Genomic DNA, 144,179 nt, shown 5'->3' on the forward strand with positions numbered 1-144,179 from the left:
CTTGTTTTTCACCAAGTGTTTTGAATTGTATTAGCTTTCAGATGAAAGGTAGGCAGGAAAATTAAATGAGATGCTGGCAGTTTGCGTGAGCAGCTCCCTAAACATTTGATAAAGAAAAGCATCTCTCCCTGTCACTTACAAAGCTTTCCTCATTAACTCTGTAAGTCAGGCTGCTGCTTGCAATAAGCACTTAGTTTTGCATTTTCTACCAGCATACATTTACTTATGAGAGCTCCTAAACAAAGAAAACATACATAATTATAGGGCTAGAGATTTACAAGGTGGCTGACATTTGATGACCTGCTATATTTTCTTCAATTTTCCTTGCTAATGCTATGATTTACATCTCAACATCCAAGTACGTGCCCATTATAGGGAGAAAGCAAGCTGTACTTTTCATAATTAACCAGTAGTTCTCTAAACCTTCAGAGGCTGGTATTATTACAGTATTTTGGAGGAATACAGATTAACCAGTAGCCAAGACAAGAATAGAAGAGCACAGCCCATGCAAAACTGGAAGTAAATCATGGGGCAATGTTTTTTGCATTACCTGATCCTTCAAAACATTTGATGATAGGATGTCTCAGAGATGCCTGTGAACTTTGAGAGAGAAGATTGTTAAGGAATTATTCTAGAATGTAGCATGGTGTCCACATCAGACTCTCATCATACTGCAGTGAATCCAGGTTGTCTCAAGAAATCCTCCTCCATAGGAATGTGATTCCCAGAAAGGTGTACAAGTCAAGCATGTCGAGTTGTGGCAGCTCCAGCTATGATGAGCATTTCCCCTAGTGGAGTAATAATGCCTGCCTCACATATACCGGCAGTCCACCACCTAAATTATTACTTCAGTGTTGAGTCATGGCAAATGACACTCCTAAGGGCAACCTGGTAACAGGAACTCAGCTGTCAGTGACATCAGTGCAGCACTAGTGATGCATCAAGTATTCTTTGGATGACTAATTAACATCTATCATTTTCTTCCTCAGTAATGTATTTGGTGAGGCACTGCATGGTCCAGACAAATCCTGAAACCTCTGATCAGTCATACTGCTTAAACTGCATCTCAGTACTCTGCAGGCCTGTGGTATTTTTTATTTCCTCTTATGTTTATAGACAAAAATTCATTATTATTTGTGAAACAATAGGCAGAAAGGTTTCAAAATCTCAATTAAACACTAAAATTCATTCCATATAAAGGACTACCCTGAAGATCTCAAAAATCTTTGATGACTTTTGATCACGTTTTTTAACAATATTCTAATTTCTATATGATTATACTGAAGGTCAGCATTTAAAGGGGTCCTTCTCCTGCATTATCCTCTGTTCAATAAGTTCCTCAAAAAGAGACAAGAAAATCAAACCCCTGATACTCAGAACTCTTATACATTAGTTAAAATAGCTTAATGCAGTTCCAAATTTATCCTAATCTTCAGTAAAATGCAAACTCTTTTTCCCTTGCAAAGCTGCCATTTTAAAAGCTGACTCACAACCACCATGTTAAACAGCGTGGCAGAAATGGTTTCCAGCAGTTTATCCTTCAGCCACTGCTACAACCAAAGACAGAAGGCTTGCCAGAACCAAAACTGTCTGCAGATAGGCTGGACTAACAACAGCCAGCCACCGCTACAGCTGTGCTCACCCACAGCACAGTTTCATCAGCTATAGTACCAAACAGAGCATCAGGAGTGCGACATGAAGACTTCACAGGACTTTCCCTTTGTACAAGCATTTTTGCACTGTGTTGCAACACATTGTTTACCTCTGTCACTCTGCTCACTCCTGGTACTGACAGGTTGTGTCACCGCTATGAGAAGAGAATTCTTCCCCTTATTTTCTCACTATACAGCTTCTGCCAGTTTCATCACGTGCTTTCCTATCACTCCAGGATTTCCTCTCACCTTTCAACAAAGAACGAGGACATTATAAATTTTTCCATGTGGAAGAACATTTCCTATACGTATGGCACTTTTAAAAGCCAAATTCACTTTTGGTTGTCCCTTCAGAGAGTCCCTTTCTGAAGCTAAATCCACATTACTCAATAACTTCCTTCTACGCACCCTCCTTCCTGGTCATCTGCAGTGTGTGCATGGGATATTCCTTGTTCACTCTGCCACTGTTGACATCAACTGGCAGGACACTAAGTCAGATGTCATTGCCGTCTTGTTGGGAGGACTTATCTGTCAGTGAAACCTCCAGATAACCTTCAGATCCAACGCATCTGAACACACCTGACAACCTCCATTTCTGCCACTGAACACTTGGTGTTTTCCAGCTTGACAGACACTGGGTGCCTATCTGCACTCAAAGAATCAAGTTTCAGTATTTCCTTCATTCCAAGGCAGGGATGGGCAACAACCTCAGAGCTGAATTTCCTCACCAAGCATTTGAAAAATGCAGTTTGAGAATCAAGATTTTCCATGCTCACTATTGCAAATCAGGCAAAGCACCAAAGCAGATGTGGCATAGCATATTGTCATAGGTTAATGTATATATATATATATATATATATATATGTATACTGTTAGTTAAACATAAAGAGCAAGAAGACAAAAGGAATTAAACCATCCTAAATCCAGTAAAGACAGTTCCTGCAACTTCAGTTAAGTTCTTTGTACAGAAACACTGGAATAGAAACTGGGAAGGGAGTAACTCCCAGTTGCATAACTCCACTATGCAAGTCTTTCCATATCAGAGAAAACTACATCAGATCCAGACGAATCTCTGAATTCTGAAAATGAAAAGAAAGTGTGATGAGAAATTCTAAAGTCTCAGGTTTCTTCTTTACAAAATATTGGTAGCAACAAGGTCACAAATCTGTAATGCACAATTATGCCTGGTAAATAAGCTTTAACTGTTCATGAACTGTACTGGTGATGGCATCTACACACTTGTTTCTTTTTTGTGGGGAAAAAAAAAAACCTGAACAAAACCCCTCAGGGATAGGGTAATACCCCATCTGGAAACTCATTGACAGAATACTGCAAGTTCTTCCTTCAGAAAACCAGGGAGCTGCTTTAGCTCTTCCTATCTGTGTTTACTCTAGACTTTTAGGTAGGTTTCCAGGTAGCAGTAATACTTCTGATGATCACATAATACTGAATTTTGAACAATTACACAAAGAGACTTTATTCCATAAAAACGGGAAGTTGTTATATGTATGAAATAAATAACTATGCTTACAGATAGACTGTTGAATATTTTCAGAATATTTTCAAAGAAATTCTGTTCCTAATACATAAAAATGTGTATTAATACAAATCCCCACATGCATCATCATACACAATGCCAAAATTAACATACAAGGACCTTAGATGTCCCATCAGGGTTTGGAGCAGTTTAAAGGCAAGCACTGGTTTACCATATTTGATTGCATATAATCTCTTGCATAAACACAGCCTTTTAGATCTCTGTTTTTTCAAAATTCATAGTTTTAAATTGTTCTTCAAGCACATCAGAATCTTCATCACTGTCTGCACTACTGAAATTCGCATCAAAATCCAGCTCATCCTTCAATTTACTGCTCTCTTGGCCATTTTTAGAAGTCTCACTGTGAGTTCTGTCTTGTCCTTTATCAATCCTGTAGAAAGCAAGAGGGATATTATCACCACCCACTTCTGGAATTTAAACAAGAATGGGATGGAGGATAGAATATCCTCCTGGCATTCCATCCCAATATAGGATGGAAGATGGCAGGAGGTGGGAAGAAGGAGGAGAGGGGCAATAAAAGTCCCTAAAGTTACTTAACACTAAATAGGAAGGATATAAAACACAGTAAAGTATGCATAAAATAGTATTTAGTACAGAAGAGACTGCAAAGAAAGAAAAGGATCTGAACAGCTTGACCAAGTAAGCAACAACTGGACTGTTGTCACAAACTAGCAAATTAATGTTCTATGTATCATGCTCAATAGAGAATGCCAGTAAAAAAAGCCAAAAGCCTGCTAAATGTACTGTGGTAACTGTGCTCAATATCAGTCTTTGTTTAGTTCTTCTGTTCACTAGTAACTGAATTATCAAGTGGCAGACAAAATGCAAACAGCAGCTTGTGCATATTTTATGATGCTCCACACCAAAACCCATTTTGAAGTGCTTCATTAAGAAGAAATACAATTTAGCCATTGGTGTTTAAATGTCCTATCCAAGTAGGACTTTTGTTGCCGCAGATTCACTAACACCAATAAGCATTTCACCCCCAGCTGCATCTGAAGAAAGTGAGGAAAATTACTCCTATTGATTCATGTTGGGATAATTGAGAATATGGCATAAATTACAACAGCTTCTTGGCAGTTTCCAAACAAGGCTTGTTACAAGGGGAATTATAAGTACAGGACTGAAACTATGTACTCTGTGAGCTACTTACGGAATCACTATTTCTTCTTGTTTCCCACACTTAGCACAAATTTCTAGTTTACCAGCACAAGGTCGACAAATAGTATGATAAGGATCTTTTACAGCCTTCTGGAGGCATTTCACACTGTGGAAAGAAAGAAAATAAGACTTAAAAAATATTGTGGACGCTTACTAAACAGTCTGTGTTCAAATACAATATACAAAAGAGGAACAAACACTCACAAAAGAGGAACAACACATGATAGGCTGGTTTCAAATTAAAAACTCAGTGTTTTATCAAGCAGCATTATCAAAATCATTGCCTTTCACCCCCTTCCCTTACTTTCCTCAGGACGACTTACTAAAACAAGTACTGAAAAAGAAACATTAAATAAAGAATTTTATATTTAAGTTGACAGATTAAGCATTTCCATTCATTTCAGCTGGCAGGTTTTACTTTAAAATTGCATAACTTCCAGTTTAATGATAATAGCAGCATATGGCATAAAAAAGTACATGAACTTTACAAATGAAAAGCTTTCAGTTAAAGCACTGAAATTACTTCCTCTTAAACTTCTCAGAGTATAAACTGAGTCAGTGCTAGACTTTGTTTTCTACGAACACAAGCCTGCATGGAACAGTATTCTCAACAAACCCAATCTAATAAGGTAAGGGGCTTGGGCTATTCTTTTTCAAAATATGATAATATTCTGTGGATTTTGTAATTTCCAAAATTCTATGGCTTAACATTCAGCTGACATTTACTTATATATCTGGAGAACAAAACTGGAACCATTTACCCCATGTAATGCTGATCTCTTGACAGTAATCTTTAATGCCTCAAAAGTTCTTCCCAGACATGTCATACTAAACAGAGGCACTACCAATGCAAGGCAGATTTATTTATTTTTTAAAAAATAGTTTAACTTCTAATAATTAAATACACAGAAGTAAAGTAGGGAGTACTTGTGGTTGTACTACCACTCATAATTTTAAAGAAGTTACTAAACTAAAAATAATTGTCCATCTCCATCTTTTGCAATATAAAGATTCCTTGTTTTTTTAATTGTCACATTTTTAATGTCTATTACACTTTTACTTCACCCAGAAGCTTCATCTGTTGAAAATTTTCATAGTCTTCTTTCAGAACAAAGGCTCACCCAGTCATTGTACTGCTGGCATAGAAATCATCATCTGTAAAGCTAGAACGCTCTGAGGCACAACTTCCTCGTTCAAAAATATGAGGGAGAACATCGCATACTCTGTTATAAGCTGCTGTTCTAAAATGTCCCTTCAGGACATTTAGAAAAGTTCTTTAAAACGGTTGTTTAAACAGTTCTTTAAACAATTGTTTAGAATAATTCAGAAGCCATCCAATGCTTCCCTGATTTACGTGGGGTTTTTGCCCGCTTTCTTCCCCTTGGAGAAAAAAAAACCAAGGATGCACAAATAACATAGTAATTTGAGAAAAACTGGAAAAGCCAACTTCATCTGTGGTGCACAGAACACACAATTCTTATTTTTTATTCAGCAAGCCTTCTACCTAATAATCTATCCTTTCTATGAAAGGGTGGAACTGGTTACTAATACCAAAATACAAGCTACTGTGACAAACCTGACTGTATTGTGCACCACAGCCCAGCTGTTGTTTCTCTGAGTTATGAGTTTCATTGCTAAAACACTGGCTGTGCACAGGAGGTAAGGACCTTTGCAACTGAGCAAATAAGAAGGAAGCAGAGAACATCCTTCAGAAAACTAAAATAATTTATATGTTTGTGATAGGTTAAAGTATTTATCATCTTTGTCATATAGTTATTCAAAAACAAGCAATACAGAACTTAATTTACTACTTAGGATAATATTTTCTCATTGAAAAGGAGAAAACATGCTAAGAGGTAATGAAATGCATGTATTGCAAACATTAGCAAAGTACAGACAGAGATGTGCAGATCTCTCCCTTCACATACAGATGCGAAACCTTAGAAAATTGTGTTACAACAGGTTCAGGTAGGACCTTTTGTTCAGGAGGACCCTGACAGTCTTGGAAACCTACAGGTGCACAGTTCAGCCAGTTTTAACAGCAAAGAGGGAAGCAGTTGCCCTTCCTCTGCATCTTCATTTCAGAAACTTATGACAAAAGACTTATGAAATAGAAAATTAACACTGCCTATATGTTGTCATTGCAGAATCCACATTTTAAAAATGTTGCATAACAGCAGCTTCTTCTGAGTTTCCAAAGCCAGAATATTTTCCGAAAACCTCACAAACTACATGACCAACAATTAACAAAAAATATCTTTACTCACCATTTTTTAGGTTTTGTCAGTAGCTTGTACTTTCTGAACTTTACTCGCCACTCCAAGACACCTTTGCAATGCTGACACACTCCATCATGAAGCTTAGCATTTATTTTCTGAATAAGTAAAAAAAAAGTACATTGATGATTTCCTGCTGTATAGAGTAAAATCTTGCTTAGAAAGCATTTTTATCCATATTATAATGGATACAGTACAGATAAACAGGTTTGCTTGGTATTAACATTAAGCCTTTCATATACATTTGTCTACAGATTTTCTTCAATGGAAAGGGTACCTTGAGGTTAAAGAATAGATGATGATAATTATTATTATTTTAATTATCTTAATAATGGTACTTCTTTCTGCAGTTATATTGCTGAGAATTGATTACTGTAGGTATTTAATTGTTTTCATCTCTAGAAATTTTACAAAATGGATTAAAGAAGAAATAAGCCCTGAAATACACAGCTTTTGTCCAAAGAAGACAACTTACAAGACTTAGCATTTAATTTACCATTGCTCAAGCTATCACTATACTACATAGTTTGAACAGCCTCAGGATTTCTCCTCAGATAACAGCAAAGTAGAATCCACACACTATTTGCAGTCAAATTATTCAGTCTCTTTCTAATCCTAGCCTTCCTTTATAAAAAACATTTTTGCTCTCTGCATCAAAGATAATTTTTTTAAAAATGGTAATTTAAACCATGGTATATTTTTGAGACAGTGAAAAAATTTACGATAATATCTCCTACAACATTTTGTGTTTAGCTTTCTCAGAAATATAAAATGTCAATTGGCTAGTAGTATTTGCACAAGAGAAGTTACTCTGAGATGGGAAATGGTACCAAACCACACTCTTACCTTAAATAACAAGTTATGTCCTTATAGGCTCAATCTAATTTTATTTCTTCTCTATTTAAGAATGCCAGCACTAATGTTGCTATCATATGGATGTTCATATTAATTCAGAAATTTAATACTAGAAATTTCATGGTTAAAAACTGTGTATAATAAAAAACATACTTTTAAAGATAGTTTAAAAATGGCTACCATATCAACATTGCATTATTAAAATGGTTTAACCCACATCTTCTTAGCACACTTAAAAGGAGTGATTCTGCATTAATCTGGATCTCAATTGAAGTTATTCTTTCACAATAAACAGAAAAAACATTATTCTATGAATACAGGGTCTTCTGAAGTAATTTCCTACTTTTGTGACTCACAAGAGTTTCTTACTACTCTATAAAGCTCTACTTCAATACATAAGACAAAAAATACAAGCCAAGCTTTAAAAACACAGTATCTTATTCTATTCTAAAAAATTATATGGCAGAGGAGACGCTACTTTCAAGTGAAACTACACCCTGGGACTTGTGTTCCATTGTCTCCTTTTTCATTACACTTGCACATCCAATATGAGTTTTCTTATGGTGTGGTTAACTGAATGTGTAATGCTTTCTGGTTGCTACAGTTAAAAGAAAATTATTTTCTAAATGATCAAATACAGACTTGGCATATTAAGAAGCCAACCAAACAGGGTTTTGCATACTGCTTGAATACAGAATACAGAAAGCTGTGGTTCTGATGCATTATGGATATATTTTCCAAAAATACCAACAATTGCTTAATATGCAAAATTTCTGAGAGAAGAAAATCATCAGTAAGTTCCCAGTAGATATCTGCTAAAGGCAATTTAATATCTCACATTCCTCAAACTGCTGTGAGCAGTGCCTGTGTTCAGTCTTTCAAAATTCATGCAGCTCAAAGACAAGCCTTGTTTTCAGCACTTGACCAGCATGTAGTAAGGCTCCAAGCACTATAGCCCACAAGCTCCCCACAACCTGCAAATTAGCCTGAACTTCCCAGCGCTCCCCCTCCCTTCCCTGACTTGCATTGATTGGTAATACAGAAGGGCAGTAAGATACAGTATAATTTGCTTTTCCAGGTAGGGACATGTTTACTGTTACCAGCTATTCTTAGTTTTGCTAAGGCAGAATCCAGTGAAAGTCAAAAGACTGCAGGAGCTTAAGCTGAAGGGAGATGGCTGTCCTTCCAAAGAAGCAGTTAACTTCCTGGATGAAAAATATGCATTTTCCCTTGACACATCCTGGCATCACAGCTGGGGCTGGGGTTGGGAGCTGTGCCACAGAGTGATCCATGGGCAGGCTCAGCAAAGCCTAAAGCTCCTGGAATGCAAGAGCCTGTGCTCAGGATTGCCCTCAAGAAACAGAAACTACTTCAGAAACCTCCCATCTGAAGCAAATCCCAAGTTCATCAAACAGGCAGCTAATTACAAATTCTATGTAATATTTGCTATGGAGCAAGGAAATATGCATAGTTATTATTCATGGAGAATAATAAAGAAAGAGCTTTATAAAGCTCTTCCCCACCCCACTACTCTCATCATCTGGTGCCAGAATACACAACAATCACACAGGGATGTATTTCTTTTTTTTTCTTTTTCCAATCAAACTGAAACACTGACCATCCCAAAAGCTGAATATGCCAAAGATGAAGGGACAGTACAGCAGGGCACAGGCAATCCAAGAGGTTCCTGGCATACACTGATGACAACTGCCTTCTCCAAGTGACAGAAGAGCCAACAAGCAGAGGTGCTATGCCAAACATTGCTCTCACCAACAATGAAGAGCTGGTGAATGTGAAGCTCAAGGGCAGCCTGGGCTGTAGTGACCACGAAGAGGTGGATTTTAAGGACCTAAGGTGGATTTTAAGGGGCAGTGAGGAGCGTGGGAAGAAGATCACTACCCCGGACTACAAGAGAGCAGACTTTGCCATCTTCAAGGATCTCCTTAGTAGAGTACCATGGGATAGAACCGTGAAGAGCAGCCCAAAAGGGCTGGATGATACTGAAGAGTTGTCTTCTTCAGGTTCAACTGCAATGCCTCCCTACCAAGAGGAAATCAAGAAAGAAAACTGAGATACCTGCATGAGTGGACAAGAGCGCCTGGAGAAACTTAAACAGCTAGCTTACAGAGGGTGTAAGCAGGGGAAAGAAGTCTGGGAGGAATACACAAAAATTGAGCCAAGGAGCCAAGGAGATGGTTAGGAAAGCTAAAGTACAGGCAGAAGTAAATCTGGCAAAGGATGTCAAGGGTAAGAAAACAGAAGGTTCTTTAGGTATTTCAGCGATCAAAGATAGACCTGGGAAAATGTGGGTCCTCTCAGGAGGGATACAGGATGCAGAAAACTTGTTTACCCAGGACAAGTAGAAGGCATTTATACACTGGAATCGAGTGCACCTTCAGCAAGTTTGCCAATGACACCAACTGGTATGATGTGATCAACACACTGGAGGGAAGGCATGCCGCACAGAGGGACCTAGACAGGTCTGAGAGGTGAACCTGTACAAATCTCATGATGGTCAACAAGGCCAAGTGCAACGTCCTGCACCTGGATTGTGGCAATCCCAAGCTGGGTGGAGAATGGACAGGGAGTACTCTGAGGAAAAGAACTTTGTGGGTGTTGGTGGATGAGAAGCTCAACATGAGTTGGCAGCTTGCAGCCCATAAATCTGGCCAGCAGTGCAAGGGAGGAGATTCTGCCCCTTCACACTGCTCTTGTGAGACACCACATAAGCATTCAGATCTGGATTATGAGACAACACAAGAAAGACACGGACTTGTCAGAGCAAGTCCAAAGGAGGGCCACTAAGGAGACCACAGGACTAGAGCACCTCTCCTATGAAGGCAGGCTGAGAACTGGGGCTCTTCAGCCTGGAGAAGGCTCTGGGAAGACCTTAGAGCACCTCCCAGTACCAGATGGGGGCTACAAGGTAGCTGGAGAGGGACTTTTACAAAAGGATGGAGTCACAGGCCAAGGGGAATGGCTTCAAAATGAAAGATTGTAGGTTTAGATCTTAGGGAAAAATTCTTTACTGTGCGAGTGGTGAGGCACTGGAACAGCTTCCCCACTAAAGCTGTGGATGCCACACCCTTGGCAGTGTTCAAGGCGAGGGTGGTTGGGGCTCTCAGCAACCTGGTCTAGGGGAAGGTGTCTCTGCTCACCACAGGGCGTTTGGAACTAGATGATCTTTAAGGTCCCTTTCAACCCAAACCATTATATGATTCTATCATCACATTTATATGCATCAAAAATCACTTCAAGCATCCTGATCCAGGGGTAAAGATGCCTGGAATTTTCAACATAAGACTACAAATCTTACACAGCTACTCATAAAGGAATTACATTGCATCTGCTCAGAAGCTCACAAACTGGAAGAAAGACAACAGCTTTAAGTTCCAACTTCCTCCTTCTAAGGAGCAAACATAACACATCTTCCCCCTTTTCAGCAATTTCCTGTATTTTTTACTCAATTTTGATGCCTCAAAATTATGGGGCATTGTAATTAATCATTTGCTCAGCACATCTGAATACAAGAGCCACTAAGACTTTACAACCCTACCAGGCAGTTGGTTTAGAAAGTCAATAGAGAACGATAGACTGATGTAAAGAAACCACTTAGAGAGTTTATCTTGTGTTTGTATTTTAGATTTATTTTGCTCAGAAAAAAAAAGCATGGTATTTAAGTGCTACCATTACTAAAAAAATTGCTAATTTACTGTGGTTTTTTACACTTAATTTAGCATCTTCTCTGACCAAAATAACCCTTAGCACACCACTTTCAAAAGCAATGCTGACTCGAAGCAGTAAAGAAAGATGTCCCTAATGAAAGATTTGAATAGTCTGTTTTTTCAGATTTTTGAAAATGCTAAAAAAGCATGTGAGAGAAGTTTTCATAATAACCCTGAAGACAAATTTTCTTGTTTCTCAGTTCCTGGTCAGAATGGGGAAGTCACTAGTAAAATCAAATAAACTCCTCTGGTGCTTACTTTTCCTATTAATATTTACTTTTTAATATTTTGTATAATTGTTAAAACTTTCACAAACGCATATTTTGTTTCTTTTGCCCACTTAATAGCTTGCTCTTCCTTGAGGGTATTAAAAAACCCAACAGCCCACAGAAAGCCCTGAAAAAAGGCTAGTAAACTTCATTATTCTTTTCCAACTTTTCTACCCAGCTTTTATGCAGGTAGTCAGGGCCTCACACACAAATAGGAAGTAGTGCTTGAAATTAATTTCTTGGTGTAAAATTAATTTCTTGGTGTGAAAAGTACTGCAACATGTTAGATTATGCTTCTGTTGCAGCAGTTTCTCTGGGGTTTTCTTTATGCTAATTTAGTCAATAGCTTTAGTCAATAGCTCTCTCTTTTCTTTAGCATACTTTGCTCCAAGGAAAAGTGCAACTCATCCAGTGCTTGCAGTGTGTCTGTACATTCTCCAGGGAAATTACAGTTATGCAATACAGACATACCTAAGCAGCCTTAAGGTATGATGCCACAAAATGCTCCATGTGCACACTGTAAGTACATTCAGTTGTATATTAACTAATCAACATCCTCTGATCACATAACCTAATATTAAATCACCTAACAACCTGCAAAAAGCAGTTCAGAATGCATTAAAGTAAACGAATGCACCTACACCTACTAACTTGGTGCACAAAATAATCCCTAGCTAAAACTAGCATTAAAGTGCTCACAGGTAGGATGTAATGACAGGGCTTCAAAGAAGCTTTACCATCTGTTTGTAAGCTTCTAATTATGTGTGAACCTTTGGGTATTTTGATTTCCTCTACTGAAAGCAAATTCCTTCTACTGAGCACATATCAGTGGCCTATTCCACTGTAACTGAGTGTAATGCTAATGCCACCCATAAACTTCCTTGTCAGAAACACAGGTGGCTCTGCTTCAATCAGCAAGGCTGAATGCAGCACGAGGGTGAACGCAGGATTTCTGAACAACTGAGCTTCTCAAAAAAACAAAACTCCACAGGACCCCCAGCGCATGACTAGTAAGCAGTTAAAGTAGGTCACTGCAGACTGACAAATGTGAAACTGAGCTACCAGATGCCAGATTTCAGGGTTCCAATACACATTACACAGGTTGAAATTGTCCCCCACAGAGCTTCAGTTGCCCCCTTATTGTATCAGCATTACTTGAAATTCCTTCTACTACAAATATTTTCTCATCAAGTGTACTTCAAAACTTAAGCAAGATATGCATATAGCATTTAAGAGTGCACTGGAAGGACTCTTTATCATCTTCCCCAGAAAGAACGGAACATACACAAAGACACATACATACACACAAGACACACCTCCTGCACCTACCCACACATTCTTTCTCTCACTCTCTGCCCCACCTCCAGAGTTGGGTTAGAGTCCATAGCAGGCATTATATTTGCTCCTATTCTCCCTACATGAAAAGCTACAACCCAAGACTGAACGTACTTCTGAACCCAGAGTAACACGAGTGGCTAGAGAGTAGACTTCAGCCTACCAAGCTACTCTACGTTGCAGCAAGAACATTATCTCAAAAACTGCAATACAGTTATCTAACAATTCCAGTTGGCCACTGGTTTATCTCTACCTCCCTTCTGTGTTTCAAAATATGATTGATGACTCAGCATTTAAGCTCTACATACAGCTCTTCTCTTCCTAGTGCTTTTTGACAGTCCAAACCAGTGTTTCCACTAAAACAAGTGATTTATCTATGCATCTGGCTGAAAAAGTAACTGACATTTACACTGTGGTAAAGTTGAGGTTCAAAGGTAATAACCCCTGAAATTTAGGGAAATATGAATTATCATTTTAATGAAAGGAAAGAAATGGAGAAACAAATCAGTCCTTTGAGTGTATATACGAATCACTTTGTGGTTTACCATCTTACTACAATGGAATTCTAAATGTTCTCATTAAATTATATTTGCTTTCATTTCTAGAACTACTGCAGTTTTTACAACGACTTATGTAATATGCTTTACATAAAATGTATATTCATGTAACATAATGTATATTCCTCAGCTGGGTGCTGCAAAGAGCTATTCTGGAATATACCATGTAATACAAACACCAATAAACAAATTCCAAGATTCAGTAACTAACAAGACAGTGTCTTACCCTGTCCTGGCTATTCCTTCTTCAGGTCATCCTAAGATGCAAACTTTTCCAGCACTGTTGTAGCTGTTTCCCAAATACAGAAGAGAGGCAGTGTACTTTGTTGCAAGGATGTTTCACCTCAACAAGCCTCAAGAGCAATGCTGTAGTAATGCAGTAGTAAAGACTGATCATTAGAGGAAAGACAGGTGGATCTTCTAGCATGTTCTCAAGTAATCAGGTCTGTGGCCTCTAAGATTAGAAAATGGATGGCACGGTCAGTGTCAGACAAAGAGCACAAAACATTTAAAAACCTAATTGGAAAATGACTGCCAACAGAGAAAAGTCAAAATCCTATTAGATCAATTTCCTCTGCCTCACTGAGAGAAATAGCAATTACACCATAATTAACTACCTCAACTCCACCCACTGCACAACCTGAAGCTATTGTAGTAAATATTCCACATTGCTAATGCAGTGTACAATTGCAGCAGGATCCAAATTTTAAGCTGATAAGCATTTTGCAGCCTTTCAAGATAGCACTACATTGGACAGTGTGCAATGCTGACAGACCAAACACAAAACCCCCCATATGTTTAACAATGATTTACAGGAGATCCATTCTCTTTGAGAAGCTTTAATTCTTTTGATCTACTGAGCTAATGAGAGGTAGAAAGGAGTATGCCCCACTCCTTTATCAGTGCCTATGATAGACTTTCTATGATTTTTTCCTTTTCCTCATCACACCTTGAACATCCATGACATATCTGATCATCCAGGACTGCAAAAGACGGAGATGCAAAACCGTCATCATTCAGCATAGTCCATATCAAAATGATGACATTAATCACCACCTAATATTTGCTAGCCTAACTTCTTTAAAACAGCAAAATGGGGCCAGCATCATTATACTGACCCCTGTGTATCCCTGTCCTGGTTCTGGCCAAGCCAGGGTTAATTTTTCCAGGCTACGACACTAAGGTTACTCTATACCACCCGACATCATTTTGCAGGAATGGGGGGAGGGGTCCCTTCCAGGTCACATAGCATGGTGTGGCCTGGTACTGCCAGGGGTCCCACATAGTGAATGCCTGTGTGTGAATCATCTCTTCTACACTATTGCTGTGACTGTTTTCTTATTTCATTTGCTGTTTCCAGTAAATTGCCCTTATCTGAACCTTCAATCCTTGCCTTTCATACCTTCAATTCTCTTCTTCAGGGCTATGCAGGGAGAGAGGTAAGGGGAGAGGTGGGTGGTGGGTGGGTGGGTGAGTGAGTGGTGCATGGTTTAATGTGTTTCAGTTGCAACACTAAACTGGGGAATATAATTCCTAAAACATGGCAGTACCTTAGGACTTGAATTTGTACACGACAGGATGCCTAAGAAAAAGAAACATATCCTTTCCCCATACCAAACATTATCTCACCCCAGAATAGGAGGCACATTCTTCAGGATGCTACTTCCACACACTCAGCCCTCTCCATGAACCAGCAGGCACAGAGAGAAAATAAATAATTTGCTTTAAATGGAAAGAAAAAAAAAAAAGACAAATTGATGCCCACAGCAAACCTTGTCCACATTAAAAAAAAAAAAAATTTCTAGAGTGCATGATATTGAATAGCCAGTTCTATAAGATATCAATTATTTTCAAAGGCAAGAAAAATGGAAGAACAGCCACATGGGTATTAAAGTGATTATTTCAGTTGCAAAACAGATACCAGAATTCAGTTTCTCTTTGAAAACTTTTTTGAAAGATCAACTCTCTATCACATTTTTCTGTGTGTATATTTGTACCGAGACAGAAAACCCTCTCCTATCAAAGGTCATGCAGTGAGTCATACAACAAATAATACTGTCACTGCTTAGAATCCCAGGAAAGCAGCCTGTTCAACTTGCAGAACCAGTCCTAAAAAAAATAACTCAAAAACCAACCAAAACAAACTCACAAAAAACCCAAACCTCTCTCTTTGGCATCAAGGCTTTAACTTACTACGTTGTTCCCCTCCTCCCAGCTCTCTTTGACAACCCAGGCAGGTTCAGTTGAAGGGATATATGACAGCAATAGCACCAGGTAATCTCTCCTAGATTATTCATCCTCTGTTTTGTCTTAGTCACCTTCTCAGTTTAGCCTGCAAGATGAAACATCCCACTTTGCTGGGGTGTTACTGCTCAGACACACCACGTGTTCTTCAGCCCTTTCCGCATATTATGACACCAAAACTAAAAGTGCAGTGAGTATTTTAAGAATATATTGCAGACCATTTCCCCCTCCCTACTTAGTACCAAAAAAGCCAAAACAGTGTTCTGGAGCAACAGAGTGAAGATGATAACTTTTGTAGCAAAAGTGCTGACAGACTAGCTGAACACACCTTTCTATCTAACTAATCCAAAGAGCTCCCTTTGTAGAAAAAGAAATTAAAGCACACATGAAATTTTTCTCAAAAGTACACCAGTTGAAACTGGATATTTATGTGGGATGGGAGAAAGTTGTTCAAACGAAGCTCTCAAAACATCAAGATTTCTGAGTTATGACCACATAGTCACAAACCTTGAGAAGCCCAAAGAAAAGAAGCCATATGGATAACACCTTTCAAGAAGTCATATGGATACCGCCATTGAACATTTAATTGCTGCACTCACTGCACAAATGTAAGCGCTTTATTTCAGTCTTCCTCTTGTAATTCTTCGGCTTAACTAGGTCCTTTCATGTCGTAAGTATGATTCAAGTCTCATACTACACATTTGCCTACAGAGACAGCTATCTGAAATGTGTTGTTACAGTGCTAGCATCACTGTGCCTGGTGCGGGCGGACCCGGGCCAGAGGTATTTCCATCCCTAAAACGGTCCCTCGGCATCCTCTGCCGCGTGACTTCGTTTGCGATCCCGAAGCCTATCAGAACCTGGCACCAGACCTCGCAAGGACAGGGCATGGCTTCAGAAGCCGTAGGGGGACCTGCCCGCGCTTTCGGCAAGAAACCCTTCCCACTGCTCCGGCCCTAAGTGCTGCACCGCCTGCAGAGAGGTGGCTTCTGAGGTCGGGACGGCCCCGCGTGGCTTCTGACGCTGGGACAGCCCCGGCCCGGGCCCGCCCCCGCCTACCTTGCACCGGGCGCTGGTGTCGTACTTGTCATTCTTGAAGGCGCGCGCGTTCTGGTGGCGCTGGGGCCGCGTGCGGGACACGTTCCCCCGCTCCGAGCTCATCCCGGGCCGGCGCCGCGTGCCCCGGAACCGCTCCTCGTGCCCGCCCGCGCTGGGCGGTGCCGCCGCGGCTGCGCCCCCATTGGCGCTGCGGCCCGCGGCACCCCGCCCCGGCCACCCCCGCGCCGGTGCAGTCTGCGGGCGAGGCGAGACCGGCGCGGCCGCTCCGGAGGCTGCGCGGGGCGGGCTCAGCGCTGCTAGGGCCGCGCGTTCTCCGGCCGGGGCCGGGGCGCTGACGGCCGCCTCCCGCTGCGCCGTTACTCAGCACAGGCGGCGTCTCCACACCTTGCCGACCCGGCAGTCGGGAGAGCGCGGGGCCGCCGAGCGGAGCGCCAGGTGCAGGTAGGGGCCGTCCTCTCCCGGCGTTGCGGGGATGGACGGTGTGCGGCTGACCCGCTTCCGCGGCGTGTGGGCGAGTTGTTTCCTCCTCGCGGGTCCGTCTGTGTCTCTTGTCCCGCTCGGACTCGCGGCCCGTCCGCGCCGCCTGGCGCAGGCGTGTGGCGGCCCCTGAGGCGAGCGGAAAGGCCCGCAGCGGCAACCGGCGTTTCCTCGGAGAGGCGGGCGGCGAGGCTTCAGTCTGCGACACGAACCGGGCAGGGAGCTGCTGGTCCCCGCCAGCTTCCTGCCCGCGTCCCTGTGTCGCTGGGCTCGGGGGTCTCTGGGGGTGTAGCCTGCCTCGGGGTGCCCGGGTGCTGTGGGCGACCTGTCCGGTGCTCCCGTCTCCGTGGTCTTGTCCTGGACTCCTTTGTTGGAAACGGGCGCACTGACTTGTGTGAAACGCGTGTTAAAGTCTAGCTTTTCGCGGCTCCAAACAGTGCCTTTGAGTCACTGCTGTGGACTTCGGCAGAACCCTTTTCAGATGCGGACACCTGAGGAGTTTATTTAGCTCCCGCCAGTCTGGTTAAATTTATTCCTTCAGCTTCTGCTGTAGAGGGTGGGAGTGACGCTGGCCTCAACATTTCTCTCAGGTATTATTAACATAAAAATTTAAAGTGTTTGGTCAGTAATTAACCAGGAAAGTTCATGGCTGCGGAAATCAGTAGAAGTACCTGAGCGTAGAGCGGCGTTAAGGGCGGAGCTCGGTGCTGGTAGCCGGCCGGCCTGCGCCGGGACACCGGGCTGGGAGGGCTGGGATCCAGCGGGGCTTCAGCGTCGGGCAGCCGGCGGATGGCTTCGGCAGGGCAGCTCTGGGGGCAGAGCCTTGCTTGGAGCGTGCAAGGCGTTATGTAATCGGCTTAATCCCGCAGTTGTCTGTCTGGAACCTGGAGAGGTTTTGTTTGTTCTTCGGTTGATAAAGAATGTCTGGCTTTTTCAGTTAATGTTTCCTGTGTTGCTTTTTTTTTTTTCAACTGTGCCCTTAGGTTTTGCTATATACAAAGTAATCAGCAGAGGAGCAATAAATGAGTTAAAATAGCTAGAATTGTGAGACTAGGAGGAGTGTTTATTTGTTCAGAATCAAATTAACCAAAGTAAACTTTTGGTTTGATCAGGCTTCGCTGTTTTCATGTAGTCTGCTTTGTCCTTTGAAAGCTATCTTAAATACTTACTTCGCAGTATTTCCTAATATAGCTTTTTCATATTTGAATGTACTTCGTATTGTTTTCAGGATTTACTGTGTATACTTAATATTCTCTTAATCCTTTTATGTAGTACTTAATCAGAAACTAATGATTTCTTTTTCTCTGAACATTTTGTTGCTTTAACTGTTGGACTAGGGATGTTCATATCATTCTGTTCCATTTTTACTATTACACAGGTGTTGAAATAAATATCGGTACTTCAGTAGTGGCTTGAACTCAAGTTTTATTGTATTCTGTTCAATGAAAGTGTGAGGAAAAATGCTTTAGAATTTCTTGTTTCAGCAGTAGATAATGAACAGTAAAGATGGAAAAAAACCCCTAATCAATCAGCAAACCCACAACCAAAATACACACAAATAGCAACCAAAAAAATAAAACCTAACAGTTTTAATAACTTGCCCGTTATGGTTTGAACGCTTAAAAGTTCCAAACCAGTAGCTATATTTATGAGTTTGACTTTGTTCTTGTGAATAGTTCCCATGAAATAGGCAATTTAATTTAAATAAACAATTAGATTAATTTATATTTCGTGTAAATTTAAGTGCTTGCAAAGATGGGCTGGTTTTGAGACTAATACATAGTGAAGTATTCAAACATGTGAATAATAGGTTCCACTGTCTTGTTATTATGTACAGAGATAGGAGGTCAGGGATAATTACTTTTGTGAAAAAATTACGTTTGTATTATCCTAGGAAGCATAAGATAAATACTTGAGGTGTTCTTTAAGATTAAATAGACATTTCCCTCCTTCTGCCAGTCTTTATGAAAAGGTTAATTGCCACAGAATGAATTGAAATCACTACCTGTGGGCAATTTTACATTTGTAATTTTATATGTTAGGTCTTTATTCATTAGAGAGTTAAAGAGATAAAATTGATAAAATGCTCTTGCTTTCCCTTTAAAAGCTATCCCAGAAGGGATAGTTAGTATAGCTTGGGTCTGTTTTATTTCTTAGCCTCTATTGCTGCAATAGAAGAGTTTTTTGTGGTTTTCTTCTATAGAATTTTCATACTTAATTACTATGGAAAATGCAGTATCATTTTAAAAGGGATGTATATTTCTTTATCATATTTTTGTTTAGTATATTTTCTCAGCTGTGGGAATTGTGTTTGCAGAACAGCACTGGTGTTTTTATCACTACTGAAATGTCAAATAGAAGGGGAGATAGTTGTGTTGTTGGGATGTGTTGATCTCAGAATCTGATGATGCTGTAATGAGCACAGAGATTTACATCATGCATGCTCAGAAGGTGTTAGACTACACCTTAGGTATTCACAACATATCTTAGTCAAATGAGTGCCATTAAAGTTACTCATCTGTACTTGTGGAACCATATGCTTAAAGTAATCTAGTCAGAGTTGGTTTTGCCTCAGCTTCACTAAGAATCCAGATAAAGCACACATCAAGCTTATTCATACTCTTATGTGAATACAATCCATCACAGTGAAAGACAAATCAGCTCTAGCATAATAGAAGCATTGTTTACATTTAGTTGGAGCTATTCTCCTGTGGAAGTTCAGTAGGTGTTTTGTATCAAATTGGTTCAGTTCGTGACCTGCTGGTTGTCTTGACTCTTCTGAATGAAGAAAGTAGTAGCAAATGTTTGTTTTAAAGAAGAGAGTTGTAATTAGCCATTATTTATTTGGAGAATGACTCTGGAATCAGAATCTTTTGTTTCAGTAGGCATATTTTCCATTGGATTAAAAGATCATTACATAAAGCCTGCATTACTCTAGCACAGGAGAGGAATAATACTTCATCTGCTGTCTTCAGCATGTCATTTGCCATATCTGGTGACAACCCATTTTTAGCACATTTAAGCTATCTTGGGGGACAGTACCTCTATATCAGCTAATTCACTGTGGTTTACTGCAGTACTGCCCTGTGTGTGAATCCTGCAGGCCAGTTTCTAGTCTTCTGAAATTACTTGGGTAAATAGCAAATATTTTCTCAGTGAGATCTTATTTGTAGTGTTGCTGGGCTGTTTATACTTACAAATAATGTAAAATTCTGTTCTAATTCTTTCTGACAAGAGGATTTGGAAGAAATAAGAAATTCTGTAATTCTTGTTGTATGCTGTTTAGAGTGCAATCTGTTGTTCCTGGGCAAAACGAACTATTTATATCTCACTTTTGGAGATATAAATTCTTTTAAATTTTTCACAATAAATAATAATCACTCCCTTAGAATAAAGTATAATATCTAACTTCTCCTTCATCATTTCTGTAAAGGTGAGAAAACTCACTCAGAACAGATCCATTTAATAGTTTCTGATCAAAATAGAAGTGATTTTCAGTATTGTGTCATAAGTACTTGGAAAAAAAGCATGTTGAGGCTGGACTGTGAAGATGAACTCATTAAGTAGAGGAGAAAGAAGTTGCTTCTTTGGTGCTCATAATTACAAGAGAAGTGAAGAAGGAACAAATACACACCACCGCCATCCCCCAAAACAACAGGATTTTTACTTTGCATAAGACAATCTAAACCTTTTGCTAATAGTTAGACTTCCATAGACTCCTTTCACTTATCCTGACTTGTGGGTATAACTGAAACTTAATGTTCACATAATCTCATTTGATGGGGGTGAGTTCCAAATTGTGCTGAAACACAATATTATTGTTATTTCAGCTGGCAGGAATACTGTCCTTTATTCAGGATCTTCTTTAAAAGCCTATCTACCTTCTTATTGGAGGTGATCAGTACTTCCTGCCATTTCCTCTAAATTGGAAGTGTTGATCTCCCAAGCCTCTGTGATTTCCCTCTGTTTTGAAGAAAACTAGAGACCTGGGGTGAAAAACCTTAGCTGTGGCAGCCTCTGTTTTTGTGGTATTCCACAAATGCTTGTGTGTTTCTCAGACTGTCTCATTGTGCCTAGTTTTGCTGCTCTAAAAGTATGCTCCATGTAACATTGTTTGCATTATGCTTTTGTACTGTTCCACCAGGAAGAGACCATTCACACATCCAAAAATACAGATAGTTAGTTGTTCTGTGATACATGTTAAAGTGTTTTTGCAGCACTGTCCTTGAAACTTCTTTAAAAAAAATTTACACACAAAAAATATGCTTCTGTACAAATTTAAGGACAAAATTTGAAATTGCTAAACATTGTTAGGTGTCATAGTTAGCAGTAAGATTTTAGTGTTGGATGACCCAAATACTTCTAGAACAGCATGGTACTGTAGACAACGGAAATCTGCTTGTTTCGTAGCCTGAGTCAAAGTGAGTATTTGAAACTATAAGTGTTTATGTTCACAGGGAACCCTCAGGAGCTGAATTTGAGACCTGTAGGTAGATTTGGTATGAAAAAGTTAAGATGAAATGTCAGATCCCTTAACGCAAGGAAAGTAGAGTAAATCTTTGGTGTGCTGTTTTCCAGCATGGTACTTGTCAAATTTCATTGCTCTTCTTATCTCTGAGAAAAAGTATTGCCGCAACAAAGGATTTTCCCCCACTCCCTCTCACTACTCTAAATTAAGAGAACACAATGTCTGTTTTAAGGGCAATTGTATTTTTACCTATCTTGCTTCAGGTGTAGGTGTGTTTATTTTTTTTCTCCCCCTCACCACTATTAAAACAAATGCTTTGAATTGGTACTATAGATTATATTGCTTTAACAAATATCTGTGATAGAGCATTTAGTTTGGGAAGTGTTTCTTGAAGCATGGAAAAAAACCCAGTTGTGTCATTTATACAATCCCAATATGTATGGGCAATAAAGCTAAGAACTTCTTTGAAGGTTTTCAAAACATTTATGTCAGCAAGTATGAGGAGGGAAGATAAGTTTATGGCTACATTTTTGTTTACTAAAGCTCTAGAGTGCTAATCCAGAAGCATCATCTTGTTTTGTCTTCTACATTTTGACCTTCATGGATCCTTCATACTTCTGATAGTGCTTGCAGGAGCCCATACCTTGTGACTGCCTTATACTTTCTTTATATTTAGGAGATGCTGTAGTGATTTTTAGAAATCTTCATAACCTTAGTATGCTGCAACTCTGCAACATATTTTAACTGTTCTTTTTCACATATGTATTTGTCAGTAGGAAGAATGTTTTTCTTAATGTCTTAAGATAAGGAACTTCATTTCCTCCAGAGAAGGTCCAAAACTCCAAATGCTTGTTTTTACTCTGGATAATCATGTTTTACTTTGGATATCTGGCAGCGCTTTAGAGTTATCACTCTTCTTTAATAATATACTCATTGTGAAGTAACTAATAATATAAAATTGAATATTATATGGAAATATACATATATGTATTTAGGTCTTTGTTTCGTTAAATGTTCAGAAGTTACACATTATTTTCTAGAGATATTGTGTTCACTTGTTTTTGTAAGTTGGGTTTTTTTAATGTGAGATTGTACCTGGAAACTGATACTATTCTCTCTTCCCATTTCAGACTAGAAGATGAATAATCTTTCCTTTAGTGAACTGTGTTGCCTGTTCTGTTGTCCACCATGCCCAGGGAAAATTGCCTCTAAGCTGGCATTCTTACCTCCTGATCCCACATACACACTGATGTGTGATGAGAGTGGCAGTCGCTGGACTTTGCATCTCTCAGAGCGAGCAGACTGGCAATATTCTTCTAGAGAAAAAGATGCCATTGAGTGCTTCATGACTAGAACATGTAAAGGCAACAGGATTGCCTGTATGTTCGTGCGTTGCTCACCTAACGCCAAGTACACTTTGCTCTTCTCACATGGAAATGCTGTTGACCTGGGTCAGATGAGCAGCTTTTATATAGGACTGGGTTCACGGATTAATTGCAACATATTCTCCTATGATTATTCTGGATATGGTGCAAGTTCTGGGAAGCCTACAGAGAAGAATCTTTATGCTGATATTGATGCTGCTTGGGTGGCTCTTAGAACAAGGTAAGACATTAGTTGCCATTTTTCTTTAACAGCATTCATGTCAAATGCTTTTATTTCAGAGGCATAGGTAGTTGAAACAGCAGTGCTGTGATTTAGAATTAGTGGATTCATATCCAGGCTGACTGGTGGGATGTTGAAAGCATTGTCAGTATTAATCAGGATCAGTATATATTACTTATGTACTGGAAAAATTGAAATGGAATTAAATTTAATAAGCTGCGGTTTAGTCTTGAACAATTAGCTTATCTTCCTTATTGTCATGGAATCTTCTCAGCTGCAAAAATTAAAAAGTTGGGAAAAATATATAATAATTGATACCCCAGTAATTAACCCACTGTGGTGATGTGGATGTGAGAGAATGCAGGTTGTTTCTTCAGATAATTTCCATCACCTACTTTTGTTGTAGAGAGGGGCAGAGTAAAAGCTGGTACAAGAGAACTTGCTGAGACTCTTTATTTCTGCATGGTGTTGAGATCACCTTCCTTTGTTTCAGAATTCTGACTAGCAGCTACAGCATTTCCAAAGAGAGAAAACATCTTTTTGCTTCATACAGAAAACTAGCTTCACAAAATATAATGTGTGGGAGAGTTTGTAATGGATCTATGTAAATACCTTATGGTGGGAACAAAAAAAGAATTTGGAGCAGTGGGGTAAACTCAAGCAGAATAAAAATGGAGAAGAAAAAAATACAAATGGAAAGATGTTGTTTCAGCAATTTCTGTGTTCTAAGCCTCTGGTTTTGTGGGACATAAAATAGCAAGATGAAAGACTGTGAATGCATTCCCTGATATAAGTGAGAATCCTACATAATCCTGCAGCAAATAAGTGCGGTTTCTCTAATTTGAGAACAATTTTCACCATAATTTTTTCCATATAGCTCAATAGTCTTCTCATGTTACAAATAGGCAGACTATAAAATCTATTTTTAAAATAATATTCAATCATAAGAATAACTGCTTACCAAAAAATCCCAGCACACTGTGTATTTAACACTGAATACGTGTAAAAACCTGAAGTGTTTTGTCATGTCTCAGTCATTGCAATTTGAACATCCTGTTTAATAATTGTAGTATCAGGGATATGACTTAGTGTAAGGACATGTGGGCTTTAAATTCTGGAACCTGGTAATTGTCACAGTGAGTTTAGAACTTCATCAGTGCAGTATTAAGGAGAAGATTACCCCTTTTTAGCGCTTTAAATACACATTCAGTCTTGCACTCCTTTTACATTACAACAATAGTAGGATACTTCATTTCAAAGAAGCATATGTTATCCATGTATTTAATAGGGGAAAAGCTTATTTTCATAAACCTCATTCAGCCACAGGGGATAGGTTTTCAGCTTCATCTATTTAAAAACATGCATACTAGGTTGTTAGATTAGCTTTTGGTGTTTTTTTTATTACAGTGGAAAGTTGAGATATGGCTGTTCCAAAAGCCAAAAGCTGCAACAGGTGCACTGTTGACTATAGTTTGTAGCTGGTAGGTGATCTGGACATTAGCTACTCATTGAAATACCCAGTAACATTTACCAAAAACATAATGTGGTTTGTGAATGATTTGGAATACAGTTTGAACTATTTAAATGTAACAGAAATTGAAGAGAACTAGATGGTGAAACTAATACTTTATGTCAGTTTATACGGGCTCTGTTTTATAAATTGATTTGTAATTATTGTTTCTTCTTCCTCATAATGAATGTCTGAATATAAAATCTGTAAAGAAATTTGATTACAATTTGAATTCTCACCACTATTCTTAAGCATGCAATGAAGCGTATTTTCTGTAAACAAATAAGATTGTTCATAATTGATAGGAAACAGGCTAATGGCTTTAAACTGAAAGAGGGTAGATTGAGATTAGATATAAGAAATAAATTCCTTTCTGTGAGTATGATAAAGCACTGGAACAGGTTGCCCAGAGAAGTTGCCACAAGAAGAACCAGTTGTCCAGAGAAATTGTGAGCAACTTCCCTATCCCAGGGGATGGTTCTAGGCCAGGTTGATAGGAACTTTCAGCAGATTGGTCTGGTGGAAAGTATCCCATGAGAGGGAAGGTGGAATTACAGGATATTTAAAGGTCCCTTACCCAAACTGTTCTGTGATTTTAATGTCCCATATAAGTGTGCTCATTTGTCAGCAGACATTGTTGGGGAGACCTCTAAACATATCTTATAAGATATTCTTACGTTCAAGAATGAGCACACCTTGGTCCCTTTTTTTGTCTGCCTTTTTTTTTTTTTTAATTATTGTTTCACCTCCTGTAGAAATTAGATAATTCTGTAGAGTGTATAAAGTTTACATTGGTCTTGTGAATTTCACACATGTGAACTGAATTTGGTCTACTGCTGAAAAAGAGGTTGGTATTACCAGGTACACCTGTAGTACTTAGAACAGCTTTCCAATTGCTGACGTGGTCTCATCCTTGCATCTGAAAGCTGGATGTATCAGGGGGAAATTCAGCACTTGACTCTGGATATACTGGCTCACAGTTTGGTTATCTAGCTGTGATATTCTCTTGAGCCCTGAGAAAGTGCTCAGCTGTGTTAAAATAATCCATGTATATCTGGACCAGAACAGAGCCTTTGAGCATTTGCTGCAGCCTTGATTCACTTTCATAGCATAGCTTGTTGTTCCGTCAGTTTCACATTGGTACAATCTTTAACATTTATAACTAATTCTGAAAAAACAAAGTAATTCAATGGATTGTCTGCAGGAAAAATGTAAGTATAGCTGTAACTCCTTGGAAATTCTTGTTGATGAGATGAGATAAGAAAGGGACCTGAAAGTTTTAAACTCTGCCTCACAGTTTGTGATGTGATGAAGAAAAGAATGGAGAAGTTACCTTCAGAGATTGATCACTGCTATAGCTCCCTGCATTCCCTGTTCTGAAAAATGAAATAATAGAACCCAACACTAAAAGGTGTTTCTGGGGTACTTGAAATGTAAGGTGGACTTAATTCTACAGTCAGCAAAACTGCTTGTGGTAAAGACTTGCTAGTCTTTAGTTAAGATACTAGTGATAAAACTTGAGATACAAATCTTAAGTTTTGTATCTTGGGAGGACAATCCTCATACTCACCTGCAAGTAAGCACAGCTGTCCAGTGGAGACTTGACATGTGGGGTGAAATAGACTGGAACTCATACTGAGGGTGATGATGAGATTTTGCTTTGAATATTAATATTCATGAAACTGAATACATAAAACTAGTTTAGCAGCCTATCAGAAGAGGTAAACTGCAAATGTAGATTCTGAGTTGTGTCCCTATTCTTTACCTCCTTTGAAGATGTTAATAGGAAGCAGTAACTACCTATGTGGATGATGGCCATGAAAGAAGGTGGTGTGATTCACTGCCTTCATCAATTTTGGAAAAGTTGTACATTGTTGCATATTCATGTGCATGGGACTGTATAAAAGCTGCAAGTAAGGACATTCTTTTTCCAGCTGTCATAACTACCAACTGTTGAAATGCCAGGAGTCATTTTGGGATACGCCTATTTTCTGCTGTTCTGGTCTCTGAAGGCCTTTGATGACACCCTAGCAAGGGTGGAAAGGTTTAACCAGCCCCAGGCAAATGCAGGGCAAGTGGCACTCATTCATAAACCTCTGAAGATGTGCCAGAGTTGCCTCATGACCAGATTTACCTGAAAGAAGTGAAACAGCCCTCTCATTGTTGCTTATCATGGACTGCATAATAATTGAAGAATTGAAGAGTAAATCTCACCATCAGATGATGTGTCAAAGTGGACAGAATGTCCATAAATTGAACAGCCAGGTATAGGAATAATACTGAGTCTCTTCAGATGTTGGCCAAAAGCGTTCATTTGACAATTCCTAAGCTACTTTTTTTTTTTTTTTTCCATTCAGAAGTAGAAGAGGGGGAGTTCAGCTAGAAGGGAGGTACTCTAGCTTTGTACATTTGGAGGGAAATTAAGGTTTTCTTTAAATTGATAGGAAAAAGTAGCTCAGTTATCCTGGAAGAGAAATCTTGACAATAGACCAAGTGTATTGGTAGCATTTTAAAGTTTAGAAAAGACCAAACTGTGAGAGAGGCAGAGAAGGTGCAGTTTGTTGAAACAATGTGGACAATGGGTTGGCCTCTCATAAAACATAGCTCCTTTTTTCTTCCTTTCTAAAATACTGTATGCACAAGAAGGGGGATGCGCACATCAGTTGAGGAAGAGCTGTATGCTCCTGAATTTTATTCATGACCTAAAATAGGTGTGGATGAGGTTCATGCCCTTCATGTTCTGCAGCTTGCAGCTGTAGTTTCATGTGTTATGTCGATGATGACAAAAGATTCTGAATGTGCATTGAAAATTCCCTCAGTATGTTCCCCCTTGTTTCATGTGCCCCAAGTGCTGTGTCAGGTGTGTGTCTTGCAATAGCTTCACAAACTGTAGCTTTTCTAGAGCATTTAGTGTAAGCCTAAAGAGGTACTATGGAAAATGTACTCTTCTAAGCTTGAACTTATCAATGCTTTATTTCATTATTGTAAAGTATTGTAAAGTGATCAAGTCTTCTAGATTAAGAGCAATAGTTCAGAAGTAAATATAAATTACTTTGTCTCCCTTATGTATATCCAAATCAAAATTGCAGGTATTTTTTAAGAGTCTGACACTGTAGCATGGTAATTTCTGCTGGTATTTGTTTCTTAAAGGTAACTGAAGTCAAAAAACAAAAACAAAGGAAAAACCCAAAGAAAAAAAACTCTACCTACCTTGTCACAGCCAGACATGCATTTTGCCTATTGCACATCATGGCAATGTGGTAAATATCCAATGAAAATATAGTGATGTACACCCAATTAAAGTGTTTAGGGAAGGGTCAGACAGCACTTTGAGCAACTTGATTCAGGTAAATATTACCTCCCTATGGCAAGGGTGTGGACTATATTACATTACAACCTAAACTATTCTATGATTCCATGAAGAGAAAAAAAGTGAATGGAGGGGCAGAGAAAATGTGGACCACCAGTAAGATAAGCATTTAGTAAAGTGCAGGAAAGATCTTGCTACAAAAACAGAAATATCAAGGAAATGGTGAAAAGAGTTTTTGCTAAATCACATGAAGTTCATCACCAAGGGGAAAAAAGAAAATTTCACTATTGTTTAGCAGTTCTTTTCCTACCAGAAGCTGAAAAGATCAGGCCAGGAGTGTTTAGGATTGCCTCTTTTACAGGACACCATCTATATCTGGTCAGCATATATAGGGCCACAGAAAAGAATATTGGCTTCATTAGTGTTATCTTGGGCCCTGGTTCCAGGCACTGGAACAGTTTGGGACAGTTACACCTTACTGGCTTGCTCCTTCCTCACCCAACAGTGGCATGCTGTTTCCTGCCTATCCCTGAACACAGGCAGCACAAAGGAGCACTGAAGCAATTGCTTCACTATCCCAGACAAGATTTATTTTGTTCCTTTCTGTAACTGTTAAAGCCTAATGAGGGGGAATGCACTGCTGAAGCTGCAAATAAGAAAGTGGTTCTTTTCTGTTTGGCAGTAGCTTAGCTTTGTAGTGACATCAACCTGTGCTTGTAGTGCAGTGATGAGGCAGAAATTCGTGAGTGCTCAGACACTCTGTGAGTATGTCAGGAAGCTTACATGAACACAGGTTCTGTGTCAAAACTGCTCTTTAGATTCCATCTGCTTTCCAGGCAGGTAACCTTTAAGTGCGTCAACATAAAGGATGAATTGTGTGCTGAAAGGAATTGAAATCCCAGTTGTACTGGGAAAGAGAAAGATGTTGCAGTCAGCCTTTAAACTGCAGAAAATATCAAGTTTTGTATCAGGTTCTGCCCAGAATATCTTGTCCATGATAGTGCTTTCTCTGCTAAACCAGCACACTGGTACATCTGTGCATAGCTACTTTTAAGGTGATCTTCCAAGGTCCTTTTTGGTGATTATGGCTTAAAAAAGTCCCCATACCTAAAAACACCCTTCATTACCTTCACCCCCACATTGAAGGTCTGTCTATGCTGATGCAGGTTATCTGAGATTACTTGAGTGGACGACAGTGTTTACATTAGTCCTATTATCAACATAATGAGCTTTCAAAGATAGCACCAGTCTTTACAGCATGTCTTTGACCTATTGTAACCAGAGGAACTACTTGAAGCATATGGCTCTGTGAACATCATATTCCTCTTCCTCAGGATGGCCTGTACTTATAAGGCACTGATTAAGAGAAGAATGTCACTGCGACTTTTTCTCTTGATCTGACACTCCTCCTTTGGGAGACCAGGTATGGTCATCTGATAATTTGACATAAAACTTCTTGGAGTTTAACAGACTATGAGTCTGTCAAAAGAAGTAAACAAATTTTATGAGTAGGAAACTTAAAAACAGTTACCTTTTCAATATTTTTACTCTTGTAGATTGTAAAGTGATACTTTTGAGAGATAGCAACAGAGGGACAGTTGGTGTCTTTTTTCTAAATATTTTAGAAGCATATTATATTGGGCTTGCATGTCCAAGCTTTGGTAGCAGGGACCTACAGGGGTGCCTTCTCTGAGAAGCTGCCAGAGGCTTCCTCCATTTCTGGCAGAGCCAAATCTCTCTCAGCTCTAAAGATGGCTGTGCTGCTGGCCAAGGCTGGGCCTATTAGAAATTATGGTAGTGTCTCTGGGATAGCATATTGTAGAAGAAGAGGGGGAGAAAAAATCATCATGCAGTTGTAATTTCAGCCAGAAAAGAGTGAAAGGAGAACAAATAATGGGAAGAGCACTTTGGACACCAGGGTCAGTGGGATGGAGGGGCAGGACGTGCTCCAGTCACCAGAGGAGCCCCATGCCAAAGCAGGAGGATGCCTGAAGGGAGGCTGTGACCCCGTGGGAGACCTGTGGGGAGAGGAGCGCACACTGGAGCAGCCTGTCCTTGAAGGACTGCACCCCATGGAAGAGTGACCCACCCTGCAGCAGTCTGAGGGGGACTGTTGCCTGTGGGACAGACTCACATCAGAGAAGTTCATGGAGAATGGCCTCCTATGAGGGGAATGGGGAAGGACTCCTCACCCTGAGCAGTGAGAGAAACAACTTGGGATGAACTGACCATAACCCTTATTCCCTGTCTCCCTGTGCTGCTGGGGTAGGCAGTAGAACTCGGAAAAGGAGAGAGGGTGGAGGAAGGTGTTTTTTGAGTGTGTTTTACATCTCATTATCCTGCTCTGATTTTGTTAGTAATAAATTCAATTAATATCTCTCCTTCTATCTGGTTTTGCCCATAATGGTATTTGATGAACTATCTGTCCCAATCCTTATCTCAGCCCATGATCCCTTCGTTAAATTTTCTCTCCCCTCTCCAGCTATGGAGCGGAGTGAGGGAGAGCTGCCTTGGTGGGTGCCTACCTTTTCAAGAGAAGGGGGAAAGCTGGAATGAGCAGATGTAATCTGTTTTCAAATTTGCTTGGAGTTTGTATTTGGGAGGCAGGGGTTGATTATTTAGGTTTCCATCCTATTCAAGCCAGACTATTCAGAAGTGTAATTTGAACTACCACTTTTGGTTATTGACTTCTTGACTTTAGTTTACAGATTGCAAAGCATGTATTCTGGTGGGCACTGTGAGGCAATCTATTTGACTGCGACGGAGTAAGGATTACTTTAATCCAGATATTGTAAATGCTTTTCTTGGCTTATTTTTTTATAGCCATCATTTATCTATCTTCAGACTGAAGGAATTTGATCAAAAAATAGGAGAAGGAATAATGAGAAAGAGGAGAATATATGTTCTAAAGTTGTGCTTTGAATTCCTGTGTAATGGCCTGTATCTTGTAAAACTCAACATCCAAGGAAACGCAAGTGTGGTAATTGACTAGGTTTATTATTTGAAAACTATTTTGTCATGATGTGCTGTGCAAATTGCATGTCATACTAGTGATGCAACGTATTAACGCAGAATTTGTTCACATTATGTTGGAAGGAGGGAAGACTGTCCTGTACTTTCATAGTGGACAAATGTGCTGTGAATTGGGACATGAATTGTAAAAGAATAGGTGCTATGTTCTCAGGTGTTTCAGAAGAGATGCAGGAATAATGGAGACCTTAGATTTGTCTTCTGCTTCAAAGCTTTAATTTATTTTATTTAGGTGTGTTGGAATTTTCAGAAAATCTTGCTAATGCTTGAAATTGCTTTTTCTTTGAGAACTGTTGTGATATGAAGGGCCTGCTAGTAGTTCCAGGCTGATGATGAAGACTTAGAGTTTTACAAGTCTTAATTTGATCGTGATCTTATTATGACTAGAAACTCTTTCTAGGAAACCCTCATAGTGATTTAGTAGTCATGATGCAGCAAGATTCTTGTGTCAGGCAGAGTTTGCCTCTGTGCTAATACTTTAAAACCTTTTACATTTCACTTTATCAGAACTCAATTTAAATAAACAGATGAATATTAAATAGACAATGTTAGATGTGAAAAGTGGGTTTTATATCAAATTTAGCAAGTTCATGGCATGCCTAATGAGTTCTGCTACTTGTATGTAACATGTAGGTAATACTACAGTCTTGAAATCTTCCTAGATATATAATAAACAGTTAATAAAAAAGTACATATGAATTCAACTTAGAGGACATTTTTCTGGCTTATTAAGAAGTACTTGTGGATTTGGGGGAAGCCGTTTTGTTGGCTGGTAATTTGAATGTCTTGATACACATGAAACACCTTTTTTCCTAATATTCCTGATTTTTAGTCTCTTGGACTTTACTGATTTTAGTGTTTGATTACCCATGCAGTTATTTATCCATGTTTATAATATACTTGTGAATTTCTTTTGTATTTCTGCTCCCCTGACTTTACTGGAGATATGCAAGATATAGTAATTTGATAACTTCCTTGTAGCTATGGTTGTTGTTATATAATGTTGACAGAAAATATGCATGCCTTTATTGTAGACAAGGTAATAGGTGCACTTTCCTACACTTGATTTGCATTCCTTTAAAGTGGCAAATGTCAAACCTACCTCATTGCTGTTCCACAGTGATGTTAGGCTAGGCTGCTCTTACTTTAAAAGTTGAACAAATTTTAATAATGCATGAGAACAATGGTTTGGGTTTGAGTTTTTTGGTTTAGTTTGGGGGCGTTGTACTTTTTTTAGAGATGTTGGGAAGGAGTTTGTTTGTTTGTTTGTTTGTTTGTTTTGTGGGGTTTTGGGAAGGGTGGTTGTTGCTGGTTTTGGGGTTTTTTGTGTGGGGGGTTTTCTTGGGTGCAATGTGGTATCCCTATTAAACTTGGGAAAGGTACTTTCTTTCCCAAGTTTAGATACACTGCGGCAGTCTGACCTGTGCTAAGAGTACTTGGTTAGGGGCACAGGGTAGTGGATCAGCAGCTCACTTCTTTGCAGGCACTGTTCTTGGCCACATTACTATTCTCTTCAGAGGCTTTTCCTGTGTAACTTGGGTAGCAGTTGCTTTCTGTATTCACCCTAATGCTGAAAAATATATTAAAATTACTTGTATGAGTGTTAACTAGATGTTTCTTTTGTTTACCTCTGTTAATTGCATCTTACTAGGAGGAAGGCTTTAAGTTCTGTTTTCCCTGTTGGGATGCCTTGTTTGTGACTTAGGTTGATAAGAACAAGCTTCTTGGCTATTACATGGAATGATCAATATCATTATACTGATCACTGTCAGTATGGGCGTGCTTTAAGTCTCACAAAATTTATAAACAGTGTTACCATCTTGCAGGTTTTATCAGATAGCAGAAGAGTAAAGCTGACCAAGTTTTTGTGGGCTTGATTATGCTTCATGTCATGATAGCCAAAGAGCTATTAAGGCTCTAATTAGTTTTCTGTTGTAGGTCCACTGGAGTTAATAGTAAAGACTTCAACAAGCCGCACTGCATTCACAAATCCATATTTAAAAATTTAAATCATTATTCAAATATCATTCAGGCATAGGGAAAAAAATTACTGCAAATAGAGAGTAAATAAATAGTTGTGTGTTTTAGTCAGGAATGTTATAGAACAGACTTGCTTGTTCTCCTACTAGCTCCTGTTTCGTAGTTGATACCCTTCTGAAAATTTTCATCTTCAGAAATGCTTTTTTTGCCTTCCTCTGTAGGTTGTATCTGTTTCACTTCATATGCCACTTTTTAAACATTTCTAATTTTCTAGGTATGGAATTCGCCCTGAAAATGTGATTATATATGGCCAGAGTATAGGAACGGTACCATCTGTGGATCTTGCTGCTAGGTATGAAAGTGCTGCTGTAATTCTTCATTCTCCACTGACCTCAGGAATGAGAGTAGCTTTTCCTGATACCAAGAAGACATACTGCTTTGATGCATTCCCAAAGTAAGTTGTAGGATTTTTTTTTTTATTCAGCCTGCATTTTCTCTAGAACAGAAGTTCTCAACTAGAGAAACAAGTAGTTTGGCATATTCTTTGAATTTTTTTTCTAAGGTTTAATAAAAGAATTGGAGAAAAATCAGTGAATAACATCAAAGAGGAGTGCTTCATTTGAAGAATTTTACAAAACTTTGTAAACCTTCTAGGCACTTTGCATCTCTAACCATTTTAGTGGATATTTGTAAAGAAGTAATTAATTTTCCTATACTAGTTTTAACAAGTAGTTCTATACAGTGAATTGTTAGTCTGGGTAACTGAACCCAGTTGTTTGCAATGTGTTTCTGTAAGACTGAAAAACTAAGTAGATCTTAACTGAAGAAAATTCCTGTCGTATTTCAGACCTATGCCATTGTTTTCATAGATATAATCTTTTTTTTTACAGCATTGACAAAATTTCTAAAATAACATCTCCTGTCTTAATAATCCATGGAACTGAAGATGAAGTAATTGACTTTTCACATGGCCTGGCATTATTTGAGCGTTGCCAGAGACCTGTAGAACCACTGTGGGTAGAAGGAGCGGGCCATAATGATGTGGAACTCTATGGACAGTACCTTGAAAGATTAAAACAGTTTGTGTCACAGGAACTGGTGAACTTGTAACTTTCATTGTGTATTTACATGTTTTTTTCATTTCACCGCAGAACTGCACACTTTGATAAATATGTAACTTAAAACCTGAATGTTGTGTTTTCAAATCGTCTTGGTTGCCTTCATTGACTCTACAGGTAATGATTTGTCAACATAATTAATGAAGGTTTTAATGTCAGCATTATAAACTGGAATTACATGATCATGCAGTCAGACTTGGCAGTTCATATTTTTTGTGTGAGGTTTTTTCTTCTTAGATGTAAAGAAAAAAATCACAAGGAGTACTGTAAGAAAACTTAATTATACAAAACCAAATGCTGTAAAAGTGTTGCCAAGTGCTTTAGCATATCAAAACCAAGTTTATAAATATTTTTTAAACATCTCAAAGTGTACTGTGACTTACTTTGTTGCACAGGTGTAATTAAAAAACTGACTTCTAAACTGTTGTTCTGTAAAAATGTAATAGCCATGAAATTTGAGCAAATACTAACGTGTGTAATGAGAATAAACAGTCACTGGAAATTACTCATGCCCTGTTACAGGGAGAGGGGGACAAAATAGATATCTTTTCCCATATTTTTCATTTATTTTGTGGTTAGTTTTGCTTTAGTTATTTTGTACTCATATTGTCTCTTAGCTTTCAGGATAATAAAATGTATCCACTCATGTTCTCAGGAGTCCTAATCTTGCCAAAATAATTCCACAAGTTGTCATTGTTGTAATGCAAGTATTATTCACATGATTACTACTGAGGCCAGAAAATACGTCTTTGAAACCATACTAAAAACCTAGAAGACTTCTTGAACCATGTAGTTTTAAACACTGATTTTCTGAGCCACACATGTCATTAAGAAGAACCTTGAAGTTTATCCAACATTGTACTAAAGAGTTTGCAACTTACCAGTTGTCTGATGAGGCTTAATTTTGGATGTTTAGTGTAAAAGCTTATTGTTTTAGAGTACTGTATGGAAATTTTACTAATTGGGCTTGTGTGGGGTGGGAGGAGTTACAAGAAGAGAATATTGACATTTTTCTATTAACTCATCATGAAATAAACTTAAGTTGCCTTTCCCTTGAATGCATTTTTCATGAATAAAACTTTGAAAAATAAACTTAATTATATGTAGCCTCATTGTGAACAAAATAATATTCCAACAGAACACACTGTGCTTTTAAGGCCTTACGTAGTTTAATTGTTCTGCTTGTTTTTTGTGATTGAGACTATTGTATACTTTAATGTAGCTTTGAGTATTGTGAAAACTTTGGTTAAGTTGTGTTAATTAACAGTAAACAATATTCCACAAACTTGCAGTTTTTCCTTTTTCTTTTTATTCAAAGTAATAGCATCAGTTGCTTGCAGTATCAAAATACATAGCAATTCCCCATTTATTCAAGGAAATCTGACATTAAAAGCAATAACTTTTTGTTCTGAATTGCCAGCACATTTCTTCATCAGCAACTACTGTTCTGATCACCCTCCCATCCCCATACCTCACCTTACTGCAATTTGCCGTTCAGGATACAGGCTTTCAGTTGCAAAGTGGCTTGTAAACTTTTTTTCTGTAATGAATTCTACTATCTCATTCTTTGAAATTAAAATGGACTGTTGTCTTGTGCACTTTGTTTATTGAGTAGAAAGTTTGTTTCCAAGCAACTAGGTTCCTGCGTGATTTTTTGATCAAGGATGTTTCAGTGAGTTCTGAAGTTCAGCGTATACTCAGAAACAACAACATTAGACTTAAGGATTTTCATCCTAGTTCAAGGCTTTTGGATTCAGGTGTGTACCTCAGCTTTATTAACATCGTATTTAATACATAGTTTGATTTCCTTTTCTTACTGCCTTAGTAAGGATGTAGCCACTAGCCATTATCTCCAATGGAAATCATTGCCATTAAGTGTTTAAGTGTTTTCTTTGTGATGAATGGAGCCTGTTTGCAGATTTACCTTCAGGAATTCAGAAATAAAGAGTGCAGAAGTGCAATGTTAAGTGATGTATGTTGGCTGTAGTTTAGTTGCCTGCCCCTTGAAGGCAAATGATTACTATCATCACAAGAACTGTCTGATTGTGCCAGGGGATATTATGGCACCCTGTAATTGAAAAAGATAGAAAAGGTGTTGTAGTAGCTTTGCTGTTTTCGTTTCTCTTTAATTGAAGCAGAACAAAAGACCTGACTAACAGTGTTTTGTCTTCAGTATGTGCAGCTGTGCTGGATTGCACTGGTGAGTAGAGATTCTGGTCTCTTGCACCATTTATGCATGGTCAATTATTGGCATTATGTGCTGATTTATGTTTCATACTGGTATTTTTTCAGATGAGTTGTGTATGTGAAGGAATTTGAATGAGTTTTAGGCATAGCTTAGCCTGTGGTGCAGATCGTATTATGGCAGCAAACTTAACAGTGACAGAAAGCAACTCTGAGCTGTTGCAACGATGAGGAAAACATTTGACATCCTGATGTCTTATCCTTATACCATCGTTTTGGTGAAATTGACAGTGAGCTGTTGTTTAATGTTACAGATGCAATTGTCTTCTGATAAATAAAGTTGATTCAGCATTCATTGAAAAGACAATGCCTGTATTTTAGAGAAAAAGAAAGGAGCGGTTTGTAAGCCTCATGGTGTCATTCCTGGTTTTTTGGTTTTTTTCTTTAAGAGATGTATTTGACAGTAAACTGTCTTTTTCAGTTCTGGAGATTTGGCATATCAGCTTTCAAAACAACTTCATATATGTGAAGTATTTTAATACCTTCTAAAGGTGGGGTGTATTTGGGACATTCACAACTCCATAAAACTCCCACTCTCTTTACTGTCCTCAGTAAACAGGACAGTAAACTCAGTACTGTTTACTGATTTTAAACTTACTTTCCTTTTCAAGTTTTTTTTTAATTGGGAAAAAATCCTGCGTGTTTATTTTTTGGGCTCCTTTAATTGGGTGACATTGGACAACAAGGTACCACTCACATGGAATATGCCAGGTCCTACAGGTCCTAATTTTTTCGCTACTCTGTCAGCATTGTTAATATCCTAAATTCAGAAATAAGGAAAATAGTATGTAAGTAGGGGGCTGATTGGTTGAAAACTTTGCCGAAAAGGAGTTGTGGACCCTGCTGTGACAGTCTGCACATGAACCAGCAGTGCATCATTATGCCAAAGGCAAGCAAGACCATTCCAGGCCTGATAGGCAGAGATTTGCCAGCTGATCCTGGGAAGTGATCCTACCCCTCTTCTCTGCTCTGTGTGTGCAGATCTGTGTGAAATGCTGGGTCTAGCTCTGTGCTTTTGCATGAGGAAGATGTGGATGTACTGGAGGAAGTCCAGTGCAGGGCCACAGCTATGACTGAAGGACGGGGGCATCCAGCATGGGCAGAGATGCTTAGAGAGCTGGGGCTGTTCATCCTGGGGAAGAAAACGTTTGTCAGGATATTAACTATTATGTGTGAATATCTGAGGGAGGGAGTGGAGAGAGCTGAACATTTCCCTGTACTAAAACAAATTTTTTTTTTTTTTTTTTTTTGAGGCAGATCGATCACTGGGGCTGACTGTGTAGTTCTCATCTTTACACATAGTCAGAATTCTGAGCACAGCTTTAGGTAGCCTGGTGTAGCTGACTCTGCTTTGAGCACACTAGATGTTCTAAAGGGGCTCCTTTCAGCATGTGTTATTGTGTGTGCACCAGCTCAGAAGTGGAAACTGCTTATTTAAAAGAATTATCTTCATTTTGTGTTTCCTACTTTTGATGCTTTATTTTAAAACAACAGAAAGCAGCAAAAGATCCCTTTTTCTCTTGGTCCTGAGACCATCATTGTTGGATGTACTGCTGCTGAGTCAGACTAATACCAACTTTTATACTACAGTGTCAACAAAGATCATAGATTGCTACAAGTGTACTACAACAGGAAGGTGGAAAAGCTAGAAGCAAAGTATAAGCGTGCTATCCTGAAAAGAGAAAAATTGTTTGAAAGATACCTTAAACATAGTCAAAGATGGAAATGCTGCATTCACAGCTACTATTAAGTTATGAGATGCAGTTGGTTTGGGTTGTTTCAATAAAATTGGGTAATAAAGTTGGTTTTACTTTACCTGATTAGTGTTTGTAAAACAGAAATGGAAAATTGTTTGTGGGGAAGTTTGTCATGAGCTAGTAACTCTTGTCAGACTTGCTCGCCATCCCTGATACAGTTCAGGTAACTGTTAAAAGTTAGTGTGAAAACCCAGTCAGCTTGAGGACCACCAGACTGAAATGTCATCATGACATTACCTTAGAGCTCTTGACCTATTGAACTTCATATTAATTGTAAAATAGCCATAAAAAGAAGCAATGAATCCCTAATTAAATTATGTTGTATGATAATAATAATTTCTATACTATATCTGTTTCCCTGTTTTATTTATTTCTCAGTTAAGGTGTCTTCTTTCTGTGAAAGGGAATAAAATCTTTGCAAACTTCTGGTAAAATGCTAATTAAAATCTTTAAAGAAAGACAACAATGTAAAAGCAATTACCTTAACAACAGATTACTCTTCCAGTGAGGAAGGGCCAGCTATAAAAATTAATCTCAGCATTCACTTTTCCTCAGGGACATTAGTAGGTTGTCTTAGTCTAATAACATCTTTCAAAATAATGAGGAAACCTTGAAATGGTCTTGTTGCTTAGAAGAGATTTTGTGGTTGGTAAAGGAGGCATCATACAAATGGTTGTCATTTTAATGTTTAATTTTCAAATGTTTTTGCTTCAAGTGGTCAAATATCTTTCTAACTTTCATTGAGCACTGCAGAGAAGACATGAGAGAGACGTTGATGAGACAGTCAATATAGCTTCACATTAGGCTAGAAGCTGTGTGCACCTCAAGTAGGTAACTGTGCCTTCTCTCCTTTGGGTGAATGTAATATAAATGTAATTACACTGTCATACCAGGATATTTTTAATTTTCCAAAGCCACAAAAGTTTTTGCCAGATGTGTTTTTTCTGGAGTCAGGTGGATTGACTAAAATTCTAAAACTGAACTGTGCCAAAGGTCCAAATAAATCGTAAGCTAGAACAGCATATTAAGTCATTTAATCAGTAACTCATCTTGTAGCTCAAGGGCACATAATGGCACTGCAACTCTTTATCCAGCACCTGAAGTATTGCAAAGATGCTTGATTGGCCAAGTCATCTGCTTTTTAAGGTCTAAGTACACTTTCAGTGTAAATGTTGTACATTTATGTAAGTCATTCTAAGGAGAGTAAGGAGTGTGTGTATAAAAATCACCAGCAGCTTGGTGAGAGCATTACTGATTTGGAGACACGTATGATGCATTCTGATGTTGCCCCAAATATTTCCTAAAAAGAGTTTGCTAGGTCCATTTGATAGATGCTTCACACTCTTCAAAACAGGAACAGAAATGTCTGGTCTCTGATTTAAAACAGCCTCCCAGGATGGTGTTGTTTTGTTACAGTCATGACAACACCTTAATCCATTAGGAAAATGTTCACAAAAGATTCGGGTGGTAAAAATCTAAGTGCTGATGAGGCATTCCAGTTTTCAGACCTTTCTGCTTCTCAAGATGGTACTAGTTAAATTGTATAGTTTACTTCTTGATTATGTATATAGCCAAGTGTATCATAGTGCAAAGGAATGTATGCCTTACTTATCAGAGTTCTGTTTGTGTTGTATCAGAAATCTTTTTGTAGTAGTATCATTTTGTTGTAGTATCATTTCTAGATGGCAAAAAGATTTAATGTAAGTTTCTTCCTGTCAGAGATTTTGTGGCCTCTGAAGTGGCAGAACACAAACCACATGCTTGGAGCCAGAGCAGGAGGGTAGACCAAAAATTCAGACTTGAAAAAATGTATGAGTTCCTGTTCTGCTGCATTTGTAGAGCTCTGTTTCAGTTTGGCCATCATAGCATGTGTATAATAGATACCCTGTCATTATGTTACTTAGGGTTCCAAAACAAAAAGAATTTGTGTCTTGGTTTAAAACCACTTGAAGGAGCACACTCTGGAATGAGCTGCCTCCCTTTATAGGTTCAACCAATCCCTTTCCACCAATAAGTGATGAATACAAGTAGAAGAAAGTGAAAAGGTAAGTTTGCCAACAACGGGTACAGCAACAGGAAATAACAGTAAATAGCCATCAGATACAAAACTGCTAAACCTCGCAGACTCCACAGAACAGAGAGACCCAAAATGCCGGGGACAGCCCCCCAGGATGACGCTCCACAGCCGAGTGTGTGGTTCAAGGGACAAAGGGAAAGGTGGTGCCAGTCTTGCCCCACCATCCCCCTGCACTCTGCTTATCTGCAGCTGGAGCTCCGGCCCGTGCTCCACGGATCAAGGGCTGGAAACTTGCCGAAAGACTTCCCCTTTCTCTCGGCTGGAGCAATAAAGACGAGGTGTCTGCGCTGGGGTAACTCCGTAGTCTTCCCTCGTGGAGCGGGGACCAGTGGATCTGGACCGGATTGCTGGAGCGGGGCCGCTCTGCTCGGTGCAGCAGTACAGGCGACACATGCGGAATTCTCTTCCATGGAGCTCTAAACTGCCAACTGCAGACTCTCCAACACGAGAGAAAAAGCCGAACGAGAATCCCAAAAGGAAAGGGCTCTGCCTGGGGAAAGACCAGGAAGTCGGCAAGCCAAAACCCACGTGGCAAGAGGGGATGAGCTGCTTGTGACAGATGACTTAAAAAGCACCCGGTAGCACCCCGCACCGCAGCTTCCCAGCTGCAGGGTCAGAAAGAGACAGGAACAATTTTAGGCTAAAATAGATCTGGAATAAGACAACATTTTGGGTTACCAATGACAATTTGAGTAATCTAGAAGTTAGGATGATATGTAGGCTGTATTTTATGTGTTTCTTTGTAGTCACAAAATCTTGAGGGTTCTGTTTCAAGGAAAAGTTGAGATTCACTTGTCAGCAACTAGAGTTCTTCAGAGGCATATGATACCACAAGGCATGATAAAACCACAAGGACTGGGAAATCTGAATATGCAGTCCTGGAGGCAACTCCAGAATAATGCAGGTAAGGTAAAAATTAAATTTAATGCAGATAAGGTAAACATTAAATTTAAATTTCTCAGACTGCTGGTACAATACGTTACTGTCCTGTCATATTTCCACTTTCTAATGTAAGGAAAAAGATTTTATGCAAGGCATTACTCATGCGTTACAAAATCACATTGTGTTTTCCCATATGTGTCTGATCTATGACTTATATGCTTGCTTTCCACAGAAGTTGGCACAACAGGTTTTTTTACATTGTTCAGTCTCTCCTTCCAGGCAGCAAGTGACTCGAAAAGAGAAAATGGCCTCATGTTGCACCAGGGTCAGTATGGATTGGATATTAGCAAAAATATTGTCACCAAAGAGGCTGTCAGGGGTTGGAAGAGGCTGCTCAGGGAAGTGGTCAAATCATCTTCCTGGGGGTATTTAAAAGGCAAGTAGACACACAGCACTTGGGGACATGAGTTAGTGGGAGATCTAGCTGTGCTGTGTTAGTGATCGGACTTGTTGACCTTAAAGGTCTTTTGCAGATTTAACAGTTTGATGAATTCTTTGGGGAGTAGCTATTTTAAAAAAAAATCATATATGAACAATAGCATTCACATGTGAACAAAGCATTATAACTTCTGATTATTGCTTTGTCGGTGCTCAGCAGCTGTTCTGAGTCAAATTGTCTCTGTGGCATATGAGGATGTGGCCATAAGAATGTGTGTGTTTAATGGTAATTTGTCTTTTCATTTATTTATTCTATCATTTGTTCTGAATTGTAATTAGTACTGTATGACTTCAGTAGACAATTGGATTTTATAAGTGACCAGAAATCGCTAAGGTGTGTTTGTTTAAAAATGAATGTTTTGAAATACTCACATTTCCATGTATCATGACCCTGATACGCATACAACTATTGAATAATTGTATAGTTTTATTGTAGTCAATCATGTGATCATTTATGGTAGCCAAAAATTGGATTCTTTTTGTTAGTGAATCATTTAGCTGGCTGCAGTGCTTTTCCATGTGTCCCTTTCATGGTCCATAGGAGATTTTTCCTGTTACAACAGTCTAATTAAAGAACCAATTTGGTTTTGTTGGTGGGAGATGATCCACTGCACTGAGCTTAGGAAATGTGGGGACATCTGTTTCCACATCTAAGTTTTACGTTGTTGCAGCTTTCTGCACTGTGTAGAGGGCATGTGGAGCATGGATAGGGTCTGCAATAAAATTTTTATTTAGGTAAACTTATGAATTTCTTATATGCCAATTTTTCTAAAATAACCATGTGACCAACTATAAATGATTACTTATGCTTTCCTTTAATTGTATCACATTTTCACATGGCTTAGAACCTGCAAACAGATTAGCAACTAATGCACAGAAAATGCTTTTTTTGTAACAAATTCTCTTAAAAACTGCTGTTACATGACAAATAGTCCATCTGTCCCACTGCTCTGTCTGCAATGTTGCTAGTCAGAGGTGTGAATTAGAAAGAGCTTTTAGACAGTGAATTTTCTGTTGTCAGATCTTCTCGTGCTCCACTGACATCCTAAATTAGAGAACTGGACTACTACTAAAAATTGCATCCAAACCTATGCCCTTTAAAATCTTTAGTGTATGATTGTATTTATTGCCTTTTTGAACTTCTTGCTAATGTTATTTCATGGCTTCAAATCCAACAATTTCTTCACTCTAAAAGAAGTACTTCCTTTTCTCTGTTTTTAAATCCATCTCATTAAATTTTCCCTCCTAGTGAATGTCCTCCCTTTTGTTTTGGCAGGATTTGGTGAACAGTTCTGCTGCCATCTTGCCCAACTATTCTCTAGCAGATATCACAATTTTTCTTGCCAAAGGAAGTGCTCCCTCTCATTAGTCATTTAGTTGTCCTTGTTTGAAATATAATACACACTTAGGGTACACTAAGAAACTGCATTATTGAAAATATGTGCTCATGCTTTCAAATAATCTAATGAAAAGAGATACGATATGTATCATCTATAGAAAATTATAATGTATAAATATATAACTTAGCTATTACTGTATTTTGTGGAGCAGTATTTCTACAGCTACTTCTATTGACTTCCTGAGACAATAAGTGTGGGATAGGATATGGTATCTATAGCATGTAGGTGCAGATACTGTTTCTGTCATAGAATATTTTTAAAAATATGTTACTAGAAGAAACCATGTCTCCAAACTTAGATTTTTTTTTAGCATAGTTAAAGCAGTGAAACTAGGTACTAGAAAATACTTTGAGAACTAATTTGAGTGGTCATCTGTAACTTGTTAATAAAGTTTTCTGATATGTACTATAATACTTTGATGTGATATTTTTGACAAAAAAGCCCAGTGCATATACATTGATAATTCCTGTACTGTACTGATCCTTTATTTTAACTCTAGCAAATTTCTAGGAAGGAAAAAACCCGTTAAGAGTCATAGGTATCTACAGAACTTTTTTTGGATTGCACTTCACTGTGACAATTTCTTATGCCATTGTGTGTCTTGAAACACCTAGGTTAATGATTTTTTGGAAAGTGCAGCAGCAGAGAAGCAGCTAAATTAATAATGTCAGACTTCAAAGGCTCTTGATCAGTAATTCACAGGGTGCCCAATTGTTTATTGTGACTTTTTCTGCTGTGACAATACTCGAATCACAGCAGCTGCCACCTGCTAATGTGGCCAGTCTTCCCTTGAGTTTAGATTGTTCCTTAGCTTCCATTTCTTCCTGCAGGCTCTTTGTTGTCCCTTGCACCTCTTGTCTCGCTGCCCCTGTCCTAATCTCAGTGCTGCCCAAGCCCATCTCAGAAATCATCCAAGCAGCAGCCAGAAGTGGATGAGGCTCCATGGACTGCGTGCCACATTCTGCGTTTCAGTGGCACAGAGGAGTGCAGACGAGAAGGGACTTGCTGCAGCAAATATTCAGCTATTCCTGCTTTCATAAGGAGAGGCTGGTTGCCAAGTAGCCGGAAGGCCAGAGGAAACAAACCCACATATCTGCTCCCAAGTATTTCTCTTCCATCTTGTTGTGGGAAAAGAAAATAACGGGAAATGGAGGATGTGGAAAATAGGACATTCCACTGGGGAAAAAGAAAAAAGGTTAAGGTAAATGTTTGGCCTGGTGAAGGCCTAAGGAAGGATCTGCAGATCAGATGCAAGGAGTTTGTGGTTAGGTAGTGGAAAGCAGAACCAGCAGAATGAGACAGAAAAAGGGAGATGCTGGGAAAAGTGAGAGATTTTGGCAGAAACAGGCAAAATGAGGAAAAGGAAAAAATTAAAAGAAAAATACAAAAGGAGATTAAAGCTTTTGTCTTTTCAAAATACAACATTTTTTGAAAGAAAAATGTAACTAATCCAAATGGGAGTAGAGCAATTAGTAGATGGAGAAGTGCCAAATATAATGAAAAACAGAGAGGCAGAAGGAAAATGTAAAAATGAAAGGAAGTGGAAAAGGGGAGGGGGAACACCCTACATTACTTCTATTTTCCAATTCCTTTGTTTTGTCATATGTCCTTGGGAAATCAGTTTATTGTGATAAAAGAATTTATGTCTAACAATGGCATATCCTTTGCATTTAGTCACTGATACTATTACTGTGCTAGAACTAGACCAGTGACCTCCAAAAGTTTTTGATCATGCACCTCTATCAGTAAGACCTTTTTGAGCTTGCACCCATAATAGAGGCATATATATTTATTTATAAATTGTATACATGAACTATTCTACTAGTGTATTATGTACATTTAAAAACATTTACCAAAATAGGAACTAAGATAATGTGTGATAAAGATTAAAAAAACAGACAGTATTTTGAAAATTTGCATTTTATTTTAGTTTAGTTTAGTTTAGTTGTTAATGCTAGAGCCCATATTTCTTCACTCCAGTGTATTGTCTGGCACACATCCTGGGTTGTACATTTCCCTGCCACACACATACTTTGGAGAGCACTGGACTAGACATTAAAGCAATATCTAAAGCTTTGTGATGAGCTCTCTCCAGAGCTATTGCTTACATTTCTGATGGCCTTGGTGAGGAAGATGAGGAGGTGGCCTCCTTATCACAAGATGCAGAGCTGCCTCAGCTCTTTATAAGTGTTTTACCGTGCTGCACAGAAATGGATTCAGAAAGAGCTGGTTAGGACCAGTGAAAATCACTAACAAAAATAGTCATTCAGCCTGATGGCTGAATTTTCTATGTTCTATTGTCTTATATTTACCAACTACAAGGAAAAAAATATTATGGTTTCCAAAAATAAAAGCACAACTTACTGAAAGCAGTGGCCATGACTTTAGAAGATTCTAGTCCAGTTACAGCCAAAGCAGACCTACAGCTATTTGATAAAGACATTAAGAATTCAATTTAGTCTTTTATATTTTCCTAAACTTCTTCTCAAAGTAGGATCAGCAAATTGAGTTGTGCACATCCTTTGAATTGGGCCTGCAATCATGCTTTCAGTTGCACAGATAAGATTAGACCCACTTCTTCAGGCATAACTTGATTTATGTATGTTGACTCTTGGTTTTCAAATGTGTTTGACATAACATGTTTGAAAGTAGTGCAACATTCAAAACTTCAATAATAAATTATACTGGGCTTTCTTGCAAAGGGTAAACCCACACAAAAGCCTTTGTTTTGTGGTTTTCCCATGTGCTTTCCTGTGGAAATTAATATAACAAAGGTTTTTGGGAAGGTAAGAGCTGCAAGAATATCAGCATGGGCTTATGTTTAAAGAATGTTTCTTTATATTTCTTTAGCAACATTTACACAATGTTTGTATAATTCACTTTCTTATGTCTAGAAGCAGCAATTTGAAGCAGTAACAAAAGGCAAACACTGACAGTGAAACAAAACTATGATAAAACTATGTATTGTTTATAGGTATTTTCTGGCTAGTTTACATTTGAATGCTTTCTGACCTTCTTTGTGCCCTCTGCTGATGTATACTTGAATTACCAAACATTATTACATTTAACATCCTAGCCTAATAAATCTTTGTCACCAGCAGATTATCTAATGCAGTCTGCAGTTCAGTCAAAAGGCTGGGTTTAAATGCTCTAGAAATGTAGGAACTTATGCCAGCACAAAATCTGGCAAATTATATTAACCCCCTTAGTCAAATTTACACTTACATTTCAAATATGTAATTGGATTCTGGCATTGCGGGGGAGGTTTCTGACTTTATATGTTTCTGTGTAAGAGTCCATCAGTGCTATCGACTGGTCATGTCAATAGTTTAAGGACCAGAATGGAGAGATCCCAAAAAGGTGTGTTAATCTCTCTGTGCCTGATCTTTCTGCTGGGAATATTAGAAAAGTCAGTAGTGGTTACAAAACAGACACCGTTTTGCATTGACTTGGACTGAGAAGGTTGTTTGTCTTCAGTATGCTTCCCCATGGTGGCATCAGGCAATTCCTCTGTACTTTGTTTTCAACTCCCTTTGTAAACACAAATCCATCATTCTTTTAATCTGTTGGAGTGCTGGTTGAAGTTGACTCAAACATAAAAGGGTCTGTATCCTGTTGGGCCTCTGCTATCCTTTAAGTAGTATTTAATGACTGTACTGTTTGTGAGACAATACTGGCAGAGTTGTAAGAAGACCCTACTGCATTGTGACCTAGATCATTATCAGTCAGATAAACTTTAGAAAGAAAAAGAGGCCTGCAGAGCTGGTTTTTAGATTTAGCTGTAAATAGAATGCATTCTATAAAGTTTTGTACGAGATCTGTTTTACAGAGGATGTTTATGAGTCTCTTCAAAAAGGAAGGGAGAGTAAACTCTTTAATATACCAATCCAATATATTGAAAACCTGTGTTGGACCACAAAAAGTCTAGAGTTTATCCCTCTCCCATAATACAAACTAACCCAAGCCTGGTCCTTTTAATTGACTTGTGTTTTGAACTGTCAGTGGACACAAAAGTTATATTTTCAAACTCCAACTTCAAAACAGAAGCTGAAGTACTTAATTTTTAAAAGAAAGCTTAGATTCTTATGTAACCATAGCATTCAAAAGAGAATAAGAGGGTGTAGAGACTATAAGGCAGATGTTATTAAACTTCAAGATAATGAAAGGGTCATGAGAGCTGACAACACCAAACAGGCTTGAGTTTCCACATTGATTTATGGGGCTCTCCTTGCAGAACCAATTTGAGATTCTGCAGGCTGGGTCTTGAGACTGTCAAGGACAGGTGCATGAGGTTGTAACCAATGGGTACCTTGGTGTATATAACATGGGGATCACAACTTTGGCTTCTATCTGAGTTTAACCCATTTATATTTCAGAGGAGATTAAAAAGAAAGATTAAAAATGGTTGTGTCAGCCAGACATCAAATGTAGCAATCTGCTGATTTAGATTTACCCAGTTCATAGTAAGATGCAGTTTTTTCATTGCTAGTGTTGTCTAAATGTTCAGAAGATCCTTAAGCCACAGAAAATTTTGTGCTAAAAGTTCTGTTTCTTCTAGTTACTGTGGAAAGTCTAGGAATCATCTTTTTCAGTGCTATTTATTCCATAGCCATGTTCATATCCAAGAAAGCTACATTCACATAGCAGTTCTATTCAGGTCTTAAATACTTCTCTAACTTGAGTTCTAGCTCAAGACTAGTCCAAAGCAAAGAACAAGCCTCCGATCAAGTTTTGGGTGTTGTCAAGTGCTTATGAAAAAGTCAGCATTTTATTCCCAAAAAAGAAAGAGAATTGTTGTAGATATTTGCCATCCTCTTTGAGGGAACGTTTGAAAATATGGCTAGTGAAAAGGACAGCATGAATTCCAGGGTAAAAGTTAAATTCTTTAAAAGGGAGGAAAAAACTCCATTTGAATGGCAAGCAATTCCAGTTATCAAGGAAGTATGTGTTCCATTCCAGGTTTGAATTGGAAATAGCACTAAGGAATAGTTGTGAAGTGTTATTAGCCACACTAACATTTCTTTTTCCAATTAGTAATAAAGCATTAACTAATATTTCCCTTTAAAATGTAGCCACTCAGTTTCAGGATTAGCACCCATGAGACATACAGGAGCCACTCACACCTCACGTCTTTTGTTATACTAGTCAGCAATCTCTGCTGTTAAGTTGATATGGATATTTTGAAACTTAATTGTAGAGCTGCAGGCATTCCAAGATGGATATTAAGTTTCTTTGAATATATTTGTGTAGTATCTTGCAAGAAACTTAGACACTGGATCATAAATACATCAGATAAAATAGGATTCTGTTTTGGTGATATGAGAGATGAATAGTAAATCAAAGTTAAAACTCTGAAGACCAAATACAGCTATGTACTTAAAAAAGTAGAGTCATTACTACTGAATAATCCTTTAAATATGTATATAGCAACATATTCCTGAGTATTTGCTACACAAGATAGATGGATCAGGTAGTACTGCTTCAAATATATTCTAGGAGAAGAGGTCCTAAATAACAGCATGCAAAGATATTTGTGTCCATTTGTGTCTGATTTTAATTCATTATCTGTACATGAAGTCAATACTTTGAACAGTAGAATGAGTTTTAAAAATTAATGTGATTTCTGTACACTCTGGCTTTCAGAAAATTTATGATTTATTGTCAAATTTCTCTGATTCCAAAAAAGTGTCATCTTTCCTTGGTTTCATGTGAGAGGCTTATGAAGCTGACCAGAGGTAAAATGTTATCAAAAAAGGAAAAGAAACAGACAGAAGCCTCTTTTAAAGTCTTTCTGTTAAAATGACACACCGCAAAGATTAAGTTAATATCCAATTCTGGTGGCTTGACCTTGGCTGCATGTCCAGCGACCACCCAGCCACTCTATCACTCCTCGACTAACAGAAGTCTGTTCCAGTGCAGGCTTCCCAAGGGATCACAGTATCCTTCAGGCATCACCCTGCTCCATCCTGGGGCTTCAAGAGCTGGAGGTGAAGCTTCAGGTGGATCTCTGCTCTCCTATGGATCTCTATGGACTGCAGGGGCACTGCTGCCTCACCATGGACTGCACCAGGGGCTGCAGAGGAATCTCTGCTCCAACACCTGGAGCACCTCCTGCCTCTCCCTCTGCAGGTCTTTTTCTCTCAGGTATCCTCACTCCTTCCCAGTGCAATTATTTACATTTATGATTTGGTTTTTATCTCCTGAAGGGTGTATGATTTAAAACAGTAAAGTAAAAAGTGTTAATTTTATTGTTAACATAACAAATGAAGTAAAATAACAATCTATAACCATATAATAGTCCTTTCTGCATAGCAAGACATTTGACTTAAGGCATCCATAAATTTGGGAAATTACTGTATCCTGCTCTTCGTCCTTTTGGTTAGCCAGAATGTAAATGTCTAAGAGTTTATGTCCAATTGCTGAGTGCTTCAAGGAGAGAACACAAATTTTCCCAGTTTCATACAGTTTTTTGTTCTGACCAGCTTGTCCAGCATGAATCTGGTCCATGTACTGGTGGAGGTTTAGTCCAAAGCCTGCATGAATCTCACCCCTGCAGCAGGGGCTGATGAAAGCTGCTGCATTGTTTTGGCCTGATATGAATTTTAGTCTGAACCTATGAAAAGGTTTAATCACTATGTAACTCAGCACCATTGGTGATTCCTTATGCTTGTAAAAAGTGTAAACATTTGGTGGGAAACACCAGGCTCTATGGAGAATATTGTCCAACTAAGTCTTTTAGACAGCCTCTACCATGCATAAAGCCAGCAAGACCTTTTCTGTGCAGTCATTACCTCTGAGTCTCTAGAGGCTTGGTTGTGATTTTTTCTTGCAGACACCCTCCCCAACTCTGGCATTATTTTTTCCCAGGAGCTGACTTCAGTTAAGCCTTTAATCTCTATAAAGTCTGTGCTCTGTCCAATTCAGAACGGAGAAAATTGCTTGGACAGATATTATACCTTCACTGTGCTCAGCTTGAAGTTTCAGTTGAAAAATCATTGTCTAAGTTATCTTTCCTGTCAGAGTTTCTTGCACAATCATGAAGAATGTTTCTATCTGTAGTATTTTTCTTTCTTTTTTTCCTGTGCTCTCTTTTCCACACAGCTTGCTCCACGGAATTTTGCAGAGGTAAGACTTATGTATAAAATGTTGATGTCAGTCCAGCATGTACAACTGCCTGGCTTAGTAAATATGCTTCTACTGCAAAAAAAAAAAAAAAAAAAAAAAGGAAATAGGCTAAGGGAATGGAACTAAAAAGCAAGAGAGAAACATAAGATTGGTAGCAAGAGAAAGAAAATTAAAGAGTCAGCAGAAACAAACTTCCCTGTGAGTAGCTGATGTACAAAAAGAATGGCAGGCTTGCACTGAGAATGTTGTCTTGCCTTCAGCACACTATCAATTTTGATAGGTATTTTTTCCTGTCTTTTTTTTTCCCCTCATTGTTTACCTAAAATCAAATGACAGCATTTGAGGAGAAAATAGGGAACTGATGGCTTATTTTTATCAAAGGGCTGGTTTATGGCAAAGGTTATAATTTTTGAATGGCTCCTATTTTGCAATTGACACAGAACAGGAACTTGCTGTTCAGAACAGAACATGAACAATCTGAAATGCAGCTCCTTCTTAAAAGCTTGCTGATGTGACTGTGATTACATATGGCACTTACAGGTTGTTGGGAAGTCCAAAGTGAAGTTTATGTACACAATTACAGGCTCTAAAGAGTTACTGTTCAGAAATACTACTAAGGAAACATCAATGCAATATTCAGTGGTGACCAACAAAGCAAAAAGATTTTAGATATGATTTAGGGAGAAAATACAATAAAAAAAAAGCACTTTTTCAATCTAAGGTACCCATATTCTGGAGGATACTGCAATTCTCTTTCTGTCTTTAGATAAATGGGCAGCAAAACTGGCAAAAGAAAAATTAAGATGCTGAAATATGAAACAGTTTCCATGATAGGGACAGAAAAATATGTTCTGCTAATACATATATTATTATCTCAAAAGAGATGGGCGTGAGAAAACTTGATGGAGTGTGAAAAGGATGGAAAAGGTGAATAGGGACTAACTTTCTTTCAATTTAACAACTATGGGGTATCATATAAGTAGAACTTCTGAAAGAGATATCTCTTGTTAAAAAATAAGCTGCTTGTGACTCATATGCCCCATGTAGTTACTACAGGGCTCCTTGTCACAGGACATCATGGATGTTAGGAACTTATATAGTTCAGAAAGCAAAAGATTCTTTAATAGAAGCTGGTAAAAAGCAGCATATCAATGGTAATACAGAGCTGCAAATCACTTGAAGAAGGGGAAGTAGTCTATCAAGTTTTGATGTACATTTACTTATCTTTTAAAAATATATTCTTGTAATGTCTTGTTGGAAAGCTATTGGAAAGAAGCTACTTTGCTAGATGAATTTCTGCTTTAGTGTAGAGAGTCCTATTTTAACGTTAATTTATATTTTTTGTAAAGAAACATATCTGCAAAACCAGTTATGATCATGGTGCTTTCACCTCAGTCTCTTGTTTAAAGAATTGATTTTTAAAAGTAGCATGATTTTTAGGATTATTGAATATCTCAACCTAAATCAAATGTTTAAGGACCATGTTCCACAGGATTGCAAATGCATCTCAGAGAATCAAAGAATTCATTTCTATTAGGCAAAAAATACTTACTGTTTTTACATTTGGCTGTCATTCATATTAGACACTTCACTTCCTGGATCTTTTTTGCAAAAAAAAGTCAAAAGGTCAGGATGGTATCCTACGCACAGAATCCAACAGATAACTTTTCCTGTAACCGTGATTCACATTTGTATTTGTTCTTCCAAAAAGGAAAAAGGTTCAGTCTGTCATTTGGTGACGCAGCTTGTTGGCAGAAAACTGAAAATTTACTGGAAACAATCCCCTCTGATTTTACATAGGCATGTTATTACTTTGTTACAAAACAAAATAAGTGCTTTATTCTACAATGTTACTTAAACACGTGTCAAATGTGTTTCTGCTAAATTTCACAGGTTTAATAAAATAATGACATTTTGAGGACTATAGTGTAAATGTGAATAGACAAGCCCAAAGCTTTGTAAGAAGATTTACATTAGCAAATCATCATGTGAAAGAAATGTATCTTGTGTTTGATGGAGAGTTCTGTTTTAAACTTGGTTTTAATGCCATGGAAAACTATTTTAGTGTCCTAATGTTGCACTTTGCCTTTAATATTTTCAATTACATGTTGCTCCTACCTACATATGTTTCTTCTGGAACAAAACAAGGTACCAGCAAATCCAGGTTTGTAGAACTTTCCGTATCTGGTTTTGGCATTACTATAGAAGCATTACAACTTTATTATTTTCAAAACGTTTAAAAGCTTTTAAAATAACTATTATTCCTGAGCATTTCACCTTGTGAAAATATTTATATTTCTCTTCAATCAGATACATAATAAGTAACCATAAGAGCAGACCACTTAAATGCATTTCTCTACAGTGGAAGTCAGACTCTCTGTCTCTCTCAAAATTTAAAAGAACCCAATTGTATCATGTTTGTGGCTTACTAGTATGTGAATGCAAATCAGAAATCTGTGCTTTAAGCTCTGCTCTTCTTGTAAAATTCACAGAGTTTTAACCAAAATCATTCTCTGTTAAGATAAAAACAAAACAAAAAAATCAGGACTTAAATTTATAACATAGAAACATTATGGGCACAATTTAAAAGCAATTACACCAGGCATAATAGATAAAAAGCAAATGGTCATAAATATTTCAAATAGTCTCAACCAAAGTCAATTTGTAGGAAATTATGCACTTAACAATTTTTAGTCTGCCTTATTGATCACAGAATGCCTCATAACAAAATTTTCTGACAGATCTTAAAAGGTCCATAGGCTGTGGCTTGTCTCATGAGCACAGCATTCCAAATTCAACTCTTATGGATCTGACTAGCCTAACAGTGTATCTGCTTACATGTTGCTTATGTTTATTGACCAAACAAGCAACTAGAACCAACAGTGCTTATGGCTGTGTTTCTGGTCACTCATTTGCCAATCAATTTCCATCAATATTTACCTTAAATGCAAGGCAAATTTACTCTTGCACTTATCTTGTAAAATTGACATAAATGTCAAGCCAATTCACATCAAAATAAATATTGAAGTGACTTGGAAGGTGGATACTTGCTGTGAGAATCTTTCCCAAGGAAAAAATTTTTAAATATGGAAGGCAAACACAATCAAATGTTTTTAATAATGTTGAACTAAAATCTAAACACAACAAGAAAGTAGTATCTGTTTTTCTTAATGTGAATGAATGAATTGATTTGATAGGGAATAATGACTTTTATTCTGATGATATTTAAAATTAGTGCAATATGGCTTTTTGTCTTTCATGAAACTCCACTTTAGAAGTGTAAAAAGCAAAATACAGCATTCCGGTAATCATATTGGCGATGTGATTTTGTTGTTTTGTCTTTTTTCCTATTGTCTCCCCCTTATGTTATGTGGTCCCCTTCATGTGTTCCATCTATGTGTATCTGTTACCCCCTCCCATTCTTATTTGTTCTTGGTACTTATTTTCAACTATTCTTTTAAAACACTGATGTATTAATTCTCCTTTCACCCTTCAGTGCAGACTATAATACTCCATTAACACAATTTTTTTAAAGTATTTTGCTGATTCACTATCAACATTTGATTTCTGAGGAGGAAATCTAAAACCCACTGAAAATATATCAGGTTTTGTTGCTGGTTTTCAACAGTTTTTCATCTTTATATGACCCAGAACCTTAAAATTCTGACAGGTTTCTCCACTGTAAAAATTTTGGGAACATACAAAGTGACAGAGGAGAATGGCAGGTAGGATTTACCAGAACTCAGAAACAGGTCACACTGTTTTGTAAACCTGCAAAAAGTAAATGAGTTTCACATGGATTGTTTTGACATACAGGAAAAAACCCCTGCATTGGCTCTTCAGTGAGCAGGGGAAGATGATGTACTAAATCTGCTCCTGACTAAATTTGGTTAAAAATTACCTCTACCTTCCCCCAGTATGCATTTTGCACTCTTGTCTTCTCTCTAAACTGTTGTTACATATTATTTACTGCTGTTACCTTTGGTTGAAGCACAGTATGTCAAAGTAAGATCAAGTTTTTTACCAAGAGCAAACCTTCCCCCAGCTCTAGGCAGTGTTTGCTTTATTTTAATAATTTAACTTTTATTTTGCCACAAGTGCTAAACTCCAAGAGAGTTAATTAAAAATCTATGTGGTTTTTTTATGATAATTTAAAATATGGCTACTGTGTGGAAAAGGTATTACCACAGAGCACCTGAGGCATATGCTAGAAAGGCTTAAGTCAGGAAAAAAATAGGTACATTTGTTCTCTTATCTAAATAGACCAACAGCAATATTTTCTAAGGGTCTGCATGGGAATTGAGAGAATAGAACATAATTTTAACTGGTAACTGCCTATACTTACTCCCACCTGTTGCTTCTTAACTTGTTCCCTCCTCTTTCCTAGTACCTCTTTTTATTCAGAAGGAAAAAAGCTGCTTCCTTCTTGCTTATTTTAAAATCATTAGATGATAGTGATGGCATCAATCATCTCTTTCAAGTCCATCTTTTGTAATTTTATACTCTGGTTTATATGCTTTACCAACCATTTGTCTGCTGAAATCCAAAGCAGCATGAAGAAGCAAGTGATGCTGAATGGAGATGCACTAATGCTTTAGTGCTCCATTTGGGTTTGATAGAGAGATTTCAAATACTCAGGAAATTTCAAAGTCCAATATTTTGCATACTTAAAGGGTTTAGGGATTGTTTTATTCAAATGTATCCATCATTTAAAAATATTATTGTTGTTTGGTGATAATTCCATTCTGTAAGAGATCTACAGCTACCTGAAAGGAGGTGATAGTGAGGTGGGTGTCAGTCTTTTCTCCTGGGTAACAAGTGGCAGGATGAGAGGAAATGGCGTCAAGGTGCACCAGAGGAGGTTTAGTCTAAATTTTTGAATTTTCTTTTTCACAGAAAGGGCTGTAAAGCATGTTGGAGTCATCGTCCCTGGAAGTGTTCAAAAAAACTGTGGATATGGTGCTTGAGGACATGGTTTAATGGTGAACATGCTTGTGGTGCTGGGTTGACAGCTGGACCTAATGATCTTAAAGGTCTTTTCCAGCATTAATTTTTCTATGGTCCTATGATCTAGTGCTTTTATAGCTCAAAGGTGTTTGTGACCTGCCTGAGACTGAAAAGAAGGTATTATGTGGGTTGTCTAAAATACACATATGTGTGCACTCCTACAATACACATACCTAATGCAATATATTTAGTTTCAGACTATTTAAATATGTAGTTTTACTTTATGCCCCTATACAGTAGTACTGGCAAAAACATCTGCACTTGGGTATCACTGAAATGACCTTTTTTTCAGGCTCCTGGCTGAGAATGTTGATCAGCAGTCTGTATTTCTTCTTTCTTTAGACAAGCATATAAAAAAAGCAAATACCTTCTGTTCCTGGACTAATATCTTTCTAGTAGATAAGCAGTGCTTACCTTCAGTTTAATTTCAGCCAAAGTAATTGGCAAATGTAAGTATTCAGTACTTACATTTGTTTGTAAGTATGCATATGTTTGTTGAAAAGAGGCAAAGTTTTACAATTACACGTGTTAGAATGATTGTGCTCCTGGCCTAACAAAGAAAGAAGTAGAGACATACTGTCAAAGCCAAGATGCAATTGTCTTATTCATGCACCTACAGGCTTTCTTTTCTGTGGTTTAGTGACAGAGGCAAGTTAGGAACTGTCTCAACCCGTTTTGTGTCTATACAGGCAAATCTCTGTCTTCAGTCAATTACTGCTGTGACTCTTAGGCCTGAAGCTCAAGCTGTGCAGCAGAGCTGCAGTCACAGCCTCCTCCTCCAGCTGCTCATTCCACCGCGGTCCCTGCCCAAGGGCAGCTGCTGTTCAGTGGTGCGATGGTTTGCAGTAAAACTGCTCGGCACCCTGCAGTCCTGGAGTGAAACACTGAAAGCAATGGATCCGACCGTCATCTCCAAGATTTCAGATTAATGAAGCTGATTTGCAGTCTGTTATTTAGGCGCTAGATGTCTCCGTGTGCTATAAGCACACCACACAGGCTATGCTTACTATGTTTTAAACAAAGAGGAAATCGCTAGAGGCAAAGTTAGCAGGGCAGTGTTCACAGACATACAAGTGAGTTATCACTTTGACTTCATCTGTTTGGAATATTCCCAAGGAAATAACTATGTTGGGAAATGCTTGTATTTCCCGAAGCATTTCATTGAAGCATCTTGAATCCGATCAGGGCACTCTTTTTAATTTTTTTTTCCTTTCTTTTTTTATTTGTTTTTTTTTTTTTTTTAATTTTTTTTTTCCTTCTACTGGCTCATTAGTAATGAATGTGGCCCAACCTTGCTGCGCGGAAATGGTGGGAGGTCCCAAACTTAAGAGAAGCCCGTGGTCAGATTTGCATCAAAGCTGACAGCCTGAGGTGCCCTGAGGCTTCACAGTTCCTCTTGAATGTCCATATCAATTGATGCTCTTTGCTGTGTAACAGCTTCAGGCAGCGGTTCCCTGAAATTCAGAACATTTTGGGCTTTAGTTTGATTTTACTTAAAAAACATTAGAACCTGAAACAAAATTAAAACAAACAAACGAACAAAAGCAAATCAGAAAGCGGAATCAGGTTCTCCAGTCGGCTCTTTCTCCTGGTCAGACTGCCCGGACTACAACCGCCGTAAGTAACTCTGATCAGCCTGCACGTACCGACAGCCGCCGCGTGTCTCTGCTCTCTGCTACTGTCGCCTCTCATGCGCTCCGGGTGTCCCTCCATCCCCCCGCGCTGCCCCCCGGAGACAGCACACTGTCTCTTCCCTCGCGCACATTCCACAGCGCCCAAGCAGCACCTGCGCGTTTATAACTGTGGAATTATTATAATTACTATTATAAGTATTATTATAATTTTTAGTAATAGTACTACTACTGTTGTTACTATTACTTTAACGCGGACATCGGCATCTAACGGTGTGTCCAGTATTTAAGCTGCAAATCAGCTCTTTTCCACTCTGCCCAGAGGAGAGCAGTAGGTCAGGGCACGGACGGAAAGTACCCTCCTGCCCCGCAGGCCCGGGTGCTGCAGGAGGCGGTGCCTGGGTCCCCCGGCAGCAGCGGGAGGGCCGGAGGGACGCAGTCCCGCGGGGAAGGAAGGGCCAGGCCCGGGCCGGGCAGCGCGGCGCCCGGGGAGTGCAGAGCGGAGGTGCGGGCGGGCCGGGCCGAGCAGGGCGAGGGGCGGGCGGGCGGCGTGGGGCGGCCCCGCTCCTCCCCCGGCGCGGGGGCGGGGGGAGCGCGGGAGGAGGGGCAGCTGCGGCGGGGCTCAGCCGCCTCCGCTCGGGGCCCGCGATCTGGGTCGCCCCGCGGGGCTTGCGGCCGCTGCCAATTGCGTAAGGGCGGCAGCCGAGGCGGGGAGCGGCGAAGTTGGCGAGCAGCCGGCAGCCTCCCGCCGTGTCCGGGGCGGGGAGCGCTATGCCGCCGCCCTGAGCGCGCCGCCGCCGCCCCGAGCGCGCCGCCGCGCCGGGCCCAGGTGAGAGCGCGCCCGGCCCGGCCGGGGCCAGCGCGGGGCCGGGCCGTGTCGGGCCGGCTGGGGCGCGGGCCGAGCCGCCGCGCCCGGTCGGCCGAGCTCCACCGCACTGGCCTCTTTTGTTCCCGGGGCCGGCGGGAGGGGAGGGAAGGAGGGAGCAGGAGGGAGCGGGGGCGGCAGCAGCAGTCGGCGGCGGGGCGGGGAGCGCCGGGCGGCAGCCGGCGGCGGGCGCGGCCGCCCTGAGGAGCCGCCCGGGGGCCGCGCGTGCCCGGCAGGTGTGGGCCTCGCGCCGCCGGCGGGGCCGCGGCAGGTGCGGCGGCGGGGCCGCGCTCCCGGGACCGCGGCTTTGTTGGCGCGCCTGGTCGGATGCTGCCGCGATTCGCGGTGGAGAGCGAGCGGGCTCTGGTCCGCATCGCGGCGTGACTGCGCTGGGACTTGTCACAGGCATCGCCGGGTGCTTGGGCTGTCGTGGAATGCCGTGCTTGTGACTGATAACCAACAGCTGCTTCACTTGCCGAGAGGCACGGAAGAAACAGTGAGAGCTGTACATCACCGCAGCCTCTCTAAGAAAGGAGGGTGTGCAGCGATTATTGCGCTGCATTTAAGCTACATCACAGCTAGATGAGGGCTGTGTGCTGAAGATAATGCCCTTGTTGGTACTTAAGTGTGTATTTAGTGATACGGTTTCCTTGAAAGGGAAGAGATTTTATTTTTCTGAGTAGCTCTGAAAGCAGAAGAGCAGCTGTGTCTCGACAAAGACAGTGCAGTAATAAGGCACTTATTGTGGCATCAGTCTGTTTTCATGAATCACAGGAAAAGATTTGTAGTGGCTTAGCTACTGATTTGAAATGGCCCATGGAAGCAGTAAGGAGAAAGGGAGGTTCATCTTTGTTCTTAGGAGTCTGCAGCTCTTTGAGGTGCTTTGTCTACATGGATTGTGAACACTGCCTGCACAAATGTGAACTCTTCTGCCAGATCAAGTTTTTTGGGCCTGCTCCTCCTGTATTCTCTCTTCTAATACAGCATCCAGCAGACTGTGCTGGGGACTTGAGCTAGGCAGGGAGGTCAGAGAAATAAGTTATATGTAAAGCATGAGAAATGCCCCAAATACAAAGGGATTCAGGAATAAGAAAGGGAGTATGGAGGGGAAAAGGACAAAGACAAGGGGTCTTGTGAGGTCCGTGATAAAATGAGTGTCCTCTGGAGTTCAGTGTATGGTCTCAGCAGGAGCTGTGGTGTGTGCTGTTTTGAGATGGGGATGTTTTCCAGGGGCACATTTTGGGTTTTTTAATGACAAATATTAGCGCATTGCCCCCGCGGTATTTTTTGGGGAAAGTGATGTTAAGAATTGGCTGGAAGCTTTTAGCCAGTTCATCTGATTTGTTGCTAGTTGTTAGAGACACTAACTAGTAGAAGATGGTGGCCCCTGTGTGTAAAAACCATTGTTTACAGAAGGGCCTATGAAATCCTCTGAACATTTCCTAGCTATTACAGGTCCTGTGACTGGAAGTTACCTTTTGGTGGTACAGTTCACTTTTCTTCCGAGCTTACAAACCATGGGACCAAAAAAAGGTTGTTTTTGCTTTAAGGCATGAATATAAAATTAGGTAGAACACAAGTTGTGGGACTCCTTTTGGTTATTTTACAGCTTTTCTTTTTTTTTTTTTTTTTTTTTTTAGTTTGAGTTGATACTTATTTGAGTAGCTTGTACTTCAGAGGAAGTTAGGAGGTTTATTTCCTTAAGTCATGACAGGGGGCAGTGAGATAGGTGCTTTTCAGTCTTATTTAAATACTTCAAAACAACATTCTTACCACCAAGGCTGTGAAGAAATGTCTGCATGCCTTGGACGGTTGGCACTAGAAATGTTATTTAATTATGGATAACTTTAAACATGCTTTATATACAAAGGACAGTCATTAGCTTCCTTTATTATATGTCCAGTGTGTTTCAGAAGTTTTATTAAACAGTTTTGGCATACTGTTTTTGTATGTTTTGAGGTACGTCCAGCTTCTTGCTGTGGAAGTCTTGTTTGCAGAAAATGAGCAGTGACTCAGTTTTGTTTATCTTACCTGTTGAATAGGACGGAGCTGTTTGCTTCTGTACCCGTGGGAAGGCTCTGGCTACTCTGTGCTAGGATTGGAGCTCCATCTCTTTTTGGTTCTGCCTTGTGCTGGAGCTGGGGGGAGCCAGGGAGGGGAGGGAACCTGGTCCCCATTGTTTGCTGGAGGCTGATGCTGCAGCCTCCACAGCTCTGAGGGCACACTCTGCTACTTCTGCCCTGCAGCTGAAGGAGCTCCTTGGCTGAGGGGCCGAGTCCTGCGTCACTTCAGGGAGAGCTGTCCCACAGTGCTTGCGATGAATTGTTCTTTACCCTCTGTGTGCGTGCACCAGCGGTTTGAAAACTTCAGACAGAAATTAGTGGGAAAATTGTCACCTAGTAAATCTTGCTTTTTGTATATTAAAAAATTAAATCATAGCAATATAATCTGAAGTATATCAGTGTGGTTTGCATTAGTAAGTCTGTCCCATAGAATCACCTGCAGTGTGCATCAAAACATGATTCAATTCTGTATTGTAAAGTGCAGTTTCTTGTTTGTATTAAGTCTAATCAGAATTTTATTTCATTCTCAGCTAATTTTTGCCAAAAGGGATTTCACTATTGATTTAATTGAGGTATTTTTGGCAAGACAAATGGGAATGAATTATTTGTAGATGTGGGTGTAGATATCCACAGAAATATTTTCGTGGAATAGTAATTTTTTTACTGAGAAAGTAAAAAAGGAAGTAGAAAAGTTGAGCAAAGATGTGAGGGAGAAAAGTGATGTATTTGCCAATATGGAAAGAAAATCCTGAAGGCATTAAAGAATGCATTCTTTAGAACTTGTAACTGATTTTATTGCTTTGATGTGAAGTAGGTTAGCGGAAGGGATGTGCTAGTACCTCTTCTATCTTTTTAGCACATGGGATTAAGAAGAACTTGTGAAAAAGAGTAGTGCAGTCAGGCAAGATGACTAGCTATACCTGGCAGGATGTTGCAGTACTTGGCAGTAGGGTGTAGAGTTCTTGGAGTTTCCTAGAACGGAATTCACTGTAGTTGAGCCAAAATAGGAGTGTAGCCACCAGCTCAGTAGAAAGCATACCTAATGGTGGATTACAGGGCTTTGTTTTGCTATTTGAAGATTGAGATTTTGATGTTTTGTGATATCTCAAATATGCTGTTTATATTTTTTACAAAAGGAAAATTATATAGCATGTTTTTTCTTTACAAAATTCTACAAAGGTATGCATAAGTTGCATAAGTTAAGTTACTCCTCCTTTTTCACTGGGTTCTCAACTCAGGTAGTTCTTTGATTTCTGAGATACTTTGGGGTCATGGATTATGTTGGCATTCAGATACACAGTAGCATTACTTTTCTTTAGTTCATCAGTAAAACTCTTTTCACAAGACACTATGCCCTACTGAGTTACTGGTATGTGCTGTGCCCTTCTGCTACATTGCCACAATTCCTGCAACAAAATTAAAACTACTCTATTTTTGCTACTGTGTATCAGTGTGGCGTATTAATGTAGATCAGTATCATATTGATGTAATCATATTGATATAATTGGGTAAAGGTGAATTATTTGTGTTGCTGATCTCAGCAGGCAGTTGCAGTGGCTGTGTTGAGGGGAATTTGATCCTTAGAGGAGGAGAGGTGATTTTGGAAAAGTGAATGTGAAGGACAGGTAAATGAGGTCTTAAAGCATAGCAGAAGAGTGACCACATCACATCAGGCCAAGTGTCCATGCAGGCAATTACGCAGGGTCTGACAGTGGTAATAGTCATCTGGTTGAAACTACTGCCTTGTGGTGCTACTGCTTCCAGCTTGTCTTTCAAGGACTTCCTAAACTTGAGGCAGTGTTATTTATCCAATAATCCTCAACTGAATTCTCTTCTGCAACCTTGTTGCTCCCTGAACCTGTGTAAATTCTTGTGTCTAAAGCATATAGTACTGAGACAGGTTCAGAGACTTCTGTGTCAGCTATTTTATTCCTCCTTGGAAAAGGTATGAAATAGTTTTTTGCATTCTACCAGCTACTTCTGATTCTATGGACCTAGTGACATAGAGCCTCTCTGTTAGTCTTCTATCACCAGTATGAAGAGTCCTTTGGGGATTCAAAGAGTTCTCACTGGATGCGACTGGATGTGATTTGCAGCTCTTAATTATTTTTTAATACAGATTCATTTAACTTGGCTCATACAAAGGCAAGACAAAAGAATGTGGGTGTGCAGCTGCAACAATTCAGTTTTTCAAGCAGCGTTTTTTTTGTGGTTGATGCACAGTTAAAATCTGCTGAGACAGTCCTTCAAGTATGCAGAATGAGGGGTGACATGTCATTTACTGAAGATTGAGTTGGACTGAAGAAAAAATTCCAAGAACTTAACAGCTTTGCCAAAGAAAGAAATCCACATGCTGATATGGAAGAGAGTGTGTTATTATGCTGATTCTTGTTTTAAATATAACTTAAACATGACAACCCTTTAATTAAGTGATTATGTGAGTACATTCAGGAATGTTTTGCATATGTCAGTTTACTGAAGCTAAATATTGGATCTGATTCTTTCCCCTGCTGCATGTTATTGTCTGTGCTTTCATATATGCTTCTAATGTATTTATAAGAGCTTTTCTAATTTAGTAATAGATATCTAATCTTACTCTCCTTCTCTTTGGAGTAGGATTGTAGGTCCAGTGATTCAAGGTAGGGCCAGAACTCAACTTTATCTCTCTGAGGTGTCCTATCATTACATAGAAAATTTTCTGCTTTGGAGTCCTAGGCTGTAGCTGTTAGGTTGGGATCTGTGATTTTCTAGAGACTGTAGATATCTCTATACTACTTCTTATTGTCTGTATGAGAAGTAGTTTAAATGCTTTTCCCTGATTTTTATTTGGATTTTTCCCTACCATCTTATTCAGGTTACCTTAGGTGAGTGTGGCAAATCCATCACTTTCGTGTAAAAGTTGTTGACTTAAGTGTAGCTATTTATTTACTTAAAAGTGGGCTTGTACTCAGATGCATCACTGAGCTGAGGCCGAAGCGTTCTTTAAACTAACCCTCACTATGTCCCTGTGAGGCTAGTGACCACTTTTTTTCTCATGTTACAGGATTGGGGCCCAAGTAATCTGTGACTCATGCAGCAAGCTAATGACAGATGGGTGACTAAAATGCAAGTTTCCACTCTTAATTTCTTGCACAGATTATTAAACATTTCATTTCTGAAAGTGAAGCAATAAAAATTATTCCATTCATTTTGCCTACTTCAGCGCATGCCATGTTTCCTAGTGTGCTCTTGGATGTGCTGTATTTAAGTTGTTGATAATTCACTTGTTTCTCTGTGGTTTCCTCCAGCAGAATATGCTGTTTTTTAAACAGTAAATGAAAAACAGAATAGACTTCCACCAATTTATAATTTACAAAGATAAACTGTGTCAAAAAGAAGCAAAGGGCAGGAAAGTAGAATTCACTGGAAATGTCAGATACCATTTTAGAAACGCTGACTACAGTATTCTGTGGCTGCTGGCTTATATTTCTTTGTTTCAATGGGCAAAATCTGAAGTTACTACAGTTCTACTTGAGCAGACTGAAAATTGCAGTATCTGCTGGTCAATTTAGAATTCTTGAAAGCTTACCTAGATGTTTGGTGTCTAGGAACTGGAAAAAAACATGTCCCTTCAGTTTCTGCAGTAAGATGCATATCTGCAGCACTACAAAAATCCCCAGGTTTTGTACATAAACTTTCTGCAAGATCAGATACTTCATCTGCTTCATTAAATGCTCTGTAAGTGAAACAGGTGAGTGCTGCAGAGCTTGTTCACACAAACTATATCTGAAGGACAAAAGCCCACTTGTCATTGGAGGAGGGAACCATTTTTATTGTACAAAACCCCTCTGATCTGTCTCGTCCTTAATGGTGATCTGCCAGACACCTGCACGAGAGGTGAGAAATGAAATTCATGGCTCTCCTGTATGCTGTCAGCTGTGGACATGAGAGTGGTTTTACTTGACCATAATTTCGTACTTATTCCCACAGACAAGTTTTATTCCAGAGTTTCTATTTACCGCTTTCCCTTGAAATGCAGTCTTTTTACCATCCTCTCCCCCTCACCTCGTCATCCTTTCTAATCCATAGATAATAGCTAAATTGTTTTGCATATCACCTAAACATATGTAGTCCAACTTTCCCTACTTGTATATGTTTGAAATTTCTTCTGAACTGGAGAGAGGTTTGTGTTCTCCAAGATTTCATTAGACCAGTTGATGAAGGTTATTTCTATCTGTAAGCCTTCTTTTATACTGTGAATATAATGCATGTTTTCACTTCTCTTTCTTGATGTGTGGTACTGGAGTGCTTCTGTGTTTCTGTACTTTGAAAGAATTGGTTTAAGAAATACGGACCTTGCAATTTTACATGTTTTCTACATGCCAAGAATTCACTAAAGATTATCAATTGCTACACAGAAAATTCAGAAAATCTAGTGCAATAGAGCTTATCCTCTAAGTTTCGTAACTTTTGCCATTCGGATATCTCTGTTTCTTGCTGATTTTTGCTCTGATTTTCTTCTGAAAATGTGGAGCATGGGAGAAAACTTGGTGGAGGCATGTAGAAAACACATATGTGTCTAGATGTCAGTAGAGTTTCTAAAGGGTTTTTTTTTTAATAACTCAATTGAGATTTTTCAGGCTGTTCTAAATATTGTGATTTCCAGCAGTTACTTAACTAAGCAGGGCATTTTAACTGTGCACAAATACTTTCCAGCTTTTGCATATGGGTGGAAAAGTAGGTTCCTTCCAATATGCTGTCTGTTGTCTTAGTGAATAGGTGTAATTTCAGAATGAGGCCAGAGGAGAAAATGTGAAACCAGGAAAGAAAGCATGTGGGCACCCTGTCTGGAATTGTTCTTACTGGTGAGGTTGAGATTTGTTGACCTGGGAACTTCCAAGACACTTGAAGTATTGAAATTTGTAACTCTGTTGTGATTGATCAGCTTGAAGGTCTACAGAGGGTGTGCATGTCATGCTTTAGGAGCTTGCCTGACATCACATTCTGTTCAGTAATTGTTTCTAATTTGGAGCTTTTTGATTCTTGTCCCTTTCGCTTTTCATGGGTTTCTCACTGCCCTTTGGTTTTACACCAGGCAAGTACCTCTACCAGGAAAGCAGTAATAACTTTTGTGGTACAGAATCGCTAGTTTGGAAGAGACCTTCAAGATCACTGAGTCCAACCCATGCCCTAACCCCTCAACTAAACCATGGCACCAGCTGCCACTTCCAGTCTTTTTCTAAACACATCCAGGGATGGTGACTCCACCGCCTCCATGGGCACACCATTCCAGTATTTTATCACTCTTTCTGTAAAAAAATTTTCTTATAGCCAACCTTTTTTTCCCTTTGTGCAGCTTAAGACTGTGTTCTCTCGTTCTGTCAGTTGCTGCCTGGAGAAAGAGACTATTCCCCACCTGACTACAGCCACCTTTCAGGAAGGTATAGAGTGTGATAAGAGTGAGTCTCCTTTACAGTAGATAGAGATATCCTTTAGATAGAGAGTGAGTCTCCTTTTCTCCAGGCTAAACACCTCCAGCTCCCTGAGTTGTTCCTCACAGGGTTTGTGTTCCCAGCCCCTCACCAGCCTTGTTGCCTCCTCTGGACATGCTTGAGCCTCTCAGCATCCTTCCCAAACTGAGGGCCCAGAACTGGACACAGCACTCAAGGTGTGACCTCCCAGCACAGGTGTGTACTCAGCACAGGGGAAGGGTGATCTCCCTGCTCCTGCTGGCCACACTGTTCCTGACACAGGCCAGGATGGCCTTCTTGGGCACCAAGGCACACTGCTGGCTCCTGTTCAGCTGGCTGTCAGCCAGTACCCCCAGGTCCTTTTCCACCCGGCCTCTGTCCAGCCACACCGTCCCCTGCCTGTAGCATTGCAGGGGGTTTTTGTGACCAAAATGTAGGACTTGGCACTTGGACTTATTAAACTTCATCTTATTGGACTCTGCCCATCCATCCAACCATTCCAGGTCTCTCTGCAGAGCCCTTCTACCTTCCAACAGATCGACACATGCTCTCAGCTTAATGTTGTCTGCAAATTTGCTTAATGTTGTCTGTGTTGCATGGGGAAATATTTTTTTGTGTATGTGTTTTCCTCCACCCTTTGCTCAGTCTTTTCCTTAGCGGTAATTATATACTCTAGACAGTGTGGTAATAGGTCAGCACTAGAGCTGGTGTAGTTTGATGGCCCAGATCAACAGAAGTGTGTCATTTTTTCTGGTTTCTTTTATTTTTAAGACCAGTGATCTTTAAAATGTGGTTAAAGAGATGCATTAATTATGAAGTAAGGAAACGTTCTGTACAACTTCTTTGGATGGTGCAGGTGTGTGACTTTATTAGCATGTTCGACATGTCTTATTACACTTAGCATTTAACAGCACAGAAGTATAAAATATCTTGGCTTTTTCCTTACTTTTTGGATGGTGTCGTGTGACGTTTTGAATTATCTTGTAAAATAAGCCAATTTCTTTTCAGGAAACCAGCCCCAAAATGAGTAACGGATAAGCATGCTACTTGCTTCCGAGTGCAGTCATGTCTCAGGAGGTTCATATGTTATGCCCTAGCTGTACAGTGCATATGTTTCCAGTTTCTGACCGTGTGGAACAATGTGGGCTTGTATGAGAGTGTCGTAGTGGTACAAATTAAAAGTGGTGAAGAAATACTTGAGAGATGGGAGATGTTGCAGCCTGTTCAGCGGCTCACTGCTGTCTGCATGCTGGGGTTTGCTGTCCACGTCTGTTTGCTCAGTTGCTCTGTAGACATATCCAGACTTGCAGATATTCATTGTTTTCACTTGGAAGCTGTGCAAAAGAAACCTTTTAATATTTTTTTTTTTAATTTAAGGTAGTTTAAGCTGGCTTGTGTGAGCAGTATGAGAAGTAATTGTTTGCTTGCTCATGCTGTAGGAAGGGGTGCAACCTGGATTGTGTGGAGCTGCACTACTCTTGCAAAAGAGCCATATGCAAATAGTACAGTCATCCTGCAGATGGGTGGCAATGAAATATCTGACTTAGTCCAGATACATGGGCTGAAGCATCTGAGATCCTTCAGCTGAGTCTGTGCATTGGAAGCTTACCTCTTACTGATGGGCTTGAAGCACATGCTTAAGTGTGGCTCTTACTGAAAGCTGTGTTGAATCATGGATTTAAAGTCTTGCATAATACTATGTTGAAAGCTGATGTGCAAAAAGTTTGGGAGTAGTGAGAAAGCAGCATTTTTTAAAGGGCATGACAAATAACACATTTGTACAGATAGAGCTCTGTACAAATGTAGGGTAGTTGGTTGTATATGGTGTGAGAACTTGACTGTTATTGAAAGCACTCTGAAGCAAGCTGCAAAGTAAAATACTGCACCTTCTGTGTACCACAGTACAATTGCAGAAGTGAGAGATATTATTGTCTGGGACTGACCATCAGGAAGAGATGCCCAGATCATGAGTTCATTTAGGAGACCATGGCACAGGCACAGATCAAAAGGAAACATGGGAAAATTCAGGTGCATAGGAATTTTCAATGAGGTATTTAAATAGTTCATCAGTTTGGGTATTTTGTTCTGCATTTCACTCTGTAAATGCATTTGCAGAATAAATTTTGTGCTGTATTTGTGACACACAAACTGTATTCATGCAGCCAAATAATTGCATTCTCTGGTGCATAACTGGCCATACAGACAAATTACTATACATGCTTTTATGTGGTGCTCTCTGAAGGGTTCCACAGAGTGAAAATAAACAAGCCAATAATTTGAATCAGATATCAGTCTGTCCTTCCAAAAAGCTAGTAGCTGCTCTACAGGATAGAAGACATCCTTTTTCAGCTATAGAATTTCAAATACCATATGAAGAGGGTAGGAAGTACTGCAATGGTTACTCCTGTTTTAATGGAAAACTGTATGGTGAGTCTTTAGAATGTACTGAGTATCTCCTTATTGGTTTAGTGTAATTATTTTTATTTTGTAATGGTTTAAGACAGCAATTCTACCATCTCTTTCCCACCCATCCTTGGGGTGACCTGTGTTTTTACTTGAGTGGGACAATTGAAAACCTTTTACAATTGCCAAAATGAGGGTTTCAAACAAAGCAGAATGCTTTGTACAACACAAAATATGTTTGAAATATGACACAAGCATTTCCAGTGGCTGCTGTAATGAATGTTTTTTGTTTGGTTCTTTTTGTTATTTCTTTAGAGGTCTGGCAGTACTTTAGGAGGCCTTGGTGGGAAGAATTGTGGGAAAATTATTTTGTAAAACTGTTTCAAGTCGTGCATAGCCAATCTGGATTCAGTTGCTATAGCTGAGTAGTTTAAAAACTTTTTAACTGTTGATGTTACACTGTAATGAACACTGTAATAATTTTGTCAGTGTCACAGAAAAGTGTCCTAACTGAAAAATTAGCCAAGTTTAAGGAGTTGGGGTTTCAAACCATAAAAAAAAGAAAATCTCAATGCTGGATCAGATTTCTTAAAATGTTTAATTAAGAAGCCAGTCCAGCATTTGTTTAGCTAGACATAAATACTGTCTTTGAACTAGCTGAAAAGCTTCATCTCTACCCAGCTTTTAATACCACATCTAAAACACAAAAATTACTTTCATTTCTGAGAGGTGATAAGTTGAGTAAAAGCACATGAGGGTAAAGCAGACTGTTCCACAGTGCATGTAACTGGTTGGGCAGTTAAGTTTGACAGCAGAGGATTGGGTTTGTCAAAGAACAGAAAGGAGAATGCTGAAAAATAATTTGTTATAACAAACAGGTGCAAGAATCAGTTCTGGAGGACTTGGAATAATTTTTGCACTCAGTTAATGTTTCTTGCCTTCATTGTCATTGTGCATACATCTGGAGGTGCATTGTCTCCCCTGAAAGGGTAATCTAGCCTGTTCTATAGTAACAGCTCTTTTTCCTGGAAACAGTGAACTATCAGATTTTGCAGCATGTGGGACAAAAGGCTCCTTTGCTACTTCTCAGAATAAGATTACAGTTGTCACATTGCTCCTTCATCAGCGTGCCTGACACTTCAGTGTGGCTCAGACTTCTCTTTGTTAATGGAACAGAAAGAGGATCTTTATACTCTTCCATTATCAGTAGTTTTTATTTTCCCTACACTTTGCTGTTTAATGCTCATAACCTATGCCTAAATCCCCTTCAGGATTTAGTTTCAAAAGTTAGGTTTCAGTTAATTGAAACTTGAGCATCCTTCTCAAAATATTTCTTCGATAAGAAGTGTTAATCTTAATGAGGCTTAAAAAAAACTGTGCCAGCTTTGTGAATACTGTGTGCAACACTGTTGACTGGAAAACCAGAGAAAACAGTCAAATGCAGGTTTGTCTCTTAAACTAGACAAGTGTGGTGAGTTAGAGCTTCTGCTGAGGATGGGCCAGGCAGTGATGGCACTGGTATGCTTTCCTCTTGGTGTGCTTCCGAAGAAAGAAACAATACTAGTAACTGAAATAAAAGGAGCACTCACTTCTGGGTGATGGGTACAGAGATCTGGAGCAGGTGTGTTGCTTCCAGGCTTTGTGTCCAAACCCAGGCATCTCAGCAGAAAAAAAACACAAGGTTTGCGGAATAAGATGTAGGTGACTTTCTTGTAGAATGATTCTTGATGTACCTTTACTACCAATTGAATCTTGCTGTGAGTAAATCAAGAGTTTTCTGGCTCTATGCACCTCAGCTAATTAAAAGTGTTGACTAAGTTGCATCAGCATGACTAGAAATAAAATAATATTTGGTATTTAAATTAAAACAGCTTTTATGGCTTCTGGTGTAGAAGGCAGGCTTATCTTTTTCGTCTTCTTTTCTGAAAGAGAAAGTGAGGAGTTTGTTCAGCTTCTGTGTACAGAAAAAATACATTTACACATTCTTTGCATAACTGTGGGGAAGCAGGGGTTGCTAGCTTTCTCATTGTTCATCTGATTTCTTAATCTCATAACACAAGTTAACTGTGAAAATACTCAGTGAAAAATACCCACTGGAACCAGGAAGAAATGGTCTGTGCTGTATTGGGTCACTGCACCACATGCTTTTGAGTTTAATTGTGTTGAAGACACCTATATTGTTCTGTGCACTTATACAGTGGCAAGTGACCAGTAGCAACTGAGTAACAGATGCTTTGCAAATAGTCACAGCTTCAGTGGCTGTTCTTGACACATGTGGCTTAAAGTTGCCTTTTGCTGTTGTTTCTTTTTTTATTTCATGCATTTTGATTTGTATTCTGAAAGCCTGTCTCATACTTTTTTCCCTCTGTGTGTGTCTTCCAGTGACTTCATAACATGCAAGGCACTGATACCAGGGGGAGCTCCCCTGCATTCCTCCGTCCTCAGAACGGGAGCAGTCACAGGTCTTCAGGGTATGTCCCGGGGAGAATTGCCCCTCTCCGTCCCCCGCCGCCTTCGCAGAGCCATGCTGCAGCAGAATTTACCTCGGCGAGGCAGGAAGCCCAGACAAGACTCCCGTCCTTACCAGTGGAGCAGCACCGCCGACAGGCAGAAGCCACCAGACATAAAAATACTCTTATATGTTCTGCCATTTCTAGCCTTTCACTTTTTGTTGCACTGGGGATTTTTTTGGGAATAGCTTCAAAATATGCTCCAGATGGTAAGTTCATTGAGAAAATTGTCCTAGAGGTTTATGCTACCTGTGGACGTAACTCAATAATTCAGCATCAGGATTATTGTTGAAAGATAATAGGGAACTCAATGTGATTTTAAGATAGAAGGAGGCAGAGACTGGGGGCAAAGATCAGCTCTTTTTTGGTTATTAGTTTTATTATGTATGGTTTGATTTACTTACATGAAACAGAAAGGCATAGCAATAAATAAAGATTAGTGGTGAGAGGAGAAAGAGGTATCAATATTTTATAAGCATAGTTATTTTTATCTGAAGAATCTGTCTCATCTGTTCCCAAATTGTAGACAAAACTAAATCATATCTGTTTCAGCAGTAACTAAAGAAGATAGTAAAATCTGTTAAAGAATTTAAAAATCTTTGAGAACCTGTGCTAATAGTATATGTTTGTTTTGTTTATATGCACATTGGGCAGGGAGCTTTTTTATATATTAGCCCTGATTTTTTGTTTTTAGCTAATTTTAGAAAACTGGGCAACTCTTGGAATTTGGAGAATCTCTGAAATGTGTCAGTGGTTTTAAAGCATCAACAGGTTATGGGATCACAAAGTGTACATCTCTCTAGTCAGTTACTCCTAGAAGATGCTATGAGGTGTAGTTGCTAAATATTGGTAGTACAGTTTGGAGTGTGGGTTGTTTTGATGACTTTGTTTGGAATTTTTGTCTGTTTATAAGGCAGTAGTCAGAAGCTTTCTAGCAGCTAAAGAGGATTTTGAATGGAAACTGTTGGCTACTGTAGTAATAGACTTCTCAGTGGCTTTTGACATAGAAATCAAAGAGGTGCTGTTTCCAAAGTCAGTGCAACACAGGCTGAACAAATCAGATAACCAACTGAAGGTTACAGATGATAGTACAAAGTAAATGCACATATCCAACTGAAGTGCTCTTTGTGGTGGCTTGCTGAGATGCCTCCTTGGGTGAAGTTGCTGAGCTTTCCTAATAAATTATGAAGGAAAATAATAAAATCTTAGGGACTAGTAAGTGGAGGTTCATTCCTCTGTTATGGTACATATTGCTGGTAGTGGGTACATATGCATTAAACACTTCTGTTACAGAAAAATTTCAGAGGAGACTGGAGGGTGACTTCCCAATTAACACTCTGAAGTATTTTGAAGTGCAGCTAGGCTCTTCTCTAGGTGCTGTTGTGCAGAAAGACATGAGTTAATAAGAAGCTCCACCTCAGCATGAGGAAGAATTTTACTGTGTGAGTGACCATGCCCTGGAACAGATTGCCCAGAGAGGCTGTGGAGTGTCACTGGAGATACTCCACAACCATCTGGACGCAATTCCATGCAATGTGCTCTGGGATGACCCTGCTTAAGCAGGGAGGCTGGACCAGATGACCCACTGTGGTCCCTTCCAGCCCTATTTATTCTGTGATACTGTGAAACCCTGACACAAGAGAAACTCCTACAGGGACTAAGGAAAGCCTGGCTGATGTTTTAATCTTGCAGTATGGATGTTGCAGAAACTCCCCAGAAGTTCCCCAGTAGGTTGAAATGTTAATGAGCATAAATATTTGCATAATGTGTGCTCTGACCCAAGCACGCGTGGTACTGCAGTGATCAGGACCAGTTCCACTTAGGTGTGCTTTTCTTCAGGAGTGGTTGGAAATCCTTATTGTCAGAACTTTTAATAGCTGTTTAAAAGACAGTGGAAGGAATGTGACACTTGGTAGTAAATGCATATAAATTCCAAACCTCCCCCGTCCTTTTCCCAAATTGAAGGTGCTGCGTGTCAGCTTTTCTGTTCTTGCTTATCAGCTGGTTTATGTTTCCTTCATGCTTCTGTATTCCTGACTCATCTAAGGAGAACACTGGAGATCAGGGAGAACAATGGAAATGCAATTTCCTTCCCCATTTCCTCAGGCTTCTGATGCAAGGTTAAGCTGGGGAGACAAAGAAAAGTTCTTCTGTCTTCTAACTCTCAGCTGATCCTTGCTGAGGTAAACAGGATCTTCAGAAAATTTAGCTGCCAAACTCTTATAAACTTCTGCTGAGCATAATATAACACTGATGAATTTTTCCCAAAGACCTTAAGAGTTCTAGACATGGTATCTAAACAACTAGAAACTAACTATTTAGTTGTATCTTGAGAAGTGTTTCCTGCCTGTCTTTCTCTCCTGTCAAATTTCATATGCTTGCTCCATGAAAGGTTCTAGCATTGGACTTTTTTTTGGTCAGGATGCTTTCTTGTGGGTGGGATGGTGTACTTTTCCTCCACTACTTTCAGAAATTTTACTTCTCCCCCCAGCTCTAGTAGAAGCTACTAAACCTGAATGAATGCTGACCCATTTTTACAGAAATATTTTGAAGCAGAGGCTTCACTTGAAAAATTTTCAACATGATTTCCTAAATTTGGCAAGGTCATCACTACCTAACGGTTTCTGGTTTGTGCTTCTGTTTTTATTTAACTTCAAAGGCAGTAACTGTTATCTGTAAAATCTACTTGATAATTTTGGAGATAACATATGGTGAAGTTCTCAATATTTGATGTTTTCATATTGGGTGGCAATTGGGTGGCAGCCCACCACAATTGCTAAGGGAGAATTTCAAAATACTTTTGCTAAACATCTGATCTGCTTGCCAGAAAGTTGACCCACTGTGCCCCAAAAGCATGTTTGCGTTACAGGAGTGCCTGGTTCTGATTCTGATAGCTTTCTTGCTGGATTGTAATGTACAATGGATTTTAAAATCATAAATTTTTTTTAGTTACTGTTTCATACAACTTCTCTCTGATTCAGCAGGAAAATATATGTTCACTAGATCTTCTCTTGGGTGAATCACACTAAGCAGAAGTCATCAGGTTGCTGACTCATGGTTTCCTCACACTGCCCTTTGCTACCGGCCAGGAAATAAGCATTTCTTCACAGTGCTTGTGTGTGTGGTGCCTGGGGAAAAGGGATTAGGGACTCATGCAGAGTCAGGCAGTAGACTTGCCTTTATCTGGTGAATGCTCAGCAGTCTTGCTGACTGCAGCTCTCCTTGCTTTTCGCCTTTCCCTCAAGTTAAATTACATTTTCTAAAAGCTGTCTTCATAGGAGCCTCCCAAAAGATTTTATTTTGTTTTTATTTTCATAATACTGCTTGTCTGCTTTCCGACCTTTCTGCAGTTTGCTAATTTTTCCCCACTGGTAGTCAAATCTTGGTTTATGTGGGTTTCCTGGGTTGGGAGGGATTTGAAATGCGGGCAGTTAATACCAAAGGAAAAATTTCTGTTAGCAAAACTAAGGCTGGCTTGTATTAAACTTGTGGATAGGTTTTGGTTTCTTGAGTTTTTGCAAGAATGGACTGTTTCTGATAGCTTTTTGCCTCTAAAGTAGCACTTCAGAAGTGTGGGTGTATTTCTTCGGAAGACGGGATGTGAAAAAGCTATTTTGGCTGTTAACCTCAGTTGGCCTGCTGACATGTTTATTTTGGCAACTTTTTGATAGTCTTTTGCACAGGAAAAATATCTCTAATATTTAAATTTTTAATATTTATTTTTAATTTTGATAAGATATTCCAAGGAATCTACTTTCCAGTTTTTATAGTGTGTCTATGCTTCCACATTACTCAGATGCTTAATTTGTTAAAGAGGTAACTACATTGCTGTAACTTTGAAATCATACAAGCCTGTCACTTGCTGCTGCCTCTCCTTCTCTGGCCATGTAGCTCGATTTATAGCCTGTGTAGTGCCATGGCTTTCAGCAAGGACTGCGTTTGTCTTTACTCTTGTGAAGTTTGTAGCCTAATATTTAAGCTCACTTCCTAAGGGGATACAAATGTTTAAGTTAGATCCAAATGTCTCATGTCCCTGCTCTAGCTAGTTAGGTTTCATACTAAATATGTTCAGGGTGTCTTGTTCCTCCTACAAACTTCCACTGAGAGAATGATCTGAATGCTTAAAAGTAAGAAGGGATCAAACTTTCTGACAGGGTTGAGACCTTGAGGAGGTGGGGTATTTAGATGCTTTATAACCATGTTAGCCTAGTTAGCTGGCCTAAGGCTTCCAGTGCTCAGTGATTGCTCTCTGCCTGACTGCATTCCGCTTATTTCTCATCTACTACAGGTGACCTAGCAAATAAGAGAAAAATCAGATGGGGTTCAGAAGTATCTATGGTCAATAATGTGTGGTCAGTAGTAGCTTAATTCAGTAAAAGAATGCCTTCCTACCCCTGAGACTTCAGCTGTTTTTTAGGTGTCTTTTTGGCTATTCAAATGCAATGACTGCAGTGTTGAAAGCACAGAAGGATGTGGGAGTCCTTTGTGGGTGACTGAGCCTTTCTTACTTGTGTTCATCCTAATGCTGCCTTGATTGACAGGATGATGTCTGTTTTTTAAAAGCTGGATTTCACACTGTGTTGCAGAGAATTGTCCTGATCAGAATCCTCGCCTTAAAAACTGGAGCCCTGGAAAAGATCCTGAAAAACGAGTTATTATCAAAAAAGGGGATTTGTTTCGTCTGAACTCAGATGCTACAGTACACTCTATAGTTATACAGGATGGAGGTATGAAATAACAAGCTGAACACCTTGCTTCAGTGTCCTACGCATTTTTTACTTCTGTGATTGCACAAAAGTATGTTGAAACTTTCATCTTGCAGCTTATTGACCAGTTCCCATGCTTTTTTACTTTTCAGCCTGCTGCCAGGTTGGGTGTGTCGTTCAAAAGATGAATTCTCTATGATGATACTCTAGTATCTTTTCAGGGCAGCATTGATGTAGTTTTCTGTGCAATACAGGAAAAAAAGGTTGTTTAGTAGCCTGTTTGTCCTCTAGTAGTAACTGTTGTATATTAGTAATACTACCAAACAGGCAGAAAAAGAATAGGAATAAACCAGAAATGCTTAGAAAGATGAAACACAATTGGTAGCAGTTACTTTCTCAAATATTCTTAAATTTATGTAAGACCATAACAGCTTAATTCATGGGTGTGAAAATAAATCTGTAATTTTTCTGTTGCTCTTTCTGCAAAATGTGGTTATTTGAGTCTCTCTGAATTTTGCTTTGATGTACAGAAATATTTTGTTTTTCCTTTAGGTTTACTTGTTTTTGGTGATGATAAAGAAGGTTCTAAAAATATTACCTTGAGAACTCGATTTATCCTGATAAAGGATGGTGGAATGCTTCATGTTGGAGCAGAGAAATGCCGCTATAAATCCAAAGCAACTATTATTTTGTATGGGAAGTCAAATGAAGGTGCTGATGTGCCAGAATTTGGCAAAAAATTTATTGGCGTGGGCCCTGAAGGAACGCTGGAGTTGCACGGGCACCAGAAGGTATCATGGACTCTTCTGTCAAAGACTATATATTTCTCAGGGCTGGCCTATGGTCATTATACATTTAAAAAGAATTTTTCCCGAGGACTAAATGTTAGAGTGATCGATCAGGATACAGCGGAGGTTTTGGAAGTGCTGAAGTTTGATACTCATGAATTTGCAGAGGAAAGCTTAAAGCTCCAGAACTTACTGAAAAATGGGCATCCTGGTCGCATTATTGCTATTGCTGTAGGAGATTCAGCTGCTAAAAATCTTTTGGAGGAAACCAGAGTGACTATTCAAAATCTTCTAGGAAGTAGGTTTGTCAGAGGATTAAGTTACAGGTAAGTAATTTGTTTTCCCTTTTGTGCTGCTTAAAGGTGACATGCAGATTCTGCTGTGGGGGCTTTGTTAAACTTTGACAATTCATAAAGTTTTCAGGGAGTTCTTGGTGCGGTACATAGTGCCGCAGTAATAGTATTCAGTTAGCAGTACAGTGCAGAGACTGGTGTCTTTTTACTTACTCAAAATTACTTGCTTTCACTGTTCTTTGAGAAGTTAAACTAGGACATAGATAGGTAACAGTTGCTAGGTGAAGCTTTTGATTTGTGTGACTTTGGAAGAGCAACAAGTGCATCTAAAGGATCTCTAAGGTTCCTTCCAACCCAAAATGTTATTTCTAAGGGATACTAAGATATCAGCCATCTTATTCATACTCCTGCACTGTTGAAATAAAAGTATATTTCCTCTCCATTGAGTTCCCAAAGGAGCTGACCTGTCAAATTATTTTATGATAGAAATGCAGTTCAAGGTGTTTCTATGTCTTTTGACAGTTCTTTTCAGTTGGTCAGGATTTGGATGGTGAGACAGTAGAAGAAGTATAACAGGATTTATTAAGGGAAGAAACTTACACTGCTCCTCATTGCTCTTCATTTAGTTGTTGCTAATGGCTTTTTGCAGTGCATGTTCTGAATTTTTCTTTGTGCCACAGAGTTGTCCACACTGCTCTGGGCAACACAAAGCAATGTGCCCTCTTGGCCAGGAAGGTTCTGGCTAGTATCAGCAATAATGTGGCCAACAGGACCATGGCAGTGCTGTACTGGGCACTGGTGAAGCCACCCCTTGAGTCCTGTGTCCATTCTGGGCCCCTTATTACATAAAGACTGATGTGCTGGAGTGTGTCCAGAGAAGGGCAATGGAGCTGAGGAAGAGTCTAGAGTGTAGTAAGTCATATGAGGAGCTGCTGAGAGAGCTGAGAATGTTTAGCCTGAACTAAAGGAGGTTCAGAGGGACCTCATTGTTCTCTACAAGCCTGGTGGGGGCGTCAGCATCTTCTAGGTAAGTGACAGAACAAGAGGATGTAACATCAAGCTACATCAGGGGAGGTTTATAGTTGAACATAGGAATTTCTTAAGGGAAAGGGTTATTAAGCATTGGAGCAGACTGTCCAGGGAGATGGTGGAGTCATCATCCCTGGAGGTGTTCAAGAAATGACTGGATGTGGTACTTGGTATCATGGTCTATTTGACAAGGTGGCCATTGGTCAAAGGCTAGACCTGATGATCTTAAAGGTATTTTCCAGCCTAAATGATTCTGTGTTGGCAATACAAGTGAAAAGTATACTCAGTATGTTGTTTTTCTGCTGGGATGGTGTTGTATAACCTCTCTGTATTGTCCAGTGTTTTCCAGGAAATTGGTCATTTGGTTTTTCCGTTCTATTCTTATCCCTCACATGTGGATTCCCGTTAGTTTCCTCCCTGTGCTTTGGCAGAGGCGGGCCGGCGTGTCAGTCAGGATGGCATGTTCTGACCTCAGTTCCCGTCAGGATTACATTTATGTCACTGGCTGTGTAAGCACAGGGGTGTGGAATGGAATGCTCTTGCCTCTGAAGCAGTTTGGCCAAAAGTGCCAAGACCTGGATGTTCTATAGTAGAATACCACTTCCTGAAAGCAGCAAAGCCTGCGTGGCTTCACATTGCTCAGGCTGAGGTGCAGCCAGCCCAGCGTGTCCTGAGAGGTGTATGTTTCTGGGGTTTGTCTCTGCCCATAACCTCCACAACAGTTCGTCTGAAATGAGGAACATCATCTTGTAACTGGGAAAAAACAGCCTTTTTTGCCTCTCTGCTGAGCTGATCCTTGTCTGCTTTCCTTAGTCTGTATAGGCTCTGTAACCACATAAAACTGTTTTGTTCTGCGGTGGAAGATGGGCAAGAAGCTATCCCTGATGGCTCGCTCAGGAAAAGCAGGAACACTTTCTTAGGCCTCTAATGGTAGTAAAAAAGATGTCAGCATGGAGGCATTACAGCTCTTTCCCTTTCTACTTCTTCCTGCAACATGTGGATTGCAAACCATGCATCAAAATAATTTATTTTAAATGTCAGTATGTGAAATGTTCAGCTTATTTGCTGCTGCTACTAAAATGTGGCCCAGTATGTACTATTTCTGTGAACATGTTAATGCTAAAGTATTGTTTGGCTTTTTGATCCCAATCAACAAAAACATCAAGAAGGGTTAAAATAAGATCATGTGGATTGAAGGTGAGTTTAATATCTGCCTTTGAATTAATCATTAGCAGCAGACTGCAGTCCAGCTAGCTGACACTGTTTTCACTTGGGGTGAATGATTCAACTTTAATGATGCAAAATTGTCTGGCTTTTTAATAGATGATCTCTACTGCTTCCTTTGCACACATGGTTATGTCATTACAGTGCAGTAAAGGACAGCAAAATAAACTTGTTTTTTTGAACTTGGTGGCAGCTGTCTGTGGTGCGTGGTTTGCTTTCAATTTCCAAACACTCACACATGAGTGGTATATTGTATGGAGGTTGTGTAACAGCATGCATTTCCTTTTCTGGGTCTGAGCACCCTGGAAGATTCAAAGGCTGTTGCCTGTCTGGCACGGGACGAGCACCAGTGGCTGTGTCCATCCCTCCTGGCCTGAGGAACACGTGGTCCCCTGGAGTCCTGATTGCTTCTTTGGGATGTTGCTGGCAAATGGCAGGGGGCTGTGGCAGGAGCATTGGCATGGGCTCCTGCTCCTTCTGGGCCCTGCTAAAGCTGTTTGGGCGTAGGATCCTGTGTGAATTTTGTCACACATCTCTAGCAATTCGCTTTTAGAAAAATGTTTATCTTGTTGAATGTTTTACTTAAAATGTGTTTGAAAGCCCTCCCCAGTAAGAGCTCTTGTTTGCCAATTTGTGTATAGGACACCCAGTTATTTTTAACCTTTTTTTCTCTGCTGTTACATCTGCCCATTTCCTTCTACATGTTGAAGTTGCATTTTAAAATTAATTTGGAAGAGCAAGCAAAAGGGTTTTTAATGACTCTATACTCCTTGCCTTTCCTGGTTTTGTAAAGAATTTTTAAAGGGCAATTATATTTAAACATTTACTTTTGATTTTCACAGGCAAGCCTGGGCTTTAGTTGGTGTCATAGGTGGTGGAAATTCTTCCTGTAATGAATCAGTGAGAAACTATGAAAACCACAGCACTGGTGGGAAAGCTCTTGCTCAAAAAGAGTTTTTCACAGTGGATGGTCAGAAGTTTGTTGTGAGAGCTTACAGCGAATGGAATGATGGTAGGAAAGTGTTTTGTGAAATTCTACATTTGAGGGAAAAAGAAAAAATACTTCATATTCTGTTTTTTTGCTAAAACTTCTGGTTGCAATTTAAATTTTTGAGTGCTGCTATAAGTTGTTTTTTCTTGCTATGGATGACACAGGAAGACACAGTTCTTCAGTACTACCTATTTCTCACTCTTTTTGTATACAGTATGTGAGCAGCTTAATATTGAGTCTTAAATTCTAGTATATTTAGATGAAGATAGGAGTCCTATAAGTTTTGATACTTCTAAAATTTATTTTCATAATTTGGCCGATCATGTAGATTTTAAATCTAAGCTTCTGAGATGTTGAGTATGGTAAAAAAAAAAATCCAAACCAAACTTCTAAAGCCAAAAGAAATTTTTTATTCATGTTAAAAATTTTGGTTGCTCTTAGAGTGCTGAACTTTAGGCAGCTGGTCTGATACAAAGTTGAATCTGTGGTATAAAAAGCTAGAAGACCTGCCACTTGCTTGCTTTTATCCTTTATTAATTTTTTTTTAAATTTAAGATATCTTTGATCTGAGTTTTTATGGGTAATAATATCTTCTGTTATTAGAATTAATAAATGCTACTGTGTTTTCCTCAGAAAAAAATTTCTGGTAGGTATAAATTTATTTGTTAGGCAGTTGAGCTATTTGGTACTACCCCTTTACTCTTCTTGATAACCCCATGAAAATGTGAAGACTTACATTAAAAAAAAACTACCAAAATACATCTTTTACTTACTGGTGTTGTAGAGTTAGGTTCAAGAGTTAGCAAAAGTGGCTGAACTTAGGCAAATTCATTATAAGCCAGTGAAATTTTATGTACATGCCATTTGGTCTGCCAAAGTTTTCCATTAGTTGTGCTTAAATAAGAAAGTCCTCTACTTTGTTTTCCATGTCCTTGATTACATCCGTACTGTTCAAAATGGCAAAAAAATGTTACTTGAAACAAGCAAAGGTAGCTGGACCTACCAATTACTGCCATATGATAGTAGGGTTTTTTGAAGGAAAAAAAAAATCATAGTTTATTCCAGTCATCATTAGTTCTGTGGTTTTCCTTTGTTTGCTTGAGATCCAATAAGTAAACAGGCTGTAAAGGCATCTCACACTGGCATGTTTGAGGGCAGAGTTGTGCTTTAGAAGGCTTTGGGGCCTGCAGAAATCTCTTACATATTTTGTTAGTATCTTCTTGGGAATTTTTTCATATAAAGGTGAATATAATCTTTGTTTCCTTTTCTTTTCTTTTTTAATTAGGTGTCCCAATATCAGGCTTCCAGGTGGAGGCGGTGGGTGGAGTCATACTGAATCTTCTGGATGATGTTAGTAGTTGGGAGCCTGGAGACAGGATTGTGGTTGCGAGCACAGACTATTCTATGTATCAGACAGAGGAATTCACCCTCCTTCCCTGCGCGGAGTGTACCAAGCATCAGGTTAAAGTCAAAGGTATGAGAGCAGTCACCACCTGAAGATCTGTATGAAGGATGTATTTGCTGCTGGACAGGCCCTTGCAGTGTAAGCAGTAAAGAGCAGCCTTTTCTCGAATCGCTGTATGGCTTTGTTGCCCTGTACTTGGATGTGTAATTCTCCTTGCTATAAAATGACTCTGTATGTCAGGTCTGTCTCACAGCTCACCATGCTAACTTCTTTCTAATTTCTGCCCAGGCTCATTGAATGCCTTATTTTTTTTTCCAGTAGGGTTAGGCTTGTTTTCCTTCCTTGGCTCCTTTCTGTCTTTTCACATGCTTGAATAGCTGATGTGGTCATTTCTTGTTTCCCATGCCTTTAGTGTCATTCTCATCTTTTGAACTGTTATCGTTATAATTTTTTCTATTGTTATTAAAAAATAGAAATAAAAACAGGGAGGAAAAAAGAAAATTGCAATCTTTGAACCTGTACCTTTTTTTTTCCTCCTTTCTTTCGGTCTCCTTTTTACCACCTCCCCAACAAAATGTTTTAAAATAAGTGACCCTTCCAAAATTCTGCTCTCACAGGATATCCCTAAGTAGTTGCAATCTGTTTTTCCTTTGGGTGTGATGCACAAGTAAATGGTCATGCATGTTGTTGACCATTTCCTTTTTATTATCTGAGTCATTCTGCTTGAGATCACAAGAGCCTCCCACGAGACTGGCTTGACAGCTATGCTGGTCTCTCTGTTTTCCTTCTGCTGCTCCACACCTGCACCATGGTACTGCCCTTGCCCTTGGTGTCCTCCATCTTCTGGTCTGGAGCTTTCCCTCTCTCTCCTGGTGGGCTGCAGCATCAGTCCTTAGCACAAACTAACAGTGTTGTTCTGCAGTGTTAGTTTGCAGCAGCTCATGGGTGCTTTTCTCAGTCTGGTTTTGTCCCATTAATTTTTGCACAGTGAGACTTCCTTCTTCAAAGTGCTCTTCTTCATTCTCGGAAGTTTTCTGTCAACACCCTCAGATTTCCCAGTACACCTCTGCCTTAAGGGACTGCCAGTCTGGCTGGTGGTGAAATTTGCTTCTCACACAATTGTTAGCAGGGGTCACATATGTTTTACTGCATTTAGAAATCTCAAGTGTGAGGAAACATATCCGTGTTTACGTGATTACACCCTCAGAGAATACCAGTCTGAGTGAAGCTGCAGAGCTACCTTAGTGCTATTGAACATGATATTTCCTGGGCTTTGTTCTTTAGTGTCATGTGTTTTATTGGGCACAGTGTTTTAAAGAGCAAACTTAACCTAAAGTTTGCAGTATGAAGTTTAAGAAGTTTCTTGTCACCACTGAGTAGTGTGTGTAGACTCTATTTCATCTTGGAAATATTGTGCTGTGAAAAAGCAGCTCCTTTTAAAGGTTAAAAAAAATCCTGTTTTCACAAGATATGGTGTAAACCACAAAATCTTGGCTTATTTTTTTTTTTTTTTGAAAGTAAATCTTAACTAAAAAGATATTAAAGGAGGTGAACTTACAGTCAACTCTCCCAGCTGGGGTTCTTTGCCACCCTCAATGTAGTTTTCTTTGTCACAGTAATGTAAATAGTTTTAAAAAATCCACATGCTACCCTACTATTTGTTCCACAAAGAAGGAATTTTCTCTAATGGTAAACTTGAGGTGTTGATGAATGTATAATCTTTTGAAATTATTTCTAGCCTTGTGTTTTAGTAGGTTTTTTGCTGGTTTCACCTTTCTGAAGTAGGAAAACCAAAAAGTATTGTGTTGTAGGAGCCCTGGTTGCTCTTTCTGCACTTGATTTCTTGAGGTTCTAGTCAAATATAGGGAAAAACAATAGGCAGGCCTTTAGGGAGAGGAGTGCAGTCACATTTAATGATGTCTCTTAGCTTTTTAAATCCTCAGAGGCAGATATAGTGTTGGTGTCACTCTTGGTTCCTCTTCATGTTGTGGTTTAGGCTTATATATATATTTTTTTTTTAAGGCTTGGAGGGATAGTTCAGGGTATCAGTAAATGCATAAATGCATTTTTTATAGTTTACAAAACCAGATAATTTTCTTACTTTCAATGAGAAGTTGATTGGATTTTTGAAGACAGGTGTAAAACCAGACTGTCTTCTTTTCCCTAATTTTCTCTTTCTTAGGTAGCTATTCTGAAGATGAATAAAGAAGAAATTTAGTTAGGAAAGCAAGTTATTTTTTCTTTTAGGAGGAGGTCAATACAGCATTTTCAAAAAGTGTTTTGGCTTCACTTTCAGTTCTTAATTTGTCTTTGAAACAGATTAAGCAGCCAGCATATTTTTTTCTTTTAAAGTAAGTCTGCATCTGTGTTTCACTCTATCCGAAGATACATTGGATGAATAAACTCTTCTTTGTTGTTTTCCTATTCTGTTCACAAACTATTGGATCAAAACTATAAGATGCACTTGCAAATAAAATTTTGATTTTTTTGAGGATTGATATCTTATTAAAATGAAAAATACGTTTACCAAAAGAAAAGCTAAGAGAGACCAGCATATTCAGAGAAATGCATAGATTTTGTTGCTGTGGTTATCTTTCTTATTTTTGTAAGTTGATTCTGGTTTTAATCAGTGGTGCTTTTTTTTCTTTTTTTTTTTCCCTCCTGCTTCAAAACTTTTTGTTGGACAGAAAACCCTCAGTTTCTTCATGTAGGAGAAGTAATTGATGGAGTGGACATGAGAGCAGAAGTTGGAGTTCTTACAAGAAACATCCTAATAAAGGGGGAGACAGAAAATACCTGCTATCTTGAAAAGGAGTGTCAGTTCTTCAATTATGATACATTTGGTGGACATATCAAGGTTTGAAAAACATTTTGAATTAAATTTCTGTCATACAAAGGCATATTAAGGACAAAAGATTAATATTTAACTTCAAGGGATTTGAAAACTTAAAGAACATAATTCAGTTGCTTTTTGTGGAAATTACTTCATTCTCACCTTTACCTGAATCAGATTTAACTCCTCAAGACTTAGTCTGCAGAATTGAAGGAAGGGATATAATGCTCAAACTGTTCTAGAAATGTCCAGCAGGTTCTGTGACATTGTATATTAGGGATTGAACAAGTGATATCCCTGCATGTGCATCCTATAACATTACGGAATAAAACTTGACCTCCCTGGTATTTCTCTTCCTTCCTTTCACTGCCTTAGTACCTCCCCAGGTGATGAGCATTGAATCCTAATTCAGATTTCCTATGTGAACCTGAGCGCTAGAGGGGCATGGAGGGAGAATAAAGTGACTTGTAATATGGGATTTTATATTTAGTTTCTTAAAAGTTTGAAAATACTAAGGCTATAAAGAAACTGCTTCAGATTTCTTGTCTTATGAAGAAACAAAGCTGAGAGAAAGCAGTGTTCTAGAAACTAGTATTTAAACTGAAATTTAAATGAAATTTAAATTAAAATGAAAGATTTGAGCAGCAGTGCTTCAGTGATGCTAGAGAAGTTTGAGGTCTCAGATTTTAATTGCAAGTATATCTGTGTTCATAATGTGGTCAACACAGTTTAAATCTCTTTCTAATGTATTTGGATACAAATTTTAATTTCATAGTGGTGGCCATAATAGTGGGAAAGAAAATAAGCCCTTTCCTACTATGTGGCAGCTTATATTTTGTGGAAGAAGGTAGGTGGACTCAAGATGTCAAGGGTTTAAGATAATGTAATGAAAGAAGATACTGACAAGCTGTGAATCTTGCTAAGTGTGACCAAAGTGTAAATAAGCAGACCTTCAGTTGTCTGGAAGGCAGTAAAGAAAACAAACATTTTGGCTCATCAAAGTTAAATTGTTCCCAGGAGACTGAGTAGCAAGTGTCTGCTGCCAAACCTAGACTTCAGCGCTGAAAGTATTTTTGGCTTATGCTAATCTTACATGCTCAAGCAGAGGGATCCTAGATGTTAAGAAATGTAGTAGCTTTTGAAGATCCTGAATTTCCAACTGGTCACTAGTTCAGTAGCCTAAAGGCGGCTTAGTAGCAGTAAGGAGAGGCAATGGTTTGCAGTTTTGGTGTGCTTCTCAGTAGTTAAGAGCTAGAGATTAAGGATGCCTGAAAGGTCAAGTTTTGACCATGCCTCTATGTGGTAGGTATGCAAACCCTAAGAGTTCAGTTAGAGGAGGAGGAAAAAAAACTCACTGATTTCCCTGTGAAAATGGATATTTTTGATAAATACTCAGTAAAACTAAGTTAATGAAATGAAGGTACAAAGAAAAGTAGGACTTGTTTTGGTTTGGATTCTGGTTTTTTGTTGTTTTTTGTTTGTTTTTTAACTCAGGTTAGCTCCTTGCAGTTTAGCTGTTCCACTTGGTTTATGCTTTCATAGCAGGTTAGGTGGAAGAAAATGCATTACCTGGTACAAATGCATTACTGGTACAACCCCATTATGACTTTACTTCATACATATTAACATTTCTGTGGAGTTGTATGATAGTGAGGTTAATTTCATATATTCCTTAGTAAAGGCATTTTTCTGGAGTGCAGTTTTCAGTTTTGGGTTCTCATTGCAGTGAGAATATGGATACCCTGGTCTGTGTCCTGGAAAGGTGTTTTGGCAGTGTGTGATGATGAGTTGAGAGATCTTGTTGCTGTCTGAAGGTACTGGTGAGGGTTCAGTGTGGCCACAGCAGTTCTTGGAGGTGCACAGCAAGAGGACAAGAGGCAATGGGACCAGGCTCAAAGAAGGCAAATTATGCTCACATATGGGGAAAATGAGAGGGTGGAACCAACTGACATCATGAGCATCTCTGTGACTGGAGCTATTCTCTGAGCAGCTGTCTAATGAAGCTGACCCAGCACTGAGCTCTCAACTGGGCTAGGTATCTCAGCAGGTTCCTTTGAATCTGCCTAATTTGGTGGGTTTTATTCAGCTAAACCTGTCCCAGATGGACTGTGCTGGTGCAGCTTCTTTACTGACCCACCCAGATATGGGTGACTTCTGTTTGGTTGGACAATATACGTGCAGGAATATTTAATCTGCCACCTGGTAAAGACCAAACAGTAAAGTGTGGCAGTATGTCTGGTGAAAATTCCTCGCTTGTAACCACATAGAGGTTTAAATTTTGAAATCATATATGAAGGATACAGTTTTGTAAGGCTTCTTGTAGAGCAAGACCGTAATGTTTGTTATAACTTTTATTGTGTTGGACTGTGGCAACTTCATACATCTAGCTTCTGTACATCTGGGGTAGATGATGTATTAACTTAAAATTTCCATTGATGAAAAAGCAAATTGTTTTTTCCCTCTGGATTTAATTTTTTTTTTTTTAGATTTTGAAGAATTTTACATCTGTTCACCTTTCCTACGTGGAATTGAAGCAAATGGGCCAGCAGCAGATTGGAAGTTATCCTGTTCACTTTCACCTTTGTGGGGATGTGGATGAAAAAGGAGGATATACTTTTAAAACTTATCTGGAAGGTCTTTCCATTCATCACTGTTTTTCCAGATGTGTGACTGTTCATGCAACGAATGGTTTACTGGTAGGTGCGCAGAGAGTAAAACCCAACCGGTTGGAATAAATATTATAAAGAGCATTTTGATGCCAGAATAATCCCATTCCTTATGCAAATCCAATGTTCAGCAATGGTTTTCTTATTTCAGTGGATAAATAAATTACTACAGTTATTTAACAGTTCTCACCATTCTGCTTTTTCAGATTCTTACAGCAGCTAGCTGTAAGACAGCTGTAAGGCAGCTAAACTCTCCAGACAACACTGTGTTTGTAAGGGATAAATAAAACTGTGCTTGAATCATCTGAGCTGCTGATACTGACACTTTACTCTCCAGCTGTGCCAAGATAGTAAAACTAGATGGTATTTGTCAAATAAATCTCACTGTTACGACTGACATAATGAACTTGTATTTCTACAGATAAAGGACACAATTGGCTATGACACACTGGGTCACTGTTTCTTCATAGAAGATGGCATTGAGCAGAGGAATACTTTGTTCCACAACCTTGGGCTAGTCACAAAACCAGGCACTCTTCTACCTACAGACAGAAACAGCAGCATGTGTGTTGGGATTAGGGATAAGGTCTATGGAAGTTATGTCCCAGTGCCAGCCACAGACTGCATGTGAGTATGTCATGATGAAAAGTAAAACTCAGCCAGCTGTAGCAGTTAAAGTGCTGATGATATTTTGACAAAGTGCAGGTGGAAACATTTTTATTTATAATTTAATGAATGTAGTTCATATAGTACTGCTATTTAAAAAATCCAATAAAAGTAACACTTTTTCTTCTATTAAAGAAAAAAAATATAGGAACATTGTTGTTTCTTGTGATACTTGGGACCTTAGAAGTCTCTTGAACATCTTCACTACTGCGTAAATGTATGCATATTCTGAAGTTGTCACCACTGTTTTTTCTGAATGCTATTTGTTTCTTGTGAAAGCTTCTTAAAACAGTTTATCGTTGCATGGGATAACTGTACAACATTAAATACAGTACTGTGCACTGAACTAAAAAAAAAGGCATTTTTGACTTCTAGATGTGGAAGATTGTAATTTGTATTTTGAGTGTGAAGTAGTTACTTCATCAGTTTACCTTTTTCTGATGATGTTAAAAAGGGAGGATATTTCTGTTGGAGATAGAGGTTTTCTTTAGTAACTAGTTTCTGAATAATATTTCAGGGCTGTTTCAACTTTCTGGATTTCTCACCCCAACAATCATCTTATAAATAATGCAGCAGCAGGCTCACAGGTAAGGCATATGGGTGTAATTCATGACAAACTTCTTATGTCTCTGGCATTTGTAAAATCTGTAACCTTGACACTGCCAGATATACACATATTTTCTTTTTTTATATATGCATCTTTTTGTGTTTGGCAGCATGTTGGCATTGGAAGTGCAGGGTATGTCTAGGTGTGCATTTAAGTGATTCCAAAAATCTTTGTTGTGGCTACAACAGAGGAGATCTCTTCTTCTTTGTATTTAATAAACTTGACAGTAGTGTCAATGTAGAAATGTAGTAGTGTCTGTGTAAAGTCCTTTTATTTTCACAGAATTGGTGCATTTCATTTTAAGTCTTTTGTTATTCTGTAGGTTGTCATGAGTTTAGTGACAGCTCTGCAAGAGCTGTAGTCACTGGAATGAAAAATTACTACAAAAAGGTGTTCATTGTGTAAGAAACAGTAAAATTTTTATTTTCTATCATTGGTTAGGCAATTGTTTCCAGCCAGTTGCTGCTGTTACAGTTTTGCTCGTTCTGAACCTTATATTAGTGCAAATAACTTATCATAGCTGCCTGTGATATAAAGATCTGTACATACTGTGGAGGAGGGGGCTGGAGTCTGTTCTATATTGGATGAGAGGCTGTGATATGTAAGGTTTTTAACTGGATTTTTCTGAAAAGATCAATGGAAATGAAAAACAGGAAAGGTTGTTTGTTGTTGCCAAGGCTCTGGTGTTGGAAGAATATGAGCTTGTGTATTTTTAGCCATAGATAACATTTATCTATAAAATATAACATTTATATAAGTAAATAATTTGTTTATTAGCTGGTAACTGTTATTAATAAATAGATTAGGATTGAAAATACTTAGCCAAATTGAAATATCTGGAGTATTAAAAAAAAATTAAAAAATTTCATTCTATTTTTGTGTCATCTAATTCTTGTTGCTTTTATTGTAGTGGGTTTGTTTCTGTTTGATTTTTTTTTTTTTTTTTTTTTTTTTTTTGTCTAGCAGTAGGAGGGATCTGGACTCACCTCCCAGATTAAACCAGTTCTTTTTTGTCCAACACTATGTCTTCCTGTTTTGCCTGCTTTATGTAATATACCTCATTTAGGCTTTGCAGGCTAAGTTAAACAGCTTTTTTTGCTTCTTTAGCTGGTGCTTAAGTCTTACAAAGTCTTTTTCTGCCTGTGTAGCTCATCCCAGTAGGATTTTGTCAGTAGGATTTGCCTGACTGGAGCAAGAATTTGTGTCTTAAAAAGTTTAGCCACTCTGATATACATCCTTTGCACAGATGTAAACCCGTTAGTATGAAGGGACCACAGCTTATTGCTTTAGCAATAGAATAATTCAACTGTGTTGATACAAACTCTGTACTGTGGAGCTTTTACTGGTATAAACTAGAGCAATTCACAGCCAAATAAATCCATTCCTCCCCAAGATCCTTAATTATGCAGTGAAGCCTATTGTAAGGCTCTACAGGCAGTAGATGTTTCTTTTGTTTTGGTGTCTATGACCGAGAAGAGAAGAGAAAAAACACAACCTTTTTCATATTTCTGAATGCTTGCAGATGCTTAACATGCTTTTAAGTTTATCTAAGTCTGTTTTTCAAGCAGCAGGGGGTGTTTTGGGTAAAATTTATTTGAGTCTGCCAAACACAGAGCTGTACTTAATTATATGTGAGGTAAGATTTTGGTATTTTTATTAATGGAACGTCCATATTTGCTTTGTAATGGTTAATCACCAGAAATGTCAGTGTGTCATCATTACACACTGGGATGGGAACATTACTGTAAAGTAGAATTTCCAGCACTCATTGGAAAATTAATATATTCTTGGAATGAAATGCATGAAATCTTTTAAGCCAGGGTGAATTGGCTTTATCCATGATTCTTGAAAAGGTTGATGGCTGTTTTTCATGAGATGGAGCACCCAGTGTTTCTTTAGCTACCATTTAATTCTTTAATGTGCCTAGTGGGGTGATTCTTTTTCTTAAGGGCACACGGCCTATGATCAGGCAAAAGTATTGGTGTCTGTAGGTGTCTCCAATGCAGATGTTGTCATGATGCCACCTCTTGCAAATGCAGATTTGCATTTGCAAGTGCAGTAGTTGAGAGTGAAATTTTGTGGGTTTCGTTTAGCAGATAAATCCAGCTTCTTTAGGAGCAGAGATATTAATGAAGTATAGAAAATGAAGATACTAAAATTATTACTGCATGTCATTGGCACAGTGCCCCAGACTGGCCAGATTTCTTGATGTGCTTTTTTTTTTCTGTCTGCTGAAAGCTCTTGAGGTTTTTTTTGGCTGTGCCATTTAAATTTTGATGGGAGCAGAGATGAACCAGCCTTAACAGACTTAAAGAGTAAAGATAGGAGGAATGATTTTGAGTATCTAACTGTGAGTAGTATTATCTACTAATAAAGGAAAATCTAGTGTGTGGGATGTCATAACTGAAATGCAGAAGTTACATTAATTTGAACACTTTTCTACTTTGAAATATTAGAACATCTTAAATATGTGGTGTTGAATGGCTTCACTGAGAAGCAAAACACCTTTTAGTTGATATTGTCCACTAGAATGTAGCCTTATTTCCAAAATCCCACATTTTCGCTGGTTAAATTTTTGTTTTGGAGTCTTTATTTTAAAACATGGATCAGCACCAATAATAGTATCAGACTCACTTATAAGTAATGTTATTCTCTCATTACTTGCAGGATGCTGGAATATGGTATTTGTTCCACAGGGTTGCTACAGGAGATTCTCATAGTCTAGCCATCGAAACCAAATCAGAGCTTACACCCCTAGGAATCTTCTATAACAACCGGGTTCATTCTAATTTTAAGGTAATGTAGTATGTTATTAAAAAAAAGTGAAGTTTTTATCTCTCAGTATTCTATACTACAACTTTTCTGTTTGCATTTTAAGCTGGGTAGGAGATTAGATTTTGTGCTATGTTTGAGCTCTACTGTAGAACAATGTATAGTCAGCATGGGTGTATTTTCTAGTTGCATTTTGGATCTTCAATGCTTCAGAGACTCATAAGATACAAACAACTAAAATAAAGCAATACTTCTAATAAAATAATTTTTTCACAAGTATCATTTCAGATGAGCACAAACACTGCTTTGTTTCTACTCTGAAGAAAGCTGACCCTTGAATAATCAAAGTTTATTATAGCAGTGATTCATCTAATGGCTTACTGCAGTCGCTACAGTTTATTTTTCTGAGTCTCAGGTGTTTGCGCAGTCTCTGGTTAGAGATTAAGGTTTAATGTTGCCTTCAGAAGCTCACTTATTTGCAACAGTTTGCTTATGAAGTTCTCAGCCTACAGTCATTGAGGAGTGTTCTGTTAGTATGACTTTTAAACCTTTTCCACATCTCAGCTAAAGTTTCACTTCAGCTGAAATCCTTAAGTATTTAATTTGGAATCTAGTTTCTGTGTGTATGTATAAATATAATGACATTTACAAAATGACATCTACCTAACTCTAAATAATTACTTATTTGTGTTTGTTTCTGCATGAGATTCTCATAGTTTAACCATTAAAACCTCATAAAATCATTATTGGATTTCTTTTTTTTTTGCCAAGTGAAACTGATTTTGCCCTACAGTTGTCTGAGATACCAAAAAATGATGCAGTGTTTAATGGAAGTTGTGTTATTAATGTGTTTGGGACTGTAGGGCATTTTATTCAGATTGGAATTAGAACATACTGAATACAAAAGTGCATTGTAAAGAAAAGATTTTCACCTGTATGGCTTATAATCTTTAAACAAGGGCAGCAGTTTGTGTGCTAAAGTTCCATGTTGAGGGAGAGCTCCACTAGCAAGTCTGAAAATCTTCTTGTGTATTAGACTCAGTTGTAATCCTGATTTGGATCAGAGGTGAAAGTAGTCACAGGTATTTGTAAGTAATTCAGGTAAAAGAGCAAAAATGCCTCCTCATGCTTTTATTTTCTCAAGTAATTTATTTTATACTGAATTATTGAGTTTCAAGTTTATTACTGCATGGATCAAAGTTATCTTTTATGGTAAAGGTAGTTTAGTTTTAAAGTGAAACACAAAGGATTTTTCACAGTGGGTTTTGGGGTTTCTTTTTTATTTTCCATTTATGAGAATAATTTGAACTCATCACAAGACTGGATTCCAGATTTTCCAGAACAGCATCTGGTAGTGAGTGGAAAACCTCAAATAGATGTTGTGAAAGAAATCCGAAGTGAACTTTGATCATTTTTCGTTCCCTTTTTTTTTTAAATCACAGATAATTCCTATCATTTTAGCACTGACTGGTTTGTTATATTAATTAGCTAGTTTTCCATTAGACAATATGCCAATTGAAGCTAAACAGAAGGATATAAGAGTTTCTAATATGTGTATAGAATGCAATGCCTAAATTTTTAAAATTTCATTTTTACTCTGTCTTTAATTTTGGATATTACGAATTTTCTTTCCTTGCTTATTTCAGGCTGGTTTGTTCATTGATAAGGGTGTTAAAACAACTAATGCTAGTGCTGATGATCCCAGAGAATATCTCTGTTTGGACAACAATGCAAGGTAAAGGATATTTTCTTTCAAGTGGGTGAAAAATGGCTAAGTTTTGAGACTGCTCATATATCCATATGGGGAAAAACACTTTTAAGACAATAAAATAGCTTATAAATTATAACCAAGCAATAAGTTCATATTTGTTCTGTTCCTTCGTTTATTAACCCATTTTGGGAACAACAGAGATGGTGTCTCTTAAAGGATTTAGGTTTCTTCTGAGCTTTTGCTCAGGATAGTTTCCATCCTCTTAGAGGACATTGTTTTAAACATGCTTTACTGTCATGCTTAAAGTGTTTTCTGGAATTGCTGCTGCTAGGAAAATATTCCTTTAAAATCTAATCTTCTGACTTACAACTGAGTTTTAACTAACTGTTAGAAAAAGGCTTCAGTAGTGCATCCACTCACCTTTCCTACTGCTGAATGTTTCTGCTGTTCCTTCTAGACTTGGAAGTCATAGCTCGGTAGTACAGTTCTACTGAAGGCTCTTTGCAGAGGTGGTACAATCAACCACATTTTCTTCAGTTTACAAAGTGAGAGAAGGTAATGGAGAGTCTAGGAGAGTTCCAGGTTATACTGTGCCTGCTTAGTCTTGTCCTAAACTTCAAATAAAATAGCCTGGGATACTGGTTATATGAATATTGGATAACTGTGTCTGTCAACATTTTATTGTGTTAACTAAGTACGAGCACTGAAAATATGGTTCATAGATTCATTATGGTCAATTGACTTACGTTTAAGACAATGACAGCTAAATGACTGCTGCAAATGAAAAGAGGAAAGTTCCACATTTTGATGATACTCAATACTTCATAATTTGGAAATGAACCTGCTAGTTCCATGTTTTGACAGAAAATCCATATAACCCTTGTGTTTTACCTCAGTCATAATAGGTAATTGAGAGGAACTTGAGAGGGTCAAGATGCCCTCTGAGAGCCTGTAGTGTGTTGAGGATGCAAGAAACTCAGTGCATGGAATGGGGTTGTGTTTCACAGCAGAAAGAAAAGGAACGAGATACTGCATAATTATGTGAGGTCCCTAATCATTGTACATGGAACCAGACTGGAGGGATGTAAATGTTAATTCAGAAGACTGAGGTTATCAAAACCTAGCATTACTTATCTTCCCATTTCTCTCTTGGATGTGGAGGGGGCAGATCCAAATCTGAACAAAAGAGTATCAGGAGGTTGGGATAACACAGATATCTTTATCTGCTCAATATGCCTGTTTGCAGTTTTTAAATGGTATTACTTTTTGTCTGGGGTCATGGGGGTAATCTAGTGAAAATGTCACCAGTTCTTAATCAGACTGTTCATTCTTACTATTTAAACTAGATTCCACTCATAATTTACTGTACAAAACCATCTTGGTAGCAATGCCATTAAAAAAACCTCAGGCATGCCCAAAGAAGCAGCACTGCTGTATGTCAGAAAAGCTTGAAACAGCTGAAGGATCAGTTAGACAAATGTCCAGACTATGCTTGCATAACTAATGTCAGCCCTGTGTGTCCTTCCAAGGAGCTTATAATTCCCTTCATCAAACTTTCACATTAATACTTCACTACAAGTAGGGATGGCAGAAGGAAAAGGGGGATAAAGGGAGGCTAAAGACAGCTAAAGAAACTTAGACTGAGCAAGAGCCTGGGAGAATTCCTGGAAAAGTGATGCTTCATGATACCCCACTGATGCTTTTCCAGTACTAGCGAGGACAGAGATGTACCTGCTTTAGCTTCTTTCATTCCAAACATTAAGCAGAGTGAAATTTGCCCATCAGATGATTGTTTTGTCTTTCAGGTTCACTCAGCACAACATATAGGGCACATATAAAATAACAAGTTTTCTTGTACTGAGTGTTTATCTCTCCCAGGTTTCGACCTCATCAAGATGCAGACCCTGAAAAGCCCCGAGTTGCTGCTCTGATTGACGGATTAATCTCTTTCAAAAACAATGATCATGGAGCCTGGGTCAGGGGAGGGGATATCCTCATTCAGAACTCTGGGTAGGTATTTGGAAGCAAACAGCTACATGCTGTCTCCTCTGAGGCTTTGTTTATGAAAGTGCATTACAACAGGGTTATAGGAGAGGATTGATGGTTAGCTTTAGGAACTTCTCAGTATGACCAGCTCTCATACCATCCCACAACTTCAAGTATGCAAGTTTATATGTGATTAGATGAGAATCTGCCTTAACCAGCAGAAAAATAGCTGTAGTAAAAAGAAGCCTGAGAGCTGGTAGAGACAGTAAATTCAGATGGGGATTTCTGTTGTCTCCTTGAAGCTCTCAAGTCCTTTTTAAAATGTGTAGAAAATTATTTCACTACTTTTTAACAAGAATGCTTTTAGAAAAGTTAACTGTGTGGTGGTTATATGTTTCATTAATAGAAAAATTCAAGCTTTTTTCAGTGCATCACAGGATGTGCTTTTACATTAACCAATTGTAGGATAATTCAGAAAAAACAACTGATGTTCCTGACTTTCTTGTAGGTTTGCAGACAATGGAATAGGTTTGACATTTGCGAGGTGAGTACTTTTTAAATAATTTCTATATTTCCTTGTGTAGAAGCTTAGAAAATCTACGTGTATGTATTCATTTTAATAGGTATGCTTTCATAAGGGTGCAGGTTTGGTTTGGGGCCTGGTTATATTTCCAGTCATATAGATGTTGTTATAGAGGCTGTAAACCGGCACAGCTGCCAAAGTTTCCACTTTAGTTCAGCCTGTGCTTGGTTTACACCACAGTTTGTTGCCTCTTTACCAGAAAGCTTATATTTATTGAGGTATTCTTGGTAGTGTAAGATTCCTTAGGCAGTATTTTTTTTTTCTTCCTGAACAGCTGAAAGTGTGTAATGGGAAAGAAAGGGAGGGTGAGCATTTAAGCATTTAGCAGGGCTAGAGTCTCTTTCTAATGAAAAATATTGAGAGTAACTTAGTGAGCTGAAATTACTGCTCTTGAGATTGACAAACTAGTTCTAGGACTGGAAAAGTGGGCTGTAAATAAAAAGATGCTCCACTACAAAGGTAGCTAGAAATTTTAATGTTTGGCTCTGCTGAACATTTCAGTGAGTTAGCCTCTATTTAATGTTAATGATTAAATCTATTGTTTTGTGTATTGTCCATGAGGTCTGTACTGCTTTGCTTGAGGAGGGCAAAGCAAAAGTGGTGCTTTTGTAAAAGTAAGGTAGTAAAGTAAAAGTGGTGCTGTGGCTTGGCATAATCATCTGCTGGAGCGTCTTGGCTAAAGATTTATCTTTGATTTGCTTTGATAGTGATGGGAGCTTCCCAAATGATGAAGGTGCCAGCCAGGAGGTATCAGAGTCACTGTTCATAGGTGAGAGCAAGAATTATGGGTTTCAAGGTGGACAAAATAAATATGTGGGAACTGGAGGAATAGACAACAAGACACGCACTCTGCCTAGAAATCGGTAAGTATGTCATGAATGAAGGAACTAGATATACAAGAAAAATTCACTGTATCAGATGTAAAGACCCTTCTTGGTTGAGCTGTCAGAGATTAAGGCTCCATTGAAAGTGATGCTCTCTTTTTCTGTTTAATGCTATGTGTGCAGCTGTGTCACTCTCACCTTTTTACTGAAGCAGGTTCATCTGATGCTTCCACAGGTTACTATTCTGTAGAAATTTAAGTTATCCTACTTAAATTAAACCTTAGACTTAAAAGTATTTGGGTCTAGAAGAGAGCTTTCAGGTAAGAGAATTTCAAAGGTCAGCTTGGGACTAGAGACTGCAGTCTGTCTGTGACAAATCACAATCTGTGACCGTGCTTCTCTTTGACTTGCACTGGTGTTGTTTAACATAATACCAAGTCCTACCCTTGCCACAGAATTAGAAAGAAGACTATTTTGGTTTAAGCCCAGCTGGAAATTGAGCCCCAGGTAGCCACTCCCCTTTCCCCACCTCCTCAGGTGAGAAAGACGAATGACAGAGATCTTAAGCTGAGGCAAGAACAGTGTACCGGAAACAATGAGATTAAGAATATTAACAATAATAGTGACAATATTAATATCAAAAGTATACAAAAAAAAGGTGATTTGTATGCAAAAAAAAAGCAAAAATGCTCACCACTCAGCATGGCATTGGGTAGCCCTCAAGATGAAGAACTAGATGGCCAAGAGACCATCAGCACTCCAAAGTGTTCTCCTGGTGGAGATCCTCTGGTCAGGATCAGTGTTACCCCACTGCTTCCCCAGGAAAAGGAATGTTCTCCCTTCAGAAAATGAGAGACAGTCCCCTTCCCCTACTTTCTAGCCATGATGTAAGATGGTATCAAGTAGCACAATGTGTTGGCCATGCCACATGGCTCCAGGTTCTGTCCCTGCACATCCTTGGCCAAGTAGGACAAAGGGTAAAGCGGGCCCCAGCCACCCTAGTTTTTTCTGTTCAGCCATTTAAAGAGGAGAAGTTAATGTGGTGGTGATATGAGGTATTCAGTCTTGTTGAGCGGAATCACCTAACAACTGGGGCTGGGAGGGGCCTCTGGATGTCATCTTGTCCAACTCCCCTGTTCAAGAACTGTCACCTAGGGCTCAGGTTCCAGGACAACTTTCAGGTGTCTTTACTCTATTTCCAAAGGTGGATTCTTCATAAACTTCCTGGGCAGCCTGTGCCTGTGATCAGTCACTCAGTGAAAGATTTCTCCTGATGTTTAGCAGGGACATGTTATTTTTCATCTTGTGCACATTGCTCCTGGTCTTGTCACTGGGAATATGTTGGCTCCGTCTTCTTTGCACCCTCCCTTCAGAAGATTGAGATTCCTGCCTGAGACTTTTCTGCTCCAGGCTGAGCGTGTTTCCTAGTGTTTCTTCCCATGAGAGATGCTCCAGGGACTTAATCATCTTTGTGGCCCTTTGCTGCACTTTCCAGTATCTCCATATCTGCCTCGTACTGGGGACAAGCACTTCACATTGTTGCTTCACCAGTCCTGTAAAAATTGGAAGTATCACTTCCCTCAGTTTTTTGATAATGTTTCTCACAGTGCAGCCCTGGATACTTTTTGCCTCTTTGTGGAAAGGGGACATTGTTTGGCTTATGGTTAATTTTGCTTCCTCTAGGACACATAGGTCCTTTTCACTGGCACAAGGGGTTGTTGCTCCCGATGTGCAAGACCTTGCATTTTCCCATGTTAAACTTCATGAGGTTCCCATCTGCCCATTTGTCCAGCCTGTCAGGGTCTGTCTGAATGGTAGCACAACGCTCTGCTCCTTCAGCTGCTTCCCTCTGTGTTGTGCCCTCTGCAAGCTTGGCCCGTAGACTATACTTGGCCTGATCATCCACATCACTAATGAAAATAATGAGCAAGACTGGACTTGGTATTGACCCCTGGGATACATCACCCGTTATTGGTCACCAAGTAGACTTTATGCCATCACTTCCTGGGCCCAGCCATTTGTCCTCTCATCTCGCCCATACTTCATGAGGATCTTATGGGACACAGTGTCAAAAGGCTTACTGCAGTTTTGGTAGACTCTGTCCTCTGCTCTCCCACTGCTCTACCAGGCCAGTCATTTCAGATGTTTGTCAGCTTCTCCTTGGTGAATTCATGCTGATTATTCCTGATGACTTTCCAGTCCTCCAGACACGTGGAAGTGGTTTCTAGAATTAACTGCTCCATCATCTTCCTGAGGGCCAAGTTAAGCCTTCTAGCCTACCATTCTCTGTGTGCTCCTTCCTCAAGTTAGAAGTGACATTTGCTTTCTTCCAGTCTGCAGTCACTTCCAGTTGCCATGATCAATCAAAGAGCAGGTGTATTATTTTTCTGCTGTATTTCTCATATTGAAAAAGGGGCACATTTGCACATGGAGAGTGATAGCTCCACTGACAGTGAAATGTATGAGTAGAGAGTTTTTTGACTCATTAGAGGAGCGCAGAAACTGTATTTCCTTTGCTAAATTCTGTCTTACAAGTCATTCTGTAATAGTTGCTTTATTGATTTCTGAAGAGATGTATTTGACACAGATTCAAGTATACCATGAATTTTATTACAGGATGGTATAAATATTTGCTTGCATCAACAGGACATTTCCAATCAGAGGCTTTCAGATTTATGATGGACCTATTCACCTTACCAAGTGCACGTTTAAAAACTTTGTGCCAACTCCAGACAGATTTACCAGTGCAGTTGGATTCTTGATGAAAAATCCATGGCAGATGACACCAAAAAATAACATTTCTCTTGTGAAGTTTGGTCCAAACGTAAGTTTACTGCAAGTTTTCCTGAAGTCTTGCAAATGGTTTTCTCCTATTTAACATACACAAACAAGAGCTGTAGGTGATCTTTTCCATGCATACCTACTTCAGAGTTTATCTCCTGGCTGGAGGTCACACAGACCTCTCCTGATCAAAAAATCCAATGCCAACAGAGATGTAGCATATGTTACACTAAATGATTCATGGCTTGTGGTGAAGCTGAAAAGAAATTTTTATAAGATTTTTAAGGTTTGGTATATCCTTAGTAACAAATTTTCTGCAGCAAATATAAACAGTAGAGCTGGCCTGAGCCTCTTTGTGGCAAGGGCACAAAGTAAAACCCAGCATGTCTGCTTTGCAAGATTCTGCCATCCTAGCCATAAAGTTTTTAATCATCTTTGTCAAATTCCTGTGTTTCCGCACATGTGCAAATGTTACTTTGTGTTTCACCTCAGGAAAAACAAAACTTTATTTTGTTGTTGTCAGGTTTCTTTGAAAGCCTTCTTTGGGAAGCCTGGTCCCTGGTTTGAAGAAGGAGATCTGGATGGTGACAAGAACTCAATATTTCATGATCTAGATGGCTCAGTGACTGACTACAGGGACACCTATGTGGGCCGAATGGATAATTACTTGATTCAACACCCCAAATGCATTAACATCACAGAATGGAGTGGAGTGGTTTGCAGTGGGAACTATGCACAGGCTAGTACTTTTGGCTTCCTGTTTGGGGCAAATCTATAACATGAACTACTTGTGGAGTCAGGTAGTGTAAGAAATAAAAAATTACCTGTCTTTGGATTTCAAAATTTTTTGACTTTTAAAAATACTTCTATACGTATCACACTTTTGAGCCAGTTGTGTATACATCATGCTTCCTCTCAGCACACTGAGGGTACAGTATTGGATGCTGCAAGGTAAAACTAAATGTGTTTTTTTTCACAGAGTGGACTTTAAGGGGTTGTTTTGTTGGTTTGTTTTCTGGAGGTGATAAATATCAGCTTCTGAATATGAGTCTTACAAGTTTGATTCCCATTCTGGCACCTGCTCTGTGTGGCCAGGTGTTATAGCTGATTTTTTTTTTTTTTCTCCTCCATATGCTTTTTTATCCGTAAGATGGGAAACATCTGTAATAGTTTTTTAAATAGGACTTTTATTCAGGAGAGATATGTATATTGAATAACTCAGAACATCAGATTGCAGCATTTTGGTTAATAATGTCCTGATCGTGCTTCACAATTTCATTTTCTTTTGCAAAGAGACCAAGTTTTCCTATTTTCACCCTGTTGAATATCATATAGGTTTATGTCCAAACCTGGAATGGACAGAATCTTTCCATGACTATTGTCCGAGATGAGTATCCAGCCAATCCCATGGTTCTTCGAGGTATTAATCAGAGAGCAGCTGCCTTTCAGCAGTACCAGCCAGTGGTGATGCTCCAAAAGGGCTATACGATACATTGGAATGGAAAAGCTCCAAATGTCACCTATCTGTATCTCATTAACTTCAACAAGTATGTTTATTTTCTTTTGTGGCTTTGATAAGGCAATACTGAAGTTATGTCCTGCAAAGTTGTGTGCATGAGTTTGCAACCATCTGGAAGACCAGAGTTTGGGTTGGTTTTTTTTTTTTTTCATAGTTACAAATACAAAATTATTTTGCAAAACAACAGACCTACACCTGAAGTCAAACACTTTTCCAGTACAGTGTCTTTAAGGAAAAACCTTTGGAGAGGATAATGTACCAATAGTGAAGTCAAGCAGAATTGCAGTTAAATAGCTTATCATACTTGGTTTTGTTGGCAGATGAACTTATTAAATATCACTGAAGTATATAATCAAATATATCCTGAGAAAATCAGATACTAAAATGTTTAATGAAAAGCTGTGCAGATTTGATCATCTTGTTGAGGGTTTAGGAGCTTTTGTGTTCCTGTTTTTTTTTTTTTTTGGAGTGACCTTTTTGCTCTGTATTGACACGTAAACTGTTCCTGCGAGGACTCATACATTTTATATTGGTTTTAGGAATGACTGGATACGTGTTGGTCTTTGTTACCAACCAAAAACGGATTTTCTTATAGTGCTGGAAACCTTTCAAAGGCGGTCATCTGCTCTGTCAAGCAAGGTGGAGCGCTACATGCCTGTGTCTTCAATGATGGAGCTTGAAAAGAATCGATCAGACAAGAGGTTTTACTTTGACAACAGCACTGGGTAACTCTTGTCATTTGACTCTACTAGAAGATGTTCTTTAACTTTGAAATGTCCACTTTGAGAGTGTTAAAAGCAACTGGATGAGACACCTGCATAAGAGGAAAGCTGTTGGGAAGGACTTCAGAACTCTTGTGAAAAGTGTTCATATGTCTTTAAATTTCCATACTACCATGGCTGTCATTGAAATACTCTCCATGAGCACCACAGTGGCCAAAGATATTTCCTACCCCCTATGTCTGGGGAAAATACAGTATCTGGTGTGCTGCAGAGCAGTGCCTTTTAGGATTTAATTTCTTAGTCTTCAGAGAAATTATCTGGTTTTTTGTTAAGCAGAAAATTCTATAATTTTCCAAGAAACTTTCTCTTCCAACATTTAAAAATCATATTTTTGAAAATCCTAATCTGTTTTCAGCTGTCTCAAAAGAACTTAAAAGTCCTAATCTCTCCATCAAAAGTACTTCTCACAGAGGCCACTAAGATCCTTCTGAGAGGTTTTAGGTATGGTCATTAGATATGGTCAGCTTCCAATAAGTTAAGTCCTGTGTACATCAGTTGTGAGTTTTGCAAACATTGATTGTAAATTTACAATTTGTTCTCTTATTTATTTTGTTCTGTTACCTGCTACTGTGCCTGTCTGTAATAAATACACAAATGAATGTAGTTTTCTAACAGACATTTGCATTGCTTTGTGTAAGAGCTTTTCACCCTAAATTGCCTTTCCAAGCATTTGAAAAAGCACAACTATATTGTTCGGTGTTGACGGGTGAAACTGAGTATTTCTGCTGCATGTCTGCAAAGATCTATGAGCAAGGAAAAAAAATCTGTGCTCTGCAATTTGGTTTTTGTTTCCTGTAAGCCACTGATCTGAGGAATTTTTTTTCTTTGCAAAGCATCTACATTTTTATTGATGTCTCCTTTAACTGTGGGGAATTTTAGATAAGTTGCTAGGGATTTCCTAACTCTAGTAAACTGTAAATACCTTGAAATACCTTTGGATAGTGGTGCAGAAGTGAATACTGTAGTTTGTGTGCTTCTGAAAATCATGAAATATAGCTGCTAAGATTGAATATAAATACCTATATTTCACCAGTTAATTTAGATTATTTTTCCCCTTTTTGTGTAGATTACTGTTTTTATTTCTTCAAGCCAAATATAATAGGGATGGTCACAGTTATTGCTCATCTCAGGGATGTGAAAGGATCAAGATTGTGACCAAAGATTCATCAAAAGGGATAAGTAATTGCATGGCAAAAGCTTACCCAAAGTACTACCAAGTACCAACCGTGATAAAGCAGATGCCAGAAAAAACTACTGTACCATGTTCAAAATGTGGCACAACTCAGGTAAAATAAAATAAGCTAAAACTTTTGTGAACTGTAGGATTGGTGATGCTGTCTACTCAATTTAAGTCCAAATTTCAGTCTTTCAGCACAGAATACTGCAATTATCAAATTACAGTGGTCAGCTTGTTTTAATCTTCTTGGACTCCTTGTAGGTTTGGAGTCCTTTCTGTAGCACCAAGGTTTCAAGGTGTTTTTTTTTTTTCTTCCTTTGTGCAACTCTTGCTGCAAGTGCTACAGACAAGGGATATAGATGGATTGATGTCTTGCACTGCAGTATTGTCTGTGCTACCTGGAGAGCTTTGCTGCAGAGATCTACATGGCAAACCTCTTCTCTCTTTGGATCTTTGCTTATTAAAAGGAACTTGAAATTGTCTCAGCTATACATGCTGAGAAAAATATTGAAATTAAGAGATAAAATAGGTTACACTATGTATAATTATATTTATTAGGATTAACAGTACCATAAGTAGTGCCACTGACAAATGCATATATTTGCTTTGGAGCATGGGCTGTTTGTTGTAAACGGGTATGATAAAGTGTTGAAGAAACATTAGTATGTGTTCTTAACTGTTTTGTTTGATATCCAGATGGTGTTCACCAGTGACCCTCACAGAAACTACCTCCTTGTGCAGATTAATTCATCTGATAAATCAAGCAGAGGTCAGCAAGCATTTATATATGTAAGTGTTCTTTATGACTTCCTTCTTAAATATCACTGTAGCAGTTTGTATTTTAGCAGTTGTAGAGCTTTACATAATGCAGATCTCAGTTTTCTTCCCTTGAGTGAAAAGATTGGTTCATTGTTTAAAAAATAAAAATCCTTATGTTTAAACATTAGAAAGTGGGGCTTCAAAGCTCTATTGTATATTTGAGTCCTATTTGCTGAAGAGAAAAATGTTCCCATTAGAGATTAAAATGTTCAGCTTATGTTTAAATCTGTGTGGATATACATTTATGGCTGGTTTTGGAAATAAACAGAGCACATAAACTAAAAATTTGTTAGTTAAATCCCTTTTGTTGAAACAGTTTTTGTGCAAGCAGATTGGTATATTAGTGGTGTGGGTCACATGAGCCATTAAGCTTTGCTGAAGTCCTCTAAATGGCAATTGCTAAAGAATCAGTAGATTTCTGTATTTGTTCTGTTGTGGCCCAAATAAGCCCAGTGATGTGATACTGTATAACAAATAGTTGAGTTTGACTTTTCCATTCAGATGTTGAAGTAGACTTGCCCATGAAGGTGAAATACCCCCTGGTGTGCACATGCCTTACATTCTGCAGTGTCCTGGTTGGCCTGGCTGCACCTTCAGTTATTCAGGTAGACAAATGGCACAGGAGCAGCTTAACCTTTGCAGCTTCAGACTTCTCCAGGAGTGTGTGTGCCATATCCAAAGCAGCAGGAAGAAACTGGTCTGGAACTTACCTGCTGCAGGGATCAATTAACTGTATTACTGTAAAGAAGTCCAGGGGATTCTGTATCTGAATTTTAACTTCCCAGAGCAGGAGCAATGACGGAGGCAGGTAGTAAGTCACCTGGAATGGGCAATATTCCTGTAGAAGCTACAGGCTTAAGACTCCCATGCAATTTCAGAAGTCCCATTAAGCAGCATCCTTGCAAAGGGAAAACTGAAGAGTTGCTGGGGAGGAGCAAGTGTTTGTAACGAAATTGCTGTGTCTAAACTAGAGTAAGATTGCTTAACACTGAGTCCAGTAGAATTGCTGTTTGATTCATATTAACTTCCTTTTTTCTCTCTTTTTCTTTCCACTCAGGTCAATGACACCATGTTTACCTTCAAGGATAACGGAATACTTATTGTTGTAGTAGATGCTTGCACTGGCACAGTGTTGGGAAACAAATTATTTTCTGGAGTAGACATTAGGCGTGTAGATGTATATTTAAAATCTGGAATTCCACAAAGGTATGTGCAATGACTAGTCATTTCCAGTATGTTCTGCAAGCTGTAGCTCTGCTCTCTGAGAAGGATTTAAAAAATGATGAATAGATAATGATACCTGAGCACTGAAAGTGAACAAAACATATGTCTAAGTTCAGGCAAAAGGAGAAACAGGAGCAATTTATTTGACAGTTTAGCCTTATTTAAGAAATCTGAGCAGATTTTGAACACTTAAAATTTTTCTGGTGTTGTCTTTTTCCTCAAAAATAATTTTCTTTAATGAAACATCATGTAATAACACTATTTTGCTTAAAACAAGAATAACTGTTTGTTTAATGACAGTGGCAAGGACTATGTGAATGATGTCATACTGTTCTCTCCCTGTAGGAAGAAAATTTTTAAGCACTAAATGAAGATAAAGAGTTAGTGTCAGAAAATAATCAGTATTTTAATTTTCCTATTTTGGATTAATACTCAAACTTGATTTTTTGATACAAAATACTAAACTGTGTTTAAATAACACTTTCCATTGATTTTGAAGGTAAATTTAAAGTCAGTTTAAAACCAAGAAATGCTAAGTACTGCTTTCAGAAAGGGTTGAATATTTCCATGTCATAAGTATTCATAAGGAATTGGACACTGAGGGCAGCTAGCTGGAAGGATGTGTTCCAGAATATTTAAAAAATATGTTTACAATAGCTGCTGTGTCATGCTGTTCCTGTTGCAGGTCTATCATTCTGCTGAGCACAAGAGGTGATGTAGCAATTCCTAATAATTTATCTGAAGCTTTAATGTCCCTGGGGACAGCGAAACCACCTTATCTTCAGAGCAACGGTTGGTGGAAATGTTGCACATTTCTTTGACACCACCTTGGTTTTTGTGTTTATGTTGGTGTGCTGGGTTTCTTATGGGGGGTGTGAGGAGGATGCAGCTGGTGAAGGGTGGTTGCCAGCTTGCATTGGTGTGGCTGATGTGTGTCAGCTCTTGTTGAGAGAGGAGGTGGGTAGCCCTTTAGCAGATGGGGCAGAAAACCTCTTTATCCCAATGTGGTAACCTTGTGGCAAACAGAGAATTAACCAGCAGTTCTTTGTGCCTGTGGATCACACAAGAGTCCCAGGCTTTTTTCCTGAAGCCTGTATTTTATGCCTCACCCAGGAAATGTATCTTAGAGCAATCTCCTGTGCCTGCCTAGTATTTCCTGTTCTTAAATAACTTGAAGCTAGAAAGGAGGTGGTGTTGGTATTTTGAGGGATGATGAGTTTTTAGGCCGCACAGGGTAGCTCTCATTTGTTCAGTGATGCCACAAGTTGTAGTTGAGAAAGCAGGTTTTATAACTGTCCACTTAGCTGTGTTTTCAAATTAAGATTTCAGGGTATTTAATACTAAGTATTGAGACAGGAAATTGCAGATCTTAATTTCTTTATAAGGTTCATGCAAAGCTGAGAGTGGATAAATGTCCTGAATAATGTGGGGGAAGGAATTTTGGGGGAGCATACCTTTGCCTACTTAACCGTTCCTGTATGATGCTGCAGTGAGCTTGGCTGGTTTGGTAATGCTGAGCTTTTTCTGTCACAGGAAGCTTGGCCTTTCTGGGCTTCAGAGGAAACATTAAGCCATCCTGGATTAAGCTGTTTACCAGTCCTGCTGGGCATGGGCTCGTTCAGATAGAAAAGTATATCCCTCTGCAACTGGAAGAGTATGGCTGTGCCAGAGCAACAAAAAGCCGTCAGAAAGACCTCGAGCTTCTGAAGAAGGCTGCACGATCTCATTAAAGACTAAGATGTACATAAAATCTGGGGAAAAAAATGTGAACTAACTTATTTTTTAATTTATGGCATTTTAAACTATATTGTTATCCAAGGAAATCATGTTATTGTCTGAGAGATGTTTGCCAGCATTGACTGCTTGAATGCCAATCTGTGCACCTTCTAGTTGTACAAAATATTAAAGAATTTATTAGTATTTGTATAAACAGGTTTCAGAGATTTTTCAGATGTTTGTATTTACTGTAAACAAGTTCCTTCTGTTTAATACTCCTTTTGTATGTAAGAGGGTATTCATAAAAGCCTTAAGTTTTTAGTAAAAGGTGTTGGAGTGCATTTTGGGTTACTTGAAAGACTAACATCAATGCCTTCATAAACAGCTTGAATTGGTCATTATAACCTAAGCATTTTCCCCTCAGCTGTTTAGGTGTTTCCATGGGAGTTTATCTGTCAGCTCAGTTGCATTCTCATCTGCTTTCCAATGTGTTAAAACCCAATTTCCCCTATGCATGAGGCTGACTCAAAGGATTTTTAACTGCAGTAAAAATTTTTGCTTTCCTGTGTGAAAGATGGAGGAAGGAATTCAAAGATCCAGCCTGGGGCTGGGTGAGGATTGTGTACCATGCAGCAGAGCTTTACAAGGCTTTGTGTACAAGCATGGCAGGCAGAGCAGGAAATTACTCCTGTTCTTTAGGATCACCGTTAATTATTCTCTCTAAATACACAGGTGTCTGTAAGAGTTACTTTAATGAACAATCTAGAAGGTAAGGCTGCAGTCTTGAGTACAGCTTGACTTCAGCTTAGTCTTTTAAAGCTTTTAGCCAGAAAGGCAAAGCTGAGATACTGTTACTCTCAATTTGTTAGGAAATGAAGCTTCTACTCTTGCAATGGTGGATTTTTTCATTTTGTTTTGATTTTGTTTGGTTTTTATTTTCTTGTTTTGGGGTTTTTTTCTTGTTGTTTGGTTGGTTTTGGGTTGTTTTTATTTTTTTGTTTTTTGGTGTTGTTTTTTCTTTAATTATTTTTAAGGCTATCTCAGCTTTAACTTCTAAGTGAATGGAAAGTGCCCTCAGTTCATTAAGTCATACCTTCTGCCTTAACTTTGACTCTTTTAGTATACTCATGTTGTTAATTCCTGTTGACTTTATATTAGGTCCGTTGATTTAATCTGGTTTTGTTGCAGTTATTTGGCTCTGCCAGTAGTGTGCAAATCATATAGAACAGTGGCACAGCTGCCCTTTTTCAGGATCTTCATCTTTGAAATAAAATTTCAGGGATGGTAAAAATGCATTTCATAATAGGGAACAAAAGGTGCCATAGGGATAAAATGTAACCCTAGTTCTAATAAAACTGACATATTTCCTTCTTCTTGTATATGTTCTCATTCATTTGAGCTGGTATAATGTATCCACCATTCATAGATGCTTTGTGCTTTGAATTCAAAACAGAGTGGCTGTTGGAAATGAACTTATTTGCCTGTCTTCTCCAAAGATGTTGAAAAACTGTGGGGATGTTTTTTTGTGCTTTAAAGGAGAAGAGGCACAATATCAAACATATTACTCTGTTCAATTAAAATATGCTACCTCAGTTCTACAGTTAAACTGCCTGGTCTAGTGTAGTTTCCTAAGTGAGAAAGGAGGGGGTAAGGAGTATGACGCAACAGTTGAAGCTAACAAATAGATGACTGATACTATTTTTTATTGCAAAACCAAGCCAAATGGATGATTGTGTATTTTGCAGTTGTTCTGATGCACAGTTCTCCTGTTATGTTTAAAAGAAAAGTAATTTTGTTAGGGGAAGCTGTGATAAATCTTTACGACTAACTGTAATGTTTGGTGTTATTAATGCAGGGCAGTGATGTAAATGCTCTGAGTGCAGTAGTGATAGTGTTTGGGGATTAAAATGGCTTTAAGGCTTCCTCTATTCTCATGCTCAGCAGAGAAATAGCGATGAGGTAGTGATCCTCAGGCTTGTGAAGTTGGCCATTATTTATGATATTCTGCTGTTCTAAGCGTCTTGTAAAAATTGTCCTTGGAAGTCTCAAGGGTATTCTGATGTAGGGCTTACTGATGAACAGTTGGACCTGAACTTAAAGTGTTTGTTTTTTGTGTAAATTTAAACACTTGACAAATGGCATAAATAAATTTTTACGTCTGACAAGGCAATAAAATTATGGGTGTCTTCTGTTCTTGTATCAAGTAATTTTATAATGTGTGCTGTGTCAATAATACAAACTGTCTTATTTCAACACTGGTTTACTTGTGAAGTTTGCAGAGTATATCCTACTCTTCCTTCAGAGACAAGCTAGCAACACTGGGAAGGAGACACTGATAGTGACTGAAGCTATGGGCCTGTCTTGGAAGACAGATGTCTCAAAGCCTGTCTGAGTTGCTGAGTCTGCAGTCATTTCAGCTCAGGGGAGCAAGGAGCAGCATTGTTACTGACTCAGGGGCACCCTCTCCATGTCTTTAACTAGCTGGTGGGGGAGTGAAGAAGGTGAAGCCAGCCATTCTCAGTGGGGCCCAGTGGCAGAGAAAAAGAGTCTGTGGGGACACATTGAAATGCAGGCAGTTCCACAAAAACAGAAGGAAAGTTTGTATTGAGTAGGTGATCAAGTACTGGAATTGATTGGCAGTGCACCTGTGGAGTGTTTTGCTATAGAGGAGCAGCTTTAACTGACCCTGCTTTGGGATAGCAAGTGTCTGGGCCCTCTTCAGTGGTGATTGCCAGCCAGGTGATGCTGTAATTGTGGGAAGTTAAGGCCACTGATGTACCTAAGCCTCTCTCTTCAAGTGTACCAGCCGTTGCAGCCTGCAAGGGCTGAGCAAGACACTTCTCGTGTCTGAAACGTAGTGAGTCCCCATACTCATTCCCAAAGGCATTTTAATTTCTTCTTCATGCTTAGGCTTTGTGTACAAATAGATTGATTTCCCTTCTTGGCTCAAATTATGTCATCCTGCAGTAAAGAAATTTAAAAAAACCAAACCAAAAACAACTAAGGAACAAATTCCTTGGAGCTAGTAGCTGGTTAAGTGTCAATAAGGCCCTCTCTCTGGCCAAAGGCACCACTGGAAATCCAGTATGTGAGGGATAAGAGACCCATCCCCGAAAAGCCAGGATGATGGTGAGGACATGCTTCGGAAAATAGGGACTTAGTTTTGTGTATTGTGGGACAGCAGTGACAGCTGAGGCCCCAGATAACTTCTGACCCAAGCCATGAGTTTCCTGCTCAGGGCAAGTCCCATAATTTCCTCTGCTTCCCCTCAATTCCTTTTCACCTTATGTAGGAAGGATGTAGGTCTAGGGATAGTCATCCAGCTCTGACTGAAAAGCTCAGCTGGGTTTGGTGCTATCTGGATCTGTAGCTACACTGGTCAGTGAGGGTCTTACTGTTTGTCATGGCTGTATTTGTTTAAGGTAATTCTGATGTCACTTTAGTGCCAGAATATCTGTGAAAAGCAGTAACTTTTTCTACTTCAAAATGTGAGCTTTACCCAGTCATTATTTTTCTATGTCTTCTGGGCATACTTGTTCTAGCACTTATGGGAAGGTTTTGACCCTTCCTAGAGTTCAAAAACATATTTTTCTCTCCTAATGCCTTTTCTTTTCCCTGTATCTTGGGCTAGTTAAAGTTCTAAAATAATACTGAAGTCAGTATTCAAGTACAAAAGGCTACCTTTGTCTTGAGAAAATTTATGAGCTTTTGAATTGTATGGCTGGGGACTACTGCAATTTTGTAGATGAAATTTGTACTACCAATTGTAACTTGGTAAATAAAAAAAGAGCTTGTCTGGCCACTGACTTGCATGACAGGGAGCAGTGGGACTGGCAAGTCATAGAATTCCCCTTCTATTTTTTTTTCCATGATGAAATCCTGGGGTAGGCAGGGAAAATGCAGTTTTTGGAAGAAATAGGAAAAATTTAAGACAGAGGATGCTACCACTGCCTCCTAGTACCTGAAGCTACAGGATTGCTGGAGAGGGACTTCTTATAAGGGCATGTGGTGATAGAACAAGGGGGAATGTCTTCAAACTGAAAGAGTGTAGCTTTAGGTCAGATATGAGAAAGAAACTCTTTACTGTGAAGATGGTGAGGCACAGGAACAGTTCACCCAGAGAAGCTGTGGATGCCCTATCCCTGGCAGTGATCCAGGCCAGGCTGGATGGGGCTGTGAGCAGCCTGGTCTAGGGGAAGGTGTCCCTGCCCATGGCAGAGGGAGTGGGAACTGGACGATCTTTAGGTCCCTTCCAACCCAAGCCATTCTGTGAATCTGTGAATTTTGGGAGACAGCAACCTTGGGATCTTCTGAGATCAGCCTAGCCTTTTTGATACATTGTCTTGTGCTTTTAACCCATAATGAAAAAATTCAGAGAAACTTTAGCTTTTCTTGAAAGGTTTGTAACTGTCACATTTCATATATTAGTGAAAAATTGGCGTGGTCAGATCACAGAGAAATTTCAAACTAATCAGTCTGTATAAACTCTCTCCTTAAAGGTGAACTTTGAAACTTTTTCTATTTCTGTTGTATTTACAAGTACCAAGCAGACTTTCCTGCTTTGCCTGCAGAGGAAATTCTTAGTTTCATCTTCTTCTAAGCCGAATAGGTTGACAGGTGGTTATTCTAATTTATAATATTTTTTTTGAGAAATTGTTCACAGAACATACAAAGGCCTGACTTTATATATAGTTTATTTTAAATAGAGAATAAAAGCAAAGTGGTATTTCAGGATTATTTTAATATGTGCAATTATTCTATGTAGAAAAGTTCTTTGCTAGAGCTGCAATAAGCAGATGGAAACACAACCGTCTCTTTCCATGCAACATTTCCAGTGAAATGCCTTTTTTTTCCCATTTTTGAAACAGATACCCTAAAGTCAGTTCAGGGTGTGTTTTGTGTAATTGGTAGCTTTTGGGGATGAATCTCAGATGATATCATCTTTTTAATATCTGTGAAGTTCATGAGAAGAAGATGGTTTATTCCATCTGTAGGGTGTGAACCATGATCTAATAGTTTTCCTTCAGCTCCAGTGCAAATGACTGGTGTATGTTCATAGTAACAGCAAACAGCACTGTAGTTATCTGTGGTCTCATTTCTACTTCTGAAAAATTATTCTGTGGTGAGCGTCACTCAGTAGTATATATTGCACATTTCTGCTTTTTAATTTTTTTAATTGTGTAATATAAATTTCCATATGCAGCATGTTTTGGTTACATTCTTCTTTTTAATGTTCTTCTGTTGATACCAGGTTTTTCTGTCCTTCACTGCAGTGAAATACAAAGTGTTAGAAGATATGAGTATCTGTAATCTCATGAATCATAGCAGTATGCACAATTGCCACTGGGTTGATTCTGCTAGCCAGCAGAAAACATACATTAAGAACTCATTGTCAGGCTTTACAGCTGAACATGGAAGAAAATGATGATACAAGAAGTTGTTTGTAGTCTCTATTCCCTGTCAGCTGCTCACACCTTTCTCTTTTTGCTTTGTAGGGATGCTCACCACTTTCCTCTGTCTTTAAGGGCTGGGATGCTACTCTGGCTAAGTATCTTAATTCCATAGAATTTTCCATTTCTGATATTTACAATGTTTTGCCTGCAGGTTTGTCTGAGTAACTGCCAATCCTTCTTTTCCATTAAATTTATTTACAAAGTTTCTTAGAGAGTGGGTTAGACCTCTCCTGTTTGAGTTTCAGAATGTAACTGGTCTCTTTGTTGTGGCACATCTCTCCTGCTGCCTCCTTGAGCTGCACTGACTTCAGAGATGCCCATTAGGCCTTGATGTGGGAAGTTACTGTGGCTGAAGCAAATTTTCTTGCAGCCCTAAAAATAGTGGTGCCAAGTCAGACCCTTTGAATTCCCCTGGGCCACTGTGGGGTGTGGCCAGAAATCTCCCTGGCAGTGGGCAGCTTTTGGAGCCAGTGAAGGATACTCAGGGATCGCAGCAAACACTGACCCCATCCTCGGGACTCAGCCCTTCACCCATTGAGGAGGCACAAAGGCATCCCATGTGAGCACTTCACTGACCTTGAGGGCAGTTTTTCACAGGTATATACCTTGTAGATACTCCTCTGGGCCATACAGGTGCATACAGGTGTGACTAGGTCATAGCAAATGTGCTGTGAATGTTGCCCTCTTAGATGCTTAGGTACTTGGGATTTGTGAGTTAGACCTATAAGTGAGTTACTGTTGTGCTTGCGGTAAATTCTATAGAATCTTCTGACAAATTATTTCAGTCAGGCTATTGATTGAGTGCTGTCGAGTGCTGTTAAGTTTAAGTGATGTTAAAACCTTTAGGCCTAAATCTTTGATCAAGACCAAGGCTCAGTTTGCATAGGCATTCACTCTGAATCTTGTGATTCAATAGGGGAGTCTCCCTTATTTCTTTTAATCCTTACCCTTTCCTATCCTTACCCTTTTCCCATCCCCCGCTTCAATGTATATAATTTTAAATCAATTTTATTTTTAGACTGATTGATTCAAATTTTAGTCTGATTTTTTGGTGTGCTCTAACTATTCAGTAAATAATAGAGTGAACTTTGCCAACAGACTTTTTTATGTATTCACTTCTATATTAAACCTGCTTTACCAATACCTTTGCCAGTGATTCCATGAGCAACCTAATACACTCGTTCATGACTCTCTAAACCGAGTCCTCATCCAAAATATTCTTCTTTCACAGAATTCTCTTCTCCTTGTCACTCACATTGTAGCAACCTGTTCAAAATCAAAGAGATGCATAGAAATATCTTTAGTGAATAGATTTTCAGAATCAGGTGGGGGGACACTGCCCATGTCACAGAATCACAGAATCAGTCTCCTTGGAAGGGACAACAGTGGGTCATGTGGTCCAAACTCTCTGCTCAAGCAGGGCTGTTCCGGAGCACATGGCATTGTATCCAGACAGTTCTGGAATATCTCAAATGAGGGAGACTCCACAACCTCTCAGCGTCGAACTGAAGGAATTAATAGCACAGAACTTATGTAAAAATGTTGGTTTCCCCTCCCTGTTTTTGTGAACAGTGTTGCTTGCTGAGCATCAAACCGGCCCTTTGTGAGTCAGGGTGGGTTTCAGTTCTTCCACAGGCATCACGCTGAATGAGCCAGATTAAACACTTTGCAGTGCAGATTGTGGAGTTAGAATGAGTTTTGGTATGAAGCTTAGAAATGTTGATATCCCCTCTTTGTAGGAATTATTGGTTGGGTCTTTTTCTTATTCTTCATCTTCCTTGGTTTCACACTTCAGTCACTGTGCACTCTTTACCCCCTGCATGCTCCCACCCCGGGCAGTTGTACACAAATAACACCACGGTTTGTAGTGACATGCAAGATCAGTTTCCAAAATGAAGCTAGTATATAAAGTTCACACTAATAAGCATATGTTTAACAGTTATTATACAAGTAGAAGACAAGGGTCCTGAGTGAATTGCAGTTTCTAGGTTTATGTGTGTTTAATACATGCATGTGTAAAGAACTGTATTACTCTGTTTTTCAAAGAAGGTCCTAAAAATTACAAAAATATTTTTGTTTGCAAACAGTTCCCCTGTTTGTCTGTGAAAGCCTGATCTGTGAAAGAGTAAATGATATTACAAATTGCCTAGAACTGAAGTTGATAAGAAAGATCACTGCTGGATTGCCCAGAGGATGAAGTTTTAGTACAGAGCTTAATAGGGAAGCAAATGTTCTGTTAGGAGCACAGCATAAGGTAAATTTGGGTAAAAATCCTGTTTTCTCTCTTACAGGTGACTATACATACACTATAACCAATATGTGAACCTGCACATATGGTTAACCAAATTCTGGTCATGGGTTTGAAAGACTCAAACACTCTGTATCTTAAATAAATAAGTACTAAGAATTCTCAGAAATTGTTTGCAAGGGTAAAGAAGCTGTACAGAGATGTCATTTGCTAGAATATACCTGCATAATGAAAGTACAAGTGAGATGTAGTTTCTCATTGGGCAGAGATGCAGCAATATAGGTACAGGCAAATCCTTTATCTCTAAAGGCAGTAATTACCCTGACCATCTTTGTAATTGTTTTTTAAGCTGTCATCCAACAAATGCTTAACTTGTGCACAATCCACTGTGTGATGTTAATGTCATGGGAACAAGTGTTTGAATGGAAGTGTGGGGTTCTGTTCATGATTGTTGCAGAAGTAATTTGGCTGTTTGTACCTAAAGTAAGTGTTTAATTCTGATTTTCTTTTTGTAGTCCATTAATTCTTGCTTTAAATTCTACTCCTTGTAAACCAAGTTCTTATACTGGACCTGTGAACCTTCTTCATAAACAATTAATGAACCCAACTGCATCCAGAGAAGCCATCAGTGGGATTTAGAGAAAAAAAGCAAACAAAACCTGCCTTTCTCCATGTATTTTCACTGACTTTTCACAGATTTCCCTGCCCTTTCTTTGGCATTGACACATTTGTTGTGATACAGCTTATTTTTTATGTAACAGGTAAGTTGCAGGAATACAATTGTACATAATTTCTTGGAAGATAGGAAGCCAGTGATACTGATACCAAGAATATGTAGTCCATATAATAATCCACTAGGAATGAGATATCCAGATCTTCAGGTCCAATTTTGAAAGCCAACGCAGTTGTTATATATAGACATATTTCCAGCAAATTCACCAAAGCTCATCCCCAAAGCTTCTTTTACTTGCTGTGTAGAGACTGTCCCAGAGAAAGTGTGGGGGGTCACAGGATAGGGAAAGAGAGTTGATTTATCGTGGAAGAGAATTTGTTTGGGAAAGAAATGTTTGTAAAGGTTGGCATGTTTTTTTCTTTTTCAGATAAAGTATGTCACAAACAGGAATAGGTTCCTGTGCAGGAAACAGCTCTTCCGTAAAAGGGGCCAGGGAGCAGAGTGTGTTAGGCCAAGACAGCAGCAGAGCAAGGAAAACAAGTACAGTGGCTACTGATTTCCTTCCTCTGTCATGCATAATTCATTGCAAAACTGCAGAGAAGCAAATGCTCCACCTTTCAACACTCGTCTGATTCAGAGTAATGTATGCTCTCATCCTAACAGATACTTGGATCAAAAGGTTACAGATATGGAAAAGCAAATGCGGGCAGATTAATACATTTGTCAGCAAAATAATTATCCCAGGAGTATTACCAGAAAAAGGAATGTTCTCTTCTGAAGGAAGTCTTTCAAAAAAAGTTTGGTATCAGGCTATGGGTTGCTTTGACTGGTAGAATTTACATTTTTGTGCCTCCAGCAAGGCAAAGCTTGTGAAGCAAGAAGTGCAATGATCAGCAAAACTTTACTCACTCCTGTTGATTTTACAAGCACTGCCATCAGATGCAGAGAATGCCCTTCATGGACTGTGGTCTCATACTCAGAGAAACCAAAGACAAACTCACAGAAGAGAAGTGTCACACCTGCCTGGCTGGAGCCAGCAGACAGAGAGAGAAAGGATATGGCTGAGCAACTCAGAAATTCAGTTCAAAAGGATCTGCTGCCCAGTACTTCTGGAGTGAAATATTTTGGAGACAGGCTTCTTTGAAACACAATTTTCCTGAGGCTTTCAGGAGTGTTAGCCAGTGCATGGTATCTCAGACCCTGGGAGGCTTGTGATTGTCTGCAGAAGGTGCTTTTGGTGTGTCTCAGCCTGTGATGGTAGGGGGTCCCTTGCTGGGGTATTGGCAGCTCCAGCATGCTCAGAGCCAGAAGAGGCAGTGCCAAATGGCAGGGATTGAGGATTGCTTTACCACTTGGCCCCTGTCCAGCAGATACTACAATTTCAGGAGATCTCCCTGCCAGGCAAAACAACAAATACAGACTTGCCACCACGTTAACTGGTGAAGATGAATTTGCTGTAATAAAAAAAAAAGGTCACTTTAATTAATGGTTTAGTGTAAGCCTGTAAATTGAAATCTTGATGGAGGGAATCAGAACAACCTTTGAGTGAACTTAGCTGGAGCTATCATTTGAGCACCACAAGAAGCATACAGTGTGCATTGCCATGAGTGCAGATTAGGGAGTGTCTTGGATGGCAGTGCTGTGGAAATGAAGGAAGAATTTAAAGAGACAACAAAATTTATTAAAGAAAAGATTTTTCTTGCCTCATAGCTCCCACTCCAACTTGAGCATTGAACTTCAGATGTAACTCAGAAAATCTCCACATGTGTCCATCTTCAAACACAAACATGGGAGCAGGCTGTTGAGTAAAATCTGAAGCTGACTCTCAGCATGGCTGAGGATCATGGCTTAATCAACCAACAGAGATGTTCTCAGACATCTCTGCCATAGCTCTCATGCCATTTTACATTGCAATTAAAAACCTCAACAAAACCTCAGAAGCAGTTGCCTCTTGTAAAAAACATGGCAACATTCCATTGGAGGCAGGAGAAATTGAACTCGGTTGAGAGGTAGGCATCTGATTTTCCTACCGTGGGGTTTTTTTGTTTAAAAGCTGTGCTTTCACCAAACATTGCTGTGTGGGCTCTGAAGAGCAGATATGCATGGCAACAAAGACAGCTTCTGCCTTTGAGTAGCAGATTGAGAGGTCCAGATGGAGGTAGAGGAGAGCAACTGCATTGGGATATTTGATGCCAGCTAATAATTGCAGCAGCAGCCTGCTCCAAATGTGCTTGTAGCTGAGCCTACAAGTTTGGAGTTTGCTCCTAACCCATTGCCTACATATCTTCTTTAAATATTGTGCAGGGAGTCAGGCCCTATGCATGGACCAGCACACCATATCAGGAGGGGCATCTGAGTGATTTTTTTCCTTGCCCATTACGGAGTTCTCCTTCCAGATCAAATTTTTTCTAGAGAAGTCAAATGCATAAAGCTCATTAGTTGACATTAGTTCAGACTTAACATCTATTAGATATTTTTCTCTCTCCTGGTCTTAGTCATCATTTTTCCCCTCAACCACTGAGAAATAAGGCTCAAGAAAGTGCCAAGATACCTGGGCTGACCCTGTGAGAATGTGTAGGGGTCAGGTGGGACCTGCCAGGTCACTGGAGTGGCCACCACGACAGGGCTTCAGTGCCAGCTGTGGCAGTCCCTGGTGGCTGGAGTGTGGCTGCCATAGCCTCAGGAATGGTCAGGCTGGGAAGGGCCCTTAACAAGGGCCCCTGAGGTTTTTGTTGGGAGTTCTGCTGCACAGTTTTCATAGCAGAGCAACAAAGTTGGAAACAAAATGTTTCCCAACAACGCTGCTGTGAAGGGAAAGCCTACAGTCCCAAATAGCTTTTCAAAGCTATTTTTATCATTCATATTTGAATAGGAATTGTGTTATTTTTCTGCCTGTTTGGGTTTTTAAGGATTGTTTATTTTTTCATGTAGGTCCTTATATTTCAGCAGAGGGCACTGTGACCATACTTAGAATTCAATCCATTGATTGGGTCACATGAAAATGCAAAAGTATTGTTCTGTTTTTCCTCAGTCCTTAAAGCACTGGGCCATACATGTAGAATTTACTTATTCTCCAGTTTAATCACTGCCTCTTCATCATAGCTAAAAGACGGGAAAGCAAGTGAGAAAAAAATGCATTGAATAAATATATTTAAAAATGAAATAATCGCCTCGCTTTTCTGTAGGGAAAAATTAGCTAAGTAAAGGCTTGGCCGTTTTTTCCTCTAGGGTACCATAGTTTCCCACAGTACAATGATGTTCTGAGTAGGCATTTTAACAGTAAAATGTCGGCATTTTAATGAAGAATTTACAGCAACTACTGTATCAGAGGGTATGAACATGAAGGGCAAAAAAACCCCAAACCAGCAGTTTGTCCCTGCTGCAGCCCAAGGTACACAGGCCACTGCACCTCCAGCACCTTCAGCTGCCAGGCTGCCCCTGCTCTGTCAAGAACTGTGAGCTGAGCAGCTCCTGTGTGAATGGGAAGCAGAGGTGTTGCTGAGCACCTCCTGGGAAGCAGAGGTGTTGCTATCAGCTGCACTCTGACTGATCCTGTTCATGCAGCTGCTGCACAGAAAGTGCCGGTAAAAGGGTAGCTATAGACACCTTTCACATGAGGCAGTTTTGGGAGCTGATAATATTCCCTGAAGTAAGTCAGTCTTTCAGGACTGTATGTGTATATTTGTGTGAAAAAGTGAGGTCAGGATAGCAAAAAAGAAACTAATATAGGCTAGTAAAACCATCCTTTAAATTTTCTACATTGAGTCCAAAACTTATGTTTATTTAATGCTATTTTATCCAAAGGTGGTATTTGTATTTCTCACAGACCATACATGACTTGGCAGGATTGCTTTCAGCTCTCCAGATAAAAGAACTTATTCAAGATATCTCCAGTTGGTTTTGATGGTAGCATGTGTCTGAGGAAAAACAACTTGTTTTCTAAGAATGATCCTCTGTCCCTTCCTCTCTGGATTAAACGTGATATTTTTGTAAAACAGAAACACCAGCACCGTGTGGTTTAGGCATCAGTTTGTTAATCCTGGGTTCTGCAGGCTGCTGTGGTGCTAGACACCTATTATTTTCCATGGCATGTGATCCACTCCCTGTGGGTGTCCTGCTGGTGTTGGCTCTGGTCCATTTCACAGGGCTTGTACAAAAAGACCTTGGGAGGGTTGGGAGAGACCTTGGATGGTTCTTGGTGGTTTACAGGTACCTAATGCCAGTCCTGGAAACAGGTGATACAAAAAGGGGGCTTTCCTGTGTCTGTGGTGGAGTCCTGCCCTGATGGAGTCAGGGAATTTTTTCTAGCCCCATGGATATGCAATACACCTGACAACTACAATAGTTATGCACTGTTTTTAGGCAAAAGTTTATGGTGTACTTGCCAACCACCTTGTTGACAGGTTGTCTTAACAAGAAGCTGTCAGCGGGATCCTTCTAATGAGACAACTTTTTTTTCCTCCAAAATGTACTAAATAAAAAATCTACCTGTTTGTAGAGGTCAAACAACAGTGACCTCTATCTAATTATTGTTTCTATTCCACCCACAGGAAGAGCTGCAGTAGTACAATTTTTCTGAAATTGTTTATGTCTTTTATTTGGGGGTAAACATGACAGCTGAGGCCAACAGAATCCTCAGTGACAATGTGAGAACAATGCCTGTTTTTTTTTTTTAACTTGTGCTCTTCATTTGACATGTTACCACCCTTGATGCTTTCAGAGGATTGATGGGTTTTACTGTGTGACTCCATTTGTCCCCCCACAGAAACAACCTCTGTGGCCATTCTTCCCTACATGGCCAAACCAAGCAATTTAAAAAATACACTTACCCCTATTTGTGATTCTAAATAATGTCATTTCCATTGTGTTTAAAAGCCTCTCTCTGGTCTGTTTTTGTGAGCCTGTAGGTAGTGCAGGTCTCTAAGAAAGCAGCGTCGCCTTTGTACACTGCCGCTTGCTATTCCTTCTTTTTGTCTTATAAAATACACAAACAGATCCTACACTGCCTTTTACTTGTCACCTCCACCTTGTATAAATTGGGAAGCATGGAAAATAAGGTTAAATGTTTATCTTTTTCAGAATTTTTTTTAATGATTTAACATTATGTGAGAAGAAGGAGGAAGGAGACAACACCGTTCCTTTGTACTGGTTTGAAAAGAAACAGGTGATGACCAGAGGGATGAGAATAAACTGTGGCTTGATTGGCATAAACACTTCCCTTCATGTGAGGATGGACTTTATGTAGCCACGTTGCCATTTATATCTAGGGAAATAAAAAACCAACAAAAGCAAACAAAAAGTTTTTAATTGAGTTCCAGTAATTTGCAGCGCATCCACTGCAACAGAAATTAATTAGAACACCAGTCTGCCAGTGTAAATAGCAGCTCACTCATCTAAGATCATCCCCTTGTATTTCTTGTGGGTAAAACTGCAAATTGCCCCATGAAAGTTCAGCTGTGCCCTGTCAGGCTGCAGCAGACTGCAGAAAAGGATGAGTTTGCTGGAGCTGCATTTCATGGAGCTGGGTCCCAGATGAAGAGATACCTGAGGGGGGGCAAGGTTGAAGATGAGAAGCAGGTGCTGGAGACATGGAAACACATGTGCAGGTTGGAGTGGCCCCAGCAGGAATGGGGGAAACAGCATTGCTCACAGTGGCCAGGGATTGCCATGGCTGGTAGTGGAACTGGTTGTCCCAGAGCCAGAGTGGGATGTCCAGGTCTCCCAAGGGTAGGAGTACCCTGTGGCAGAGCAGATTTCTGAGAGCCACCCTCATCCACACACTTATGGCACACTTCTGCTGTGGCCATTGGCAGTCAAAGGACATCCTGCAGGCCAGGAGAGAGGGTGGGAGACTAGTGTGGGGATGTCAGGAAAGAGAAATGTGATCTGGTTCATCGTTTGTTCCCCATCAGGTCCTTTCCTCTGCCCATTTCCTTAATTTCCTTACGTGCTCCTCCTTGCAGGGGCAGCCTCTCTCCCAGTGTCCATATCAACCATGCTAGTTAGACTGATGACTCTGGATAAACTATTTAATTTAAACTATCAAGCCTATTTCATTCTTGCAGTGCAAATGGCTTAAATGACTCCATTCTGAGCTTAATGCCCTTCACTTCAGAAATACTGCAGACTCTCTGAGCATGCTTTTTGAGTAAGTTTTGATTTAAAAGTGGTGCAAGCATGTCACTAGATAGTAATTAATAATTTAATAATCCAGTTTAGAATTTAGATCTGATGCCTCAAGACGATTTCTTGCTTCACATTTAGCATTGTCTGTGGCATCTCATTTGAATTTGTGCACACATCCAGCAATTTTTGAGATTTCATTCTGGTTTTATCCACCTTCCAATCTTTGATGCAGATTTTTTGTTAGCCTGCTCAGCACTGGTTTTTTGCAAATTTTTGTAACATCTGCTGCTGTGTGCACATACCTAGGCTAGTAGTTAGAAACTCTCAGGATGACCACACATAAATTTCACTGTGTCATGAAAAGGGAGGTAGCTGAAACTTGCATACCTGTTTTCTTTATGCTGAGGTGCTAGTAAATATTGTCAGGCCCCAGATGTTGTGATTCAATATGACTTGATTCCCCAGGAGGACTTCTACTTCTCTCAGACAAGCTGGTTGCAAGGCAATCAAGTCATTATGAAAATTTATTGAGTTGGATATTGGCTGAAGAGAAGAATTGTCTTTGTGCTTAGGCTTGGAAACTTTGACCTGAAAAGAGTGGCGTGGTAAGGAGAGAAAAATCTCGAGTCAGCCCAAGAGCAGCTGCCTATAAAAGTATGTCATTCAAACCCACCAGTTCACAATCTAAGCACATGTTTAGCCCAGCAGGCAGCAGTGGATCATAAACGCTCTCAAACACAGCTGAGAGCCAAGAGCAGCAGACTGTGTTTACCTCCAGAGCCAGCTTTGCTGCCCTGCAATGCTGATGGCATGAAGAGCTGCGGGCATGTCCACAGAGAATCACAGAACTTCTCAGGTTTGGAGGCACCCATAGGGCTCCTGGAGTCCCACTGCCTGGACCTCAGGGAATTAAAACCATCTGACTCAGAGCATCCAGGTGCTCCTTGAACTCTGTCAGCCCGGGACAACTGCTGGGACCACTTCCCTGGGGAGCCTGTTCCAGAGATCCTGTTTAGTACTTTCAGGATCTGATGAAATTATTACATTCTGAGAAAACCTTTTGGTGGGAAAGGCATTCATTTTGACACGTGCTGCTTTGTAACAGCTTTATTTCTCAGGTGGTTGTTCTTGCTTTGTAATTGGTGGTTTTATATTCCAGCAAGAGAGTTTTGATGGCTACCTTTACCAGGAGAAAACTGTTAGAGAAGTAGTTATTGCAATACAATATTTTAAAACATGTTATTTTGTGCAGTTCAGGTACTGAGATACTCTCTGTAAGACACAGTAGAAATGGATGCAGACAGATAGATATATAAATATACAAACACTGGTCAGGATCCTGGTGGTAACTTTGGCTCTCAGTCCTCTCATTCAGCATGTACCACAGTGGCTATTTTGGGCCCTCATTTGCTCTATTTTAAGTATCATTGGGTTAATGAAATTATTTCTCATGCATGGGAGATAATCACATAAAAGCTTTTGTATCCAGAGTCCAGCTTCAGTTTTTTGTTGGTGCAGAAGGCTCAGTCTTCATGTATCACACATAATGTTGATGAGAAGACTTCCATTCCTGAAAATAAACTTTCCTGTCAAATCCCTTTGCATCAAGTAAATAAATTTTGAATGGAGAATTTGGGAAAAATTATTTTGAAGCAAGATTTATTTTTTCATCAGCTGTGTTAAAGCTAGGCAAGTTAACCATACATGTCACTACTCCATTGCCTCTTATGTTGGACTTCATAAGTAACTGAATTTTTCTTATGATTTATTTCTGGAAAACTCGTGGACCAAATATTTTTTCCTTTTTGCCTCCTTTGTTTTTTATTGTTCTCTCAATTTTCCATTATTTTTCTATTGTTCTTCTTTTTCCTTGTTTGCAAAAGTGGCACAAAATAGACTTGTACAGAGGAGTGTGTTCTATACCTAAAATCTGACCGACCAATCCAAATTATTGGATTGCAAGTTGTGCAGGTATTTGCAATACACAGGTCTTTGCAAAAGGCAGTATCTGCAGCCCTCCTGTGCTAGGTTTCTTCTAATCAGGTAATCTAGCCTAATCAGCAGCAGAAGGAATTGAAGCCACTGCTCTGATATTTGCCTAAGAAAAGGGAAATGATGAGGCTCCAGGCAGAGGGGTTTAAAGGCTGGCTGCCCTTTGCTCCTCCCAGATTTCCACAGATGGCAGTCGGACAGCCCTGTGGGTTTTACTGGCAGCCACTCCATAACCATCTTCTTTTCCTTCTGGCATGGGCGTCACGCTGCTGCTCAGCTCCTTGGGTGCTCCACCTGCAGTCCCATTGCTGCTTTCTGCTCTCAGCTCGGAGCCCTTTGACGCAGGCTCTGGGGACAGGGCTGCCCAGGAGCTCCAGAGCAGTGTTCTCCCTGTCTTGTGGCCACACTGCTGTGCTGCAGCCTCACGGCCTTCCCATGGCCAGCCCTGTGCTGTTGTTACAGCAGATTCTCCCGGAAAGAGGTTGCCAGTGGGATGGGATTCATTCCTCCCTTTTCCTACCCTGCAGCTGCTGCTCTGGCTTTCTTTTGGAGACCCAGGAGATCCCGTAACACAGCAGTGCAAAGCCCATCCGAGCTCGGCCAAATGTCCTTGTGGCCCATAAATTCTGCATTCTTTGTGTCTGATATGGTTGACACATCCTTCTTCCTAAGCTTTGTTAACTCCCACCTAGGTCTGAGACCATTAAAGTATGCCAAGCCCTAGACTTTAACAGAGCAATCCTACCAAAAAGTAATTTATCTTCTGAACACCTGGACATCAAAAGTACCACCAGCCAGCAGAGACTTCAAACAGGCCCTGATGAAAACCTGTTGTGTTAGCAAGGGAAAGAGCTTTGAGGTAAATCACCTGGTGCAGGAGGGAGGAAGGACACCCACCCTTGGGAGGGTGTTCCTCTGAGGACACCACAGCACTTTTGCTCCCTGCACCCCACCTGCTCCTTTTTTTGGCCTGATTTTCCTCTGAAAGTAACTTAGAATCATTAAATGTCACCAGTTACAGACCCTGCCAACATGTTTTCGAGCATGGAAATCTACCTGAAGGCATTTTGTGTAGCAGCTTTCTCCCACTTTTGTGAATTGTTCTGAAGAGGTTTTTCTTGACCACTTTGTGAGACATTTTACTTAAGTTTTAAAAGAATTGTAAATATACTATATTTGTATGGCATGCTTCTGCTGTGCCTGCAAAAGAAATACAGCTTTTTGAAGCCAAATAAGAAAAATCTGGAAATCTGTCATATTCAAGCCAGTTAAATTACATGCTGGGCTGCTGCCCCCACTAGCTAGATTCAACAGGTTTTTGCTCTGTAGCAATGCTTCTGCTCTTTGTCCTATCAGGTCCAGCTGTCTTATCCATTCCTATGTGTTCCTCAATATCTGTTAGAGTACTTTAATAATTAGTACATTATTCTAGTGCTAGTGCTAGAATAGTGCTAGTACTATTGAAACCTTTTGCTATTCAGTAATAAAAAGAGTAGTTTTGTTTAAATTTTGGTAGGTTAATCTTGATTGGTTGGAGTGTAGCAAGCTGTTTTTATATAAATGAAAAGTTACACACCGAAGCATACATATGGGTCTGACCCTTCAGATATTTTTTTCCTCAAGAACATGTCTTAAAAGTTTTGCAGTGCAGCCAGAGAAACCCTTTGAAAATTTGGCAGCTTGGCAGAAATTATTGAACTGTCATTCAAGATAACCTGAACATGTTTATATTGCAGAATGCTTAAACTGTACAGCTCATTGCAGTCTTCTGGCCCAGTCTGAGACATATTTAGAAACTAATAATATACTCTGAGGTTTTGGGTGAGGACAGAAGTATAACAGACACATGATAGTCTCCATTTGGTCTGATTGGAAGGTAGAGTTAAAACTTTACATCAGGAAGAGAATCAGGCAGCAGAAACATGGATGGTTTCAAAGATGGAAGAATAAATCTAAATTTCCCTGTTTTTTTTTCCCGGTAGTTTAAATGTCAGGAATTGCTAACTTGCACATGGCTTTTAGAACTTTTCACTCTAATTAAAGTCATGAGGTTTGTGGGTATCACTAATTTTTATGTGGACCCAAGCCTTGAGTATGCAGTGAAAGATCCATCCATAAATGTTTCATGATTAAGCATTAAATCAGTATTGGCAGTCCATTGGCAGTTTCATGATTAAGCATTAAATCAGTAATACTGGCAGTCCATGGATAAAATTCTTTGTTTTGGATTATTTTTGTCTTTTAAAGTAATTTAACAACACTTGGAAACCTGCACGTACTATTTCACAGGCAGCATCTGCTGCCTTGTTCTAATCTTACCACAGTAGGCTGGTAATCACAGCTGCATCTCATGCACAAGAAAGTTTTGGCTTCCTGAAGATAGCAGCCACTAGAAAGAAGATAGTTGAAATGAAGCAGCCATAATGGTCTAGGTACAGGAGTGAGGCAAAGCTTGTGGAGAATGGTGAGTAGTTTTGGTGGAGGGAGAACACAAACAATGAGGAACAAAGCCCTCTTGGGAGTCAAGGTGAGAGCAAAAACTCTTTGCTGTCTTTCAGGAAATCTTTGGTTACCTGGAGGTGGAAGTTTCTCTTCCTCCAGAGGTACTTTTTGAATAGAAAAGCTTGGGCTGCTTGTCTCCTTGTGGTGCAGCTGGCACACCTTCTCCCTGCACCACTGCTGTCACTTTGCTCACACCCTCTGATGATGGTTTGTTCTCTGCAGAGCTCCCGAGGTTTGATCTGACTTCCTGGCTTCCTAGTCCGCCTTTTCCGCTTGGCATGCTTATTTCAGTTTTTTATCTCTGTTTGGATGCTTCATTAGCCATCCTAAGAAGTTTTATGGATGGCAAAAGAAGGGATCTTCAGTTGCAAAAAAAAAAAAAAAAAAAAAAAAAAAAAAAGAAGTGGCATTTTGAAAATAAATTAAGAAACATTTCCAGATTGATGGCAATACTCTGTTAGGGGGCCCTTATTGTGGATCCAATAAGGATTATGGATCCTCTTTGTCCTCTTCTGTCAGCTGGTTGTTGATGCAAATTAACTGTATTTTCAATGGCATAATCTAGTTTTCTCTTTTGGGCTTTTATTCTACATTATCTGTGGTGCCAGAAGCACCCTCTATCCTGTGAATACATGCTGGAAAAGGCAAAACCATTTCCAATCTATAATTACTCTTCACTTCTCTTTGATCATTTAATCAGCAGAACCCACAAATGCAAAAGAAACTATGTAAATATTTGTATGCATAGGATGGTCAGGACATAGTGGATCTCTTATCACACCTGTGAAGTACAAGTAGAGGGAAAAAAATTAAAGAGATTCAACATGGATCTCACAGAAGCCAAACATCCTGGCCTGCTGTAAAGTAAAAGAGTGATTTTCGTGACCTTTTTAGCATTTATGCAGGGTGATTCAGATGCCTTCTGCTTGATGACTGACTTTTCCAAGTCCTCCATAGTCAGAAAGTAGTGGCAGTGAAGGTTATTAAATATATACTAAACTGATTGACTACAGAACTAGGCAAGTACCTGTAATTAGTGTACAGAATGATATTGAAATGTTGTTGAATATTTTTTTTTTTAAGTCATTCTGGTCTTACTAAATGACAAACTTAGAAGCCTAATTTTTTAGTGAATTCCTTTTCAAGTAAGGTGGTCCATCATATTAATTTGAAGCTTAAATGAAAAACCCTATTAACCTTCTGTCTGCATCCTCTCAATTCCGACACTGAGAAACATTGCTCTGAGAACAGGTGGGCAGGAGGACATGTGCAGTCTGGGATTCCTTGAGGGATGCATCCCCAATAATGCCAGCCCCTCTTGAAGATTTCCTGCACTGGTGCTGGGTTAGGACAGCTGTTTTTCCTGTCCCACTATGGCAGGATTCTCCTTTTGCCACCCAACAGCAAAACACAGGGTTTGAAAATGCTGTGGTATCCCTCTGGATGTCAGAGTGTGTGTGTCAGTGCCATTAGAAACCAGCACGCCATCCAGCTGGCTCCTTAAGTCTTTGTCCAGACTTTGTTTAAAGGATAAATTCTATACATGCTAAAACAAAATGAGATAAACTTTCCAAACAAATTTCTGATTTTAAAAGAATGGAAAAAAAGTGAAAGATCATGAGTGACTCATATTGCCTATCCAAGGGACTGTATTTCCTACTCATTGTGTAGTTGGAAAAATGATGTATTTGACCAATACAAAGCTCTGGCTCTGTTCAGAGGTGAAAACAGAATTTATTTTTCCAGGAGAGAATTTATTTTTCAAAGGAGAGAGTAGCCCAGACAGGTTTTTTAGGGTGACACAAACTACTTTGGTTTTGCTCTTTTAATATACACATTTTATTTGAAGAATTTAAAATTACTTTATAAAGCAACACCACTTCAATGCAAGTGCTGGGAAAAAAGTTATTTCCTGCAGTCACAAAACACTTCAGAAGTAGAGTCTGCAGTGTAGCTAGTCCTTGTGCATCTCATCTTCTCCACCTGAAAGCACTGAAAATCTGCAAAGGTCCTGTCATTAGGAAAAATATTAGCATAAGTGAAATTCAAAACTGCATTGCAGAATTGATTTTTTTTTTTGATTATTAAAATGGTTGTTTTTTCCTTAATAAATAAGATAAAAATAAATCAAAGATAAATCCTAGTAAGAAGGGAGGCACACTGCTTTTCTCACTATTCAAACAGCTCAAGACTAACACCTTCAATCTCATTTTGAAAGTGCTTTGTTTTATGGACCATTCACAAGACTATTATATTGATATTAAAAAAATTATTACTTTGATTATTTTGATTGCTTACTCTGATCATATTAGAATCAACCACTTGTCCAGACAGCTCTTGGTGATGAGGAAGTGGAATTCATACATGGTGTTGAGGTACAAGGTACAAAGGATGTGGTATAAATAATCGGCTCAGATCTCTTATTTCTACAGGCAAGATTTTGTTCAATCCGTGCCCTTTAATGCTTCAATACTTGAAGTGAATTTGAAGTATACAGAGTGGCTGAGTTTCTTCAGCATGTGTGCTCTGTCCTGCATGACCAAACATAGCAATCTTTAGTGCATATCTTATACACAATATACAAATAACTAATTCTTAATCCACACTTTTTAAATTTGTCTTTTTTTTTTTAGCCTTCACTTTATTGATGGAGAACTGGAAGCAGAGAAGTGTGTGAAGATTTCCTCCATAAAACACAAGAGTGTGCTGGTCACAGCCTGGAGATGGGACTTACAGGTCCCTGACCCTGGGCTCTTCAGCAGCACAACCTGCCCTCAGCCTCCAGACTAGTTATGCTGCAGCAACAGAGACTCATGGACTAGAATAATGTTCTGAGAAGAGCCCTAGAGGTTTCTGAAATGTCACCATAACCTCTGTGGGGCACAAAACCTTCGTGGATGGCGTTCTGTTCCAGTAGGGCAGTGTGAATGTATTATTGGAGAAATGGTTCAGCTGTCATCAGCTAAGAAGAAGCCAAACCCTCTGGCTGAGGAGGGTGGCTCGTGCCTTGCTGCAGTGAGCCCCAGCTCTGCTCTGATCTTTCACACTCACCCGTGGCTCTGAGCACAACCAGCCTTGGGCAAGGCTCCCAGGAAAATAGAGGGAACGCCTGTCGGCTGGTCAACACGCAGGTTTGGGGACATGTTTATGTTGATTTAGAAAGGTCTGTAGCTCTTTGGTTTGCATCAGTGAATTTATATTATCATCATGTGGCTTTCTAACACAATGGGTGATTGTTAAGATTCTCTGTTGGAAAATAAAATATGGAACATTGGCTAGCTAAAGAATTCCTCTTGCCTGCTGTTCTTCTGTTTGCCTAAGATTGCTGCATTTTTTTGTGAAAAAGGACACACCTTTAAAATAAATCCCAGCTGGAATATTTTTCACTAACCTTAAAGAAAGGAAGGGACAGGGTAGCAGCCTGGAGTTTTCACTGAAACTAATAAAAGTGCAAGCTCACGTGGAGGGAAAGGCAGTTTAAGGCCACATAAGGAAGAAGCACTTACCATTTAATGGATCTATCAGTTTCTCCCACAGAGGTCACAAAAAGACTCAAAATTGCATTTCTCTTTGCTGTACTTACGTATTTTTGAGTAAGGAGAGCTTGCAAGCTGGAACAAATGTCAAGGGTGTTTTGTTTAAATAGCTAAGAAAATTGGTGTAGCTTCCTGACGAGACAAAGAGCATTCCCCAGATTTCAGGGCAGGTACAACAGCTGAACAGCAAGAATGCAGTGCTGGTTTTAAAAACTGTAATAAAGCCCTGATCCTTTAGTACTCTTGCTTGCATATTCTTCATGTCATCTTGAAGTGTTCAAAGCTAGAGAGCTCTTTCCCTCCTGGTGCAGAGTGGGCACTAGGCAGGGGCTCTGCAGTGGCATGATGGAGTGGCTTGACAGCCTCAAGCCAAAGATAAAGGGATGGGGAAAGGCATATGTCAATATTGATATGATTTTCTTTGAACTTGAGAAATCAAACTGTCAAGCTGAGACAATCTAAGTGTAAAAAACCTTCAAAAATCCTTCTCATTTTTCTGTCAACAACATCACCACCACCTTTTCAACCCCCAGGAAGACTGGTGTTATAGCTTATATAAAACTGTATAACTGTGCAACAACAGCCACAAAGCCACCCCAAAACATTTTTTTTTTTTTTAATTCACTCAAGATTAAACATGAAGATGTCCCTGTTTAATTTTGAACCTCTCCAAACCTAATGGCAGTTTTAGGTTTCAGCTCTCTGCTCAGCCTCTTCTCCACAAAAGCCTGCCTAGCTAGCACTCTCCCTTCTTTTTAAAATAGCAAGGATTCAAGTCCTGCCTCATCTTCAGAGTGCAACTACAGTTCCTTATCTGAACACTCAGGCCTGTTTTTCTCTGTATAGCTAGACTGAGCAGGGAGCTGGAAATATTGAAATATGTCTAACTTAGGAAATAAAATAGATTTCACCTTAATTACTTTATATTTATTTTTCTTGTCAAGTTTTAAATGTCAAAAAATAGAATCTTTTGGCCCAGAGCCTGGTCAGGCCTCGCCTTCAAGACCTACCTGTTTGTAGAACACCAAAGATAAAAGAAGAGAAAAGGATATTCATTACATCTAAATTAATTTCTGCTTCACTGGCATGTAATTTAAATGTGCTCTCCTGTTACAGGGATTTTGCTTTTTGATTTTCATTATAGATATGAGCTATATGCTAGTTGCAGAGTTTTAGTTACTTGTGTCTGTTGGAAACAGAGATTTGATATGAAAATAGATGTTTCTGGACAGAAAGTATTGTTTTAGCTTCCTGGCTCTGTAAGAACAGCATATTCAAAACTGTCTCAAATGAAAGGTATTTACTCTGCTTCACCTATAACACTGCATGAATCAACACAGACAGGTAACCAAGGGCAGCACCAAATCACAGCCAAAATGCTGACTAGATTTATGCCATTGCCTCACTAACAATGCTGGATGGGGACACAAGCTCTTATCCCCTGGGAACACAGGCTCCATGCTCTCTGGGACACAGGCTCCTGTTCCCTGGGGACACAGGCTCTTGTTCTCCAGGGACACAGACTCCCTGCTCCCTGGGGTCACAGGCTCCCTGCAGGCAGAGGATGAACAACATTAGGCATAATAAATGGCATTTTTTCATACTGACATTTTTAACATTCCCAGCTGCAAGGTCACTTTGAGCTAAACTTTTCCCTCCTCCTCCCCAAGTCCTCCAGGTTTAGTTCTTTTCTCCCAGTAAATGTTAAAACCTTTCTCTATGTGTGATAATACATTTATGCAGCATCAAAATAATTTTGCCTGCATTAGGTTAATTTTACATTTTTTTAAAACATTTATGAGTGTTTCAAGAACAGTATCTGTCATGTGAAAATCCCTGATGAGTTTTATTCTTGCTAAACAAAATTGTTTTGATGAAATTAATTCATAACAGGATTCCAATATATAGTATCCATCTGATACATTTCAGAACCTGGTTGTATGGTGAAGAAAATGAAAGTTTCACTTATGTTTAAGCAACAGGCAAAGCCAAAAGCTCATGTCTTTTGTGTCACTTCAGGCCTGAAGGAGAAACTGGCTCCTCAGAATTGGCAAGGCAAGTCACCATGTGGGCAGGGAGATGCAGTATGAACAAACAGGGTACAACAGCTTCTATTTGTTTCCCTTTACTCACATTTATCTTCCTGCAAGCTCAAAGGTTCTGCAGAAATTCTCCTTGTGGCCTCTATAGCAGTGGGCTCAGCTCTTGCTTTACCATGGTGCAGGAGCTTGCAAACACTCAAGTGTCTGCAGAAACTTTGGTCTTTTTGTATTGAAGCCATTATTGCATCCTCATTTATTTTTCTCATATGGAAAAGACCCTGGTCTTAGTATTTTCCCTTGTTTCCTTTTTCTTTTCAAATGCATCGAGAGTTGATGAAATTAGTTATAATTGAGTTAATCAGAGCTTCAAATCACACCCAAGGGTTGGATTAAACACAGCTTTGTCCATGTGTCACAGACTCCTTACCAGAAGCTGGATTTTGATGTCTGACTCAGCAGAAGGAGCCCCAAGATGTGCAAGCTGTTTACTCAAGGAACCACAGCCTGTTAAATTTTAAATAAAGAAGTTAGGCAAAAGATACAGATTCAAGAGCAGCTATTGATAAAAATAGCCAAACTGCAGACAAGATGCAGTGCTACACTGGGGTTGTGGTAATCTCAGAGCTCTGTGAATGCTTGAATTTCCTCTGTGAGCTGCAGTATGGTTGTTTGGTAACTACTACTAGTTACCAAATAGTGTGATAAATTTGTATTTGAATTTGAATATTTTAATCCCAAATAGGCCCAATGTGTCTGTGCTGCAAAGAGCAGTAGAGTGTAGCTGGCTCCCCTCTCACACTGGCTGTGCTATGCTCTGTTGAATCTTTTGGGCAGAGAAGATACCTGCAGAATCTCTCTTTTTGGAATCCAGGAGTGTGACCTCTTCAGCAGCTACACAGGAAATCTCATTACTTTCAGCATGTTCCTACAGCTATTGAATATGCAGAGAGAGAACAAAAAAAAAAAAAAAGAAAAAAGAAAAAAGAAAAAAAGACAGAAAAAGACAGGCCTGACAAATGCTGTATTTTCAACAAAAGAGAAGGTCCCCACAATTTTGTTTTAGTGTCACAATAAACAGAAAAAAATGTGCAAACTAATGCTCTGGTTTGAGATGAGAAGAAAGAGCTCAAAAATTATTGAGAGTGCTGGTTTCTGAAACTAGGCAGAATGAGACAAGTTTGCCCTTGTGTCTGTGGGTCCTGCTCAGAGTCAGTTAAAATAATAGATGCCATTTTCAAATTGAAGTTCTATTTAGTAGAAAATGTTCTCTGACTTCCCCTCTTCTGTTGACCATTCTTTTTTTCTATGTACAGCAATACCTCACTTGAATGCCCATTTTCTCATCCCCTTATGTTCCTACTAGACTTTGAGGTGAAAAAGGTAACTTTCAGATAAAAGTGTCTTCCTACTTTTCCGCCATGCTTATATCCAGAAGGTAACATATTTGCAATCCAAGGAAGAAAAAAATTGCCAGGAAATATGAAGACTGATTTTTTTAAAAACAGATCAAGCAAAGTCTGACAGTACAATTGTTTTAGAAGGCTGCATATCCAGTGGGTCCTTCCCTTTGGAAAGGCTCACTATAGGTTCTGTGCTTGGCAGAACTTAATCTAGAGGCATAAATCCTCCTTTGAGTCCCACTCTCTCATGGCAGAATGCAAGTTCAACAGTTTAGACGACTCCAGCTGTGAAGCTGTATGTTCCATAATCATAGAATCACACAATGACAGGGCTAGAAAGCACCTTAAAGATCCAAACTGCTGCCTTGAGAGCCTCAGGCAGTGACCTCTTTGCAGATATCTGCTGACCCATTTGGTTATCCCTGTTCACACCTACCCTTGCTTCCTCTGTGTGGCTGATACCTATGCCCTGAGACCTTCTTTTCTGCCCTCTTCCCTTGTGACTCCACAAGTCTGCACCTACACTGGCCTTCTCTTGCCTTTGATTATGTCCCATCCCTGTCAGACTGTGCCAACAAGTGTTCCTGTAATTGGCCAGTCCTGCACAGTCCTACCAGCACTGAGGCAGAAACAAGGGGGTTAGTTTGTCCTGCAGCAATAAATTCATTGAACTATTTCCATGGAAGCTAGGGGACAGGAAGCAAGGAAGGAGGATGGGCTAGCGTTGGCAGGTTAAGCTCGTAGGGGGCAATTCACAGATTTGCATTTTATTTCTGAGGTTCCAGTGATTCCTTCTTCATATAAACTATCAGACAAGATTAAAAAGAGAGAGGATAAATAATGCATGGTGTTATTCACTGAAAAAATATTGCTAAAATTCACTTCAAACAGCATACTCTATTATATAGTCAGATTTTCCAGACCCCTTTCATTAGTGCCCATTTAAACATGTAATATTTTCCAATTAAATGTGTTGGTAGGAATTATTCATTTTAATAATTAAAGCATTTCCAGAGCTCCCTGAAGAGCGTTACCATGGAGGATTGGACCCTCTGCTGGGAACACTCACAGCATGTTAGTGTACACTGGAGGCCAGCTGCTTAATCAGTCGTGCAGGAGCATGAAATCCAATCCTGAGGAACATTAGCACTGGCTACACATAGCTGTCCTTTCCATGGCTCTGCCAAAGTCAGATTTTTGTGGCAGCTTTTGAATTCTGGGGCTTTTGAAGCACCTAAGTGCAGGCTGCCAATCCTCGTGTCTCCTGCTGTACCTTATGGTGATGGCTTCCTCAGAGATTTGGTCCTCTTAGATTGTTCATCAAGGACAAAGTGAAGGCTTTTATGCCCCAATATTGTTCATCAAGGACAAAGTGAAGGCTTTTATGCCCCAATATTGTTCATCAAGGACAAAGTGAAGGCTTTTATGCCCCAATCATTTGCCTTGTCTCACTTCTGAAGGCTGCTAGCCCAGAGTGTTGACAAGTTGGTCTTTCCTCTCCTTCCACTGAGTCGTGTGCTTGGCACGAATGCTCAGCAATTCAGACACCTGCTCCTCAGGGGTGTTGAAAACCTTGTGGGATGCTCTGCAGAGGAGGGTTTGATGTGGCATCCCTGGCCAGTATTCCCATTTGCCACTGCCTTGCAGTGCCTTGGTTGGCTACCAGCGGGCTTGTGTGGCTGTCACCCTCCCACTGGAGATGGCTGATGCTCTGTGTTTGTGAGTGGGTGCATGAAATGAGACAGACAGACTGCAAAGTCGTTTAGAAACGAGAGATACGACACAAAATTAATTTTTGTACCATCAGAAGATCTGCAGCTCATATTGAAAGACTTCAGTTAGACTAAAAAGAAACCTGACAAACAACTGAAGATGAGAATCACAAGGTCCACAGGTCTTTCAAATTTCACGAATCTGCTTCTGGTTTTGTTTTGTATAGAAAAAAAGGAAGAGGATCAGAGAACTGGTTAAAATATCACATTCTTTCAGGAAAGCATAGAAACCAGAAGAGAGATTTTTTTTTTAGCCAAACCTAACAACCAGCAAAAAAAAAAAAAAAAAAAGACAAAGTGTCACAGAAAAGCTGTCAACAAAACAATTTAATAGTTATTACTGATCTATTTGTACTATTTCCTTGTCTACAGATCAAAAAATCAGATTAGTTAGAAATACTAACACCTCTTAAAAATGTGCCAGTAATCCAGACTGCCTACATTGTCCGAGGGAATCAATAATACTGTGAAATATTCAACTGTTTTCTTGGTCTGATTTTTAATGCTTATTGCATATCCTTATATCCTTGGAATGCTAATAAATAAAATTCACAGTCTGTGTTCTTCAGGCTGTGATTTGGAGATGTATGAAAGTTTATCAACAGTGGGGAAATTATCAGTGGTCAAAGATAAAATATTCTGAATAATTTGTCATTGAAAAAATCCTTAAAAAAAGAGTTCTGAAACCAGCAGAATCCACTGGCAAGATCTGAGAGAATTTTTCATCCTGAAAATATCAGCCTAATTACATAAACTGTGCTGAAACCTAGACCAAACAATCAGGGCAATTGTTTAGTCCTTCCATTAACAACCAGAAACCAAACTCTCACCTGCAATTGGGATAGACTGTTGAAAGGTTTGAAAGTTCACCACAGACAGGGAGATAATTTTCTACCTATGCATTCTGTATTTTAATTCACTGGAGAGTAATAATAAAAAATCTGGAGTGTAAATGTAATAATAAAAAATCCTTCAGTTGGAAAGACCTTTTGTACAAGGACAAATAAATTTAATTGGTGTTTCTTTTCTGATAGCTCTTTTCTTTTCCAGTTGCAATTTGGAATCGGATTAACTGTTTGCTAGTGGGATTTGGAATGCCTAAACTTCTCCTGTGCTGTAACTGATGGCTGAGGTGCATACAGTATATGAGTGGAAGTGTGCTTGTGTACTTTTGTATCCCACAAGAGCCATTCTGCAGCCAGTACTGACATCAAACCTTGCCCTATTTCTTCTGCCTAGGTGTTGGCTGGCAGTGCACCACTGCAGCAACCAAGGTAAATCAAGTGCTGGGCTGCATCCATTGGGACATTGCAGGGGACAGAGACAGGATCATCCCAATTTTCTCAGATCTTCTCGGGCTGCACCTGGACTATTGCATGCAGTCCTGGGCCCCACAGATCAAGAAAGATGCAGAAAGAGTGGAGAAAGTCAAAGAAAGCAATGAAGGTGATCAAAGGGCTGAGGAAGTTCCCTGAGGAAAAGCTGAAGGAGTGTTTTCTCTTCTTCCTGGAGAAGAGACTGCTCATGGAGACCACATCCCAGTATTTCATTACTTAAAGGGTGGATACAAAGAGAATGGAAGTTTTCTTCATAAGTAGGCACAAGGAGACTGCATGAGGCAATGGTACTTGCACTGTGAGAGATTTCATATTGACATAAGAAAGAAGTTGTTCACAGTGAGGACAACCCATCCCTGGAACATCTTCCCCAAATATGTGGTGGAGTCCCTGTTGCTGGGGGATTTCGTGATGCTTTGGACAGGGCACTCATAGAGCTTCCTTTTCCACAAATATTGGACCAGATATTCCTTTGAGGTCCTTCCCAATCTGGACTGTTCTGTGAACCTATGATCCCATGGAACCAGAGAAATATTAAATAGCCAGAAAACTTTGTTTATATAAATCCACTCATGTTTTCTTTACTCTGTATGTATCCATCCCACAACTGCCTCTAGAATGTTACCTTTTCTTCATGTCGTTGCAGTTACTTGAATGTACAGAAATAACAATATATTTTATACTCAGCTTGGTGTCTGTGAGACACAAGACAGAGCTAGAATCATTTAACAAGCATATTCACTAAGGATAGCTAGGATATACCTCTGGATCTGCCCTTCTGTAGCCTGAATAAGTGCACTGTGTTTCTGATCCTTTTTTCAATGTTTCTTTGTCAAAGTGACAGGCCATAACTTTGCATAAAAACTGCTTACCTGCATTTCAGTATCACTTGGTAACTCTTAGTGCAACTAAGTTTGTAAAGTGCTGGCACATAATTCTTCATGTTCTTTGTGTTCCTTAGCTTACCACTGGCATTATCTGGTGAAAACAGACTGAGTTTAGTAGCACTGAATGAAGTAACAGACAGTAAAACTGGCTTAAAATAATTCTCATTTAAAGTTTTCTGTATTGCTAAAATGACATTGCACTCATTGATGAGAGCAGAGCAAGCAACTAATGTTATACCTATCTCAGTTTTAGCCTTGAGCACTGATTTGCACAATCAATTTCCATCTTCTCAGTGGCTTGCCTAGTTGTGCAGCTCATAGCATCCTTTAATTTGCATCAGTTAAACTGTGATGGAACTGGAAGAAGCTAATCAAACTAGATAAAAAATAAGCAATTGATTTATAACATTTATAAAATACAATCCACAAAACTCTCTTTTATTTTTTCCCTCTGCTTTTATTTTCTGAATACTGCAGCTTACTTCAGAGCTGCCCCTTATGACAGTACTCACTGGTGCCTCTGAACTGCTGTAGCCAGGTCACAGATACACTTGGTCTTCTCTTTTCTGAGGGAGGACCTTGAGAGCAGGCCCATGACAGAGGAGCCCAGGCTGACATCACCCAGGCAGCCACACATTGCAGTAAGGATGGTGCAGGAGCACCAGCAGCTGGGTGCTCAAAGCTCACCGACTCTAACAGAGCAATCTTCTCACACCCCTCTCTGGAAACCAGAACAGGACATGCAGCTGTTGCCTTCTTCAGAGTCCAGGGGCTTACTCCTAGTATACATCCAAGACCAAGATGACTAAATCTAAAATCAGATCCTTCTCTGTCCAGTACTAGGAGCCCCTGCTGGTCTTGCCCTGGCTGTCAGCATTGAGTCTTCTGGCACAGCATCCTCTCCTGTGCCTGTCATGACCACAATCAACTTTCTTCCCTCTTCAAGGTGCTCTAAGCTGTCCCTGCAGCTGAGCCAAGATGGATTTCAGTGTTTCTTGGCCCAGACATGAGCAGGAAAGGCTCATGGAAAGGCTGACAAGGTTAGTAATCCTCCATCATATACTTGACGAAATCTGTTCGTGAAATTGTACTCAAACCTCTGAAGTTACCAAGTATACAAAGTATACAAAGACAGACCAGCACTCATTTCACTGTCTCTGCCTTAATCCATCACAGCAGGAACTACTGTGAAGGATTAAAGCAGAGACAAGTGGAATAAGCAATGAATTTCCAAAAAGTTAAATCTGCAGTACCAGTTCTGATTCCATAGGAACTCCCTATCTAGTGCTCCTTTTGTAAGCCCAAGGCTTGCAAATGCTCTTGGTTTATGATTAGATCCTGAGGCATGTGAAGGTGTATTAATTGTGACTTGGCTGAAAAAGAGATGATAAACAAGCTTAGGGGCTGATAACAAATTAAAATGTTTGGCAAAACCATGTATGTCTCCACAAATATCTTCTTTTCTTAGGTTCTCCACAACTCTTAGCCATGGGTTCCTTCAGGAGTCCAGGACCCCCAAGCCTATAAGGAGCTTCCTTGCTAATGTGCAGTCTCAGTTTCTCTTCTTGCCCTCTAATTTTCCAATATTTTTCCTTTGACAGCCAGTCCCACCATTAAAGAAGAGCCCTGTACCAGGAAAGCACCTTTATTTTTCACTGCACGATCACCTCCTGGCTTGAGGGACTAGCAGTCATATCTCAAGATTTGCCTAACTTAAAAAACCTCAAACATTATTTTGGACACCACTTTTTCTTGCAACTCCACCTGTCCTGTTTACACAAGCTTCACCTCAGTGGGAGATTTTCAAGAGAAGTGTGAGTCTGCACCATCACAGCTTGCATGAATGCCATTGTGTGGGAGAAGTTAAAGATGAAAAGTTTGTGTTCTGACAGAATCAAACTCACGGACAAACTGCATCAAAGAGAATATTGTTGTAGTCCAGTATGATACCCTCAATGCTACTGCACACTTTTTTCTCTTTTTTTCGCACTCAGAAAGTTGGCAGTGGCACCACTCTTTGGCCAGGAAGGGCAACAAATATGGGAAGTGTTTGTGCGGGAAAATGAGGAGAAGGGACACAATCGAGGATAATTGTGCTGCTCGCCAGCTCCTTGTCTCAAGCAAAAAATATTTGATGTGAAGCTTGGCTGTAAAGGCTTTGAACCAGGTTGTCAAGTGCTGCCAGAGCTGGTTCAAGGAGATGAGATGTTCAAGCAAGAGGTGTTGTTCATGCTGGAGAGCCGAAACACGTTTCTCTAACACTCTCCTTGGTATCTACCCAGAGAGCTAATGAGTTAATTAGAATACATGTATATATAGTCATTGCTTACACCTTCCCCCAACTTTGTGGTATGGATCTGACCTGTTTCTTCTCCACTCAGCTCCCACTCCACCCACCTCCAAATGGCTACCAATCTGTGACATTTTTTGCTCATTTGTTAACAGTTGTGCAAGCTGGCCTTCCTGTGCATGGAAAAACCAAGCAGTCCATTTCCTCTCTGCTTTTCTATCCCATATGAACAACATCAACACAGGGCTTCTTGAAAAATATTACTATAGCAACTGGTCTCAGGTGTCTCTCAGCAAAAGCACTCAATGCAGTGTAGAAGCTATTCAGCTCAACATATTAATACATTTGACCTCATTGCCAGTTTTGCTCCTGAGAAGAAAGAAAAAGTTTGAAATTAGAGAATTCACAAAGTTGCTGAGTACCTGGTAACAAATAGTAAGACAAATAAATGAATAAGCAATCAAATAAGAATTAGTATCTTTTGCTTTCAAGCTCTCACTTCAGGTGAAACATTCCACTTCAATTTTTAGTGTTCAGTAATCATATTCTAGCAATGCTTTTCAAAGCTACTTTTCATTGGCAATAATTGTACAGGCTTCGACAAGGAAGACTGACTGTGATTTATGAATTCTTTTTCATTCTAACTCAACTGCCTAGTCTATCTCATGGTATTTAGTTACATGATTGCAATGAATGTTTCTTTGAGAACATGAGGATTAAGAAAGAGATGTATTTTCAGTTTAGATCAGTAAATCGAATATATTACCTTGAAAGGAAATAGCTTTCTTAATGTCATTTTTGTAAAACAGATACTTTTAACTGTAATTAAGTGTCTAATAAGATTATTTCAAGGTTTTGTACTAATTACACTGGTGGATCAAAGGCTTTTTCAGCAGGTGAAGGACTCAAAAAAATATATCAGACTTAAACGTGTACGTGCACATTTACATACCAAGCATAATTTGAAAGTAACAACATTGAACAACACAAGAAAAGCAGAGGTTTATAAAATGGTAGTACAAAGAAAATTGTAGCTTATTCCTATATGCCCAAGCTGCCAGTGGTCATCTCAAAAAATCTGGAACAGTAGCAAAGTCCAGAGATAAATACAGAGCACGCCTATGTCTGCTTGAAAACAGAATTGATTTTTGTGTGACTAAAAAAAGTAATGGAGTGTGTTATATTACATATTGTCTCCTTGTCATGTGTTCCTTCTGCTGTGTTATGCTGCCACTGCATATCACTCACAATAGCAGTGAGATTTTAACAAGGTTTGTGAGGTTGTGGTGGGATTACCCTGCTGTTTGCAGGGAAAAGATCCACCCTCATTTAAAAGCAAATATAATTTTGACTTCTACACAAGAGTAATTATTCATAGCACTATGTTATAGTAATTTAAATCCAGAGAACAGTGGCAGTCTGTGCTTTGTTTTTGGAGTTTGCCATGTCATTTTCTTTCACATTAAAATTCCAGTGGCTACTCTATAGTTAAGCCATTCTCGTTATTATCTTGTACTGTATATTCCTAAAAACTTAGATGTCAGTCCACCAAAAACTGGAAGTTTGAAAACAAGCTTTTAAACACCCTAAAATGCTTTAATATTTTCACATTGCACTATAAATATAAAAGTATACATAAAATACATACTATTTCTCAAATAGTAACATGTTTGTAACTCAGACATTGCTACGTAAGGGAAAGAGAACATCATAAATCATATCTTTATTTCCTTTCATTGCTACAAGTTAGACACTCAAAGTTGTAAAGAGCACACATTTTGTCTGGACAAACACTTAGCATTGATTGACTTTATTTGAGGTGGGAGAGGTCAAGTATATTTTTGTATTGTAAATTTTTAAGTTTGTATTGTAGCTTTACATATTAATAAAACAAACTTCATTATGTATTTCTTCTTACTAGTCCTCCTATCTTTTGTTTTAAAATAAACTAGATTGTTCTTGTTATTCTCTCCAGGATAAAATTTCGAGTAAGGTCTGACTCACACCTGCTGTTTTATCCACATGTTATCTTAGCTGTCAAAACCTTTATTGGAAGAAAATAGTATGAGTGAGATGAAAAGGATAAAGAACCTTGTATGTCATCAAGAAAATGTCTTTCTCTGTTTTCTGTTTTCTTCAGTAATAATGTTAATTAGAAATTTTTACTTTTTACTGTAAAAAAATATAGGTTCCTGCAAATAGACAAAAATTAAGCTTTGACTTTCATCAATCTTTAGGAAAAGAGGAGAGGAGGGAGAGGAGAGGAGAGGAGAGGAGGAGGAGAGGAGAGGAGAGGAGAGGAGAGGAAGAGGACGAGGAGAGGACCGAGGAGAGGAGCAGGAGAGGCTGAGGAGAGGAGAGGAGAGGAGAGGAGAGGAGAGGGGGGGAGAGGAGGAGAGAGAGGAGAGGAGAGGAGAGGAGAGGAGAGGAGAGGAGAGGAGAGGAGAGGAGAGGAGAGGAGAGGAGAGCAGAGGAGAGGAGGAGGAGGAGAGGAGGAGGAGAGGGAGAGGAGAGGAGAGGAGAGGAGGGAGAGGAGAGGAGAGGAGAGGAGAGGAGAGGAGAGGAGAGGAGAGGAGAGGAGAGGAGAGGAGATGTAGTGCAGAAATGGTCTGGCTCTTCTGTATCTGGAAGATTTTTTTCTTATCTGAAATCCAATTTTGCATGAAAACTCTTTATGTATGGTACACCTTAGACCTCAGCTCAAAGTCACTTCACATAGAACAGCAAACTAACCTGGAAGAGCAAACCTACCAAGAAGAACAAATTAACACAGAACAACACACCAGCCCAGATCAGCACTGCCCAAAGTTAGTCAGGAAAAAAATGTTGATACGAACAGGGACTTTCATCAGACCTTTCAAATGCTACACTTAAAACAGCAGAGAGATGTATACATGTGCTCCAGAATAAGTTCTTGGATGGACATAGTCCTGGTATTCTGCTTTTTCAATGCAAAATTGCCAGACTACCTTACTGATGAGGAAAGTAGTGTTTGGGTCTAACTGTATATTGTAGAATTTCTGTCTAGAATTTCCTAAAAAAGAGGGAGCACTGGTTCATCTCCTTCCTGTGCTGTGCAGATGCACACCTAGAACTCCAAATGTGTATGAATGCATGTTGCCTCCTGCCTGTTGTGGGGTGCAAATCAGTGGTAGGTGCCTGTGGCAACCCAGGGACATCCCAGTGGAACAGGCAGAGGAAACATTCAAGGTCTGCTGGGACAAGGAGATAGTTTACAACAAGAAGTGTTATGTGAGCAGGAAATTCTGCTCCCTGTTTCCAGGATGCCTAACATTTCTGGTGGTTAAGGTAGCCCCTGGATGTTATGGCATATGTAATAAGACTTCACATGGGAGTGAGAATCTGTACCTGCTCCAGGACACCTGGAGCTCACTGCTGCACTGTCCTTGGTTTCTCTCCTTCCTGCATCAGTCTTGACTCATGCACTTGAGTGAAGTGGTTAGGGTAAAAGTTGTGAGACGGGAGGGAAGTTTTAGATATGTAGAAGCAGAGAGAAGAAAGGAATTTGGTTTTGTTATATAAGAGGTGACCCAGCTTACTTGACGGAAATGTTCTCCTCCTCGCAGATTGTCAGTGATTATTTTAAATGAGGGCAGTTTAACAGTGTGTTCTGAACAGACAGAGGCTCTTGCTAAGAGGTACTTATTCTCAGGCTGAAATGCTGGCTATCTAGCAGAGAGCATTGCTATGGAACCAGAGGTCAGAGTGCTTCTGGCTGAATGTCACAGTCAGACCAATGGTGCAAAACCTGTGCCAAGGTTGTTAGAGCTTCCCTGTATCTGGAAGGTTCTAAAGGTACCTCAAAAGTGAAAATAAACAATGGAGGTGTTTAAGAAACTTTGCCAAGTTTTGGAGAGTGGCAGAGAAAAAAATCACAGATGTGAGTTTATTGAGTCGCTGAACTTTTTCATATTTGATAAGATAAAATTAAATAAAGTCTCATACAGTGTGTGGGGAAGGGGGAAAGTCTCATTCTTATTGCTGTTTCTATTCAGGGTATTATTTTTTGTACTTGTACTTTTTACAATAGTCAAATTCCTCAATATTCTAATACCTAATACCATAGGCACCATCAGGCAAACTTCAGCTTCAACAAATGATTTTGTTCTTCCTCTAGCAATGACTTGGGATTTCTCACTGCTCCTTTACCTGCTTACAAAAAGGTGTAATGATTTCACGAGTTTGTTGATTTTGAGGGCAATAAGCAGTGCCTGAAAGCAGAGCTCAGGCTGCAGGGGTGTTTTTTCTGGTAGCTTGTGCCCCTCAGCCTCTTAGGAAACTACATCTTCTCCATCTCTCTGTGACACTGGAAAAGCTGATTCAAACCTTTATTTATACAGCCATAAATAAATAAAGTGAATTGTTAAATAACCACCAACTGTTTTATTGTAGTTTGCCATTAGTGTGAAAGGTTTGCCAATTTATGCATCTAGCAAGTAATGATATCAACTAGGAAAAGAGGAAGCTCTTCTCACAGGGGAAAACTCCTCTTCCCCCTGAATTCAACATGAACGTAAACAGAGTAAAATTAATCTGTAATGAACTCAAATGCCACAAATAAAAATCAACTCGTGTGCCACAATGCCTTTCACACCAGTTTTAATAATCATGATCAGTGTCATTCAGAGGCTGTTTTAAGAACCAGCTGGGGTAATTATCGCTTGGCTTTGAATCCAACATTAGTACTAGAATTAGGAAATTGATCATTTTATCCCAGGTGCCAGGTGGCAAAACTTCTTTCCTCCCCAGATATTGATAAACCCCCAGGGCTTACTGCAGGAGACAGCTCGAGGTGCACAGTGATTAGCCTTCCTTTGCACTCCCCAGCTCTACAGGCAGCAATGTCAGAGGAGGGGAGATCAGCTAAAGCCAGTCATAGCAATCTGTGGCAATAACAGCATGCCAGAACTCTTAAACTGCTGGGAGGGCTGATTTTTCTCCTTCCACCTCTGCTTTTTCTGCCTCCCTGCTGTAGAAATGCACCAGCGTTGCACTCTGCTGATAGACTTGAACCTTTCTCATCTCCTACATCTCCTAGAATGAGGGAAAGGCAGCTGGATTCATAGCACCTCATCTGCAGAGTGCTGGCAGCCCAAATGAAGAATAAACAGGTGAATTTGGTGAGTTTCTTGCTCTATTTAAATGTGTCGAAAAGAAGTAAGAGGGTTTTCTTAAAAGATAATTTCAGATGTTGTGATTGCTCTTTCCTAAGCCTCTAAAGTGGCCTGGCTAGGAAATTCTGGAAATTTACTTTAATAGCTCAAGCTGAACCTCTGAGATCAGCTGCAGGCTGGAGTAGAATGACTGCAAAGCTACAAATCCCTGAAAATGTCACTCTTCTTGGCTGATGCAGCAGCATCAGGATACTGGAGACCTTGTATCATAGAGCAATTAGCTGTTTATAGATTTGTTGCTCCAAAATGGGCAAAGCCATGAATACAGAAAGGTTTCAAATGTCCTAAATAAATTAGCACTGTCATGGAAGGGAGAAGATTAAGTTCAAAACTACCACCCAGCTTAATGATATATAACTGCATTAATTAATTCATGATGCTTTTAAATAATAGGGAGAAAATAAACAGAAGATACTTTTTTTCAGTTGTGAAAGAATACTAGTGTTATGACTTCTCTGTTCTGATTGCTCAATGCTTAATTCTTGTACACGGAGTGTATGCACGGAGAGCTGGTGTTTTGGTGTTTGTCACCTATAGACTTTGTCATTTTTTCAGCAGCTTTTGTTACATGGGGTAGGAAGTTGATTAAATGACAGCTGCTTTCTGCACCCTGTTCTGGTACCAATATGCAAATGCATTTCAAGGGCTGATACTTAACTCTGTTGAGAACTTTGACCAACCGGAACTGGTTTTGGATGAGTGAGATGTTTTCGTCGGGGGTTTTGATTGTTATTGCTTTGGACCTCACAGTTCATTAGACTAAAGAGACAAGGGTTTTCAGGTGCAGTAAAACTTTTTATGTTATTTTGGTGATAAGAATGTAGAATTTTCCTGCTCCGTGAAATGAATTTTACGCAGAACATGTCCTTTTGTGACTGAAACTGTACAAATAAAAGAAATTTTCCCAAAGAAGGCTAATTTGGAAAGGTGCTCTGACTATGGTAAGTGATCTTACTGCTTCCTAAAACTGTGAAGTGAAATGTCTTGCTTACTCTATTTTCCATATTAATACTTTGGTTTAGAGGCATGCTAAGTGAGGCAAATGCTGAGAGATGATGTCTGACAGCAGTGTTATGGGTGGGGGCAGAAGGAGCTTCTTTGGACAGAGTAGGGTTTGAGCAAGTTTAAAAAAATTATGTGGAACAGCCATCACAGCCCTCTGGCACAGAAGAGTGGGTATCTGCATTTTGGTTTTGCTGTTTTCTGTAAACATACAAGTCAATTTATTGACAGCATTAGGTCCTGTCTACCGATGGCTGGAAATGATAACATTCTCATTACCTGGAGAAGGGACAGATGAAATGTAAAATGAATTCTCTGGGTCTTTTCCGCTGCTATTCAGGTTTAAGGACAGAAATACTTTGAGATGCAAAATATGCAGGTCTGTCTTGCTTGTGTGCATCCTCAGAGGCAGAGATGCAGAGGCTGTCATATTTTAAAGCGTTGCAAAGGAGATGAAGACATCCAGGAGTATTTCCCCAGTAAGTGAATGGCACGGTCAACAGATCTCAGTGTTTCTGAAG

The 144,179-nt window shown here is 39.4% G+C and overlaps 3 protein-coding genes and 1 long non-coding RNA gene across 7 annotated transcripts; 2 read left to right on the forward strand and 2 right to left on the reverse strand.

Annotated features, from left to right (window-relative positions):
• Positions 1–3,099: 3,099 nt before the first annotated feature.
• Positions 3,100–16,871, reverse strand: CZH9orf85 (chromosome Z C9orf85 homolog). Of its 2 annotated transcripts, XM_050986672.1 has the most exons (4): positions 16,692–16,871; positions 6,639–6,745; positions 4,364–4,477; positions 3,100–3,580 (listed from the first exon to the last, which is right to left on the reverse strand). In XM_050986672.1, the coding sequence occupies exons 1-4, from the start codon at positions 16,791–16,793 to the stop codon at positions 3,403–3,405; spliced, it is 501 nt and encodes a 166-aa protein (XP_050842629.1). In that variant the 5' UTR covers positions 16,794–16,871; the 3' UTR covers positions 3,100–3,402. The 2 variants fall into 2 exon arrangements, with proteins under 2 accessions (XP_050842629.1, XP_050842630.1); XM_050986673.1 differs by lacking the exons at positions 3,100–3,580; positions 4,364–4,477 and adding an exon at positions 5,286–5,751 and having other exon boundaries at positions 16,692–16,832.
• A 112-nt stretch (positions 16,872–16,983) lies between these two features.
• Positions 16,984–35,792, forward strand: ABHD17B (abhydrolase domain containing 17B, depalmitoylase). 2 transcript variants are annotated; one of them, XM_050986671.1, is made up of 5 exons: positions 17,017–17,132; positions 17,606–17,758; positions 22,767–23,241; positions 33,346–33,525; positions 33,962–35,792. In XM_050986671.1, the coding sequence occupies exons 3-5, from the start codon at positions 22,775–22,777 to the stop codon at positions 34,179–34,181; spliced, it is 867 nt and encodes a 288-aa protein (XP_050842628.1). In that variant the 5' UTR covers positions 17,017–17,132; positions 17,606–17,758; positions 22,767–22,774; the 3' UTR covers positions 34,182–35,792. The 2 variants fall into 2 exon arrangements, with proteins under 2 accessions (XP_050842627.1, XP_050842628.1); XM_050986670.1 differs by lacking the exon at positions 17,606–17,758 and having other exon boundaries at positions 16,984–17,132.
• A 20,722-nt stretch (positions 35,793–56,514) lies between these two features.
• Positions 56,515–57,306, reverse strand: LOC127061023 (uncharacterized). Its single transcript, XR_007780432.1, has 3 exons — positions 57,058–57,306; positions 56,826–56,979; positions 56,515–56,633 (listed from the first exon to the last, which is right to left on the reverse strand). It is a non-coding gene; the product is annotated as an uncharacterized LOC127061023 (long non-coding RNA).
• On the forward strand, positions 56,622–107,381 carry CEMIP2 (cell migration inducing hyaluronidase 2). 2 transcript variants are annotated; one of them, XM_009097889.4, is made up of 24 exons: positions 56,622–56,796; positions 69,974–70,310; positions 74,688–74,828; positions 75,360–75,921; positions 78,984–79,153; positions 80,418–80,606; positions 83,225–83,394; positions 85,857–86,066; positions 86,458–86,663; positions 87,220–87,289; positions 89,977–90,105; positions 91,728–91,816; positions 93,671–93,802; positions 94,287–94,322; positions 95,069–95,224; positions 97,832–98,009; positions 98,490–98,705; positions 99,302–99,513; positions 100,025–100,210; positions 101,334–101,553; positions 102,141–102,233; positions 103,321–103,469; positions 104,173–104,279; positions 105,021–107,381. In XM_009097889.4, the coding sequence occupies exons 2-24, from the start codon at positions 69,986–69,988 to the stop codon at positions 105,215–105,217; spliced, it is 4,143 nt and encodes a 1,380-aa protein (XP_009096137.1). In that variant the 5' UTR covers positions 56,622–56,796; positions 69,974–69,985; the 3' UTR covers positions 105,218–107,381. The 2 variants fall into 2 exon arrangements, with proteins under 2 accessions (XP_009096137.1, XP_050842795.1); XM_050986838.1 differs by lacking the exon at positions 56,622–56,796 and adding an exon at positions 57,514–57,639.
• The last annotated feature ends 36,798 nt before the right edge of the window (positions 107,382–144,179 follow it).

This window comes from Serinus canaria, chromosome Z (genome assembly GCF_022539315.1).
Source record: "Serinus canaria isolate serCan28SL12 chromosome Z, serCan2020, whole genome shotgun sequence".
Lineage (NCBI taxonomy): Eukaryota > Metazoa > Chordata > Aves > Passeriformes > Fringillidae > Serinus > Serinus canaria.

Bases quoted from the DNA above. Each gene is read 5' to 3' on its own strand.
- CZH9orf85 (XM_050986672.1), bottom strand. From the start codon at position 16,793: ATGAGCTCGGAGCGGGGGAACGTGTCCCGCACGCGGCCCCAGCGCCAC. The intron at 4,478-6,638 runs GTGAGTAAAGAT...TTCTTTCCACAG, and splicing joins CTGACAAAACCTAAAAAATG to TGTGAAATGCCTCCAGAAGG. The intron at 3,581-4,363 runs GTAAGTAGCTCA...TGCTTTCTACAG, and splicing joins CAAGAAGAAATAGTGATTCC to GATTGATAAAGGACAAGACA.
- ABHD17B (XM_050986670.1), top strand. From the start codon at position 22,775: ATGAATAATCTTTCCTTTAGTGAACTGTGTTGCCTGTTCTGTTGTCCA. The intron at 23,242-33,345 runs GTAAGACATTAG...CTAATTTTCTAG, and splicing joins TGGGTGGCTCTTAGAACAAG to GTATGGAATTCGCCCTGAAA. The intron at 33,526-33,961 runs GTAAGTTGTAGG...TTTTTTTTACAG, and splicing joins TGCTTTGATGCATTCCCAAA to CATTGACAAAATTTCTAAAA.
- CEMIP2 (XM_009097889.4), top strand. From the start codon at position 69,986: ATGCAAGGCACTGATACCAGGGGGAGCTCCCCTGCATTCCTCCGTCCT. The intron at 90,106-91,727 runs GTAATGTAGTAT...TGCTTATTTCAG, and splicing joins GGGTTCATTCTAATTTTAAG to GCTGGTTTGTTCATTGATAA. The intron at 101,554-102,140 runs GTAAAATAAAAT...TTTGATATCCAG, and splicing joins CAAAATGTGGCACAACTCAG to ATGGTGTTCACCAGTGACCC.